The sequence below is a fragment of the Phascolarctos cinereus genome, unplaced genomic scaffold, assembly GCF_003287225.1.
Source record: "Phascolarctos cinereus isolate Bilbo 61053 unplaced genomic scaffold, phaCin_HiC Scaffold_4;HRSCAF=312, whole genome shotgun sequence".
In the NCBI taxonomy this organism is placed as follows: domain Eukaryota; kingdom Metazoa; phylum Chordata; class Mammalia; order Diprotodontia; family Phascolarctidae; genus Phascolarctos; species Phascolarctos cinereus.
Genome location: NW_027555847.1, coordinates 128,905,241 through 129,049,419, shown reverse-complemented (window position 1 = coordinate 129,049,419; position 144,179 = coordinate 128,905,241). Strand labels below are relative to the sequence as shown.

At 38.0% G+C, this 144,179-nt stretch overlaps 3 protein-coding genes across 6 annotated transcripts in view; 1 reads left to right on the top strand and 2 right to left on the bottom strand.

Annotated features, from left to right (window-relative positions):
• The window catches only part of HAGH (hydroxyacylglutathione hydrolase), a 21,335-nt gene extending 3,512 nt beyond the window's left edge, over positions 1-17,823 (bottom strand). The window contains exons 1-8 of one of the 4 annotated variants that reach the window (XM_021006516.2): positions 17,745-17,823; positions 13,331-13,506; positions 12,790-12,854; positions 8,233-8,350; positions 7,175-7,283; positions 4,223-4,326; positions 3,476-3,577; positions 1,264-1,343 (exon numbers count right to left, since the gene is read on the bottom strand). In XM_021006516.2, the coding sequence (XP_020862175.2) occupies positions 1,264-1,343; positions 3,476-3,577; positions 4,223-4,326; positions 7,175-7,283; positions 8,233-8,350; positions 12,790-12,854; positions 13,331-13,435 (683 nt within the window). In that variant the 5' untranslated portion in view covers positions 13,436-13,506; positions 17,745-17,823. Of the gene's footprint in view, positions 1-1,263; positions 1,344-3,475; positions 3,578-4,222; positions 4,327-7,174; positions 7,284-8,232; positions 8,351-12,789; positions 12,855-13,330; positions 13,507-16,492; positions 16,647-17,287; positions 17,451-17,571; positions 17,699-17,744 lie in introns of those variants that run through there. The other 3 variants (XM_021006519.2, XM_021006518.2, XM_021006520.2) reach the window with 3 other exon arrangements.
• Positions 17,759-19,066, top strand: FAHD1 (fumarylacetoacetate hydrolase domain containing 1). The gene has a single exon (XM_021006521.2). The coding sequence runs from the start codon at positions 17,950-17,952 to the stop codon at positions 18,613-18,615; it is 666 nt and encodes a 221-aa protein (XP_020862180.1). The 5' UTR covers positions 17,759-17,949; the 3' UTR covers positions 18,616-19,066.
• A 9,209-nt stretch (positions 19,067-28,275) lies between these two features.
• MEIOB (meiosis specific with OB-fold) lies at positions 28,276-81,688 on the bottom strand. Its single transcript, XM_021006496.2, has 14 exons — positions 81,555-81,688; positions 77,029-77,105; positions 74,387-74,444; positions 72,476-72,607; positions 65,630-65,702; positions 60,082-60,277; positions 46,998-47,098; positions 45,305-45,357; positions 45,116-45,211; positions 38,232-38,333; positions 36,422-36,575; positions 34,828-35,017; positions 33,875-33,961; positions 28,276-30,878 (listed from the first exon to the last, which is right to left on the bottom strand). Exons 2-14 carry the CDS (start codon positions 77,095-77,097, stop codon positions 30,747-30,749), a joined length of 1,443 nt encoding a protein of 480 aa, XP_020862155.1. The 5' UTR covers positions 77,098-77,105; positions 81,555-81,688; the 3' UTR covers positions 28,276-30,746.
• Between the last annotated feature and the right edge of the window lie 62,491 nt (positions 81,689-144,179).

The following is a 144,179-nucleotide window of genomic DNA, read 5'->3' as shown; positions in this document are numbered from 1 at the left end:
CCACAAAGCAGCCAGAGACGCCACAGAGGAGGAGCAGGCTTGTGGAGGCTCTCTCCCCTTAAAGCGCTTTCTCTCCAACCAGGCTGACAAAGGAGGTACAGATGAAGAAAAACATTCCACTTGGAATTGCTGATATTCTTGAAGATGAAATCATGTTATTCAGTGGTCACTTTTGCTTTTCTTTATTGAGAAATAGAGGAAAGTGAGATGGATAAACAGGGCCAACTCAATTTTGGTCAGCCTAGTAACCTTGCCAATTCATATGTCAATGTTCCAAACACAAGTAAATGAAGACACTATTTCAACAGCATGTTTTTAGACTAAATATCAAACACCTGAAAGTTGATTTCTTTACTCTTCCATGATGGGGGTCTGAGGTTGAGAGTTTTTATCATCCATTTTCTTCCATAAGCAGTGTTACAAGAACCTAAAGTACAATACATTCCTGTCATCACCTTTCATTCCCAGAAGTTGCTCGAGGCCTCCATCCTACCTAGCAATTTTCTCAAGTGAGGGAGAAAGTGTGGGAAATGAGCCCAGGTCTGATCACTTCTCAAGCACGGTGTACTATTAAAGGCCTACTGGTGGGGGACCCAATTCCTAGGTGTTTGTGGCAGAAAGATGGGAAGCGTGTGTGTGTGTGTGTGTGTGTGTGTGTGTGTGTGTGTGTGCGCGCGTGCGCTCACGCACGCGTGCGTACCTGCACCCGCATATGGTGCATGCACACCTCAACCTTCTTAGGGAATTAAATATTCTGGGAGAGGCTACTACAAAATACAGAAGGGCTCTACAAATTCACAAAAGCACCAAGAAAAAAAATTTCTCCAACTTTAAGAAAAACTGCCAAAGCTTTTCTGGCTGCACAGATCTTGCTAGTTCTTTGTCATTGTATTGATAAGAGGTGGCCACATCACATCTTTCAGACAGAATCACTGAGATTTTACCTTTCTTTCCACACACATAAAAATGTTCCTCTGTTTTCAGGGATACTGCAGAAACTGTTCATTTTGGGAGTGAAAAGAGTAAACAAGAGAATATAGAATGGCCAGACTTCAGACCCAGATGAACCAAAACAGCTTTATGGAGCTATTCATATCCTGAGAGCTCCTCCTCTGAACTTCAGATGGCGTAAACAAATGAAACTTCCTTCTGGTTAGACTCCTTCAGTTCCTCTCTTTGAATCTTTTTTTTTTTTCAACTTTGAATTGACCTCATGATGTCTCCTTAAGAAACATACAGAAAAATACATGTATTCACACTTACCTCACTCTCATGAATGGGTTGTATGTAAACTCCTCAGCAATAGTAGATGGTACAGCTGGTTCTCCAATGCTACATTTTGTCTTCAAAAGAAATATATCACAATTCAAAAGAATTTTGTATTTCAGATATTTCAAAAGAAATATTTCACAACTGGTACAGTTTTTATTTTTTAATTTTTTTTAATTAAAAAAAAATTTTTTAATTTTTTAGGCAATTGGGGTTAAGTGACTTGCCCAGGATCACACAGGTAGTAAGTGTCAAGTGTTTGGTCTGAGTCTGGATTTGAACTCAGGTCCTCCTGACTTCAAGGCTGGTGCTCTATCCACTGAGCCACCTAGCTGCCCCTGGTACAGTTTTTAAAAGACTGAACTTAAAATCCTTTGTTGCTGAACTTAAATATAACTAGAGGAGGGCAATGGGTTTAGAAATACGCATTGCAAAAGTTTATGAAGGATTTCACAGAGTTAATTCAGAGAGAAATTCCCCCCTCTTTTACTAGGAGTTTCATTAAAAAAGGGATCCTGTATTCTTAAAGCTCCATTATAGGTACAGGAAAACAAGTACCACGTCTGGAATAAGAGGCTCTTAATCCCAAGGCCCGTATTCTGCCCCTTACGACCAGTGTGATACCAGACAAATCACTCCCTTCTCTACACTTCAGTTAGGACCCTCATCTATAAAATGAAGGGGTTTGAGTACATGACCTTTGTGGTCTCTTCCAGATCCAAGTGTAAGATCTTCTTGGTGCCCAGGCTCCCAGCTTTCTCCTTCCTCTTACTCCCCATCACTTTAATGCTAGCTATTACCTGGAGAGTATAATACTATCTGCTATAATGAAGAACTTTCTAAGAGCTCTTCAGCAATAGCACAAGCCACTGGGTGAGTTCCACATCCCTTCCGTGTGGAAGCCAAGATTGTATAACATTATCTAGTCTGCTTTATATCCGTCATGCTTTAAAATTCACAAAATGGATACCTGAAAACAGTCCCCTGCATCTGTAACTTGCCTATGGTAATTATGGATTTGAGATGAAATTCAACCCCACATCTCTTTGACATTAAGTCCAGCATTCTTTCCACTATCAGCTGCCCACATGAAGTGGGAGATTAGACGGGATGACCTCTGAGATCTACTCCAACCCTGCAATTCTATGCTTTAACCATTTCCCTCCATGGTGTATTTGACGCTTTTAGTGCTTGGGGAGGCCTCAGTTTATATCAGGGAATGCCTGAACAATCCGAGCAGACGGAATAGAAGATGGAGAAGGAAATGTCATTCTGAAATACTCAGAAGGTACAAGCTCACCTCCTCTATTTCCTACGAGGTCTTAGCTTCCCAATCCATCGCACCAATGGATCTGTCCCTGCCCTCACTCCCTGGTCACAATTCATTACTTGTCTACATATTTAACCATAAAGTAAGCAAAGAAAAGTGATCAAACTAAACAGATAATTTGGCTGATAGTTATTGTCAGAAGCCAGAAAGGGAATACAAATGAAAATGCATGGGTTTTTAGGACCATCTCTGGGCCAAATCTAAATAGAGAGAGTTTTAGAATGACTGAGAAGAACACAGACTTCTGCTGGGTCACAGTCTAAGTCATTTCCCCACAGATAACAATAACATTTACACAACTGGCAAGCATTCTAAGAAACCAGAAAGCTCTCATGGAACCTTTTTAACCCTGCAGGAAGGTCTCAATAACTGCATATTTCCATACTGTGGAGAGAATTCTTTTGGAGCTCTAGGGACTTCTTTAAACCACTTGCTTTTGGGGGAAGGTTTGCACAGAAGTCAAACTTTATGGGAACAATATTCCCTTGCCTCCACTCTCTGTGCTGTATCCTCCTATTAGAATGTAAGTTCCTCAAGAGTAAGGACTGTCTTCACTTTTGCACTTTTATCCCTAAGACCCAGCACAGTGTCTGGAACATTAACATATAAAATAATTAATATGACATTCCACAGGTACGTAATAAATGCTTGTTGTTTGACACAATCCCAGAGTGCAGATGACGGAGCTCTAGTTACTGCACACTACACACGCAAAATCCAGTATATTTGAAAGTGACAGGCCCAGTGGGAATACATATATGCCCTAGACCAGGGCCATTTCCCTATTCAAATTGTCCCCCTCATACAATAACTTAACAGGTTCAAGATGAGAGAACATTAAAGCTTCTATTCCTCTCCTAAACCCATCTCACTCACCTTAGCCCAAGCCAATTTTTCTTGAATAGCAACATTGTTTGGTTCAACATGACGTGCAAACTTGAGGTTATTGATGGTGTACTCATGACCACAGTATACTTTCTGGAGAAAGAACAAAGTATGCCATCTCTAAGAACAGTACTTGAAAAAAAGGATGAATTAATTTCTCTTTCCAGACTCTCCTAAATGAAAACATTCAAAGTTCTCCACTAGTTCACTCTTTCCCCTATGTAAAGTGATACCTGCCCAACTTTATCTCTAGGCCTTACAGGAATACAACAGTCCCCAGTTGGTAGGTTTATGTGTAATGGAAAATACTCCTCATGCCTTTGAGGGACCATACTGCTCACGATTTTAGTTTGGGAAAGACGAGAGATGAGTAAAAGCCTGTCAAGAAATGCTTACAGATGGTTAGGTGCCCTGCTGCCTCTCACTGGGATGGCCACATCTGGCGCATAACATACATATGCCTGGGAACAAAGTCGTTCCAGCAGAAAACAAAAAGAATAGGATAAAGAGGGAACAGCTAGAATCTAAAAGAAAAAAACCAAGGCAGAGTAATGAGGAAAGGAATGTGCTTCCGAGAATTTTCAAAGGGGTGATGCTATTCGTCCTTATTCTATGGGTTCCAGGCAAGGGTAACTAAGTTCTTTCCCACAGAGCCTACAGGCAACCATTCCAACTTGCTTTAAAATATCCTTGCCCTTTGCACAACTAACATACTTAGGAAAAGAAAGTATAACATACTGTTTCTGGGGGAAGACGGCCCAAAATTTCAAGCAGGGCTTTATACATTTCATCTGCTGTTCCTTCATAAAACTTCCCACAACCAGCTACAAATAAGGTATCACCTGGAAGAAGAAATCTTGTTCAGTGAGACCAAAGTAGAGCCTAAGACACATGAAAGACCCCTCAGCCAGGGCAGTACCTGGGATCCCATGGGCTATGGCATCATTTATCTTTATGGTTTATCTTCATGCTTTTTAAATCAAAGTTTTATTGATATTTTGGTTTTTATTCCGCAGCCGTTTCTGTATATGCTGCTGCCCACTCATCCACCCAGCAACACACACCCCTCCTCCCCCCCCACCACTTGGTAAGGCCTGTGATTTCATTAGCATAGGAAATTCCCAAATGAAGATCCTAGTTGGTACCTTCTCTGAAACTTCTGATCTCAAAGAGTTGCCTAGAACACTGAGATATGAAGTGACTTCCCAGGGTCATTTGCCTGTATGTATGTCCCACATATGGGACTTGAACCCAGGTTTTTCTAGCTCCAAGGCCAGCTCTCCCCTACTGTATAATGCTGCTTCTCACCCTTATAACAAAGAAAAACAGTTATGTAAAACTATGTGATGTAGTGGCAATTCCCCTGGGCCCTCACTTTTCCAAGGAAAGGAAGGAAGTTCATTTGCTCATCTCCTCTCAGGCCAGGCTTGGTCATTATAATTATACATTGCCTGTGATTAATTCAAAGTAAATATACGGTATAAAAACCAAAGCTGTCTGCCAACATGTGAAAACGACATGACTGGACTGCTCTTGACAGAGAATGTGATTTGAATTGTCTTTCTTGTAGTGGGCATAAGGACAGAATTTGGTCAGACCACACAAAATCTGCCAGTGTCTGCCTCAGAGGGCATGAATATACATGGTGGGTGGAATGGGTTAGGGATCAGTGACTAAGTGAAGCTTCTTATCTCCATGACACTAAACTCATGACCTTGGCTTTGTGAACACTTTCCTTTCACCTAACCAAGGAGATCAGGTCACAAGAGGCATGCAGGTCAGATGTCCAAATTTCAGCACAAGGTCCTGTCACATTCCATAAAGTCAGTATTTGGGGGTAGGTATGACTTTTTCATAGAAAGTCAGAGTCATTATTGAGATAACACCACAATTTCTCTTCCTGAAGGAGAAGTAGAAGTCACAAAGGCTTTAATGCCCATGGATCCTCCATGGCTACCATCTTGATTGGGAAGAACCACACTAATTGGGAAGCCAATACGATAATCAAAGAAGAGTTCCCAGAATTGACTCCTCCCACCACCATTGGATTCTACAGATCCATATGAAAAAGTCTTTGGCCAAAATTTCCTCCTGAGGGAGAAAAAGACAAAACTCAAGGCACTGGGGATAGTTTTAGAGGGTGTGTTTATGTTTCCTTGAGAGGGACTTTAGCACTTTTCTCTTCCTCTAAGTCTTCTTGTCTGATATAGCAGAAGATACAGATGAGTCCCCAGAAATAGCAAAAGAGTCATCAGGAAGGCAAAGCAGGGGAAGCCGAAGACCTCACAGAGATTCATGTTACTAATGATCCCCCACTGACAAGAACCCAGATTAGGCCTGGCTCTAGGACAGCCCTTGGTTTCACATGGCCACTACCTTTTCTTTTGGTTTGCTAAGCTCTAGAACTTAAAAAGAATAGACTCCTCAACATGGTTAGCAATGACACTTTTCAGGGTGGTCTCATGCGCCTACCATCTTCAGAAACCAAATTCATTCTGAACACATATTAGCTGTGTGACCCTAGGCAAGTCACTTCACCTCCATCCACCTCAGTTTCCTCAACTGTAAAATGGGGATAATAACAGCACCTCCCGTGTAGGGTTGTTGTGAGGATTAAATGAGATAATATTTGTAAAGTGCTTAGCCCAGTGCCTGGCACACAGTAGGTGCTATATAAATGCTTATTCCCTTCCCTTCCTGGCTGTATCACTCAGTAAAGAAAGCCCATCAAACCACAGAACTCACCTGCAGGGCTGTCTCTTAAACAGCCTAACGCCTGTCTTTTATGTTGTCTTATTAGTCTCTGATTATTATCCAAAACATCAAAACCAAATGAAACTCGACTTTTGTTCCACAGGAACATACCCACTAATCACATAAAAATGTTTCCTTTCCTTGGTCTTCTGACCCTAAGCAAAGTGTTAGCCGTTCTCTCCTGACACTTCTGCCATGTGGCTCCTACTGGCCCTGGGTGCTGGCCTGGCTATGTTCAGATGTTCTCTAATCTGAAAGACAATGTTCTATTGGAAAGTCCTGAATTTGGAGCTTAAGGTCTGGATGAGAATCCTGGATCTGCTTCCTACCTATGTGACCTTGTGCAAAAGACTTAAGCTCTATGGGCCCCGGCTTCTTCCTTGGCAGATTGAAAGGTTTGTGTCTTAGAGGTCTTTTCCAACTCTAGATCTTAGGATGCTTTTATGACCTCTCCTATTAGGGAAGAAAAATATATAGGCACGGTGGCAAAGAATATCCTGCTGTTCTCTAAGATGTGGCATGTTTCCTTTTTCCTGTTTTCCCCAGGGAAAGCTGCTAAACATTGGCAGAAGTAAAGAAGTTATAGAATTGCCTTTCCTAAAAATCTGGCATTTTCCTTTGCCCAGAGCTCCCACTGGTTTGCAGGGAATTGTCAGTTTTGTGAGGCTGACAGATTATGCATTTTGACTATAACGGGCATTACTTTCTAGCCTCATAGGACCATAAGTAGGAAAAACAGTCTGTTGTTTTCTTTTTTAATTTGCTTGTTTTGTTTTTGATAACTGACAAGAACCAACCTGGGCATCTCCTGAGTACCTAGAGGTCTTCAAATGTATGCATATGCCAATGAGGTACATGCCTAGGGGAGGGGCCAGCAACAGGCATGTGCCCACCCCACCCCCCCACACACACATACACACACACCATTGTACTTACCTGTGAAAACAGCAGGTGGCTCTGAACTATTGGGCTTACTCACAAAATAACAGATGTGTCCAGAAGTGTGACATGGTGTCGACAGACATTTGACAGAGAGAGATCCCACCTTGAACAAAGCAAACAAAAGTGGGCTCCCAAAATAAGTTCAAGAAACACACAAAGTATAAACCCTTACGTAAGGCTCTCTTGGTCTCCATGGAGCTTTGCTCAGATACTCTACCCCCCCCCCAACAAAGTGCTCGTATAGCCCACAAGAGGAAGAACAAATGTCCTTGGACAGGGGTTGTCAACCTTAAGTTGTTTATCTTACATGTTACCCAGACTCTTGTTTTTCAAGTAACCAAAGCAATTAGTCTTACACTTTGCTCCTATGACAGCAGGCCCTGTTCTGTAACACAGACAGCAGCCTGCTCGCAAACAAAGGTACCAGTTCTGTTCTTTTATTACTAACTCATGTCTAGGGTGAACCAGTCATCCCGCGATGATGGGCGTGATTATCCAGAGACGATAGGCTTGATCCCCACTCCCAGTTCCACAGCTTTTGAACTCTGGCCAACTTAAGTTTGAAACAAACCAAACGTAACCCAATTGATCTCAAACACCTCTGATCAAGAAAAAGAAAATTGCAGTCCCAGGGACAAGAATGAAAAGTTCAGTCACATATGGCCAGTTTTAGGCAGATGTGACTTAAAACAGCCCAGGTACAACTATTCCGGTTGTTGACCTATTCCAGGACAGAGAAGGCAGTTAATTCCAAAGTGCTTAGTTGCAAACTTCAGCATGGGAGCCCTCTAATAACCTGCCAAGAACACACAGCCATTTTGAACACACAAAAAGGCACTTTCCTGTCATGTGCTGGGCCTCTTCCTAGGGAACATTTATCTCGGTGGGACAAGTATGAGAGAAGCCAGTGGCTTGTTGTGCCAGGTCTGGCCTCTTTGGCATTTTACCTGGGCTGCTTCTGGTCAGTCAACGTTCCTCACACAGTCACTATACACTGACCTACACTCAAAGTAAAACCACACTTCAAACCCTTTCCATTTGTTTCTTTTTACCTGTATCATAGTAAGGTGTGACACTTTTTGGGTGAGGGCCCCAACTCGATCATCTCCCCCATAGACTTTTAACCCACCTTCCATCTTTACAAGCTTCTCATTGCCTCCGGCATGGTCCCTAGAAGGTAAAAAAAGGAGACCCATAGCAATCTGCTGCTTAAAAAGCGAATGCTACTTGCTTTTTAAATCTGATTTAAATCTTGTTTGCATTCAACCTAATGATCACTTTGTCTTAGAAAAAAGACTCAGTGAGTATGCATTCCAAATGCAGAAAGCAATGTTTCTTATCCATTTGTTCCTCAGCACAAATGGAAAGAATTCCCTTGGAACTACCAGCATCGACGTGATGCCCAACCTCTAGTATGGCCAGAAGCATGTCCCATAGCTTCAGGTATACCTTCTGAGCAGGCAAACAAAGTTGCTGAAAAATCTGTACAGTTCTCTAGTGCCTTTTAACAAAGGGTCACCAAAAGTTTTACATAGAGGGATTTAGTCTGGGCTCCATTTCAGAAAAGGAGAAAGAGTAGCAAAAAAGGTTTTAGGGACCTGCCTGGGGTTTGGTAATGAATGGGAAACAATATGGAATAGAAATAAGATGATGTGACTCTAAGCCCTGTGCCAGCCACTCCTGGGACACTGTCTGGTATGAGGATACCTAAAAAATGGGTCTTACTGATGAATTCTAAACTTTCAAAACATAGGGGAAACCTCCTCTTCTCCTGATCCTGGAAGTCTACACTTTAACTTCTTCCCATTAGCTCATTTGCAGGGATAAACCAGAATGCACCTTTCTTAAAAAAGAAAACAAAACAACCTTAAGAAAACTGTGTAGCACAGAGGCCTGGAGGTGACACTGCTCTTTCCCTATATTCAATTAGGGCACAGCCAGAAATCAAGAGACCTCACTGTGAAGTAGTTCAATGCAGTATATACTTGGGAAAGAAAAGCTCACTTCAGAGAAATGTGGCTAAGAATTACAACTAAGGGAAGATGTGGGAGGTCACAGTAATTACTTAAAATACAGATTTGATCTCGGCATATGTGACATACAAAAATAACTAGGTTCGTTTATCACTAAATTTGGAATTGGTCAGCCACTAACTAGAATCCAATTTTGTGAAAAGGATGCCAAGAACACCAAAAAGCACTCAAAGGTTAGAAAATAGGGCCTTTGAAGTGAGGGTAATTTAATATGGAATAGGGAAGACTAGAGAAAGGGATGATTATCTTCAAGAATATAAAGGACTACTACTAAAAGGAGCACAGTGACCTAAGGGGAACATCAGAAAAAAAGGATTTAAATCACAACAAGAAAGCCTTATATTTGACAGAAGGAAAATCTTTTTGACAGCGAAAGCTGTTGAACACTAGTACAAGTAAAGAAATGACACAACTGATTCCTTATGGGAGGTATCTATCTGCCCAGATCCCCACCCCCACCCCCGTGTTTCAGCTCCCTTTTATGGGTTACCTCCCCCCATTAGGCTGTAACCTCTCTGAAGGCAGGGGACTGCTGTTGTTGGTTTGTATGTGTATCTCCAACATTTAACACAGGAGCCGGCACACAGTGAGAGCTTAAGAAATACGTGTTCCATGGGGCAGCTAGGTGGCGCAGTGCATAGAGCACCAGCCCTGGAGTCAGGAGGACCCGAGTTCAAAGCTGGACTCAGACACATAATACTTAACTAGCTGTGTGACCCTGGGCAAGTCACTTAACCCCACTGCCTAACAAAAGCAAAAAAAAAAAACTTGTTCCCTGCCTCCTTGGCTTTCCTAAAAATCTTTATGAATATTTGTCTCAGGTATTCTAGAGGATAGAGCAGGAGACTGGCCTGGATGGTTTCAGGTTTATGGTTCAGGTACAGGTTTGTTTAAATCAATCATTATGCTTATCATTTTACAAATATTAGCCAATGCTTATCATATTCCCATGAAGTAGGGATTGAAGTTCTTACTTTAATGAAAAGAAAGAGGAGCCAAAAGAGTGAAGTTTCTGGTACAAGGACAACGGAGTCCAATCGAGGCCATGTTACAGCAGTATCATCTTGCAGTGACAAGGTTCAAGGACATTTTTTTAAAGGGACAAGAAGGTAGTTGTACTATGTCTCAATAACTGGAAAATAAAACCTACGTAGTTTGTTCCAAACTTGGAAATCTGCTAGCAAATCAAAGAAATACTCTGTTCTAACCAAAGAAATAAACCTTTTTTCTTAGTTTTAATTTTAAGCACTCCTAAAGTTTTTACAAGATTTAAGAAAAAGACCTTTGGCAGACAACTTCCACAAAACAAAAATTCAGTTATGTTTAGGTCTGTTCGTTTTTTGCTGATCAAAGGAAGGTCTCCAAACATTACTCAGTCATTTGACATCATTTTTTAAAAATGCTTTAAAAAGTTTTAACTAATTTCTTTATGGAATTTAAGGCAAAAATTCCATTATGTAAGCTAACGCTAATCTGAGAAAAGCCTATCAAAGATTGCCTCTACAGAAAAAGAAGGATCAGGTTAGAAAAGAAGCATTTTTTCCAGATCTGTTGTCTCACCTCAGGCCTGCTTTGTTGCTCAGCCTGTCCTTCCCCTCCCTCTGCATTACGCAATGATTCTCCTATACACCAGCAGAAACTTTCCAAGTTCATGTCAGCATGCTTCATGCTCGTCACCACACACTCAATTAATTATATAAGGAATCCAATTAAGCAAGACTAAAAAGCTGGGACATAGGGACTTTATGCAGGAGCGCTCCTTAGGGGACAGAGAACTGTACTGGCAGTCAATAGGTCTATGGTTGAAACTGAGTGTTATCAAATTCTTATGACTTTAGGCAAGTCATTTATTTACCTTTTCATATGTAAAGTAGAGATAGTACCAACTACTTCAGGGATGTATAATTTTCCCTCAGAGAGCTACTTTACAGTGCTTTTGCTTCCTCAGACTGCACACAGCTAGGCTGGATGTTCCATCAGCATCTTGAAATCACTATGTCCAAAACAGAACTCTTTATCTTTCCTCCTAAACTTATCCCTTCTCCAAATTTCCCTATTTCTGTTTAGGGTACCAGTCACCTTGGCTGGAAGATAGGCTCAAAACCTCCATCATCCCAGACCCTTCATAAGCAATCAATTGCTAAATCTTGTCAATTCTACCTCCACAACACCTCTTACATCTATTGCCTAGTTTTTACATGCGAAGCCACCACCTTATTCCAGATCTTAATTACCTTTCACCTGGACTATTGCAATAGCTTCCTAATCGGAATTCTAGCTCACAGTCTCTCATCACCCAAATCTATCCTCCACACATCTGCCAAGATAATCTTCTCAATGCAAAGATCTGACTATGGTACCATTTTGCTCAAAAATCTTCAGTGGTTTCCTAGTTCCTTTAGGATGAAATACAAACTCAGCTTGGCACTTAAGGACTTCCACAATTTTGCTCCAACAAGCTTTTCCAGAATTCTTTCCTATTCCTCTCCCTCACATACTCTGCTTTCCAGCCAAAGTGGAGGCAGTTCTGAACTTACCACCCTCCATCTCCCTTCTCCTGCCTTCATCCAGGCCTGCGGTGGACTCTGTTCTCACTTCTATTGCTTCGAACCCTTGGCTCATGTTAAGGCTGAGTTCAGAGGCTACATCCTCTCTGAAAGCTTTCCCAATTCCTCCTAGTTCTTAGTGCTCTCTCTCCCTCCCCCACATTACCTTGTATTTACTTATCTGTATAGATTTTTCTATATTTTCCCTTACTCAGCAGAATGTAGGCTCTTGGTACTATTTCCTATCACTCTATCTTGCACAAAGCATGTGCTTAATAAATGCTCGTTGAATTGGATTGAAAAATATATATTAGACTCTATTAAATTCTTGCTTTGATACCTGCCTCAGGACCCTTCGAAGAACTTGTGCTTTCCTAGTTAAATGTTCGTATCTTTTGATCTAGTGATTCGACTAGGCATATACCCCAAGGGTGTAACTGACAAAAAGAAAGCTCTCATGTGCACCAAAATATTTATAGCAGCACTATAGCAAAGAACTAGAAACATCATGGATGTTCATCAATTGGGGAACTGCTAAACAAATTGTGGCAAATGAATATAATAGAATATTACTGTTCTGTAAGAAATGATACATACAATGACTACAGAGAAGAAAAGAAATTATTAACAGAACCCAGAAAACACTATAACACAATAACTACAACAATGTAAATGAAGAGAACCACCACCATAAAATAATCGAAAATGAATGCTGCAAAATAACAGAGAACAAGCTTGGACCCAAAGAAGAGCTGTGAGAAGACAGTTTCCCACTCTCCTTTGCAGAGATGAAAGGTCCATAAGTGTGGACACTACAGATTCTGTCAGATTTTTTTTCAATATATTGATCCAATTTGCTGATATTTTCATCTCTTCCCTTCTTTTTCTTTTAAGAAAATGTCTTTGTTGTATGGGATAGCTCTCTAGGAAGGGGATGGGGGAAGGATACAGCGGGAAATTTAGGTGATGTAGAAACAAGGAATAGCAATAAAAATTTATTAAAAAAAAAAAAAGAAAAAAGCTTGCTTACCAATGGTGATGAGTAGTAAGAACGGTGGTCAGTTTCACTCCATTTTTTTTTACTGTTTCCATAACCTACAACCAAACAAATGGAAAAACAAAGAGATCACACCCCTAGTTACTCCCTACCTCTAGTACTACCAGCCTGGAGGTGGATGACACTCTAGACTTCATTGATTAAACAAGAAGAGGAAGTACAAAGCATCTTTCTCATCTTCTTCCTTGGTCCCTTACCCAGTTATGAAGTCTGACTTACTGATCTTTTTTCATAAAAGTTTTTAAGCCTTATGATGGTATCTAAGATTCATTCTCATTTATTTTAGTCATATGCACAAAAATTAATGGTTACCATGGTACTTTCATATCAACCACATGTGGGAATTGAATTTAGTGATGAGGGAATAACAAAGGGAGGTGCTATGACTAAACTCCGCACGTGCCTGGAGTTCCACACCCAGTGAGGTTATACAGTGAAGTTAAAAAAGCCCTAAAGCCAAAGCTATCTCTAGAAGAATTCCCGAGGAACTTCACACAAGGGTCAATCACATTACCTTCTGGGGTTGTACCGGATCCACAATAGCTGCTTCGTTGGTATCTTCATCAATGATCAGGTACATGTAGTTATCAGTTAGGGCTGGCAGTAACACGACCTTCATGGTGCTGTGTTGAATTATCTGATACTTTCTGTAGTCAGTGTGTTGATTAACAATTCCCAGAAAGGCTGAACCTTGCAGATGTAAATAATACAGATGCAGGTCAATGACTGAACTGAGTAGAAGATCAAAGACAAATCCTTCAGACCCCAGTAGTAAAGCCTCATAAATCTTGAAGAAGAATGTTGGGAAGATGCTCCCTTGGCCTGACACATTCAACTTCTAGCCATTTTTTTCTGAGGGTTTCTTTTCTAAAGAAGGGGAATCTTCACCTGACCTATATTTATTACCAAAATTATTGAAAATATGAAAAAAGAGCCATCTGAATGAGGATCAAATTAGATGAAAAACTGCCATTTAATGTCACTTACTGAGTATTAAAATGCACAAACAAACCCAGAGTTTAAAAGAAAAAAAAAACAACCAAATGTAGAGAACAAGTGAGACACAATTCAAAAAATGTTCACATGTGGTTACTGCTAAGTCAAGAGAAGAGCAGAGGCTCAAAACCCAGAAAATATCTCCCAAGTCCGTTTAAGCCATTTGTTTAATCTCTAGCACCACACCATCAAAGTAATTAGTAGTTTAGATAAGGAGAGAAGGAATCCTCTAAACTAAAATAAAGATTCTCAAAATTCTTCAGGGAGCAAGTATTTAAAAAATGTAAACTATGTCAAGGCCCACTGACGTGTGGTCAGTCCTGGGGTTGGCTGGCAGGGCAGGTGCCTCATGGGGGAACTCAGTTTGAAGCACTATGTAAAAATCAAGCACTTAAATGCTTCTTCATGCATGGCAGGAAAAGAAAAAATTGGAGCTTTAATAATTAAACAACACATACCAACTCTGATTCTCCTTTTTTCTTTGCCTCATACTTAGCAAAATACATATTTTAAAAATTCTGAACTCATGTTAAATAGTGCCCCACCTAAGCCTCAATATAAACCTTCATTATGCCCTGTTCAGTTTTCTAACTCTAAAGGCAGTGTGTTGACAAATACTGACATGACCAAGCTAGGCTGCCTGACTTAGCCCTGGCAAGCGCTTTACTCCCAGGGAAGGAAGGGACACAGTAAGCAAGATTAAATATGTGTTAACTAGGATTCCTTAGACTTACATCATCTTCCTTGAAAGCTCTACAGGTTCTCTTCTCCATTTAAACTTCATTTACTCACACTACACAAATAACTTGTTCCCCTTGACTTCTTCTTTCTCCCCCACTCCAAACCTTTGATCCCCAGTGAGTCAGTTTATAAATTTCACATTAGGACTAAGACTATGCCCTGAGGAAGGCAAGATTTTGGACAAGTGGATCAGAGATCTTTTCTATTTAACCTAAAAAACCTGCTTCATTTCTCTACAAAGAGAACCACTGCTCAGCACTGCTTGAGAAAGACCTCAGTCGGGCTGCTAGGTGGCACAGTGGATAAAGCACCGGCCCTGAAGTCAGGAGGACCTGAGTTCAAATCTGGCCTCAGACCAAACACTTGACACTCACTAGCTGTGTGACCTTGGGCAAGTCACTTAACCCCCATTGCCAAGCAAAAAAAAGAGAGAGAAAGACCATAGTCAGAGGATTTTAGGCCAACAAATATATGTAATAAGGTCCGGTCATATACACACTAAAGCCCTGACTTTGATGAGCATCCATGAGGAAGAATAGGAAGAAGTATAGTCTACAGGAAACTTTTGTAATGAGGGTGTTTTCCCCATTTCAGACCTTGGGCCCCACTTATCTAGGTGGAAAAATGTAAATATCTGGAGAATGAAGGCAATATCTGCTGCCTAGCTACTGTAGCCAAATATGAAAGTTGAGAGGCAGGCAGTGCTGGGAAATGTAACAATTGGCTCCACAACTAAAACTCTAGCCCTAGCCTTTCCCTCTAATTTCTTACAAAACATACAAAGAGAAAAGAACAATTTCAAAATTATTAGTAAGACAGACCAACACATCAATGGGGCTAGATTGTGACATAGCATGAATCTCTTGCACACGAAAAAATATAAAAATATGAAGTATTTATTGAGATTTATATATTGCAATCCACTGGGCAGAGAATCTAGGCATATAAATCATAAAAATGTAAATATTATAAAAGAGCCCAAAAGTTCTAACTACATACGTAGAACACCCACTGCCTTCTACATGTGTGGGACTAAAGACTTGAAGCTGGAAGGAAACCCAGAGGTGACTAAGTCTGACCCTTAATTTTAGAGATGAGAAACTGAAGCCCAAAGATATTAAGAGATTTGACCAGCTTCACTCCACCAGGAAATGTTTAAGGTAGGATTTGAAACCACAGTCTTCCTGATTCCAAGTCAGGGGCTTACTCTCTACATCACACAACCTCTCTAGTCAATTTAAAGAGATGAATATTATGCAGTGTCCCAAAAGTCTTAGTGCAGCTTTTAATATTACACATGTAATAGAGACCCTTACAGAAGTAGGAATAGGAAGAAAAAAATTAGTCTTCTAATCCATGCAGTTCTGGGTCACAAAGAAAAAACACCAGATAAGACCTCAGCTACTATACCAGTGCATATGAAAAGGAAGAATTCCTGAAATGGGCCTTGAAACACCAGAATACTTTTTAGCCTTTTGGTAATAAACATCTCCTTATCAAGTACAAGCCCTTCAAAACACCCCCACCTAGTTGACAAGCTACTGTCAGTCCTTTTTTTACCATGTATTCTGGACCTCAATGGACTCTCCTGTTGATAACCAATGATGAGGCAGATGTTGTTGATTAAAAAAAAAAGCATGACCTCAAGACATTTCTTTGTTTTTCCTACAGTCATCCATCTCTGTGTTTCACACCGTTTTATTAATTCCAAGATATTATCATACTCCTTCAAATAAGAGCTACTGTTGGTGTGATACTTAGAAAATCTTGTGTAAAAGCAGTGGCATCTGTCATTATTACTACCTTGCAGGGGAACCAAAGCCTTAAACATTACTTGTAGAAAAGACTACCTCATTTTTAAGCACTCCACTCTGAGTAGTTCGCAAGAACTCCAAACTGAAGCTAGATTCTCTGCACTTTGATACTACTACATTACCACCTGTGGTGTCAGGGAGCCTGCACAACTCTCCAGAACCGGGCCAATTAATCCTCCTTGGCTGGAAATGCTAGGGTGGCCTTTACAATGCCAGGGCTGGGCTTGGTCTGAGAGATCCAGGACCTTTGCTACCTACCACGGGACCAGAGCCCAGCCTCTTCCTCCCTCTCACCAGCACCTTATTTGGGGGGGAGTGAGCACTGGCTAGGCCACTCTATTCGTGCCCCTTGTCCCCTTTCCCCTCCCCCAGCGGCACTACTGAAAGGATCAGGAGATTACGTAACCGAATCCAAACTCGAGGCTAGGACCTTCTTCTTAGCCATCGACTCATAATGGGTCGATGGAGACATTTTATTTGAACCCCCTAGCTAGATAGCCGAGGACAACGGAGGAGGCCTGGCACTTTCGGGATGCCGATCGGGACTCCCCGGCCCGCCAGCCCGGGGAGCGAGCGCCTCACATTGGGCTTGCCAGCCTGGGTCGCGGTCCCTGGAATGGCTGGGCGGGCAGGCGAGCGCCCCTCCTCGCCGGGTCCCGGGCCGGGAGAACACAGGCGTGACAGCCACGGGGCCTCCCCCGGCGGGACCGGGGGCGTGCGCGGAAAGGGGCTGGGAGTGCGCTCCCTCCTGCAGGGGAGGAAGACAATCCCGGTCCCGCACGCACGTCCCACGGGTCAGCCGTTGCGGTACCGCGCGGAGCGCCGGCCGGCAGCACCTGTCAGGCAAGCCGGGGCCGACGGCTAGCCCCGCACGCTTTCCGCCTTCTCGTCTCTGGGCCGGGCTGTCTCCTTTCACCTACCCACAGAGCGCCTGGCCCAGGTGGCTCCCAGGACGGCGAAGCTCCGGCGGCCCAGGTGCCCAAAGGACCAGACCATGTTCCGGAGGGAAGAGCAGCGGGGCGCTCTGAAAGGCCGAGCCCTGACACCGCGTTCTCGTCATCGACGCGCCTCAGCCAATCCCCGCTGGCCTCCTCGCCACGCGCCCGCCGCTCCCTCCGCCCCGTCCCGCGGCCGCAGCCAATCAGGGCGCGGCTGCCCGGCTCCGGCCCCCAGCTCCCCCTCCGCTCGCCCCTCCCCCCAATACCGGCCGCCGAGAAGTGTCGTTGTAGTTGTGGGGTCGCCGGGGCACCCTGGGAAGCGGCGGCTGGGGGTACAAGGAGAAAGAGGCCTTTGTGGGGCCGCGTCCTCCACCCTCCGGAGTAGCACGGCCCTGCCAGGAAGGGCAGCGCCACTACGACCTTCCGGGACTGCGGTCACCTGGAGCAGGGTTCAGTGACTCCCAGCCCCCAGCCGAGTGGGGGAGGAGTCGAGAGCAATCTACGGTGTCTCCTTTCGATGATGGAAAGGCGAGTTCCGAGAAAGTTTGGCTCCGTTGGGTAGCCGTAGGCGTCAGGTGACTGCCCTTGGGCAGGGTCCACGTGATTCCATGACACTTGGGTAGGCTCGCTCCGGACATCTACACATGGCTGCAGCTCGTCAGTTACCCCGGTTTTGGGAATGGGGCAAAAATATCGTCTGCGTGGGAAGGAACTACGCGGATCACGTTAAGGAGATGAAGAGCGCCGTCCTGAGCGAGCCGGTGATCTTCCTGAAACCTTCCACTGCGTATGCCCCGGAGGGCACCCCGATCCTCATGCCCCCTTACAGCCGCAACCTGCACCATGAACTGGAGCTGGCGGTGGTGATGGGGAAGCAGACGTGCGCTGTGTCCGAGGCCGAGGCCATGGGCTTCGTAGCAGGCTATGCCTTGTGCCTGGACATGACCGCCAGGGATGTGCAGGACGAGTGCAAGAAGAAGGGGCTGCCCTGGACCCTGGCCAAGAGCTTCACTTCCTCTTGCCCAGTCAGCAAGTTCGTGCCCAAGGAGAAGATCCCGGACCCGCATAAGCTTAAACTCTGGCTCAAGGTCAACGGCCAGCTGAGACAGGAGGGCGAGACGTCTAACATGATCTTCTCCATCCCGTACATAATCAGCTATGTCTCCAAGATAATAACATTGGAAGAAGGGGACATTATTTTGACTGGGACTCCGAAAGGAGTTGGGCCTGTTCAAGAAAATGATGAGATACAGGCAGGAATAGATGGGATTATCACTATGAGCTTTAAGGTGGAAAAATCAAAGCATTGAGGTTATGGCAATTACTCTGGTTCCCAAGCTGGCAAATCCTGATGTCCTGATTCATTCACTCTTTAATGACAATGATTGGGTGAGGGATAGATAGGAGGAGACTGAAGAAATAAGAGTAAATAAGAGTTGTGGATATCTGTTAAGATCCAAACACTAATTGTTAACTGGAATCTGTGTTTTTTGTTTGTTTTTGCTAGGCAGTGGCAGTGACTTACCCTGGGTCACACAGCTCAGGTGTCTGAGGTCGGATTTGAACTCGGATCCTCCTGACTCCAGGGCCAGTGCTCCATCCACTGTGCCACCTAGCTGCCCCAGGAATCTGTGTTTTTCTTAAGCTAAGTTACTGTTTCTAGGAAGGCCTAAGATTTTTTTTTTCCTGTGTGGATCATTCTGGAATTTCTGCTGTACAAAGGCATTAAAATATAAAAGATTCTGAGAATCACCCATCAAATAGATCTCTGTGTGTGTGTGTGTGTTTTAAAAGTAGCCATTGATTGATGAAGATTTTTAGAATTGTGAAGGGATCTGAAGGATCATCCAGCCAACCATTCATATCTTACCTTCTTATTCTTAGCTTGACTTGATTTGTTGAAGTGCCTTTTGAAATCGGCATGTTTTTTGTGAGGACATGTTGAACACTGTTGTCATAAAAATGATTGTGTCCTGTCAGCCATCCATAACTTCCTTCTTGAAGTGACCTTGTGACCAACTGCACGAATTTGGGGTTGCAACAGAACTTTCATGAGTATCAGCTTTTTGGTATTGGCTTCCTTAGTACTATATTCTTAACTACTAACTTACATTGTGAGCCAGTTGTTATATCTGGCCTTTCCCAACAGCAAAAGAGAGGGTCTGGAGAGAAGCTGAAATACTTAGAAAAGCTACTTTGGTTGTTTCCTGTTCCATTCTCTGAATGTATGTGGGGAGATGGGTTTTAATTGGTAGTCCCTCATACTGAGTTTTCAAGCTTCCCTAGTTTGCATAGGGAAAAAAAATTTTTTTTTCAATGTGCTTAAGCAGTAAAAGCTGCTGTAAGATTACAAATCAAAAGGCATTTGTTGGCTGGATGAAGAAGACCTCATGAATCTGGTTTGTGAGTAGTTGCTAGTTAGAAATCTTTTAGCTTTACTGTGGTACTTATTAATACTTCTGAAATTGGAAATGATTTTGGAGAGAAGAGCCATAAATGAATGTTATATTAAAAGTATTTTATTTCAAATGCTTAACACTTTCTTGAGAAGAACCACATATTCACATCAATACACCCATCATACATTTTATGTGTTTAGAGATGCAGGTCAGATTTTTTCCCCCTCCCAATACATTTTTATTTATTTCATTAAATATTTATCAGTTACATGCAAAAAAATTTTTCACATTTTAAAAAAATTTTGAGTTCCAAATTTTCTCCCTCCCCCTTCCCCAGCCTGAGAAGGCAAGCAATTTGATATAGATCATACATGTGAAGTCATGCAAAACATTTCCATATTAGCCATGTTGCAAAAGAAAACACAGGCCACAACATACAAAAGACAAGAAAAATAAAGAAGGTAAAAAAAAGTATGCTTCAGTCTTCATTTAGACTCCATCAGTTCTTTCTCTGGAGGTGGAAAGCATTTTTCATCGTGAGTCCTTTGGAATTGTCTTAGATCATTATATTGCTAAGAATAGCTAAGTCATTCACAGTTGATCATCATACAATATTGCTGTTACTATGTACAATGTTCTCCAGGTTCTGCTGTCTTCACTTTGCATGAGTTTATATATGTGTACCCAGGTTTTTCAGAAATCATCCTGCTCATCATTTCTTATAGCAAAGTAGTAGTCCATCACAGTCATATACCACAACTTGATCAGCTATTCCCCAATTGATGGATATCTCTTCAATTTCCAATTCTTTGCCACAACAAAAAGAGGTGCTATAAATATTTTTGTTTATATAGGTGCTTTTCCTTTTTCTTTGATCTCTTAGTAGTCTTATTACTGGGTCAAAGGGTACTCACAGTTTTGTAGCCCTTTAGGCATAATTTCAAATTATTCTCCAGAATGCTTATATCAGTTCACAACTCCAACTACAATGCATTAGTGTCCCACTTTTTCTTCATCTCCTTCAACATTTGTCATTTTCCTTTTCTGTCATATTAGCCACTATGGTATTCTTGCTGCCTGGAATCCTAGCTCAATTTGTCCCCAGGCTGTGTTTTTATTTGAGGATTTGCTTGTAGATACTTTGAAGTAATTCTCTTCTTTTGGGTTTGTGTCTTGAGCATCCCTATAACCGTATTAAATTTTTATGATAGAATCCCTTTTTGTTTGTTGTTTGCTCATTATTTCAGCATACTTTTTGACTTCAGGCTTGACGTTAGACCAGGCTCTGCATTTCTAGAGGGAAGATCTGGGCTGCCCCTGCTGTTTCTTTTCTTGGGGTATTGAGTGTTATATTGTTCTAGGCTCTCAGAAACAGTTCATGCAGGGAATTTCCAAATTTTCAGTGCTTCCAAAGTAGTCTGACCATTATAAAGTCTGATCACTGCCCTTCTGGTTTGAGCTCAGCAATCTTCTGACCTGGGATGGGTCTGAGCAACAGTAGGCTGCTGCTGGACTCAGATACTATCAGCCTGCCCTGGCTATTTCTCTGCAGGCTTCAGAAACTGGAACTGAGTCCAACTCTGCTCCCAGGGTCCAGGCCACCTTTGCTGGTTGATTCTGGATTTGCTTGGTGCACAGGATAGGGCTGGTTTTTACCTTGGCAAAGTATAGATCCTGTCCTTATTCCTCCCTGGATCTGTGACTTAGTAATGAGCAGCAGAGCTGCCAGATGGCACCTGTTCCCACTCCTTGTAGGAGTTTGGAATGAGTTTGGGACCTCATCCTGCCCTGGTGCACAGCCTCTTCCAGTGCTGGAGTGTCCTGACTTTGGTGCTCCTGTCCACACCCTGTCCCCAACATCTGTAAACCCCTCTGCCTGTCACCTTATGCTGTGCTGGACTAGAAAAAATGATTTTTTTTCCCCTTGGATTTCCCCATCAGTATTTGATCATGGACCCTGTCCCACTACTGATTGTCATGGGAGCTCTGACCTGCTCCATTTCTGTCTTGACCTGGTTGCCTCTCTTTAGGCAACCTGGTAGCTTTTCTGCTCCTGGTGCTTTACTATGTTAGTGCCAGACTTAGTGCAGACACCAGATCAATTTAGTGTGCTGCATCTCAGCATTCTTGAGCTCAAACAATCCACCAACCTCAATCTCCCTAAAGTTGATATTCTTAAAAAGTCTTGCTGTGTAACTACACTACTCAAGGAGTTTCAATGCCTCTCTGTTGCCTCTAGAATAAAATGCAAACTACTTGACATTTATAACCTTTTACAATCTGGCTGCAGCCTACCTTTCTAGACTAATTTCATATTATTCCCTTTTCATGCATTCTGCATTGAGCAAAATTGACTTACTTGCTGTTCTCTGTAGACAACTTTGATTTTCTGTCTCATCCTTTTGTACAGGCTAGTTCTGTGTCTGGATTGTCATGCCTCTTCCTGCACAAAGCTTTTCCTGATCCTTTCTCCCAGATATAATGACCTTCCTTCATGCAAATTACTTTGCAAGAAATACAATATCCATTATGCATATGAAGTCATATAAAATATATTTCTGCATTAGAATAAATGCAAACTAAAAACTGTCACCTGAAAAAAAGTGTTCAAAATCATTGACTAGAGAAATGCAAAATATGAAGATGGCTTCCTTGAAATCAGCATGCTAGCTCTTTTTGTGGTGGCAAAGAATTAGAAACTGAGGGGATATCCATCAATTGGGGAATGACTGAACAAGTGGCATATGGTGGTAATGGAGTACTATTGTGCTACAAGAAATGATGAGCAGGATGATTTTAGAAAAACCTGGAAAGATTTAAACTAACTGATGCAAAGTGAAGTGAATAGAATGAGGAGAATATTGTACATAGTAACAGCAATATTGTATGATGGTCAACTGTGAATGACTTAGCTATTGTAAGACAATTCCAAAGGACCTATGATGAAAAATGTTATCCACCTCCAGAGAAAGAACTGTGACGGATTCTGAATGCAGATCAAAGCATATTATTTTTCACTTAATTTTTATCATGGGTTGGTTGGTTCGTTTTTGGTCTGTGTTTTCTTTCACAACATGACTAATACGGAAATATGTTTTGTGTGATTGCACATGTATAAGCCATGTCAAATTGCTTACTATGTCTGGGGAGGGGGAGGGAAGGAGAGAGGGAGAGAATTTGGAACTCAGAATTTTAAAAAATGAACATGAATATGTTTTTATATGTAATTGGGAAAAATTATATATGTGTTTGTGCATATATATGTATTTGTATATATGTATATGTGTGTATATATATGTATATATACATACATATATACACTCATATATATAAATCACCATGCTATGCAAAATTATGTAGTAAAAACCACAAGGCTTATGGGGAACATGAGGTTGGATCCTGAAAATTTCATTAAGGACACAAAACAAGATAGGAACCTAATGAAAATAGTAGCAAGGTTTTGTGTATGTTAATATTTAGGAAATTCATAAATACTATGGTGTTGGGCTGTTGTTCAGTATGTGTTTCTAGTTCCCACAGGGCCTAGGCTGGCAAAGTCCAATCAATCACTGCAGGCAAGAAGGTGGCTTCAGTAGACCACAACTTCAGGGTTGGGGGCTTATAAGCCATAGCAGAAGTGGAGGAGAGGGGCAGCTAGGGAGTGCAGTGGATAGAGCTCCGTCCTTAAGGTCAGGACGACCTGAATTCAAATCTGGCCTCAGACCAAACACTTGACGCTTACTAGCTGTGTGACCCTGGGCAAGTCACTTAAACCCAATTGCCTAAAAAAATAAAAATTAAAACGAACAAATCTGGCCTCAGACACTTGACACTTGTTAGCTGTGTGACCCTGGGGAGGAAAAAAAGAAGTGGAGGGGAAAGGATGAGCAGACCAGTGCTGCTCAGCCCAGAGCTCCTCCTGCCCCAGAAGATAAACAATAAATATAGACCTTTACCTTGAAAAAGACCTGAAGTGATTGCTTGCCTTACTGGGGAAGGGGGAGGGGAAGGAAGGATAGAGAAAAAAGTCTGGAACTCAAAATCTTGTAACAGTGAATGCTGAAAACTTTCTTTACATGTAATTGGAAAAAAAATAAAATACTATTTTAAAAACAAACAAACAAACAAAAAGGAAAAAGAAAAAGAGTTGAAGTTTGCTTGTGGAAAAGGGTACTAAAAAGGTTACAGCTTGTGAATTCTTACGAACACAGTTTTCTCTGTTTTTTCAATGTTTCTCAAGGGCAAAATCACAAATAAACAAATAAAATTCATGTTATGCTGAAACCATTCCCTAATATATCAATCATATTGGAAAAAATTCAAGTTGTCAAAATAAGGGTTATATATTTTTATTTCCTTATCTGTATATATTTTATTTTATCTATGCTCTTTGAGGGCAGAGATTGTTTCAGTCAGTTGGTAATCATTTATTTAACATCTACTACATGGCAGGTACTGTACTAAGCACTGGGGATACAAAGAAAGGCAAAAGACAGTTCCTTCTCTCAAGGAGCTCATTTCTGTCTGTTTGTTTTTACCCCCAGTTTCTTGTATCGTGCCTGGCATATAACAGGAGCTTAATAAATGTTTGTTGAATTGAAATTGAATATAATCTTGTGATATCACTATTGTGACTTTTCATAAGAATGCTTTCAGAGTATTAAAGGACTGAATTATGGACAAAATTCAATGACACTGTGGTAGGCACTGGAGGAAGTACATACAAAGTTTAAATAAGACTAGTTCTTGCCCTCAAGTAAATACTGTCAAGTAGAGGAAGAAGTCACAAACATAGATAACTTTGATACATAATATTATATGTGTGTCACAAAAGTGCAAAACAATGAGGTCCACAGATGAAGGTAATTTCCAATAGGGGTATCTAAGGACCCATAGTGAAAGAAATAGCATTTGAGTTAGGCTTTAAAGGATGGATAGGAAGTCTAACCCACAGGGAGGCAAAAGGACATTTCAGGTATAAGAAGCAGAACCAAAAGCATGGTCAGGGAAGTGCAGGATGAATTATATATAACATACATATTTATGTATTTTTTTCAGACATGACCATTGGTATGATTTGTCTTGTTTGACTATGCTTATTTGTTAGGAGGGAATGTTCTGTTCAGGATGAGGGTAAGGAATTTGGGGGAAGTGACAATGATGAAAAAATAGAAAATATCAATAAAACATTGGAAAATAAAAAAGTGTAGGACAACAAAAATATGGAGGGTAGGAATGAGGAAGAGACAAAGAAAAGTACACTTTGACCAAAGCGCAAAGTGTGGGGAGGGAAATAATATGAGATAAGACTGGAAAGGAAGACTGGCGACAGATTGTGGAAGACATGGAGGACCTTTGACTGACAGAAATCTGATCTTACATGATAAGTGTGAGGCACCTGTCACCCACTAAAGATTTTTGATCTGAGAAATAATAAGTATATGACTATATCTGCACATTAAAAAAAAAAAAGATCGTTCTAGTAGCAATACAAAGAATGGATTGAAGGAGAGTAAGAGTGGGGAGGAAAAGACCTGTTAAGAAGCAATTGTAATCACAGTCCAGGAAGATGGTAGTGAAGGCTTTGATACTACAGTTGTGGTAGAAAAGGGAGCAGATTCTAACACTGAAATGAACAAAATCAGGTAACTGATTTGCTATCAGAGAAAAGGGACTAGGAAGAAATAACCCAAAGGTTTTGAGACTGGGTGATTAAACTCCAGATTAAGTTTAGTAAGTAAACTGGATAAAGCCAAGATTAAAATGGAATATTTTAAGATATCATTTTCATCATTGTTAACCATTTCCAATGTTGTTAATCATTTATCAAGGCCAGATAAAAGTATATTAAAATATTTATTAAACTTAACATGGCTATAAGGCATCAAACTGGAATACTTAGTAAAACAATTTAAGGAAGACTATCTTACTAAATATTTGGGCAATGTAAAAGTACTACTAGAAGGTTAGGCAAAGTTCAAAAATTAACCTGTTTTATCTCAAGAAGTATAAAAAATAGTAGAACAATATATAATATGAGACTGGTACAGCAATATAGAAATTCTAGTAGAAATAAAGACAGGAAGAATGGTAGCCCCAAAGATGAGGGAAATTTATTTTTCTTTTAGAGAGTAAAAGATGAGGTTGATAGGAATAGTACTTTCAATTCTGGGAATAAATTTATATCTGAATTTTAGGTATCCATCCATTTGCAATCTTCAATTTATTAACAAAATAGCAGTATTGTAAAAGACAGCTACCATGTACCTGTAAATTCATTTTGAAATCATGTCTAGACTTTGCAACACTAATTCCTCTCAGTCCTATGGAGGAGTCATATGTCATAAGTTCACATAGAAAGATCCTTGTCCCTTTAGTGAAAGGGTTATAAAGTTTTCAGTCTTAAATGCAAATCCCTAGCATAGTGCAGAGGAAAGAGTGCTAGATGCATAGTAAGACAACCTGGCTTTGAATTCTGGATCTACCACTGGGAACCTGTTAAATTATGGCCATTCATAATGTAGCTTAAGGGCTCTCTGAATTCCTACATTTGGCAGAAAAAGCTTTTCCAAATGAGTGATTATGTGGGAACTCAATGTACAAACCAGGAAAAAGGCAAAGAAGGAAATCCACGTGTAAGATTTGTCCAAAAGAGGTTTATTCAAAGATATTCTGTACAGCCTCCTGAGGTTTGAGGTAGACTGGAGATAAGAATAAAATGCTACAGTCCTGCAAATCTGTGTCAAGATTGAGGTGATGCTATATAGCAGGTGCAAAAATGGAGTCTCAGCAGGTTTTTGTTTGTTTGTTTGTTTGTTTGTTTTTTCATTGAAAAAAGTTCCATCTCTGCCATATATTAGAGTTGCTTCATGGGTTCCAGGATAGTGAATGATGAGGAGGAGCAAGGTGCTATTTCTTTTTTTTTCTTTTTTTCTTTTTTTTTTTTTTTAGGCAATTGGGGTTAAGTGACTTGCCCAGGGTCACACAGCTAGTGTCAAGTGTTTGGTCTGAGGCCAATTTGAACTCAAGTCCTCCTGACTTCAGGGCCGGTGCTCTATCCACTGCGTCACCTAGCTGCCCCAGTAAGTTGCTATTTCTTACCTCTGCTTCTAGATCTATATTTTGGGATCTTTGATTGAAGTAATTGGTTGAAAGGGATGAGAATTTGAGATTAAAATGTTTCCTATTTATTCAAGTTTGGTTAATAATGGGGAATGTGAAGTCATTCTGCAACTGATAAATGATCAAAAGATATGAACAGTCAGTTTTCAGGTGAAAGCTGTCTATATCAGCTATCTATAACCATATGAAAAAATGCTTTAAATCACTATTGATTGGAGAAATTCAAATTAAAACATGAAGTACTACCTCACACCTATTAGGTGGCTAATAGGACAGAAAAGGAAAATGACAAATGTTGGAGGCGATGTGGAAAAATTAAGACATGAATGCATTGTTGGTGGAGTTGTGAACTGATTCAACTGTTCTATAGAGCAATTTGGAACTATAACCAAAAGGCTACAAAACATGCATACCTTTTGACCTAGCAATACCACTACTAGGTCTGTATCCCAAAAAAGATAAAAAAAAAAAAAGAAAAGAAAAGGACGTGTACGTACAAGAATATTTATAGAAGCTCTTTTCTTGTGGCAAAAAAATTGTAAATTGAGGGAATGCCCATCAATTGGGGAATGACTGAACAAGTTGTGGTATATGATTATGATGGAATACTATTGTGATATAAGAAATGATGAGCAGGATGCTCTCAGAAAAACCTGGAAAGACATATAAACTGATGCAAAGTGAAATGAATAGAACCATGGGAACATTGTAAACAGTAACAGCAATATTGTATGATGATCAACTGTGAATGACTTATCTATTCTCAGCAATACAATGATCCAAGACTGCTCTAGAGGACTTATGATGAAAAGTGCTATCCATCCCCAGAGAAAGAATTGATGGTATCTGAACACAGAGCTAAGCATACTTTTTTTTACTTTATTTTTCTTGAGGTTTACTTTTTTGTCTGTGTTTTCTTTTATAATATGACTAATATTGAAATATGTTTTGCATGACTACACATATATATCCTACCTATATCAAATTGCTTGCCATCTCAGTAAGGGGAATGGGGAGGGAGGAAGAGAGAGAATTTGGAACTCAAAATTTAAAAAATGAATGTTAAAAATTGTTTTTACATGTAATTGGGGAAAAACAAAATACTAAAAAAATATAATTTTAAAAAAACCAAGGGGGATGTGGAAGATTTTATCTAAAATGGAGAGGGAAGAATCCCATGGAGCATGAGTAAAGCTGAGCTCCCCTAGCCACTTCTGGCGATAGCACATAGCTCTGTGCTGAAGGATTTCTGCTTTGGAATGGCAAAGCCATCGTTTTATTAGTCCCTATTATATAGGATCTCAGCTGTTTGGGGGTTATTTGGGCCTAGGTGGGTCTTTCCAAGGAATTCTACTTCTTAAATTGCCTGTCTTGTTGTGTGATTAAGGAAGAAAAATGTGGTTCAGATTTGCTCCTACAATAAGACACACTCCTAGAGAGAGAAGTGAAGGTAGCTTTAATTAAGATTATAATATAGGTACAGAAAAGGTAGATTTACAGCAACATACCATTAGCTATATGACTATAGTCAGGCTAAGAATACAAAGAATAGCAATAATATAATAAAACATCACCAATTCAGGGAAGTACCAACATCTGAAGTCCAAGCTGGGAATTCCCTGGGTACAGCTTTCAGGGTCCCAATTGGGAAAGTCCCAGGCAGAGCATCCTCTCCATGGGTGAGAATCCAAAGATGGCTTTCCCAATTAGGATTTAAATAGGGCCTCTAACAAAGAAGGCCCCATGCCAGGAGGTGCCCATGATTCTAGTAGATGTTTTTACTTGGTCCAGGAACTGGCCAAGTTCCTGGAGCAAGCAAAACATATTAGAATGTTAATTAACCTGATATGTTCTGATGAACTGGCCAGGTTCCCAGAGCACATCTCCTGAGAACTGGCTAAATTCTCAGGTCAACATAGATAACCACACTCTGGCTTATAGCCTAATGTTTAGAGTCATACAGGGGACATGGAAGATCTTTCCTTATAAGATTTATCGATCACTTGTGTCAAAATAATGTCACTGGATTTCTCAAGTGAAGATCAAAGAAGGTACTTATGGCTTTTTCCCATATGGATAGGAATTATCAGATTCTATAGGGGAGGGAGAATAAATTTCTAATATCTATAATCTTTTAATTATTAATATGGCTATGTATAAATATAGGTGTACATAGGCATATTTTCTCACAATGATATTATAAATTCATTTATATTTGACAAAGTGAGAAAGGCTGAGATTTGCAGTTTCAAAATTCGAGAAGCAAACATATCCCTTTAAATACAGTAAGAAGGATTATAGAAACCACAAAGCATACACTATGAAATGAATTGCCACGGTCACAGTGTAAGGGGACCCACAATACCAGTGTAACCTTGGGTAAGTTAATCACTCCGGGCCTCAGTTTCCTCTTCTGTGAAATGAGGGGATTGGACTAGGTGACCTCTAAGGTCTTTCTAGCTCTAAATCTATGGTTTTATGCATTCCTAGGAACTAAGGTCACTCTAGCAAAAGGGAAGCAGTTCTTTAGTATATTGGTAGAATAGTCCATGTACTTCCATGAGGATGTAAGCTTATTTTAGCAACAATAATAATTCATACTTTATATAGAACTTTAAGATTTATAAAGCATTTCCTTATAACAACCCTTTGGGGTAGTCATTACAGGTATTACTATATTAATTTTAAAGCTGAATGAGCCGCCATTGTTTAGGAACTTGACTGTGGTCACACAAATAAGTAAATGGCCAAGTTAGAACTTGAATCCACATCTTTTGACTCCAAATCCAGAGTTCTCTCCATTGTGCCATACTGAAAAGACAATTTTCTAACATGTCTTATTATTACTTGAATTTGGATTGAATCATATATCACAAAATATGACATACTACAAAGATATGATAAAGCAGGTTTCATTGATAAATTGAGTACAAGTTCTATCTGCCAACACTAAGATTATAAAAGATTTTCACTTACTTTATACATTCAGTCTTGATGATGAAGTGATAACTTTTGAATTACTGGCCCCCAAATGTTGACATAATTCTTACACACTGTGGAACAATGTTCATTATAGTAGTTGATCTTCCCAATTTGAGTTCTGTACAGTAGAACACCAAGAGCTATGTGTTGCTGTTCATAACTGATCAACTTCTTTGGTGCAGGTATGAGAAAAACTGAGTTAAGAGAGACTCATAATTTAATATCCTTGGGAATTTCTAAAACCTTTAAAGTTCCTGGGACTACAGTACTACTCTAAACTAGTAAAACCTTTGAAGCCAATCTCCTCCCAGGTGACTCAAGACTCTTAAATGTAAATCTGCAAGTCATCAAGACTTTAGTAAAACGTGGATAATGCTGTTTTGCCATCATAGAAGGTAGACTTTCCCCCCAGGAAGGTACTGTCAAATCAGTTATACCATACTGTCCATGGACTACTTCAACTTTCACTCTGACACTGATGACAATTCTCTTTCCATGTCACAGATATTATTTTTCTACTTTAGAAAGCCACATTCATTCTGCAGTGAAATTAAGATTTTAAGCTATAAAGTTTTTCTTCTGGAAAGATAAAGTTGGGGGGAGGATATGGGAAGCACAAAGTGGCTAGGAAAAGGAACTCACACATTCTGGTAGGAAAGATCTATAAGGTTTATTAGTCTTGATGAACATGTTCCAATGCCCTTTGGAAGAAATATGGTACCTAAACCAGTAGACAGAATTTTAGAGAATGTGAGTTCAGTGGCCATTTCCCCACAACTCTCTGTCTAACCCTGCAAAGACTGAACTTAAATAAAGAGAAGAAGGAAACATTATAAGAATTTACCACAACAATAAGATACAATATTTGGACAAAGTAGAATTTAAATATTTTTCACTTTTAAAAAAAACATATTCCTTTTTCAAAGTAGTTGAAACTTCTAATGGCTTTTCAGATTTTCAAATTTGTTACTTTTTCCAGATAATATCCTACTGGCTTCAATAGGATCAGCAAGCTTACATGAAAGCACATGAGTTCTCAGTCCACCTCTTGCCTTGGGTGATAACACAAACTGTATGGGAGAAAAGAAAAAAAAAACTTTATTCCCTTGTATTTGAAGAACTGGATGGTAAATTTTGTAAGCATTAACATACATTTTCACCACAATACAAACATAGATCCAATAGACATCAGGATTCCATTATTAAATCTAAAACAACACAAATATACATAGCCACTGATAAAATAAATACCTATAATTATAATCAATTATTTTGTAGGCTTTTTTTTATTCTTTAGGCAATTGGGGTTAAGTGACTTGCCCAGGGTCACACAGCTAATGTCAAGTGTTTGGTCTGAGGCCAGATTTGAACTCAGGTCCTCCTGACTTCAGGGCCCATATTCTATCCATTGCGCTACCTAGCTGCCCCTATAATGAATGATTTTGACCCAGGAAAAGAGATGAGGAAATGTACCTCTCCCCTTAAATTGAAGATTTAGGGAACTTTATATGGAATGTTGTGTATATTGTCATTTGGAATTGATGTGAGGATTCTGTTAAATTATTTCTTTCCTTTCCTTACAAGAGTAATCTCACTGAGTGGTGGGTGGGGGTCAGGGTCAGGGTAAAGTGGAAAAGACTGGTATAAAAACAATAAAAATATGAATTAGATCAATACTTAGTTTCATACAGAAGATATACCTGTTACCAGCATGTGTTTTGAAATTATTTAAATTTACATCCCTTTCATTCATTCATTCATTTATTTATTTATTTTATTTACATCCCTTTTAAAGTACCTCAGAATGCAACAATTCAAATCAAGCACTGTGCTAGATTCTGGGCATACAAACACAAACTTAAAAATCGTCCTTTCCGAAAAAGAGTTTACATTCCAGTGGTGAGATACAACATTTACATAGAAAAGTAAATACAATGAACCTAGGTGGAAAAGACCTCTAAGAACTAGGGAGATCAGGAAAGCTTTACTGAAGGGTGTGGAGTCTGAGAAGAAACTTGGAGGAAGCTAAGGATTGCTAAGGAGGTGGAAGTGAGAAGGGACTGCCTTCCAGGTTTAGGAGACCTGCCCATGTGAGGACTCAGAGGTAAGATATAGAATGAAAAATGCAGGAAACAGTAAGTAGACCAGTTTGGTGAGAGAAGAGGAGTAATATGAAATAATTCTAGAAAGATAGACTGGAGCTGTGCTATGAAAGGCTTTAAATGCCAAGCTGAGGAGTTTGTACTTTGTCCTAGAGGCAATAGGAAGCTGTTGAAGCTTTTCAAGCAGGGAAGTGACGTGTTCAGACATGTGCTTTAGCAATATTATTTTGGCAGCTTTGTGGAGGATGGATTGTAAAGGAGAGAGAGATAAGAAGCAGGGAGACAAATTGGGAGACTATTGTGATGGTCCATTTAAGAGGTGATGAAGGCCTGAACTAGACTGCTGGTTACATGAGTAGAGAAGAGAGGATGAATGCAAAAGACACTGTAGAGAGAATTGATAAGACTTGGCTACTGATTGATATGGTAATGAGAAAAAGTGAAGAGCTGAAGATGACCCTAGAATTGTGAAACTGAGGATGGTGGTTCTCTCAACAGAAACTGGGAAATTTGGAGGAGGGGAAGGTTTAGGCAAGAAGATAATGTTACATTTTAAACATGTTGAGTCTGAGATATTTTTGAGATATCCAGGTAGAAATGTTAACTAGGCAGTTGATGATGTGGTATAGAAGCTCAAGAGAAAGATTAGTACACAAGCAAAGGTTGTTTAAGGGCAGGAAATACCCCAAAAAGGGCAACAGAAAAGTAGCTGGGAAAGATTGAAGGGGTGTGTGTGTGTGTGTGTGTGTGTGTGTGTGTGTGTGTGTGTGTGTGTGTGTGTGTGTGTGTGTGTGTGTGTGTATGAGAGAGAGACAGAGAGAGACAGAGAATATCTATCAAGGAGACAAGTTCCTACAGTCAGTCAATAAATATTTATTAAGCACCTACTATTTGCCAAGCTGAAAATACTCTATCCAAGATTGTTTTGGGGGGAGAGTGCTTTGGGAATTGTCTTACTTTTGAAATAGGGACTATTTAGTTGAATTCAATATTTATTAACCTCTATATGTAGAACTCTATTAGAAATACAAAACCAAAAATGAAACAATCCCTGTCTCAAGGAACTTACATAAGTATTCTTTTTTTAAAGTATATGATAGCAAGACAAAATGTACTGACTGTTGTTTTAACATGGGCTTAGCTTGCATTTATCAGTTCTTTCTCTATTTGTGTATGACACATATTTGAAACAGCATGGGTTTTCTCCTCTTCAATTTCTGGGATCTTTTGGGAATCAGACTACAAAAGAAAATGCAAGTCTGGGAATTCAATTGCCTAGTACTTTTAATGTAAAGGCAGCTGCTTAAGATCATTTAATGTCATGCTACTGTGGGACATTTAAAACAAAAGTGACCCTCTATACCTTATGGGAAACACACTATAAATATACTGGAGAAAGATGCGGTTTATAATGTGAACTTACTAGATGGTGACTTGGTTGGTTTGATATGGGACCCCTGGGATCAAGGGCAATATGAGATGACTAAGAGTTCATTAATAATACACCAATGACTCAAGGGAGGAGCTAGGACCTGGCAGTGTTCCCTAGGGTAGCTGGCTATGGTGTCTGATGATAAATTTCCTAAATGACAGCTAGTTGCTAAAAAAAATGTTTTTATAAGAGCTAGAGGTGAAGGATTTTAGCTTGGCTGATTCCAACATGTGTTTGTTAATTATACTAAGGGTTAAGATACTTGGGGAGATAGTTTTGTTATTGTTGTTCTTGTTGATCTATTTATTTTCTTTAGGTTAGTGGAAAATACTTATCCTTCCATTTGCGTTCCAGCACATGCATAGTTCTGTACACCTGGGTATCAGGCATTATTAAAATAATCAATTCCCTGATTTACTGTATCCACATATAACAATTACACAAAGTCGGTTCCTTCAAGAGGCATGCACTTGTGTCTTATTAGAACTTGTTTGGATTTATAACATAAAATATTGCCACAAAATTCACCAACTTTTAAATAAATTTTGCTTCTTTCCAAGAGAAATTGCCACTTTATTGTTGTTTTCTGTTCTTCTGTTAGCGCAAGAAATTCATGTACCTAATTAAAAAAAAGATCAAACATATAATAGAAACTATAACATAAGGATAATATAAAACTTAAGATTATTAACTGAAAAAGTAATTTTATTTGCACTGATCTTTGACCAGTTCTTCTGATAAGAGTGGTAAGTAAAGGGAGGTAAAGAAGGTAATGAACCTGAATAGGGAGTAACTCACTGGCAGCCAATCAGGGTGCTCAATATGGAAATGCTCCCCCTTAATAAGGAAGAAACAATATTTGAAACAAAAATGTGTTGAAAAATATCATGGGAAATTTTTACATTAAGAAACTAATACTCATGCCCAAGTGCACTAGTTAATTACACCCCAGTGTTTGCTAGTTATGTTATATAAGATTCCACATAGGAAACTCATAGTTATCTTTTTCTTTTTTTTTCTCTTTTCTTTTTTTTTTTTGGTGAGGCAATTGGGGCTAAGTGACTTGCCCAAGGTCACACAGCTAGCAAGTGTTATGTATCCACTGTACCAGCTAGCTGCCCCTGTAGTTATCTTTTTCAAGAAACTTAATATCAGTACTTCACACTACTTTGTGATTAGTGGAATTCAGCCATGCTCATCATTTACCTACTTTGAGAATTATGTTTAAGCATAATTTTCTTTGACCGAAGATCTCAGTCACTGTGTTCAATGTGATTCTAATATATGTCTGTTGTTGGCCCAGTGTGACTTTAAAAAGAGTTTGTTTAAAATAGGCCATCCTATGCATGAATGCATTTGTGTTATGTGTTAAAATAACCTGATTGATATCTTTAGCCATGTTGGAAGAACATAGAAAACAATTGTTCTTAAAATGAAGGACAATGGGCTACTGTGGGAATATTTATAAATTCTTTTTATATTTACCGTGAAGCCTAGAGTTTCCTCAGCAACAGTTCCTGTAAGGCTACAGGAATGAAGAGTGCCAGTGTGATCAGTGAGATCAATAAGCAAATCAAAGCTGAGAAATACAGATTTATGTCCTGAAGAATCTTTGTTGCAGAATGAAGATGTACAAGTGCTAGATGCTTCACTTACAAAATAACCACAGCCTGAACTGTAAGAGACAGAAAAATGGAAATAATGAAATATACATTACAATGCTGCAAACCCCTGATGATCAAAGCTGACTAGAATGTTTGATTGTTGACGATGTTTTTAACTTGCTCTGAATATTTTTCCAATATGGTCTTTTAGGGAAAAAAACACAGAGTAGAAGTGAGAGGAAGAGGAATAAAGAAAGAAAAGAGGAGGCCAAATAGAGATGGGATCTGCTATCTCTAGGTTTTAGGAGCCTACTAAACATTTATAAACTATAAAGTATCATATAAATTTGAGCTCCTCTTTATACTAACCAAGATATGGACAAATTCTTTCCTTCTACCACTCCAATTTAAGAGATGTTAAGGGAAGCTTTTTTAGACAAGCCAATCTATGGCTAGACTTTGGTAGAAAAAGGATAAGAAATCACTAATATAGGTTCTTTTGTATTTGTTTTCAGGAGAGACAGAGGAGCCCTAGGACCCCCTAGGAGCTAAGGAAGAGAGTCTAGAACAACTAAAGGTAATATCCCTTTCCATTAAGGCTTTTTTTTTCCTACTTGAGACCAAAAAGAAGTTTAAAGACAAATAAAAGCAACTTGAGTGAATTTTTCCATTCCTCATGTTCCCGCCCTTAAGTGGCACAGGCATGAGAGCAAAAGAAAAATTAATGGGAAGTAGTGGAAGAACTGTCCTCAGAAATCAGAAAGACCTGATCCCATCTCTGACACAAACTGGATGGATGACCATAGATAAGTCATTTTATCTCTCAATGGCCCACACAAATCTAACATTATAAGCTGCTGATTTGCATAGGTGAAGAGCATTTCGTTACCAGGAAATTTCCTTCCCCAGTGAAATCAGAGGTCCAGAATAAATCATAACCATAACCACAGGAAAGTGCTTTGTAAACTATAAATCATGATGCACATTAGCTATTATTATTATTACATTTCTATAGGATTTTACAATTTTTTAAGTGTTTCTGCATTCATAATTTCATTTGACTTTTACTATAATCCTGTGAGATAGAAGGGGCAGTTAATAACAAGATAAGATAATAACCCAAGAGAGATAAATGACTTGCCCAACATCATACCTTAAGTAGAAGAGGTGAGACTTTTCCCCCATGGACACTAAATACAGTGCCAGACTTGGAGTTAGGAAAGATTTGAGTTCAAATTTTGTTGCTGTCATTCCCTGTGTGACCTAACAAACGTAATCTAATCTCTCTGCCTTTCATCTTGTTGATTAATAGTTGGCATTCACAAGTGAAGGTTGTTTAAAGACAGGAAATACCCAAAAAAGGGCAGCAGGGAAAGAGCTAGAAAGATTGAAGATGTAGCATGTGCTTGTGTGTATGTGTGCATGAGAGTGAAAGAGGATATCTATCAAGGGGACAAAGTAACCTGTTTACTTACCATCTGTTTCGTGCTATTTTCACAGTTTCATTATCAATGTTCAGTGTGGAAATGTGGGCATAAAGGATGCCATAGAAGGGATAAGTTTTTCCCTCACTCTTCAAGGCTACTGCCTTTAATTGTTCTACTGTATACACATCAACTATTGCCTGTACTAAAAGTAAAAAGATATGTGTCACTTCATCATTTCTAATAACAAAATTAAAAATAAAATAAAATTTAACAAATGTAAAATGAAAGAGCAAGCTAATGTTAACATTTATTAATTGTATTGAAATTTATTATATTTTTAATTCAAATATTTCATTATATTTTTGCATGTGCCGCTCAATAAGAATGCAATAAGGTACTTTCACATGGATGTTAACTCTATCTTCTATTCAGAGTACTATTTTATAAATTACTGCTACCCTAAAACATTCACAATTTTGTTGTTACTTTCAGCATATGATATTTTTATGTATCACTTAACATAACTAGTATGCTAGTATGACAAATGATCATTTATTTAATGTATTTGAATATTGATTTGAGTGTGCAATCCTAAGACCAATTACATGATTGCTTTCAAACACACTGTAACATCACTTTAAAAAAATGTCTCTTAAAGTCCATTTTTTCCCACTTGTCTTCCTTTTTCTTGCTAAGAAGAAATTAGAAATGGTACTAGAGAGAAACAAAAGTTTTTATAAGAATAGATACTAATGCTATGAATCTAATTAGCTTGTCAACTGTGGGAATAAGTATTATTGAGGAAAGCTTGACAGAAGAACAGGAAATGGGATCTTGGATTTAGGAAAGAAAATTATAGGATAAGAAGTTAGAACAACAGGGATAGTGATAGACACAGGCAAGAACAGCCTGGTATGAAACAGTCATGTAATAGTATACATGAGAGATAGAACCAGACTGAAGCAGAAATTGACAAAGAAAGAGAAAAAGAGGAAAATTTAATGTGGAAAAATACATCAGTCAAGCTTTCTTTTTGTAACACTCTGGAATAATTTTGGTAGTGTAAAAAAGTGTTTCCATGCAATAAGACTTTGGGTTGGATGATTTTGGCTGCCCTTACAGAATCAAGGATAGAAACACAAGTCAACAGAGATTCCACCTCCCTTCCAAAGCATGTACTTGGGTCTCATGGAGAATTTTTGATGTAGCTACTGGACTATGTCAAAATGACCTGACATCTTTTAAGTTACTGTTTCACACTCAAATACAACTATGCTTACAACTATGCTATGCCAGTCATTCCTTGTGGATAATAAGATGGATGCTAAGTATTGATCACTTTGTAATTGTGAGGTCCAACAGCAAAAAGAGTTGGCATGGAACATGTTACAGCATACAAAGAAAAAGCAATAACAAAGTTTGTTTTTGGCATAGCTCAGGGTGACCATGTCTATATGATGAGCTATTAGTTTCATTTCTAGGTCAATTCAATTGTTGGCCTTCTGAGATGACAAGATGTGTCTATCATTCAGTGTTCACTGTAATGATGAGACTTTTGATCTATTAAATTTGTTAGGAAGTTTCATTTGAAAGCAAAGTGAAATGTGTCTTTATTCTGTTACCCCAGTCAACTTCACATAAATGAGAGATAAGACTAAATAGAGTACTTGTTACATTACAGATAATAACAAATAGAAGACTCTAGCAATATCACCTCATTTAGGGAAGATAATACAATTATAAAATATAAATATGATTTCCTTTGCTGTAATTAAAGTCCCATTATGTCAAACCAAACTTCAAAGACTAAGATTTTGGCCTGTCAAAAAATGCAAGGAACATTTAAAGAATCACTTACAATTTATGGATTCTTTTAATTGAGCCTCAATTTCATCATCTAGAGCTGTGGCTTCTGCATTTTCTCTTGCAAAGTTTGATAGGATATTAGCTTCTGGTGTGTCTTAACAAAGAAAAATAACATAAATAAATGTTGTCCACTAAATAGAAATAATAGCTAGTATCTATATAGCACTTTAAGGCTGCAAATCACTTTACAAATATGATCTCATCTTATTCTCACAACAACCCTAGGCAGTAGGTACCATTATTATCCTTACTTTATAGATGAGGAAACTAAGGCAGATAGAGATTAAGTGATTTGCCCAGAGTCACACAGCTAGGAAGTGTCTGAAGTTGAATTTGAACTCAGAATTTTTTAACTCCACGTCTGGCAATCTACTCACTGTACCACCTAGCTGCCTAGACTTTTTGCTTCTTGGATCATTCTGTATAGTAAAAACAAGAAGACCTACAAAAACATAAGCCAAATTAACAAGAGTCAACTAGAAAACTTGTTTAGGATATCTAGAACTTTACCTTGCCCATATAGTTTTCCTCTAATCCAAAATATTATATAGTTAGCTAACTGCAGAAATTAGAATGAGGAAAAATGCTCAAGAGCTCCTAAAATGTTTACTCAGAAAAGAAAGCAATGATAAACTTTTAGAAATTGTAGCTAGAAAAATTTGATTATGAAATTAAATTTGTAGGATATATTTTAAATTCTTAATAAAAATTATCACTTGTTTTCTATACAGGCACTTGTTATTTATAAGAAAATCAAATTCTGAGATAACTACATTATAAAAGGTTACTAATATCGAATGGTCTTTCACAAAACATAATTATTTATATTACAACTAGGTTTTATTTGAAATAAACATTATTCAATATAGAAAGAAAAATTACTATGACAGGATTTTCACAAACCAATCAACAACCAGGTGCGGTGGCTAACACCTGTAACGCCTGCTGCTGAGGAGGCTGAACTATTGGATCTCAGGAGGTTCGAGCTACAGTGTGCTAAGATGATCTGGTTACCATGCTAAGTTTGGCATCAATATGGGGAACCTTGGGAGGGAAGACTAGGATGACGAAGGAGGGGCAAACTGGCTCAGAAATGGGATGGGTCAAAGCTCCCTAGCACATCAGTAGTGAGATCCTGGCTGTGAATGGCTGTTAACAGTTTCCTGACTGGGCAGGATAGGTAGACCTACTCTCAAAATAAACGAAATAAAATTAATGAATAATCATTTATTAAGGGCTTACTATATGCCAGGGACTATTTTAAGTTCTGGGGATAGAAAGACAAAAGCTAAATAGTTCACTAACTTCAGAAGGTTACAGTCTAATGGGTGGGGTGGGGTTCGAAGAGACAACGTGCATACAGACAAATACATACAGAATATATTCAAAATGAATACAAGGTAGTGTCAGAAAGGAAACTGGCGGGGAGGGGAGGGGGTAGTGGGGGAGGACTAGAAAAGGCTTCAGGAAGAATGTGACACTTGAGCTGAATCTTTAAGGAAACCAGGTGAGAAGGGGATTCATTCTAGGCATGGAGAGCCTCTAGCGAAAAGGCATGGAGATGGGATCGTTATGTGGGCAGAACAGCAAGTAGGACAATATGGCTGAATTGCAGAGTTTGAGAAAGGGAGTAAAGTGGAAGAAGAATGTAAAGGTAGGAAGAGAACAAGGTATCAAAAACATTAAATGTCAAACAGAGGAATTTATACTTGATCCTAGAGGCAAGAGGGAACCACTGGAGTTTGTTGAGTAGGGGATGACATGATCAGACCTGTGCCTTGGGGAAAAGATAATGAGGTCTATTTTGGTTGTGGAATTTGAGATGTCTATGGGACATCCAGTTTGACATGTCCAGTATGCTGTGGGTGATGTGGAATTGGCACTCAGAACAGAAACTAGGACTAGATACATAGATCTAATTGATAGTTGAACCCCACAGAGAGACAGAGAGACAGAGAGAGAGAGTAGAGAAAGAAGAGAAAAGTCAGGACAGACCCTAGGTTACATCTACAATTAGTAGACGTGTGGCATAGATTAGCAAAATCAGCAAAGGATTCTGAGGAGCATTAATCAGACAGGGAGAACCAGGAGAGAGAAATATCCTGAAAACCCAAATATAAGAGGTGAGTGAGTGGCCAGGAGGAGTAGGTGGTTAACAATGTCAAATTTAGCAGAGAGGTCATTCTCAGTAGTAATCATGGACTATACTTTTTTCATAATTATACTTTATTTAACATTCATTTAAAAAAATTTTGAGTTCCAAATTCTCTCTCCCGCCAGGCCCTGCACCACACAATGAGAAGGAAAGTGATATTATATCAATTATACATGTGAAGTCATGTAAAACATATTCCCATGTTAGCCATGTTGAAAAAAAAAAGGCAAGAAAAATAAAGTAAGTAAAAAAAGTATGCTTCAATCTACACTGAGTTCATCAGTTCTCTCTCTGGATGTTGATAGCATTTTTCATTGTAAGTCCTTTTGGAATTGTCTTGGATCATTGCACTGACTAGAGTAGCTAATGGACTACACATTTAAAAATTTTATTTCTGTATAAGCATTTGTCGCTGCCTCTCCCACTTCCCTTGACCCCCTACCCCATTGAGCAACAAAAAAAGAAAACCCTCATATTCAGCAAAATAAAATCCCATTCTGGCTATATCCAAAAATGTATGTCCCATTATATATTCTTAGTCCATCACCTCTCTGGCAGGAGATGGGTAACATGTTTCATCTTCAGTCCTTTGGAATCATGGGTTTATCTTTGCATTGATCCAGAGTTCTAAAATCTTTCAAAGTTGTTTTTCTTTATAATGTCATTGTATAATTTTTTTTCTCCTAGTTCTTCTAGGAACTCTAAATCACACTCTAAATCAGTTCATAGAGGTCTTTCCAGTTTCCTTTGAAACTGTCTATTTTGTCATTTCTTATGGCACAATGACATTCCATTACATTGATATGCCACAGTTTGTTTAGCCATTTCCTAATATATAGGTATTCCTATTTCAAGTTTTTAGCTACTATGAAGATAGCTGCTATAAATATTTTGTCTATACGTGGGTCCTTTTCCTCTTTCTTTTATCTTGTTAGGGTATAGGCCTAGAATTGTTATTGCTGGGTCAAAAGGTTACACGTTTACTTATTAAAATGATTGTATTGGTTTGAATGTAAGCCATACTTTCCATGCAAAATCAGGCTTGTATAAAACCTCAGTCTGACCTATAATTAAAGTTATTTTTTAATATGTAACTATACAAATATATTTTCCTTTCAAAGAGATTCTTTAGGGATAAAACATATATTTGAGGGTAGTGTGCATTTAGAGACTGGCATAGTAGCCATTTTTAATAATAAATTTTAATTATTCTCTTTTGTTTTCACATCATTTATATTTCCCAATGTATTTCTTTCCCATCTTCCTCCCAAGGAGCAATCCCTTATAACAAAGAATAAAAAGAAAAAACCCTCAGAAATTACCAAAAGGAAATAGGCTACTTCAACATGATTTTGTACCATGTCAGACCACAAAAGGTCAAGGAATTTATATCTAAGAGAATAGTCGGACATGAAAGTATGGCAAATTTGACAGCTTTTAATATTTTTAGTAAAAAGTAATACTAAAATAATAGACTATAGCTTTGAAAGTTTTTACTAAAGGGAAATGCAAGTATAGTGTAAGTGACATAGACCCCCCCCTCTTTGGCTCAAGACTGGCTTGCTTACCCCACCTTCCCACAGAAATAAAATTCTGTTTTCCTCCAATCAACTCACAGAGCATCTATAGGGCTTTCAATTAGGTGGTGCAGAAGATAAGGGAGCTAGACCTGGAGTCAAGATGACTTTAGTTCAGATCCTATCTCAGAAATTTACTAGTAAGGTGACCCTAGACAAGATAGTTAACCTCAGTCTGCTTAAGTTTCCCCTGCTATAAAAGGAGATAATCTACCTCCGAGGGTTGTTGGAGACAAAACAAGATAAAAATTTGTAAAGCACTTTGGCTTTGTCTCAAGACAATGACAATGACAATGTCCCAAGGTCTAAACTAGCTTAAAGAACAGCAAGCTCAGTCAGCTCTTTAGATAGCCTGAAGATTGTTTCCTACAATTTGCTTCCAGTAGTTACCCAGCCTTCCTTCAAACTTACCAGATTTCAATCAACTCTCCCAGGCTCATTTAGTCTGAAGCACTTGTTCTTATCATCTTAATCTCCCCTGTTCTGCACCTTTGAAGCCACTGGGGCCAGTCTCCACTATCACTTTTTCTTTCCTGGTAGCTGGAATGTCTTCTCATCCTTCTGATCTCTGGCTTCTCGGTTTTTCATCTCCTGTCACTTACATTTTCTAATCTAATGCTCAAATCAGGGCCTTTTAGTGCATTAGTGATACATCTCTAACTGGGATTGAAATTTATCCTAAATCCATGTTTAATCAGGTTTAACACCAGATAGCATATACAGGCATTGGGTGGTTCAAAACTCATTTGCATAAGGCTCTCCTCTTACTTAGTGCCCTTGGTCTGCCTTTATGAGGGCTGAAACTGGTGAGAGGAAAGAGAAAAGATCCTGTTCTGGCTTCTAGCCTCAAGAGAGAAGACATGCTGTTCCATACTCTTTTTAGTCCTTAAAGGAAAGAAAGACCCTAGAAAGACACCAAAACATAGAGGAGCCAGCACTTCCACGATATTCCTATTTCCAGCTACAGGAAAGACTTTAGGGAATTTGCCTTTGAGTGAGATCTGAGACTCTTGGTTGAGCTAAGTTATGTTATTCACTCTGTGTGTATGGTTTGGCATATATTCTCCAATATGTGCTTTCTCTGATTTAGTTTGCTACTGATTTGGATAAATGGGTTTATTTACTATCTACTACATGTGTTCATTGTGGAACTGGTATTTCGTGAGAAAGGAGTCAAGCCTTTGGATATAAAACTAGAGGTACCTCTTCTCTTAAGGAAGAGTGATCACAACTTGATAGAGCACAACTTGAATCTAAAAATTATTTCTCCTAGGCTCACAATACTTAAGAGAACAGATAGATAAAATTATAGCCTGGTACTCCCTTTCTCTGAGGAGAGCAGAGTGACCAGTTTCTGGCTCCAACCTCCTACTTCCCCTCCTGGCAGGAATCAAAGTCTCCCTTGGAGAAGGGTTGGGGGAGGAGACTGTAGAGATATATATTCTTCCTTCCCTAGGAGCCACATTTAGACATATCCCTGCAGACACAAATAACTCACATGGGCAAAACAGAACACACCTACACACTCTCTGCATGTAATATTCTCATAGTCCCCCAAAAGTTTTATGATTTATAGTTTCTCAGCTCTATCCTACAAAACTCTGAAAAGAGTCATAAAAATATCTATGAAAACATAAATGAACTGATGGACAACAATGCATTGCAGCCATCCCTCCATCTTCAGTCAGTGCTTAAGCTTTTACACAACTTTTAAACAGGTCCTCCTCTCAGCATATTTATCTGAGGGGCAATCTTCTCTCAAGTCCTCAGAACTGTCTCAAGTTGTCTTTTTTACATATATGTCCTTTATCTGCCTCTTTCAACAATTAAATGGCCATTTATGAAAGGAGCAGTCTCTTGCACGAAGTAGCTAGGTGACACAATGGATAAGAGCACTGGGCTTGGAATCTGAGACTGTTCTTCCTGAGTTCAAATCCGACCTCAGACACTTCTCAGCTGTGTGACTCTGAGCAAGTCATGTACCTCTGGCTGCCCCAGTTCCTCATCTGTAAAGTGAACAGGAGAAGGAAATTTGGCAAATCACTCCTGTATCTGTGCCAGGATAACTCCAAATGGGGTCATGAGAATTGGACATGGTTGAAATGATTCAACAACACTCTTGCATAAAATTAGACTAATAATGTTAAACCACACTAATTTCTACTATTTGGAAGAAAAGGCCAATCTTAATGCTACATTCACTTTAAAGCAAAGGAATTGAGTTAATTTAAAATCAAATGGTATCAAACTCTTCCAGCCAGCAAAACTTTAAAGTGTTGCTAGAACTAAATTAAAGTGTAATTGGGAAATATTTAACAAAATACAACATAGATAAGGTAATTCATGGTTTTCTAAGCCAATATGCAGCCCACAAGGATAATTTCTATTTCACTTTGACACCATTCGTTTAAATAATTTAATTTAGAGTTTTAAAATAATTCAGATTGGCCTTCTCTCTCAAATAGTTTTATATGTTCATTTAAATGGATCCCAATGATCCTTTACCATTGACAAATAGCTAAGATTAATGTGGTTTAGTTTATCTAGTTTTCCCTTTAGTAAATGTGTGTGTGTGTGTGTGTGTGTGTGTGTGTGTGTGTGTGTGTGTGTGTGTGTGTATGTATTTACTTTTCCCCAGTAGCTCCTTGAGAGCCGGGATTGGTTTTGTTTGTCTTTTTATCCCTGCGCTTAGCACAGTGCCTAGGACATAGTAGGTCCTTAAGAAATGCTTGTGGACTGATTAATTTAAAACATTCTAGTGTTGTTGTTTTCAGTTATTTCATTTGTGTCCAACTCTTCATGACCCCATATGGGGATTTTCTTGGCCAAGGTACTGGAGTGGTTTGCCATTTCCTTCTTCAGCTTACTTTATAGATGAGGAACTGAGAGAAACAGGAATAAGTGACTTGCCCAGGGTCATACAGCTAGTAAGTGTCTGAAGCCAGATTTGAACTCAGGAAGATGAATTTTCCTGACTTCAGGCCTGGCATTCTATCCACTGTACCACCTAGCTGCCCCTAGTATTCTAGTATTAGACCTTATGGAAATGTTAAATTGACCACACTCACTTCAAATTCAAACTTCATTTATATCACTAGACTCTACAATAAGTGAATTTCAGAAAGGCATTTTGTAGATTTTTACCTGGATTAGCTGTGATAATGGTTTTCGAGATGACAGTTGCAGTCATACAGCTTCGAAATTTATCAAAATTTATTCTTATATCTGCAGCAAATATTACTGTGGGGGGAAAAGCCTATTATTTTAGTATTTGTCTTATACTTATGGGTCAGAACAACAAGGAAATATTGAGTACAGCTATGAGTATGATACCTGTTTCTCGTGGTATCCAACTCTGTGCAAGTAGAATAGATTCATTATCCCAGCTAAATAAAAGGAAATTAGTAAAAGGATGAATATACTAGTAAAAACTAATAAAGGAATACTGTTTGCAGTTTTAGAGGAGGTCAAGTGTACTGAACTGCTCATATTATTACATTGTCTTTGTATAACTGTTGCAAGCTAATAGTTTTGCTGATACTAATATTGGCAGAATTATTCCTTACATTAACATTTTGTTGTTGTTGTTGTTGTTATTCGGTCATTTTAGTCATATCTGACTCTTCATGACCCCTTTTGGGGTTTTTTTTGGTAAAGATACTGGCGTGATTTGTCATTTCCTTCTCCAGCTCACTTTACAGATGAGGAAACTGAGGCAAATAAGGTTAAGTCATTAGCCTAGGGTCACCCAGCTAGCAAGTGTTTGAGGCCAGATTTGAACTTAGGTCCTCTTGACTCTAGGGCTGGCACCCTATTTACTACACCACATTAATATTTAGTGTAGACTGTACTGAAGCTAAAAAAAATCCCTACACCCCCAAAGAACATGCATAAAGGAAATAGCTCCACATTATATTGATTCCCATTCCAATTGACTTTTTGTAGTAAACTACATTCTCACCTTCCTTCCCGTGGAAGCTACTGATGTTCAGGTTATATCTAACCTAGTATTTTATAATTTTCTCCTGTTTTACGGGTAATTCATGCATCTATTTCATAGAATATTTAATTCATAAATCAGACATGTATTTTTTATTCTAAAACTACATGTTTTCTCTTGGCATTTTGTTTTAATTAATTACCACTCTTCTCTCTGCCTTGTCATTACCTGAAAATTAATGATGTGCAATTATTAACTCTTTCAGGCCATTTAGACCCAATTGGCACTGTGGATTAAATGGTACCATAGAGCCTGGTAAGAGTTAAGGTACCTCCTTTCTATATATCATTGATTAGAGTCTACTCACGACTTTTTTCTTCAGAATCTATTAGCTCTAAATATTACTTAATCCATCTTTGGAATCAAATTTCTGACAGGTTACATTTGGTATCATCTTTACATGATTTTAGCATAACTTACTACCAGAGAATGACAGGTTCTAGTGAAAATTGGATACACTAACTATTAAAACACTTCACTAAATACAATTTGTTATAAATTATAAATATATATATATAAATATAAATGATTGTCTGTTTAAAACTATATCCAAAGAGTTTATTATTTTGTTGTGTTTCAGTAGGAAGAATGTTAGATTTAGAGGCAGAGAGTCTGGGTTCAAATTCTGGCTTTGTTACTTCCTACTTGTGTGGTCTTTGACCTCTTTGGGCTTCAGTTGCCTCATGTATAAAATGAGGAGTTTGGACTAAATGACCTCTAAGATTCCTTCTAACTCTTGACTCTATAACCTCTCAGTATAAGTCTTACAGAATAGATTCTAAGAATAGTGTTATAGTACATATCCAGAGTAATAGTAAATATATGAGCATGTGAATGCCTTCAAGTTTTAAGGCATTATTTCACTTCCCTATTTTAAAAAAAAGAAAATTTTTTATGAAAGGAAACCTTTTTCTCTTGATGAGTTTAAGTAGTTCTTAGTAATGTAAAGCATTAAAATAACTAAATAGATCTCATTCTTTTATTTTATGCTTTCATTCATGGTTCAAAATAGGAAAGGTATTTTACCATAGCATTGCAAAAGAAGACTCTGTTTCATCATATAGCTTTACTTCACATCTCTGACCCTTTCTTCTGTCTGAGGTTGTAAAGTATTTCGGTTCTCCAATCTTAACAAAATAAAAAAAACCAAACCATTACATTTCATCCACAATCACAGTAGATACTTACATACTTGTTGATTAACTAAAATATAAAAGGGTTACCCATTAAAGTACCAAAGTGGAAACATTAAAACTAATAAATAGTAATTTGCAATGATAAGCTTTTGATTAAAAATAGCTGGCATGACAAAATATTTAAAATAATTTATTTATGCTTTACAAAGTACTTGCACAGATATTATCTTATTTGAGTCTCACAAGCCTGTGATGTAAGCAGGCATTATTGTTTTCATTATGTGATGAAGAAATGAAGGGTCAGAGAGGCTGACTTGCCTAGGGACTCAAAGACAGGTCTTCCAATTCCAAGTTCAGTGCTCTTTCTACTATATTACCTGCAAGGTTCTGTTTTGGGCCTCTTTAATTCTTTCTCTTTTCTATCCCTTAGTGATTGCATCTATTTCTTTGCCTTCATTCATCGCCTCTATGTAGATGACTCCCAAATCTATATGGGTAGCTCCAACCTCTCCCCAGAGCCCTTGATTCACATCAGCTTATTGCTAGACATCTCTAACTGGATGGCTTGCTGACATCTCCAACTCAATATGTCTATAACTGAACTCATCATCTATTAAAATTTACCCTTGTTTCCATTTTGTACATACATACGTCTCTAGAAGGATGTGCATGCATTGAGAGGCTAGCATCAGAGACAGATGCTAAAACAGTGACAAAGCCAGATGAAGTGAAGGATACCTACATACTACTGCATCATTCAGTCCCTTAGGATAATTTCAGTGAGAGTAGGAGGCAAGGGAAACAAAGCCTGAAAGAGGCCTATACATCAGTGAGTAAGAGCAGAAAGAAACATAGCAAGGAAATATATGTCAGAAAGAAATGTGGCTTAGGGCTTCACCATGGATACAAATCCACAGACTTTCTCCTTGCTGCTGTTAGATAGAATAGTAGGGAACCAAACGCATCAAGGAACAACCTGAACCTATCTCTTCACAGGTATTGTGGATCAAATGGACTGTGTAGGTCCAAGACAGATGGTAGACACAACAGTGGGTAAGGATGCTTGATGCCCTTTGAAAAAGGGAGGAGAATTTTCCTGACAGAAAATTGTAGGAGCCCATTCTTCACTTTTTATCCTATTAAATCAACTCAAACACTTTGGTGTGAAAAGTCAGCTATTTGTACTGAGTCAATCTGGGTGACTCCATTTTAAAACCTTGTTTATAATGGCAGGGGGCATGCTCACTAATGCCATCTCCCATGATACTAATGAGGGAGGAGCTGAGGTTGCCCTAATCCATCTTATAATTACATAAACCAATCAATACTTTTACCTTTATATGGAAGTTGCTTACTGCTGTCTAATAAAAAGCAGTGCATAGCTTGAATCAAGGCCCGCCCACCCAATGCTTGCTGCCTTGGCCTGCTAAATAAAGTCCTTTAAACTTTACCTGAGTTTGCCTTACTAATCAGGGTGAGACCTAAACCAGGATTTCTTTTAACATTGGTCTCAGGTCTCCTTTATACTTTTAAAAATAATTGAAGACCCAAAAGAGCTTTTATTTACATAGGTTATATCTGTTGATATTTACCATAACAGAAATTTAAATGACTTAGTGTGAAAATATTTTTGACCTTGCAGACCCCCTGAAAGGATCCCCAGGAAAACCTGGACCATACTTTATGAATTCTTGGGTTAAATAAAAGCTTTAATAGAGTTGATGTCTTATTATCTTGAATTCTTGCAGTAGAACTCAAGGCCCCTTTTGGGAGAGAAAAATAAGTCATGTACGAATGTTCCCAGGTTTTACTGGGGTGTGAGTATGAGTCATAGAGATTTGGTAGAATACACTTAGCCAGAGAGAGTTTGTGGGAAACATGAGCCGGGAGACTGGTACAAGATGACAGAGTAAGATGCAGCATAAAGCCCAACTCTCTTCCACAACTGCTCCAACCAGGATCAAGCAAAAAACACCAGACCACGTGGTAATTAAGAAAATCAAAAAGAAATCACAGTGGATTGTTTTTGCAGCCCAGGTCAGCACAAGGAAATAGTCAAACGCCTGTAGGTACTAGGGAGTGGTTCAAACCAGAAAGGTCCATACAGACCTTCTAGAACGTAGGTGGAGGCAAGGTACTGCAGCAGGGAGTATGGAAAAGGGGTAAGCCGGAAGCTTTGTTATTCTGACCTAGGAGTAAGGTCACAGATTTAGTATGGATGGAGACTGGGTCCTGTTGCTATATACCAAGCCAGGGAGCAGGCACAGGGAAGATTCTTCAGCTGTGTTGCTCTGAGCCTGTAGCTGGTTTTCAAGCCTTTCAGCATAGATCAGGGATGAGGCCTGCAATCAACAGCTGTGTACCTGGGCAGGAAGTGCAATGCAAGAGTAAGTCTGCAACTTTGTCTCTCTGACCCCAGAGCAGGGTCAAGGAAGAAGAGAGGCTAGGCCTGCAGCTGTGTAGGGGCAAGAAGCATGAATCAGGGGTGAATCTGCAGTTCTGTTATTCTGAATGTGAAGAGCTTTTTAGTTAACTGATAGAGGCTGCAGACAGCTCTAGCAGCTGTCTACTAGAGCTCCAATAAAGGGCAAACCTACAGTGGTACTGCCAGATCCAAACCTGGACTAGAAGCCTGCAAAGATTAGATTAGAAGGACAGTTATTAGACCATAACCAAGATCATATTGCTTAGGGCATGCCAAAAGTTTGCAACTCCCTAGCTTGAGTCAACCCTAAGATCCTTGAAGAATACAGCATTTAATATTCAAAGAAAGTAGCATTACAACCCCCAGATAATACAGATCAGGACCAGATAAGGCCTAAGCATTCCCTGTAGAAGTGCAAGTAGCCCAGTTCAAACACAAAGCATCAATTCACGGAGTAAAGCTAAAAGAACATGTAAACAGAAAGATAACAATGATAAAGAATCAGGAATACCCAAGACACAAATCCAGAAGAAGAAAATAACTCCACAATATCAGCAAGCAAACCCTCAAACAAAAACACAGCTTGGTCAAAAGGTCAATTAGAATTCCTAGAAGAGATGAAGGAAATGTTTTTTAAATGACATGAAGAATGAATGAGAGCAAAAATAAAAAATAATGAATAAGAGCTCTAGAGGAAAAGATTTGAAGGAGAATAAATAACTCAGTACAAGAAGTAGAAAATTGTACCCAAGTAATATGCTCTCTGAAAGTTAGAATAGATAAAACAAAAGAAAATGACCTCACCAGACAATAAATATTAGGACAAAATCAAAAGACTGGGGGAAAAGATAAGAAAATTTAAGGCATTTTGTATAAAAAACAACTGACCTGGAAAATAGGTCAAGAGTAAAATACATGAAAGGTAAAAAAGGTAAAAAACCTGAAAGTTATTATCAAAAAAAAACCCAAAAAACAAAAGCTTGGATACCACATTTCAAGAAATCATAAGTAAAAACTGCTCAGACCTGTTAGAATTAGAGGGCAAAGTGAAAAATAGAAAGAGTCCAACAGTCACCCCCTAAACAAAATTCCAAAATGAAAACTCCCAGGGATGTCATAGCCAAAATCCAGAATGACTAGGTAAAATAAAAAATACTGCAATATGCAGAAAAAGGAGAGTTCAAGTTCTGCGGATTCACAGTTAGTATAACAAGATTTGGAAACTACAACTATCAATATAGAAGAGGAGAGCTTGTAATACAATACGCCAAAAGGCAAAATATATAGTCTCACAATGAAAAATAAATCACTCAACAAAACTGAATATCTTTAAGGGAAAAATTATATTTTTAATGAAATAAAAAACTTCCAAGTATTTCTGGTGAAAACAACAGAGCTGAAGAGAATCTTCAAAATATAAACACAAGAGTCAAGAGACATAAAAAGATAAACGTTTGAGCAATCGGAAGAGACTAAACAAGGATAATAATAATAACGGTTAACATTTATAGAGTGCTTTCTATGTGCCAGGCACTGTGCTAAGTGCTTTACAATTATTAGCTCATTTGATCCTCACAACAATCCTAAGAGAATCCTAGGTGCTATTATTACTCCCACTTTACAGATAAGGAAGCAAAAAATACTTGATTTTTAAAAGAGATAACTAGGAAAACTACATTATCCTTAAAGGCATTATGGACAATGAGTACCAAATGGCATAGCAAAAATCTAAATGCTTACAGGAAAAATTAAATTAATTACAAGGAAAAATAGATTGTAAAACTATAGTAGCTGGGGATACAATACACCTTCAAGCTTAGACATGTTTAACCAAAAAAAAAAAAAGGAAGAAGTAAAGGACCCAAATAGGGCTTTAGAAAATGAGATATAGATTTTTGGCAATTACTGAGTGGGAAAAGAAAGGAGTGTACATATTTATCTGCATGGCATGACAGTTTTACAAAAATTAATTGAAACAATAACTTTAGCAAAGTTACAAGATGTAAAATAAATCCAGATAAACCATCATCATTTTTTTATATTACCAACCAAATCCAACAGGAAGATATAAATTCCATTCAAAATATCTACAGAATATATAAAATGTCTGGTATTCTATCTAGCAAGCTACACACAGGAACTATACAAATACTACTGCAAAATACTCTTTATGGAAATAAAGACAGAGCTACATATTTAGAGAAATACAAAAAACCTCAAGGAAAGTCTTGGGACCCCGTACAAATTGCTTATGGACAGGCCAAGCTAATATAATGAAAATGTCATACTGCATCTGGACATTAACTCAGTGGAATCAGTTCTATATAGGAAATGAAGTCAGTTAAGCCTTCTTCCTCTCTCTTCCCCACCAGAGGCTAAAGCGATACAGGGGCGATGCAGCCCCAAGATGTTTAGGGAAAATGTTTATACAAGGTTCTTGCCGTACCTCTGAAGTAAATATCCCCTTATAAAGACAATTGATATTAAGTAGTTAAATGGAACTGAGGAGCTAGTCACTGGCCCCTAACAAAACCATAACCACATGGTTTTTAACATTACCAAAAACCACAGTCATCAGGGTCTCAAGGTGATGGTAGTAGAGAAGAGAAACACCTCCAACAGCTCACATTTACCCCCCTAAAGCCCTGAGAAAAGATGCAACTCACCTAATTTTAAAGGAGGGACAGAGGGACATACTACATAGATATAAAAAAATCACATTATAAATAAATTAGAAGAGCAAAGAAGAAAATACCTATGAGAACTATGAATGGGGGAAATTTCATTGAAAAAAAGGGATAGAGAGGATCACAGAAGGGAAAAAAAGATAATCTTGACTATATAAATTAAAAAGTTTTTGCACAAACAAAAACGATGCAGTTAAAATCATTACATTGAAACAATGCAGGGAAATCATTAACTGGGGGGAAAACCTTTGAAGCAAGTTTATCTGATGAAGGTCTCATATCTGAGATAGAAAAGAAACTGATTTAAATTTACAAGAATAAGAGACATTTCCAATAGATAAATGGTCAAATGTTATGAACAGGCAGTTTTCAAAAGAAGAAATCTAAGGTATCAACAACCAAATAAAATGTTCCAAATTATTAATCATTAGAAAAATGCTAATCAAAGCAACTCTAAGGTTGCTAACCCATCTGATTGTCAAAGATGACAAAATATGATGATGATAAATGTTGAAGAAGTCATGGGAAAACAGGCATATTCATGCACTGTTGGTGGAGCTATGAATTGATCCAGTTAAATGATATAGTTTCCATTCTGGAAAACAATTTGGAATTATGCCTCTAAAATCACTAAAATGTGGATACCCTTTGACTCAGTGATACTATTACTAGGCTTGTGCTCTAAAGATATCAAAGAGGCAGCTAGGTGGTATGGTGGATAGAGCACTGGCCCTGAAGTCAGGAGGACCTGAGTTCAAATCTGGCCTCAGACCAAACACTTGACACTTACTAGCTGTGTGACCCTTGGCAAGTCACTTAACCCCAACTGCCTAAACAAAAAAAAAAGTGCTTAAAGATATCAAAGAAAGAGGAAAAGGACATACACATACAAAACTATGTTTGAAGTGGCAGAGAACTGGAAATTAAGGAAGTGCCCATTAATTGGAAAATAGTTGAACATGTTATATGACTTTAATGGAATGCTATTGAGCTAAAAGAAATGATGAAAGGGACAGTTTCAGAGATACTTGTAGGAATTGAAGCAAAGAGAAATAAGCATAACCAGGACAATAATTCGTGCAATAACAACATTGTAAAGACAAACAACTTGGAAAAATTAAGAAAATCTGATCAGTTAACTGACTGACCACAATTGCAGAAGATTGATGATAGAGCATGATGGACTTGACATGCAGACTAATACATGTTTTTGGATATGGCTAATGTGGGAACTTGTTTTTGCTTGACTATACATATTTATTACAAGGGTTTTGTTTTTCTCTTTTCAGTCTGGGAGGTTGGTGGAGTAGGAGGGAAAAGAAAGCTTAAGATAGGGTTTCTTCCCACCCATCTACTCCCCTCTCCCCCCAAAAAGAAAGAGAATAGAAGAAACATCAGAAAGAATCATTGACAAGTAGGGTAGCATTGAAAATTCCATATTGAATTTATTATATATTTTTTAAGTCAAACAAGATCTACATAATAGAGATTTGCAGTTTTGTGTATAATGATCTTCTCCTGTTCTACAATGCTTATGGAAAAAGTAATTTTATTTATTTCTATTAAGGTCAAAATAAAGAGAAAAAAAAGAATCATGAGTCAGATATTGACAATCCTAGAGTTCACTTCAGTGGAAGCATGAACCAGAGAAATTGTGAGAGACCCTACTGTATGTAATGTGTGCCCAAGCATGTGCAGTTCAAACTGGCTTATTAGAATTAATTGTTAAATTTTCAGTATGAACATCTATACCTAGAAATTGGCAAATGCTATGGGTCAGGCCTTGAGTTATTGCTTTGCTGATCTAAACTTAAGAAAGTGATGGAGAAAATGTTGAAAATGCAGATTAAACTTAAAAGTGTGTCCTATGTACATTTTTTGAAAGCCAGTTGTTAAACATTTACCAGCACACCCCTGCTTACTCTCTTAGCTCTTTGAATTGTTTACCTGGGAAATGGAGTGATGACTGAGAGAGATATTGGTAGAAAATATTCCTGACATATATGAGGAAAGTAACTACCTCTCCCCTCTTAACCAGGGTCCCAGCGAATTCCTGATTGTTAAGAGAAAAAGTCCAACAGTAGGAGAAAAGGATATCCTGTGGCATCCTGGTCCAGCTTCCTTTCTTCTACCTTAGATTTGGACTTTTGTGCTGTCATGTGAGTGATGGGTGTAAGGGCCAGTGACCAAGACCACCTGAAAAGGTGAAGAAACTACAACTAATATTTTACCCTGAAGATACAGTATCTAAAGATGGATACCAGGAGCCAGAAGCAATGAATAACCTGATTGCTGAGACCACCAGCTATTGCAGATCCTATTGTGCTGGTGCACCAAAGAAGGAGTCTGATTTCCTTCACAGTATTCCCTGCTTTCCCTTGTTTCTTCTATTCCATGGTCCAAAAATGAGGCACAGACATCCTCTTTCTTAATTCATTTTACATTAGTGTATGATCAAGAGTCCCCTCAGATGTACTTGCATATCTGGGAGGGTAACCATTTGGAAGATGGCTAGATGCAGATGTTTCCATAGGAGCACTTGATTGAGTTCCTTTCCACCCCATTCTATACACAATAAACTACAAGATCACAACTTTTAAGGATCTGAGTCCTGTGAATGTGAGTAACTAACTACAACCAAAGAGAAAGAGCCCAGATGAGGTAGGGAGTACATGAACTACTTATTGCCCATGGATTTAGTAGTTTAATATTTTGAACAAGGTTCCGTTATATCCCCCAGATTTATTTCAGACTTGGTCAAGCAGGAATTTTTCCAAATGGCTCAGAGTCACAACCAAAACTTGGGCTTGTGATGGCGGTTAGGAGTAGCATTTGAAGGTTGACTGCCATCTGGTGGCCAGTAGGATAACTTTTTAGGGAAACTCCCTTTCATGAACCAGAGGGAAACTGAGGATGCCACTGTACTGGTGGTGGACTAGAACACTATCTAGTGGACAACAACGGTATTGCACAGTCTTAAGGCATCATTTCAGGGGACCCAAGAACTTCTGGTGAATTAAGGCCAAACGTGTCACAAGTGTTTTACCACAAAACTGTACCCAGCTCCTCATATCAAGGGGGAATGCACTGACACCAGGTAAGAAAAGATGAAAATGTCTCCAGAGTTGTGTGGTTGATCGTTGCATTGGTAAAGTTCTCAAGTCTTTCATAGTTGAGATTTTTTTTCCCCCTACTCAACTGTTTCCCATCTAATTATAGCTGCACTGATTTTGTGTGTACAAAAGCTTTTCAACTTTATGTACTCAAAATTTAACATGTTAGTTTCAAAGTTGTATTGCTTGTTTGTCCCCTGTTCTCTTCTGTGCTTTTTAAAAAAATGCTACAATTATTATTTTTTTGGCACCACTATCACTAGTACCCCTTTTCCTCACAAATCCCTCTCCACCAAATTAAAAACAAGTATTCCTTGTAACAAATAAGTATAGTCCAGGAAAACAAATATGTACATTGGCTATGTTTGAAAATGTAGATCTCAGTCTGCCCCATGAGAACTCCATCTCTCCATTAGATAGTAGTAGTAAGCTTTGAAACTCACATGTTGAATTTACTATATTATTTTTTAAAATAGTTGTACATAATAGAGATTCACAGTTTCATGTACATTCCTCTTCGTTTTGTGTATCTGGAAATACTCATGTTTGTTTATGATTGTCAAATTCAGAATTACAAAAAAATTAAAATTTTAAATAAAAAAGCACGATTGTATAAGTATAGGATTTTATACTTAGCCCTATTAACTTTTACCTTATTAAAAATGAACAAATTAGAAGAACTGGAGAGGAGATACCTTTCACAGTTATGGGTAGAGTAACAGTTTTTGTTCAGATAAGTCCAAGCATTAGAAGATCATAACAGAAGATAAAATGGACAATTGTGAGTACGTATAATCAAAAAGATTTGGTATAAGCAAAATCAAAGCAGTTAAAATTAGAAGGGAAAGCTAACTAAGAAAAATCTTTGTAGCAAACTTCACTGACAAAGGTCTGATATACAAGATATAAAAGAAATTGGTGCAAATATATAATGAGAATAAAAGCCACTTCCCAATAGGCAAGTGGTCAAAAGATATGAATAAGCAGTCCTCGAAAGAAGAAATACAAACTATCAACAGCCATATGAAAAGATGCTCCAAATCACTCATAAGAGAAGTACAAATTAAAACAACTCTGAAGTTCTACCTCACACTAGCAAATTGGCAAAGTTGGAAAAAGAAGGGAAATGGCAATTGTTGGAGGAGAGGTAGGAAAACTGTCACTGTAGTTATGAATTGGTCCAATCGTTCTGGAAAACGAATTTGGAACTATACCCCCAAGTCATTAAACTGTGTAAATCCTTTGATCCAGTTATACCATTTGTTGCTGGGTTGTTTCTGTCATGTGTGACTCTTCATGACCCCATTTGGGGTTTTATTGGCAGAGACACTGGAGTGGTTTGCCATTTTCTTCTCCAGCTCACTTTACAGATAAGGAACTGAAGCAAACAGGGTAAGTGATTTGTTCAGAGTCACACAGCTGATAAGTGTCTGAGGCTGGATTTGAACTTATGAAGATGAATCTTTCTGATTTCAAGCCCAGTGCTCTTATCCACTGCACCATCTAGCTGCCAGAGCCGCCAGTGATACCTCTACTAGGCTTATATCCCCAAAAGATCTTTTAGTATTTTATTTTTCCTCAGTTACATGTAAAAACAATTTTAACATTCGTTTTTAAAACATTGAATCTCAAAGAGATCAAAGAAGGGGAGTGCCCATCAATGAAAGAATGGTTGAACAAATTATGATATAGCAATGAAATAAAATATTATTGCCCATAAGAAACGACAAAAGAGACAGATTCAGAGAAGACAGAAGACTTCTCTATAAACTAGTGAATTGAGGAAACAGTCTGCATGATTTCATTTTAAAGAAAATCAACTGTGAAAGACAAAAACTTTGATCAATGCAATGACCAACCACAGCTCCAAAAGACCAATGATAAATCATGCTTTCGAGGTGATGGATTAGGGGTACAGAATTAAACATACATATTCAAGAATGACCAGTATGTGGATTTGCTTTGCTTGACTATATATTTGTTATAAGAAAAGGCTTTTTTGTGCATGGGTGGAAAAGTTATGGAGAAGAGATGTAGAGTTAGTGATAGTGATATCAGAAAAAAAAAAGAAAAAAAACCCAATCATTTAAAAATACACAGAACAGAGAATAAAATTTAGAGGGAGACACTGACAAGCATGACTGGGGACCACCATGTTGAATTTGTTACTTTTTTAAAAGTCAAGATGTATATGGTGAAAAATTATAGTGTTGTTTGTGATGTTCTTTTTCTGTTCTTAGTATTTAGAGATGCTCATGCTTACTAATATTTATCAAATTAATAATAATTAAAAATAATATTTTTTAAAGAAAATCAGGGTGACAGCTAAACTTCTTGAGTCCTGTTGTATCTCCTTCACTTTCTGCTTTCATTCAGATATAACTAACATTGGCTCAGCAATAATACTCACTAGTTCTTTCATTACTTTGAATTATAGTTTATCCAGGACTGCTGATTTTGAACTCACTGAGCTTAAAGTAAATGAGGCAGATTATTGTAATAGCCTCCAAATGGTATCTCAGCATGATATCTCTCCACTTTACAATCAGTCCTCTACCCAGTTGCCAAATGGATTAGCATAGCCCAGATCTTATCACCTCTCTTATCAAGAAGCTTTAATGGCTCTCCCTTGCTTTTAGGAAAAACACAAATTCTTCTCTTTAGTAGTTAAATCCCTTTAGTATCTGGCCCGAGCCTAATTTTCCAAGATGATTCTATGTTGTTCTCCCTTACATGCTTTACACTCCAATCAGTCTACTTGCTGTTCCTTATACATGACATTCCATCCTCCTGCCTCCATGCCTTTCCACAGTCCTAGAAGATTGCTCACCTTTCTCTTGGAACTGCTAGCTCCCTTTAAGGATCAGTTCAAGTGCCAACTTCTTTAAAAGGCCTTTCCTGATTCTCACAATTGTTAACATTCCTTCAACCCCCATCTGAATCATTGTATATTTATTTTGTACATGTCCTGTATATGCTTATTTAAGGAAATGTTTATATCCTTAGGTAAAATGTAAGCTCCTTGGGTACAGAGACTCACATTTTTACATTCATATCTCCAGCACCTAGCACAATACCTGGAGCATTGTAAGGTGCTTAATGAATGCTTTTTGATTGATTAACAGGTGGCAGCTAGGTACTATCTTATTATCTTCTCATTTGTTTCGAGTTTCAACTCCCTGCTAATCATTTTTGATCACTTTATCCAAGTTCAAAGATCATTATTAGAAAAGAAAACAGAAGCAAAATAAGCTGAACAGTTTTTCCTTCCACTGTCATCTGTTTACCATACCAAGGAATAGTCTGCTTTCTTTCTTGATCCTCCTCTTGTGACAACGTAGCTTAAAAAGAAATCCCTTTTTGTTCTATTTTTCTTGCTAGTCTCAGCTCATTCTAAGATTTACAGCTTTTGACACTATTCTGCCACTCATCTGTATTCTTCCTTTATTACTTGCCCTTTCTTATATCTACAAATGTCTTAAGTTGGTCAGTGTGTTCCCTGTGCATCCAAAGCAGTCTCTTAAAAGGAACCTTTTTTAAATTACTCATTGGAATTATTTATTTTTATTGTTTCCTGCCCATCAAACCATAAAGACTTTAAAAGGTGTGATTTTGTAGCAGACTAACCATAATATAATAAACTGCTTAATTTGTTTGTTGATTTCTACTGCTTCTAGCATATAAGCAATTACAACTTTATGTAGAGCAACTGACAGCAGAAACTACTATATAATTGTTAGATTGTCATTTTCAGCAAGAACAAAATATCTATGTTCAACAGGTAGAGTAAAGTTTCTATGAATACAAGTCACTAGGTAAAGCTTCCTAGATTTGGAGTCATTCAGTGAATTGTGAAAAAGCACTGGTCTAGAAAACAGGAGACTTGGGATCTAGTACTGCCTCTGCTACTTATTAGCAATGTGACTTTGGGCAACTCTTAATATCTCTGAGCCTCAATTTCCTTATCTGTAAGAAAGAGATGATGAGAATTACTTTATACTTAAAAATCATCATTAAGTTGTTCTCACTCTTGTTCCTTTAATTCTTTTTCATGGGCTTTGTTTTGAAATTTTTCCATTTTTGTGGCTTTCTCTAAATATAGTTTAAAATTTCTTCATGACCTTAAGTTGTGGTTATCAGAACTCAATACAACAATTTTTAGCAAAAGGCTGACTAATTCTGATACACTGTAGGAGAGGATCACATCTGGAAGATCATGGATTTCTATAATGTTTCAACACTTTAAAATAAAGTGTTGGCCAAAGTAAAATAACACTGAATTGTTAGCCCACTGCAAGCCAATAAGAAGTGTTATTACCACTCTATCATGTATCTCAGAGCAGCTCTGGAAATAAATATGTCATGGTGTGTAACCAATTTCCTTTGTTTATAAGCTTATACTTCTTTAAAGGACAAATCTGTTATTTAAGCGCCAAGTGACTATTTTGGATACATGTTCAAATGAAACCTATAAAAACCTCATATATATAAGCACATAACGATTATATATATTACTACACTACACTTGGCATTCATGTGTAATTTATTTTGCTATTTATTTACACATAAAAATAAAAATTTTTTCCATAAGTGGAAATTTTTACCCTTTATCTAAATTGATTCAAGTGACTACTGATGAAAGTCTAAAATAAGGCTGAGAACAGACAGAATTGCCATATATTAGAAAAAACAAATTGAGTCATTGAGATTCCAGATTAGACTTTACCTGCTATGGTTTTTTGAACTTACCGATCTTACGATTGCAAGCACATTAATAATTCTTCCATCGAGGGTCTGACCATTTGCAATAATATCACCTAGTGAATAGTAATCCTGAGAATCTTTTATAGGTAAATGCAACAAGGAAAGTAACTTAATGTCCACTTGATAGCTGGAGCAAACTCTGACTGCAGAATGATTCTCACTGAGCAACAGTTTATAGGAACTAGATTGCAAAAATACACAAACACACACACACACACATCAAATGAGTTATTAGCAAGTAATTTTGCATAGAAAGATTTTGAAGTTAGTTTAACATTTAATAATTTAGTTAATTTTTGGGCATTTAAATTTATGGCATGTTAATAAATACTTGACTTTAAAAAAAAAATTGGAAACACCGAACAATAGTGCTATTTAATTTTTGGCTAAACATTGAAACATAAAATATTCATTGAGTGTATACTATCTGCCCAGATCAGTGCTAGGCATTATCAGGAATCTTTTTTTTTAAAAAAAAGTAATACACCAAGACAATATCGAAAGACACATGATGGAAAATGCTATGCGCATCCAGAGAAAGAACTGATGGAGTCTAAATGAAGATTAAAGCATACTATTTTCACTTCTTTTTTCTTTTCCCTTTTGTTCCGTTTCTTCTTTTACAACATGACTAATGTGGAAATATGTTTTACATGATTGCACATGTATAACCTATATCAGATTGCTTGCTGTTTTGGAAAGGGAGGAGGGGAAGGAGGGACAGAGAAGAGTTTGAAACTCAAAATATTTCAAAAAATGAATGTTGAAAATTGTATTACATGTAATTAGAAAAAATAAAATACTATTAAATTTTTTTGTTTTTTAGGCAATTGGGGTTAAGTGACTTGCCCAGAGTCACACAGCTGGTGTCAAACATTTGGTCTGAGGCCACATTTGAACTCAGATCCTCCTGACTTCAGGGCTGGTGTTCTATCCACTGTACCACCCAGCTGCCCCTACGATTAAATTTTTTAAAAATAAAAAGTATAATACAAAAGTTAAGAAGTTTATTTATGGAGATATACGAGCAAAAAGTTAAAAAATGACACATGACAGTATGTCACAAGGCAGCATATAATTAAACGTCAAATGAATAGTACAGAAAATAAATGATATAGGAATTTAGAGGAGGGGGAGATCCCTATGGCTCCTTAATGAAGGAAGTAGAAATTGAATTTTACCTTGAAGGTAGACAGATAAAATGGAGGTTAAGGAATTCCATCTAGGGGAAATGATGTGAGAAAAGATGCAAGGGGAATATGTTAGGTATTTGCAGTTCAATAATCCTTTAGGCTAGAATGCTGGAGACAAAGTTGAAAAGAAAGGTTGGAAGGAAGATTGTTAAAGCCTGTGAATCCTAGGTCCTCTTGACACAAAAAGGTTTTTGCACATTAATCAGTCAATTAATCAAAGAATGTTAGAGCTAAAAAAGGACTTTAGAAATAACCCTAGTCTATCACCTTGCTGAAAGTTGATGAAAGTTCTGAAACAAACAAGTGATGAAAACAATGTTTCAGGAGGATTAGTATGGCACAAGGTTTGAAGGATGGAGTGCAGTGGGGAGAAACTGGGACTGAGGAGGCCAGCTTAGAGACAGTTGCAGTGTTAGGTGTCCCATGATAAAGATCAGTAGGTGAATATATTTTTTAAAATTTAATTTAATTTTTTTAATGAACAAAAATCTATCTCATCCCCCTCCTACTCATCTCCAGTGAAAAAAGAAAGAAAAACACAACCTTTGTAATAAAGGTGTATAGTTAAGTACAACAAATTCTCACATTGGCCACATCCAAAAGATATATGCCTCAATCTGCATTGTTGGTATGCTTTTAAAGAAACTGTTGTATATTATTACTCATAGGCTATGCCTACACAACAACAACACAAAAAAATTTAAAATGAAAACTTAGTTAACCAATCTGTTTTGCTTAACCAATGTAAAAATAATTGGTTTGAATGATTTTTTCAATGAATTGAGTTATTAGCTGAACTGACCAATGAATTAGATCATAATGGAGAAACTTGGTTTGTTCTTATCATGTAATTAAAATTTTTTAAACATATTCATCATTTCAGGATTCAAAAAATTCCTACTGAAAATATAAGCTATACATTATAACTAAGAAGCAGCATGGTTCATTGACAGAGTATGGATAAGAGTCAAATTTGGATCCTAGGCCCATCCCTGCTGCTAATTAGTAACATAACTTTACAAATCCCTGTGCCATAGTTTCCTTATCAGTCTAATGAAGATAATACCACTTGTCCTATCTTCTTAGGGGGCTGCTGTAAGGATAAAAATGAGGTGATAAATGTGATAGTGGTTTTAAAACCTAAACTATATTTTGTAGACTATTGACTATTTGAGAGTTGGGGGGGTTTTTTGTTTGCTTTTAGATTTGAAGTCATTTAGATTGATCTCATTTTATGGATAAATAAAATCAGGCCTGGAGATGTTAAGTGATTTATCTAAAGTCACACAACAAGATTTTTATCTACTATTTAGAAGCTGTGGTCTTTTATTACGCTAACATTTTTAATTCTTGCTCTAAAAGTTCAGCACTGTCTCTGCCCATACCTAGTTTCATGTTCTCCAAGGGTTTTCATGAACCTACTTCTTATTCTTCCTGGTCCAATTATTATTATTTCATATTCTCTCACTTGATGTGTCTACAAGTTTGTTCTTTGTTCAGTTGTTTCAGTCATGTCTGACTTCTTGCAACCCCATACTGTGGTTTTCTTGGCAAACATACTGGAGTGGTTTGCCATTTCCTTTTCCAGCTCATTTTACAAATGAGAAAACTGAGACAAACAGGATTAAGTGACTTGCCCAGGGTCACACAACTAGTAAGGCCAGATTTGAACTCATGAAGATGAGTTTTCCTGATTTCAAGCCCCGTGCTCTATTCACTGAACCAACTAGCTGCCAACGTTGCCATTTTATTAAGTTGGTCATCTCAGATTAGGTTATCTGAGCCTTAGTAGTCCATACTGATCTCTCTTTATTTTAATCATGGGCAAATCATCATAAAATCAGATTTAGAACTGGAAGGGCTTAAAAAGTCCAGCTCTTTTATTTTATTAATGAGGAAACTGAGGACCAAAAAGTAAAATTACCTGCTCAAGGTTATACAGATTTGCTTCTTCCATTTCTTGGGTGCTGTATTTGTACTTTTTGAATCTTTATCTTTATTTTTCTTCCTGTGAAACTGAGTATCTCCTGTTGCTTTTTATCAAGGTGCAGTTTACATGGACATAAAAAATATATAATGCACTGGCCCACATAAACACAGGTATAAGCAAAACAGATTAAATGTTATGCATGTCATTCATCCTCCATATCTTTGCCTGCAAAACTCTCCTCGTTTTCATCTATTGAACATCTCCTACTCATCCTTTAAAACACAATCCAAGTGTCACCTTCTCCAAGAAGCCTTCCCTAGCAAGACAGGACCATAGGAATTAGAACTGAAAGAGACCTTAAAAATAATCTAGTACAATGTCCTTAATTTACATATGAAGAAACTGGGACCCAGAGAGAGAGGTTAAGTGACCTTGAATTTACCAGTTATACAGGTAATAAATAGAAGAGCCAGAACTCAAATTCATATCCTTTGACTTCAGAGCCCGTGCTCTTTCCACTATACTATTCTGCCACCCACCAATACCTCTTGCTGATTGCAACATTCTTCCAGTCAGTCAATCTTTAGTAATCATCTATTGTGGGTCAGGCACTGTACTAAGTGCTGGAAATACAAAGAAAGGCAAAAGATAACGCCTGTCCTCCAGGAGCTCACAGGCTATTGGGGAAGACAACATGCAGACAACTATGTATAAAAAAAGCCAAATATAGGATACATAAGAAATAAACAGAGGGAAGGTACTAGACTTAGGAATTAGGAAAGGCTTCCAGTAGAAAGTGGGATCTTAGTTGGGACTTGAAGGAAGCCCAGAAAGCTACGAGGTAGAGATGAGGAGGGAGAACATTCCAGGGATGGGAGACAGCCAGGGAAAATTCCAAAAGATAGGAGACAGAATGTCTTCTTTGAAGAGCAACGAGGAGGAAGTGTCACTGGATTTCAGAGTACCTGGGTTGATGTAGGTAAAGACTAGAAAGGTGAGAGGGATGGGAGGGGCAATAGGTTATGAAAAGATTTGAATGCCAAACAGCATCTTATATTTGATACTGGAGATGATAAAGAGCACTGGAATTTATTAGTAAGGGGAAAGGGTGTGTGTGACATGTGCTTTAGGAGGATACTTTGACAATTCAGACCTTTTGGACCTCATGCTTTTGTTAACTATCTAAGATACTGGTCCTGTAATATTGTGCAATATAGTTACCTGTGTTGTTGTTATTGTTTAGTTGTGTCAGACTGTTTGTGACCCCATTTGGGGTTTTTTTGGCAAAGATATTAGAATGGTTTGCCATTTCCTTCTCCAGCTCATATTACAGATGAGAAAACTGAGGCAAACAGGGTTAAGTGATTTGACCAGGGTCACACAGCTAGTAAGTGTCTGAGGCCAGATCTGAACTCACAAAGATGTCTTGCTGATTCTAGGTACACACTGTACCTCCTAGCTGCCCCTAGTTACCTATAGTGGTATCTTATTCTATACTGTACTATAATAAGTTCCCTAAAGGCAAAAACCATATCATAACTAAACTTTGTCCCTCCCTACCCCCTATCTTAGTGCCTGGCAAAGTGCTCTGCACACAATAGGTGCTTAAAAAATGTGTATTTGATTTTGAGTTGATAATATAAAGGCAATATTTATAAAGGGAAATAATGAATAAAGGTAAATATTTGAGATTGTAAAACAGGACATTTAGTATCTATCCTTTTTGAGGTCTAAATAATTTAAAGACAAAATGTTTCAATACTACCATCCTAACTAAAGCGCAATGGTTGGCAGCATTAATGGGATCCATGTGCCAGCCCTTGCAATTGGATTATTGCAACCTACTACTCTTGAAACAATATTGTTCCCTTCTTTCTTCAAAATCCTTCCTTAAGGGGCAGCTAGATGGTGCAGTGGATAGAGCTCTGGCCTTGGGAGTCAGAAGTTACCTGAGTTCAAATCTGGCTTCAGACACTTAACACTTACTAGCTGTGTGTCCCTGGGCAAGTTACTTAAACCCTGATTGCCTCACAAAAAAAAAGAAAAAGAAAAAAAATCCTTCCTTAATATTAACTTCTCAAAAAAAGATAAAGGAGAACTGAACTTCACAAGAAAGCTTTGAGGAGAAGAATTTTTAAGACTTATTTTTCCTGCATATTACTGTCATTACCAAAATATGAAAAGCTAAGAATCAGAATAATCTCTCTGAGGATAAATGCTACATTTTATCTTCATAATGCAATACCAATCATTGCATACTTGAAAACAATAAGAAGTTATATGTTGTAGGATTAATCTTATAGTTTTCAAAATGAAGTATGCCACTTTATGGCAGTTTAATTTGATACTTAGACAATATTAGTCACACTAATTGTACCAAAAAGGTTGTAGTTCTTTGTCATGAATTTACCTTGGAGTTGTAGGATTGAATTTTTCTTCTTTTTCTATTTCCTTTGTCTGCACTAATGGATTGTCAATTATCACTAAAACAGAGAGAAAATATGATATAATTTCAAAATGATAATAATCCTAACAAAGTAAAAGTCAGAAACAATAAGAAGTGGTTTATAATGATAAAGAATGGATACCTATAGCATAACGAGTTTGAAACACTATTTTCCCCAAATTGCACAAACATGTACCTTTATACTTAAAATTATTGTAATTAAGTACATCATGAGGATTGTTGTTTTTTTACACAATTGTTTTACATTATTATGCAGTCAAAATTTATAGCACAGATATAATCTTATAGCAAATATCATTAAAAAGTTTGGGGGTCTTTATGATAATAACAAAACTAATACTCTGAGAGGCAGTGTACTATAGTGAATGAAGGGCTGGCCTTGGAGTCAGGAAGACTTGGGTTCAAGCCCTGACCTCTGATACATATTAGTTGTATAACCAGGGGCCAGTCACAACTTCTCGGTGCCTTAGACAGCTGATGACCTGCATTGGCAGAAGGAGTTTGCACAGGAGTTTCCCATACTCATTAAATCACAGATAAAGAAGAGGACCAACAAAAAAAAAGTACTTTATATGTTCATAGTGCTTTACTATTTAGGAGTAGTTACACATATATTAACTTATCTGATCATTATAACAACTTTGTGAGGGAAAACCTATGTTCTGGTTCTAGCCGTCAACTAGTTACTTAATATTCAACTTCAGTTTCCCCATCAATAAAGTAGAGGTAACACCTGCACTATCTAGCTCATGGGGCTGTTGTAAAGATTAAATAATACAACATGTAAAGGACTTCATAAACCATAAGATACTATCATTGTTATTGTTGGCAGGGTAGAAATTACTATTCTTATTTCACAGATCAGGACACTGAGGCTAACAAAAATTAAAGCCACATGATTGGAAGTGGAACTGGAAATGGGACTATGTTAAAATTATTTCAAACCTTCTGAAGATAACATAATGGATTACAACTGCTATGTTGTCTTGTCACTGTCAGAGACAGAGCATAAACTGTTGGGATCAATGATTTCACCCATGTAGCATTTTTTTATGTTCACACCCAAAGTGAGGACCAACAGAAATATTACTTCAAGAATTGAACATTAAATCCCCTACAACAATCCTGTATGACTTTAAATACTTTCTTTGGTTCTTATTCAATTAACAGTCATCCATAACAACTATATTTTCTTTATAGTATAACTAAGGAGAGAATCAGGAAAGCTGAACTGAGCCTAAACTGAGTTCTATATTCAACAAACATTCATGCAACAAGAATTTATTAAATACTTATTACATGTGGGAAATTGTGCTAAGTGCTAGATGAAGTACAAAATTTAGATAAGACACAGTACCTGTGTTCATGTAGTTTACTGACTAGAAGAGAAAATAGCCCTCTAAGAACACAAAGATAGTATCCAAGAGTAGCAATAATGGTCTTGAGCAGTTATCTCCCTTGAGTTCCTCATTTAATCATTAAGAGGCACACAGTGCCTTCTAGGCCCATGGGGCTACCTGGTACTCTTGATAATGCAGCTCCGTTGATCTTGCCCTAGTTATTTAGGGTCAAATTACATGGGGTTCCAGTAGGACCCATTTAAGGTTGGGCTAGAGTAGAGATGGGCTTCTGTCTGGAACTAGTCAGTTTTGCCATTTGGTTTTCACTTTAGTTAGTAGACTGGAGGAAATAGACTTATGTCCCTTTGGACAAAATCATTTAACCTCATCTATTAAATGAAGAAGTTGTACTAAATCCATGAGCCTATGGGCACTAGGGTCAAGACTACTTAAATTAGTCACAACCCAATAACCATCATTAAGGCATGGCCTTGGGCAAAAAATAGAACAGCAAGAAATAGTAAGAACAATTCTGGAGTGGTTAGGTGGTACAGTAGATAGAGTGCTAGACTTAAGAGTCAGGAAAACCTTCCTCAGATGCTTCTTATCTATGTGACCAAAGCAAATCATTTAAACTCTGGACCTACATCAATAAAATAAAGAGATTGGACTTGACCTCTAAAGTTACTTCTAGCTCTAAATCTATGATCTTATGCTTTTCTTTGGAACCAAGAGCTCCCAGGTAACAGATGTATGTACATACTTCTACTGGATTTTTGAGAGCCAAGAGAAGGCAGTAACCTAATGGAGGAGAAGGAGCTTGGTGACTACTCCTCCTTCCAAAAGAGGGAGTGGCTAAGGATAATCCAAAGCTTTCCTTCTGTATTATCCCACCAAACTCTGCCTTTTCCCAAAGTGCTACAAAATTACCTCTCATTCCTTCAATTTCTTTCCTCTTCTCCACAAGAAAACTACCATTCTTGTAAATTTACCCCATTTCCCACTCCTTATTTTTGTGTATTATTAGTATGTATATATATATATATATATATATTTGTTATTGTTGTTCAGTTGTTTTGGTCATGTCTGACTCTTTGTGACCTCATTTGGGGTTTTCTTGGCAAAGACAGTGGAGTGCTTTGCCATTTCCTTCTCCAGCTCATTTTTTTCCCAGTTCATTTTACAGATAAGGAAACTGAGTCAAACAGGGTTAAGTGACTTGCCCAGGGTCACACAGCTAGTAAGTGTCTGAGGCCAGATTTGAACTCAGGAAGATGAGTCTTGCTGACTCTAGACCCAGCACTCTATCCACTCTACCACTTAGCTGCCCCCTTTTAGCTTTTATAAAGGGATATTAACTGAGAAGTTATAGGAAGAACAAAAGTAACAAAGGTTTTCCCCAGCCCCTGGGAGTATACTCTAACCACCTTTACAGATGGGGAAACTGAGGCAGACAGCAGTGAAGTGACTTGCCCAGAGTCACACAGGTAGTCAGTGTCTGAGTCCAGATTTGAACTCAGGTCTTCCTGATTCCATGCCTGGCACTCTATCCACTGCACCACCTAACTGCCCATACATATATATACATATACGTATACTTACATATATATTTATTAATTTGAGCTTTAGTGGTAAGTGGTTATTTAATAGATTATTGTGAGGGATAGTGATAGGACTAGGGATGAAACATTAAAGAAGTGACAAGAGAGAAAGGATGCCTTTATCCTTGTAACCCATGTTAAACTTGATTCTCTAACAGTTAAGAATAAGGCAGAGCTTTCCTGATATTCTCCAGTTACTTTCCAACATAAAGTATTTGATGTCTGATGAGGGCTACATCCAAAGACTTTCTCACATTCATTACATTTATAGTGTCTTGTCTCTATAAGAATTCATCTATGATTACTAAAGGATGAGCTCTGGTTGAATGCTTTCCCACATTCATTGTATCATGGGTTTTTTCTCCAGTACGAATTTGTAGATATTCAATAAAATACACATTCCTTCTGGAGATTCTTCCACATTCAATATGTATATAGGGTTCATAGTTTAAAATTTCTGCTGGTAAGTAATGAACTATCACAGGAAACTCTCCCAGATTCATCACACTCATAGTTTCTCTCCAGTATGGATCTTGTGATGCGTAGTAAGGGAAGAATTGGTGTTGAACATTTTTTGCTTGTTTGTTTATTTTATATTCACTACATTTACAGAGTTTCCCTGCAGTATGAATTATCTGATGCTGGGAATAGAGTCCATCTTGTCTGAAAACTTTCCCACATTCATTATATTTATGAGGTTTCTCCTCAGGATGAATTCTTTGATGTTGCACAAGGGATTAGCTAATTATTAAAAGTTTTCCTACATTTATTACATTTATGTGGCTTCTCTATAGTATGAATTCTTTGATGCTGTTAAGTTGCGCCCCTCCTGAAAGCCTTCTCATATTCATCGCACTCATAAGGATTCTCTCCTATATGAATTCTTTAATGAAGAGTGAGAAGTGTGTTGTCATTGAAGGTTTTCCAATATTCACTTCATGTATAGAGGTTTTTCTCCAACGTGTCTCTGATAATGAATGAAATCTGAATGGTAACTAAACTTTTCAGATTCATTGTACTTAAAGGATTTCCCTGAGATTTTATTATGCTTAATTATATCTAAATATTATGTGACACTTTTCAAGTATATCACAATTATGCAGACAATTTCTTCTACGAACTCTATTTTGTGTACATAAGGAATTCTTCTGGACTAAAGTTTGTTATAAATATTAAGTACACGACCTTTCTTTTTATTAGGAGGTGTTTTTTGTTTGTTTTTAGCAATTTTTATTTGCCTAAAATATCTCTCCTGGTTGCCTTGCTGTGTTTTTGACCTGATATTATATTCCTAGGTTTCTCTCAATTTGGAGTCCTGGGGCCAAAATCAAATAAATCTTCCTAGGAATGATTTCTCCATAGAAATGCTCAACTGTGGAGCTGAAACCTTGGTTTCAGGTACAATTTTCCAATCTGAACTTGTGCTTCCTGGGGCTTCTCTTTCTTGGATCCATTGGCATTTCCTCTATCTCTAGATGGGGATCTTATCCCAGAGTTAAAATTGAAATGTAACCTTTATCCCAAAGCCCATTGGTATGGAACTCTCCTTATTGACGGAGATGAATACTCTGCTGGTGCTAGGGTGAGAGGCTGGGTAGAGTTGGTGATAAACAAGACAGTTCAGCCTTCACCAGTACCCCTTGGTACTCTCTGAAGGTCAGGACTTTTTAAAACTCTTCAAACTTCAGGACTCTTCAGTTGCTCCAGGCTCTTCTGGCTTCCAGCTTTGAGAAAGAAGATGGAAGTGGCTAACCCTACTTCAGGCTGCTGAAGGAAAAAGACGTACGAGGAGCTAGAATTCTCCATCGTGTCCCTATGCAACTTGCTGCTCTAGAGACTTTGGGGAATTTCCCTTTGAGAGAGATCAAGGGCAATCTCTAATGGTTGAGCTGACTTATCTTGCTCCCAATGGGAGTACTCTTTCATTCTATATTTTCTGGTATATATTCTCCCATGTGTATCTTCTCTGATTTCTGTTTTACTAAGATTTGGATGAATAGATTTCTTTGCTATTTGCTACGTGTCTAAATTGTAGAACTGGTATTTAGTGGAAAATGGGTCAAACCTTGCATATAGAGTTTGGGGGTCTCCCTTCCTCCAATAACAATAATGTCAAAGTGATCAGAAGTTAGATGAAATTCGATCATACACCCTAGATGAACAATATTTCAGGGAGCAGACAGATATAATTTTAGCCTCTCTCCCACCCCTACTCTCTCCTGAGGAGAGCAGAGCATTCTTTGGCCTCAACCTCCTGCTTCCCCTCCTGGCAGAGATGAATTTCTCCTTTGGAGAAGAGTGGGGGGAGAAGAGGTTAGAAATATCTGTACTGTCTCCCTTCCAAACACACAACGACAAGCCCTTACCACAAGTGGCTCTCACTACACATGTGGGACTCACTCTTGTTACCTGTATATTCACTAGGGGGCCAGTTCCAGCCGTTTTCAGGCTCAGGCTACAGTTCCAGCAAGGAATCCTGGACATGATTTCTCTAGATCAGATGAATGATAAGTGCAAAGAACCAGGGAAAAAAATAGCTATTTCCCAATGGCACCTGAGGGGCTAAAAGCATTCACATCCTTAACGCCACACACTACACCGCCACAGCTGGAGATACCAAACTACAATTCCCAGAATCCTGCAGGCTGTTTTCCATTTCCAGGAGGATCTAAGAATTCTAGTTTTCCCTAAGTTCTGTTTCCTAGCCTTTCAAATTTCCTTTCTGTTATGGTCTAGAGATTGGTGGTTGTTTTCCTACAGCTCTACTTTACATTTCCCTAGCTCTACCTTAAAAAACATCCTAATCTGCCAATCCATCCAGAAAACTTGTATTCCATTGGCCCAAAGCAAATCACGTCACAAAGGAAGATAAATGTTAAAAGCTTTCTTGCCATGTGTAAAGCTATTTAAGAGGGGGTAGTTGTGGCTGGAGGGGGAAGCCTTCGTGACTATCCATAGTATTCTTTTTTGAGCAAAAAAAAAAAAAGAAAGAAAGAAAGAAAGAAAAAGACTTCTTGTATTCCAGCATGAGTTCGTTAGCATTGAAGAATCAACATGGCCATGATAGAGGTTTCAATAAACATGATACTTAAATGCGAAATGCACCAAAAAAAAAAGTGATACTATAATTAATTATTTTGATAGCAAACCTGACGCCACATAAGGTTCAGTGAAAAAGATTAGGGCAGGGCTAAGGAAGGAATAGTTGAGAAGGGAAGAATTGTGTGGAAGTGGGGTTAGAATTGTTCTGCATGTCCAGAGAGGGCAATACCAATGGATGGAAACTACAAGGAGGCAGATTTTGCCTCAATATAGGGGAAAACTTCCTCATAATAATAATAGATAACATTTATGTAGTGCTCGTCTTATCTCATTTTATCCTTGAAACAATGGAGAGGTAGGTATTATTATTCCCATTTTGCAGAGGAGGAAACTGAGGTTGAGAAGTTTGTTTTTTTTTTTAAATTTAGAGTCACTTTAAAGTACAATGGTCTATCTTTTAGAGTTCGTGAACTTCCTGTCCTGGAAGTTGTTTACCCAGAGGCAAATGACCACCTGCCAGGCAGTTGGGGATGTGGTAGAGCAGGTAAGGGTCAAACTTGGATAATTTCTGAAATCCTTTACAACTCTAAGGTCCTATGATAAGGACACCCTAATTCTCAGTTTACATGTTTTAGGTTAATTATTTGACTTATACTCCCTTGATATGTAATAAACCTGGATCATTTGTTTCCAATCAAACTAGTTCAATTTATGTCTTTAGAAGAAAAGCTGGTTTACTTAAACCACAAATATTAATGTCATGGGAAAGAATTATAATAGCAATAGATGAAAAATAAATAACTTACCACACTCACCAACTCTAAAGCTTTTGGAAAGTGATTTAATATAATCTTCCTTTCCCCAGGATGTTACATTTATAAAATAAGTTGGTGAATCTCGAATGGTGAAGTTGAAAGTGTATCTTTCAGACCCTATATCTAAAGGAAAAGAAGATAGGGCTTTTAGTTTTCAAATGTAAAAGCTTGGTTTCATTAATTCTTATTATTATGTGAATTAATTCAGACACCAAGCACAGAGTACCCAATTAATGTATACCAATTACAAATTCCTTATACTCTGATGGATTTCATTTTGTGTGAGTTCCCTCCACTGGTGCAGATCCCAATCTATACATAAGTTCTCATCCTGTGAAATTATATGTTGCAATTTATTGACTTGTAAAGCAAAGTCGAGCCAACTCTGAATTCGTGGCAAACATCCCTCTCTTCCCCCTTTTCCTCAATTTTCTGTCCATTAGGTTGGGGGGTGGGTGGTTGTCTTTTTTTTTTTTAACTTGAATGATTCAGAGAGCTACTTCAATTTTCTCTTTCACTTTGTGTAGTCATAATTCTAAAGTATTGAATTAGAACAAAAGGTTTGTGCTTCTGAATGATAGCCTGATGAATACCACAAGGGGTCAGTAAATATTTTAATGACTTCTGGTTCCTGTAGTAGTAGGAGTGCCTTGAAGCACTTAGGAATCAGTCTGGGTTCCTTATGCTGTTCTAACAATTCTTTTGTCTTTATCCTTATTAGTGAAATTTGGGAGTCTGATTTACAACACAAAGAATGCACATTTTTGACTGTAGATGTATTAGTGTTGTTTTTTTAAAAAAATTCTTCATTACAGATCTTTTAAAATGAATGGGAGAAAAAAACTGAAAATCAAAATTAAGGTGTTCATTAATACTAGCATAGATTATATAAATTAGATTAATACAATTCAGTTACCCAAATGATTAAAATAAAAGTGGAGCCTTTTCTGCCAAAATTCTTTGTGAATTTAACAGTCTTTAGCTCTACTTATTCCTTCCTACACTGCAGAATTTAAATAAAAATTGTAGAAAAAGCTGAAATTTACACTTAAAAATTTGCATTTTGTACATGCCATTTTTTCTGTTATCCATAAAAATTTGACAATACATTTATTTAAAAGTCCAATTCCAGTTAAAGAATGTCTATATGAAAGCAAGACATTAATTTAGTTTAGGCAGAATGATGAAAAAAGTCAAAACAAAGCATAATATAAAACAAAACATTGTTTTTAGTGGAATTTGGAGGTCTGATTTAGTATGCAAAAACAAAACAAATGACTATCTGACAACTCCATTTAAAGTAGTTATTTGAAATCATATGGACATAGATAGAATGTACATCACTAAGAGAGAATATGGTATAGATCACTAAGGTTGCAAGGTACATAAGAAAATAGACTGAAGTACTTGAAATTTGTATAATATATTTAGAAGTTATTACGTATTCATGCATATCCTGAGAATAACTATTAAAGTTAAAAATAATAATTAGGAGATACAGGTTATGGTAGAAATAGTTAAAAGGGGGAAAATGTAGTCAAATGAATTTTTTCCTTACCCCACCCTAAATAATAATTTTCCTCCTTTTTTTACTTAATTAAGGAGTTCATTGATTGAATTGACCAAGTCAGCTAGTTGTTTTGGTATTATATTATAGACATAGCTTGAATAATTATTCTCCAGAAACATCAAATAATTTTTATCATCAAATAACATTTCTTGAGTATTTTCACACATATGACTCTTAATTAGGCACTTTATCAAACAAAGAAACATGGTTCTTGCCCTTTAGGAGTTTAAAATGCATGACAAATTCAATCATTTAAATATGCTTGGCTGTAATCATACAAACTTAAGTTACAGCTTATGAAAAATAAAGTAAAGAGTTAAATATAACTCAACTTTTTCTGTCTGGAAAGCCTTTGACATCTGTTTTCCCAATAACCATACCGATTATACTCTGAAAAACAAAAAGGTTATAGAACCAATATTAAACACAGATGTACATGGTAAATTTGATTTCATGGACTTGTTATATTTTACTGGTTATAACAAACATATTTTTGACCAGTAATCATTTAAAAGCATTTATTCTAGGGTGGCATGTAAATGAACAATATAAACATTAAACAGCACAAGGACTAATACAAAGTAGTTGGATAGCTAACTGCCTTACAAATATATTATAGCACTAACCATGTTTCTACTTTATTTTTAATCACTAGGTGGAGCACAGTAACTGTTCTATGCTTTAGATACTTAACTGAATTCATTCAAAGCACATGTATAATGCAATTTAATTTCCTAAGGCCTTCAAAGCTTTCTTTTATATGGGATTTTTTTTTTGACAATTCACATAAAATTGCTTCATTCCTTAATCCAAACGTGCTGGACAGTAACATAAATTAGATTGTAACAAAACCTATATATTGCAGCTGATAAATCAAAGTTATAAGCTCTAGTTCTTAAAATCTAGGTAGGTCATTAAATATCTTCTTTAAAACTTTATTGTTTACTTTAGTGTCTACCAAAAAGAATAAAAAATTAAAACACTTTTAAAAAGCCAAGATTACTAGCTTTTTCTTACAAAGGATAAACCCGTGCTTATATTAATAGTTCTAGCAGCTGTTGTTCATGTGGCAATAATTTGTTGCACTCAAACTTTAAAGAATTCCACATCCTAACCGAACTGCTGGCTACCCCTTTGCATTTATGACAAATGTTATACTATTTCTTTAACTCTATATGAATGCAGGGAACCCCTCTGAACTTTACTGGGGAAACTCAACTTGCTGAAATACTGGAAAAAAATCTGACTTCTGAATCAGGAGATTAGGAATCAATTTATATCCTCAAGATTAAACTTTGAAATGCAAACAATGGAAGTTTTTTATAGGCACCCCTTCCAGTAAGAAAACTTGACAACCAAAGTTAGAACACAGGCAAATAGAAGTGTATGTGTCTTTATTTGTTTTATAAAGAGATTCTTCATTTTACAAATGTATTCATTCCAAATTTTTAGTTAGCTTCCTTTGTACATTTAAGATTTTTCAATTTACACACACACACACACACACACACACACACACATTTAATTGCCATACACCATTTCAGAAAACCATGAATCCATCTAATTCATCTATTGGTGTGTATGTGTGAGTGTGTGTGTTTGTGTGTGTGTATAAACACATGTACATGTCAGCACAAGTTCTAAATTAAATACATCTCAAGAATCTGGGAGGAGGATAAAAAATTAACACTAATACAAATCAAAATTAAATCAATGAGATTAGCTATGTGAAGAAAGTGACTCCAAGAAATTATTGTAAATATGTTACTGAAAAGACTATGGGAATTTCCAAGTCCTAGCAAGTTACTAGGATGCCTCTTTAATCTCATAAAGTAGATGAAATTGTATTTAATGGAAGAAAAGTTGTGATTTAATTAATTGTAAAATATTTGAGTTAATGTCATCACAACAGAAGGGTAGAGATTTGCATGGAGTCTAGAAAAAAAAAAAGAACCAAAGGGCTAGATTTCTATATTTCTTGAGCACTGTCCAGGAGAGAAGGTGATCTGATGGTAATGACCACTACTAACAATTATCTAGACAAAAATATCCCTAGAGTAGAGAAAGGTAATTCATCAGGCTTGACAGAAATATCATTTAAGAATAACTGCCTTTGCTCTAATTCTATTGTCACCAATTAGCCTTCAGATCTATAACTTTAGTCTCCTGAGTGGATCTACCCACTAGAAGGCAATGCCCTGTGCAAATGACCAGTACCAGTAATCCTGCCTGATATATCATCCATTATAAATTAATAAACTGGCATTCTGGTTTATAAATCCTTCTCTAGTGAGTTTAGTCAGCATGAATTGATTTCTCAGAGCTTTGTCACCACTGGGTGAACTAATAAAATCAAGATTCAGACCTTGCAAAGCTAAGGACCAGACCCTGGAATCACAATGTAGACATGCTGTGAGCTCAGCCTAACAAGCTAGACAGCTTTCTTCTCTCACCCCCTTCTTTCTCTTCTACCATTTATATCCTCAGTGCAAATTGAGAATTCCTGTAGTGTGAAATTAATTTATGTTTCAATCCAACAATTCAATTCAACATGCTTCTGGTGACAGAATACTTGAGATTTTTCCTTAAATCCATCATAATAACATAATCTAAGCCTATAATTGCAGTCACCTGGAGAATATACTGTACAAAAAACCTTGTGGCTTCATAATGCTGAGTTTGACTAAATCTCAATTCAGCATTCAAGTAATACGATATGAAGAAGTTTCTAATAATTTCAGATAATGAATTACCAGTCATATTGGTCACATTGCCTCCCCTGTAGACAACAGAAGCATTAGTTTTCATTTTCCTAAAATATATACAAAGAAACAGGGGTACTTTTATATCCAACAATTATACTAATGCAATGGGTATCTATATACATGTCAATTACATAATTTTGAAGTAACATAATTTCATCATATAAAACTTCATTAGCAAACAACAAAAGGAGTATGTCAATGAAACTTACAGGATGAGCCAGATTTGGACGCAGATCTGGAAGTGCAACAAAGTTCTGTGCTGAAAAGGAGTTCGCCATTCTTTTATCTATAATTTTAGAAAGCATCATTTGGATATGTAAATTATATAACCTAAATACATCAAGAAAATATATGTTTAAAAAGTATTTTCTTTAGGAAAATTCTTTAATATTAATAATGTTATTTATATTATTAATTATGTAACCCATTCTCTGGAAAATGTTCATTCAACCACAAATATAATCAAGAAGAAAACAATGAAGAGATGCCTTTGTATTTTTATATAGCATAATTACATACTAAAATTGATCTCTTACTATCCAAAAACAATAATTTAGCAATTTGGGAGTATCATGAAAATTTAGTTTCAGATAAGGGACAATTCAGTGGGCCATTTGTTAAGAAAAAATGTTTCATGAAACTTAAAGCAATATAAAGATATTATAATTTAAATAATATAAAATCTTTTTAAAAAATACAACAAAACCACATTTATAGGACCTTCATTCTTTGCATTCAGTGACACCAAAGGCCAAATTATACCCTGGATATACATAGAGATGGATAGTACACTAATATGTGGACATTTAAAAAGAATTTATATATCTAGATTGTAAGCTCCATTAAAATAATAATTATGTCTTATCCATCTTTGTATCATCCATATGGTACCTTGCAATACTACGTATTCAATATATATTTTGTGAGAAGAATAAAATAAAGGGTGCTTTTGGTTACCCTTTATACTCATTATATTTTATACACTCATTTTACTGTGGTTCAACTGTAGTGAAAATATTAGCTTTACCAAACTAACATGTGTGGTTACTTTTTCACTTTCTAAACCACAGATTTTTCAGGGAGGACCATTTATTTATTGTCAAGTCTATATGAATAAGCCCTCTGAGAACATTATCATTGTAGGCTTCTTTACCAGAGAATTCCCTATGGCATGAGTACCATTTAAATGGTGTCACAGTCTTCAGCATAGGCTTTTTGATGCTAGAGAAAAATGACTAGGTAGTAAGTATTTCTAAGTTTCTTGCCCTGTGTGAAATCTTTCTGGGAGGAAGGTCAGATTGGTCTGATAATGACTGCATTGTCCATTTTCACTCTGAAATCCCTAGCACCTTCCAAACCTATCATTTTATAAGGTCATAGAACTGAAAGTAGATTTGTGAATCTGTTGCTGGATTTTCTGGAGTGGAAACATTAGATGCATATTCTATATTCATTTTTTAAAAAAATCTGCCACTGACCTTCTGGGGCTTAGTAGCTTACCTTTTTGGGGGGGAGGCAGGGGGAAAGGAGGCAGTTGGGGTTAAGTGACTTGCCTAAGGTCAGTAGCTAGTAAGCTTCAAGTGTCTAAAGCTGGATTTGAACTCAGGTCCTCCTGACTTCAAGGCTGGAGCTCTAAACACTGCACCACCTAGCTGCCTCATTAATTCACTTTCTTGAAGGTGGGGGTTAGAACTCACAAAGTCCCTTCCAGGTTTATGATTTTATGATTTAGTGAACCTAAAACATATACTTATATGTTCAAGTGTATAATATGATAGCCACAAAAAATACATAATGGTTTGTAACTTGTAGACATTCTAGAAATAGAGAAAAAGGTTAATCAAAGAATACTGACTCAGTTCTATGCTATAGTGTAATAACTATGAAATATTTGAAATGTTTTTAAAGTAAATTTTATTTACAATTTGAGATTAACATAAGATTGATGGCATCAACTACTTAACTAAATAATATTTAAGCAGACAACTAATTTCACTTTTGTGTTTTTATTATTTGAACAATTTGCATCTCCTGTCTCTTAGTATGGATGGTTCCCAAAGAACTCAACGGACATACTAGTTAGTCTTTTCCCCTTCATTTTTCAATGAAGCACCAGGCCAAAATCCTGTGGAGGACCTCCCTTTCGCAGGATTCTCCATAACTGAAGGAAAGCAGTATGATAGAGAAGAAAGGAGTGTTGAGTTTGAAGCCAGAGGCCCTTAGTACAAATCCCAGCTCTGTCACTTAGTTTGTAAAGCAATCAGAAATTTCTAAGATTCATGTTCAAATATGTCTTTGTAAAATTTACCTTTGGTGCTTTTCTCATAAAATCACAGCATCTTAGAATTGGAAAGAACCTCGGAGACTATTTGGTCCAACCGGTAACTGAACAAGAATTCCCTCTACAACAACCAATAACTGGTCATCTAGCTTTTGTTTAAATTGGGGGGGAGACCACTACCTCTTGAAATTGCCCCTACTACTTTTGGATAGCTCTGCTTGCTTTTTTTTTCTTAATTAATTTATTTTTAGTTTTCAACATTCATTTCCATAAGATTTTGAGTTTTAAATTTTCTTCCCTTCCCTCTCCTCCCCATTCTACAAGATGACATGTAATCTGATATATGCTCTACTTATACATTCATATTAAGCATATTTTCACATTAGTCATGATGTAAAAAAGAATTAGAACTAATGGGAGAAACCAAAAGAAAGAAGAAACAAAACAAAACAACAAAAGAAAAGGAGAGCAAGTAGTATGCTTCCATCTGCATTCAGATTCAATAGTTCTTTCTCTGGATATGGATATAATTTTCCATTGTGAGTCTTTCGGAGTTGTCTTAGATCCTTGCATTACTGGGAAGAGCTAAGTTGGATAGCTCTAATAGTTAGGATGTTTTTCCTGATTGCAATTCTAAATTTGCCTCTTTGCACCTCCCACCCATTACTTCTGGTTCTGCCTTCTGGGGCAAGCAGAAAAAGTGTAATCCCTCTTCTACAAAATAGCCCTTTAAAAACTTGAAGACAGCTATCATTTTCCCCAAATAGTTTCTTCTCCAGGATAAACATCCTGACTTCTTTCAGCCAATCATCTTTTTACATGAGAGGCACTTCACCATGCTGGCTTCCTTTCTCTGGATCAGAGGTTCTTAGCCGTTTGTGTCAAACATCTGGTGAAGTCTAAGAATATCTTAGAATGTTTTTGAAAGCATAAAATAAAATACACGAGATTACAAAGGAAGCCAATTATATTGACAATTATCAAAATACCCCTTTTCAAGAAAAGTTTATCATCCCTAGGTTAAGAACCTTTTTTCTAGTTGTCCTTCAGTTTATCAACATACTTTCTAAAATGTGACTCCCACAACTAATTACTCCAGATTTGGTTTCATCAGGGTAGAGTACTATCACCTCCCTAGTCTTGGACATCTTTTAAAATGCAGCCTAAAATCATATTAGCTTTTTTTTTTTAAGCTGCCATACCACACTACTGACTCATATTGAATTTACAATCCATGAAAAAACCCAACAAAAACCCTAGATTTTTTTCAGAGGAACTGTAATCTAGTCATAGCTTCCCTATCTTGTAGTTGTAAAGTTGAATTTTGTAAGATGTAAGATTTATGCTTATTCTATTAAGTTTCATCTTTTTAGGAAGTAGTGTGTGACAATGGAAAGATTACCTGTTCTGGAGTAAAAAGCCCTGAGCCCAAACCTCATCCCAGAGTCTTACAAAGAAAACTAATCATATTAAAAAAAAATATTGCTATTAAAGATCAAGGATCTCCTGAAATCTGGACCCCAAGAGAGAATGGAAGAATCTAGGGATCATAAATCAAAATGAGGAAACTCAGCCAGAAAGTTTAAATGATTTGACTAAAGCCACACAGCTAACCCTAATTATTTGAACCCAGGTCCTCTTACTCCCAGACCTGTATGCTTCTCACTACAGCATGTTAGTCAACAGGGACCAGACTAGTAGTCCTCCTTTATTAGGACCCCTCCTCACCAGCAGTCTTATTCACAGCTTGGGGAAGGGTAAAGGTAGGGGACACTTAGGCCTGTAGTCTCAAACTTCTTGGAGACTTCCTCTATCTTGTCATTTAACTGAGAAAGGGCCTGAGACCCCGAGTGAGGAGTGGCCTCTGAGCCCACACTGGCTATTAGTTGCTGGAGAGGATTTCTAACCCAGGTCCCCAGACTCGGAAACCCCTGCTCTCTCCGCACCACGAGGCCCCAGAACTCTGCTACCCCTCCCCCACCCCTTCCTGCACGTGCCTCCTTTTCTTCTCTTTAAACTCAGAGTGCTGCAGTCAGTGTATTGCGTTCAATACTGAGGGTCAGGGACCAAATCTTATTTATCTTTGTCCCTCACGGAGGAGCTAAGAGCTAGCACAGCTCACTGCACGCAGTAGGCATTTAACAAATGAATGGGTGAACAGAATCCCATAGCTTCCTATAAAATTTCCAGGGTCCATGGGCTGGCCCTGGGGTCATATTTACTGATAAACTTAAATGAATAGAGTCCTGCTCTTAAACACCCCATCGTGTTATCGTCTGTCAGTAGAGACACTGAGGGCAAAGACGAGGCTACCCGCCCAAGGCCTGCTCCTCTCCCCCTTGTGACTGAAAAAGGCCTTCTCTAAGGAGGGCGGGCGGCTCTGAGCTGAGAACCCCGCCCTCGCTCGTACCCTCCCCTGTAACTTCGCCTCCTTCGAAGTAAGGTCGCACCCACCCCTGCCAGTTTCGGCCTCCAGCTCCGGGCCGGGCAGATGGGGCAGGGGGTGCTAGTGTGGAGAAACGCCAGCGGCGAAGGCAGCAGTAGCAGCAACCTCTTCCCGCCTTCTCCGAGGCTCGCGACCAGCATACGCCCCGCGTACCACTTCCCGCGTCCTGAGCCTCGCGAGACTTTGAGCCCTCTTCCTCCCCCACCCCCCACGACCCGCGCGCCTGTGCGCATGTATGTTGGCGCTTTGCGCGCCTCGCTACGGGCCTCGGTTGAGGTCCCTGAGTGGTCTGCGACCCGCTAAGTGGGAACCTGTCTTAGTCACCTCATTTCTCTTCTCCAGTTTTTTGGGAAGTTGGGCTGGGTAGCACTGAAGCTTTAGCATTTATTTCTGTGAGGAGGAAGCCCCAAGGAATCAGGGCAGATGGGGGGCGGGAGGGAGGAGAGAGTCATGACCAAAGGTCTCCACCCTCTGCCCCGATTCACCTCAGGGGAATTAAACCTCAGCGTAGCCCAGGGGAGGCTTCCCCCCCCCCATGCACCTCAAGGGAATCAGAGGCAGCAAAAGGGGAGAGGAGGGAATGGGAATGCCAGCTCACCTAATTCCTGACTGCGGTGACAGACCTTGAACAGCAACTTGAAAGCATGTGAAAAGATTTTAGATTGAATTCTTGAGTTAGTCAACATTTTCAAGTGGAAGCTACTTTTTTAACAAATAAAAAGGGAAGAAACAGAATAAACGAACGTAGAAGGGCAGTAGTACACTCAGTGGCTGCAGGGGCAATTAGGCCCGGGAAGTATGTCAGTGTTGTACCACAAAGGATTTTCTACTAGGCATTGGGCTTGAATAAATCGTTATCTTCAAGATTCATAAGACCTTTTGTATTGAATAGAGGGTTGGATTTGAAATCAGGAAGAGCAGAGTTCAAAGGTTGTCTCAGACACAAGCTGGGTGACCCTCACTCAACCTTGGTTTTCTCATGGAGAGAAATAGGATTATAATAAAGCCGACCTCATAGGGTTGTTGGGGAGATCAAATGAGATAACATGTAAAGTGCTTTTGCAAACCTTAAAGTGCTATATAAATACTAGCTATTTCATTTAATCAACAGAAACATTGGTGAATTCTCTATTATAAAGTCTTTGGTATTCACTGCTATTAAGAGAGGGTCTCTGTTCTATGGTGCTCTCAAATGCAGAAGTTGGTTGTGATCATTTAGGTCACTCCCCTTCTAGCTATATGTAAATTAGGTATTTATAGTGGAAGTAAATTCAAGATATTTAACTACTGTGTGCTTCAGTAGGGGCTTCTTTTAGCTTGTTTTTCAATTCAATTGATCAATAAGCATTTATCGATGTGCTATGACTATCTTTTAGGTCCTGGAGATACTACCAAAACAACTCCAAAACAGTTCTTGCTATCAAAGAGTTTACCTTCTATCAACCAGAAATTTTCTGTGCATATTTTAATGTATTTAATATCTGACTTTAAATCATGTAAAATTGAAAAAAAATTGCCATTCAATGCCTTTAATGATACCATTTGACAATATTTTAGCTATATTATATTTACTATGTTAAAATATATTTTAATACTATATTAATAATCAGAGGGCAGAGAACTTATATTCTTTAATGAGTCAGATCTACTACATTTGTCGCTAACTGAATACATGAGGGCCACCTAGGTGGCACAGTGGATAGTGTGCCAGGCTTGAATTCAAATATTCCTCAGATAGTAGCTGTGCGACCTTGGGCAAGTCACTTAACCCTGTTTGCCTCAGTTCCTCATCTGTAAAATGAGCTAGAGAAGGAAATGACAAACCGCTACACTATCTTTGCCAATAAAACTCCAAAAGATGTCATAAAGAGTTGGGCACAGCTGAAACTGAATACATATGAAACTAGTGTAGAGTTATTGACAATACCTTTAAAAAATCAGCCCTGATATTGTAAAACCAGACTTTGAAACAGTATTGCAAAAGATTTGCCAGAGACAAGTTTTGTCTAATAATATTACCAGGATATAGGCTTTAAAACAGCAGTTTTAAATTTTGTACAATGGGATAAATTGTTTATTGTTAAAAATGGCACTTTTGAGGGATTAAATTTTTTCTCTTAATTTATATTTAAATTCATGGGAAGCATATTTTAAGAAGGAATAACAGTTAAATATTTATTTCATTATTTTTCATATTCATTGCAATAAATTAATTTTTGCTGAAAACTACTTCTGAAATTAAACAGGCATAATCAGTCTTACCAGCTCACAACAGGCTTTTTACAAAAATCATTATGCTTCAATGCACATTGTTTGATTCCTTAGAATAGCTTAAAAGAGTAAAATTGTTTTATTATAATAATGAATTAGGACCCCTTGATGTGTAAAGAACTCATTTCTTTTTTTTTTTGTAACAATACTATGAAATTGTTTTTGTTCTGAACAGTAGAATTGACTTGTCAATATAGTTTGCTTGTACATGAACAGAAATAAGGAGGAGAAATATCTAGCTCTTTCGACTTGATAAAGAAGTTAAGGGTGACTGAACAAAGGTCAGGGCTGAAATAGCTTCCATGTATGGCTAAAGAAATGGTTATCAGGCTCTATCTGTCACTTCTTTGAAACATGCCAGCTGCCAAATAATCAACACAAGAGCATGTGCATATCCAACCATAAAGGCAATATGGAAAAATCTATGGAAATACACTGTGCATGTACTGGTAATAATGGATATATATAAAACTTGAGGCAATTATTTATAATGAATTATGACAACCTTTTCCATGTTAAAAATTATAATTATAAACATCTTTTTTTCTAAAAGTTAATTCTACAGTTATATCTGTTCCTCTCTGGATCTCAAATGTCAAGATATTTTAGATTCATTCCTACTGTATAACTTCAGTTCCCCACAATATAAGTGTATTAAATATTATATCATTTGATAAAAACGATAAAAATTCAACTGGGTTGTAGCTAATGTTTATGCAAAAGTTCCTATTAAGAAAAAACAATGTAACTGAAGTGTAAGTGGTAGTAACTTCCTGAGTGGAGTGTGAGGACCCAAGTTGGGAAGCTGAAACATCTATGTGTGGAGGGAATATTCAAGGGAATAAGGTGAAACAATTTAGGAAAAAGAAACAGCTGTAAAGAAAAAAGAGGCTACTTTAGAGGAAGTGAGTTCAGAAAATAGGAGAAAGTTTAGCACAGAAGAATATAAATGGCTTAAAACATAACTAGGAAAGGCTGAAAACAGGAACAGCTTTAAGTGCCAACCAGGAGCATGTGTACTCTGAAAACGGAGTTTTTGGGACAAAATCTAGGGAAACTGAAGCGTCAGAGTTTGGGTAACTAAAAGGAAAACATGTTCAACATAGAGCAGTGGGCTGGTTCTGCCACCTAGACAGTGAAGGCTTTGCTTCCTTAGTAACCAAGGAAACAGGGGAAAATAATTAGCATTAGACTGGGAATAGAAGTGTGACCTAGGGGCAGCTAAGTGGAACAGATGGATAGAACTCTGGGCCTGGCTTCAGGAAGATCTGAGTTCAAATCAAATTAGACAATAGCTGTGTGACTTTGGGCAAGTCACTTAACCTTTATTTGCCTTAGTTTTGTCCATTGTAAATTGGGCATCTACCTCCTAGGGTTGCTATGAGGATCAAATGAGGTAATATTTGTAAAATGCTTACCACAGTACCTAACACATAGTAAGTGCTTGATAAATGCTTGTTTCCTTTCTTCCTAGATAGTGAAGACAACAGCAGCTTTTTGTGTGTTAACCTGTGACAAGCTAAAGTGTATAAGGAGACCATACTTGAAATTTCTTACTTGTGTGCAGTTGTATTGAAATAAAGTAATTTTTATGTTAAAGATATCTGACTGTACACATACTAAAAAAGATACTGTGGGGGAGTGGTACTTTAGAAGTAAGAGGAAAAGTTATGAACCCAAGGGTATAGTGTTTGGAGGGACCTTTTCTTTTTATTTTCTTGAATGGTAGCAGTAAAACTGGGCAGGAAGAGCCATCGTTTAGGAACTGTCCTGGATAGAATTAATCATAACTTCTGTTAAAGATGTAGTGGGTATCCTCTGGATGCCCTCATTTCCCTCTCCCATTTGGAGAAATCAATATTGTCACCATTGGTTAGACTAATTCATAGCTTCACCAAAAACATATTAGTGTACTTGTCTTTCTACAATCCTTCCAACATTGACTGTTCCCATTTTTTGTCTGCCAATTTGTAGGGTGTGTAGTAAAACCTCAGAGTTGTTTTAATTTATCTTACTATTAGCAATTTGGAGCATATTTTCAAATATATCTCTATTGGCTTATCTCTTTGTTAACTCTCAAAGTATTCAAAGGTAATCTGACAGGCATATGCTGAACCATACTTGGAAATCACCAAAAAGTGAAAAATTCTCTCCTTGACTCTGATTTCTTGAACCCGTAAATTCATAAGACCAGAAACCCACTGTTAATGAAGATGGAATTCATTATCAATATCAAATAGCATAGAAAAAATGTAAATAGACATTTAAAAAATGCATAGCCAGGCTATCAGCCCTGTACTAATCACTCTCTCCTCCTTTTTCTATCTTGACCTTTTGGTGAACCAGTTCAGCTCTACATTGTTCTCTTCTTTTGACTCTCTTTCCTTATTATCATATCACCTCTTAAGCCCTGGTGAGCCTTAGCCTTGAATAACTCCCAACATCCTTTGCCTTTGCTCCTACACACAAGCTGCTGAATGAAGGTGGAGAAAATCATGCAACTGTTCTGACTGGGTCCACTATGAATTTATGTTACATAACCACAACTGAGTCCTCATTGCTAACTAGGAACTCCTACACCTTCCTTATCAACTCACTCTTCCACTCACCATAGCAGCTCTTCCACACCTTTTCATCCGTCAAACTTCCTATGGCTCCTCTTCCCCCACCCTCTCAATTGAGAAACTTGCCTCATATTTTACTGAAAAAAATTGAGGACATTCATTGAGAACTCCCTCTTCTCCCCTTTTCCTCATCTTATATCACTCAGATGCCTTCTGTCACTATTGCCTCCTTCACTCTAGTCTCATAGGATAACCCTAACTCCTTGCCAAGGTAAACCCATCTACCTGCACATTCTATCCTATCTCCTTCAGCAGATTATCCCTTCTATCATCTCCACTTTATCGCTTATCTTCAATCTTTCTGTATACTGGCCCCTTCCCTACTGCTTACAAACATTCTCATGTTTTCCCCAACCTCAAAAAACCCTCCCTTGATCCTTCCATTTCTGCTAACTTTCAGCCTGTATTTCTTTTGCCATTTGTGATTGAGCTGTTTTCTACAATAGGTACTTCCACTTCCTTTTCTCTCATTCTTAATTCTCTATAGTCTGGTTTCTGAGCTCATTATTCAACTGAAACTGCTTTTCTCCAGAGTTACCAATTATCTCTCCATTGCCAAATCCAATGGCCTATTCTCAGTCCTCATCTTTATTGACCTTTCTAGAGTCTTTGACACTGTTGATCACCCTCTTCTTAGTACTCTTTTCTCTCTAGTTTTTTGAATCACCACTCTCTCCTGGTTCTCCTACCAGACTGCTCCATCTCAGTCTTCTTTGCTGGATCTCCATCCAGAACATCCACTAACCATGGATATCACACAGAGCTCTATCCTGGGCCCTATTCTTTTCTCCCTCTATACTGCTTCCTTTGGTGATCAAGGCCACTCCCGTGGATTTAATTATCATCCATATGCTAATGATTCTCAGATCTACTCATACAGCTCTAACTGATCTCATCTCTTAACTTCCAGACTTGTATCTCCAGCTGCCTTTCAGACATCTCAAATCGGATGTTCAGCAAATACTTTAAAATCAATGTATCCAAAATGGAACTCATTATTTTTCCTCTTAAACTTTCCCCATTTCTAAAATACCCTATCACTGTCAAAAGCACCACTACCCTCTCAGTAACCTAGGCTTGCAACCTAGGTGTCATCCTCGACTCCTCACTCTCTGTCATTCCCTCTCGCCCCATATCCAGTCTGTTGTCAAAGCCTGTTGATTTGCAGCATCCATCAAATACACCTCCCTCTCTCCTCTGATACTGTTACCTCTTGGTGAAGGCCCTCACCACCCCACTCCTGGACTGTAGCAATAGCCTGCTGGTTAGCTGGCCTGCCACAAGTCTCCCACCTCTTCAATCCATCATCTATTCAGCTAGCAAAGTGATTTTTCTAAAGCATAGGCTCCTGACCCTGTCATACACATACACTATCCTCCCACCTTCCCTTCGCCTCAATAAACTCTTTTCTTGTTCAGTCATTCAGTCTTGTTCAACTTTTTAGGACACCATGGACCATAGCAAGCCAGGCCCTTCTGTACTCCAGGTCCTGGAATGCTATGGTTCATGAGGTCACAAAGAGTCATGGTTCCCTATTACCTCCAGGATCAAATGCAAAATCCTCTGGTGTTCAAGGCCCTTCCTTCATAATCCTCCCCACCCCCCACTTCACCTTTTCAACTTATACCCCACCTTCACCTCCACTCCGCATACTATTATAGATCCGGTGACTCTGGCTTCCTTGTTGTTCTTTGAACAAGGCATTCCATCTCTTGGCTCTGTATGTTTTCTCTGACTGTCTCTCATGCCTGGAATGCTCTCTCTCATCTCATCTCCTGGCTTCCCTGGCTTCCTTCAATTCCAAGCTAAAATCCCACCTTTTACAGAAAGCCTTTTTTTGACTCCTTTAATTCTAGTGTCTTCCCTCTGTTGATTATTTCCTATTTATCCTATATAAAGCTTATTTGTATATATTTATTTGCATATTGTCTCTCCCATTAAATGGTGTGCTCCTTTTTTTTTTCTATTTTTTTCCTTGGCTGGGCAATGGGATTAAGTGACTTGCCCAGCGTCACACAGCTAGTAAATGTCAAATGTCTGAAGCTGGATTTGAACTCGGGTCCGCCTGACTCCAGGGCCAGTGCTTTATCCGCTGCGCCACCTAGCTGCCCCTGGTGTGCTCCTTGAAGGCAAAGACTGGCTTTTGCCTAGTGCTTAGCATAGTGCCTATAATAGAGTAGGTATTTAATAAATGCTAATTTAGGGGCAGCTCGGTAGTGTACTGGATAGAGCACTGGTCCTAGAGCCAGGAGGGCCTGAGTTCAAATCTGATCTTAGACATGTTTTAGCTGTGTGACCCTGGGCCAGTCACTTAACCCCAATTGCCTCAAAAACAAAAAATTACTGACTGGCTAACTACCTATTATTTCATAATTATTTAACAAAAGGAAAACACAAATCTGTACGAAGAAACAAACTTTTTCCTGAAATGGCAATTAAGTAGAAATTTATCTTATGCCTCTTTGCAAAACAGATAAGTCACATCCTTTACCTATTTTCAACTATACAAAGGATTTTTACAAATGATGGCATTCAAATGGACAAGTTGTATGACAAACCTTTATAAAAGCAAAGATATCAGTGTGTCTTTGGATTATAATTGAAGCTACTATCCTCTCTGTTTTTCATGTTCTTCATCTCATGTGAGAAAATTCATTGTTCTTGAACACTGAACTGTGTCTGCCATGCTAAGTAAAGATTCTGATTTTGTCAAAACTGTGAATCATGTTTGCAACTTGTAATCATTTACTAATTTGCATCTGGAACATCAAGCTCTGCTTATGCAACTATCTTTTCACTTCTCAAATCCAGGTGCTAAGCCACATCAAAAGAGCAGAATGGAAAGTCAATGAACTTTAAAACACTTTTATTATAAACTTAATAACCATCAATAAAGACAAAACCAAATAAACATATAAAACAAGGAGCAAAATTTTATATAAAACTTTTGGTATTTAACAGGGTAGAACCAAACAAATTAACAGAAAAGAAACAAGAAATGTGTGTTACCTGTATCTAGCTCAAGCTAGCCTGGGATTCTGCTACCTTTGACTTTGGTTCTTGTTTGTTTTTTTAAATTTTTTTAGTTGTTAATGTGTATACATTTCTGGTTCTTCTGATTTCACTTTCCATTACTTAATATAGTTTTAAGCATATTTATTTGTGTAACTGGGGAGCACAGAATATGCTCAGAGCTTCCCTGCCTGCATACATTTGGTCATGTCTTTTTAGCTTAGCACTTGGGCGCTTTGGGGATGATGAGGCTTCTAAGCTGCTTTTGGTTGGCTTTATATGATGCAGAGCTGAAGGACCTAAGTGCTTAGGAGATGACAAAACAATCCCCTTATTGGTCCTTAAGCAAGAAGAGCCAATTACTAAGTAGGCAATGAGGGGATTGTCTTGGCTTGGATGTTTCTTTGCAGAAGCCATAAATATTCTGTCTTCTCACTGTTCCTCCAGTGTGCTTCTCTCTCTCTCTCTCTCTCTCTCTCTCTCTCTCTCTCTCTCTCTCTCTCTCTCTCTCTCTCTCTCTCTCTCTCTTTCTCCTTTGTGAGATGTTTCCTCTTCTTCCTTTCTTCCTCTCCTCCCACCTTTGGAAGGGTTATACACTTTATCAATAAAAATTCACATTTATATAGTGTTTTGAGGTTTGCAAAGCCCTTTCCTCACAACGACCCTGTAAAGTAGGTAGTGCAAATTTTATTATTCCTGTTTTATAGTTGAGTAAATGAAGGCTCTGAGAAGTCGTGATTTGCCCATGATCACAAAGCTAGAAGGTAAGTATCTGAGGTGGGATTTGGACTCGGGTCTCCAGATTTGAAGTCTAGAGATCTACCACTCAAGTTTTATTGACTGGGGCTTTATATGTTATTCGTTTCCTCTGTCTTATATTAATAACTATATAGGCTTCTTTAATTTGGACTTTCCTTTTTTCAAAGATGAGAGCCTCACTTTGGGATTATTTTATTCAGAGCTCCTTTTCCTTATCTGTTCCCTCTTCCTTTTTTTCTCCCTTTGTTTTTCTAAAACATTCTTCTGAAAAGTTTGTGGTTTAGCTAATACAGTACTCAGAAGGGTCTCACATAGCTAGTAATTGGTTTATCTTGATCAGAGAAGTGTGAATTGTTTTAAGCACTTGTATTTTTTGGCTGAGAGGCTTGGCTGTTAGACTTCCTTGAAATGAATGCCTTTTTCTGCAGACTTTTCAGACTTCTTTTCAACTGTGTATCTCTGGCCTTGAAACAGTATGCTGACTTTTGCTGGCTAGATAATTCTGGATTCATGACCTACGCTTCTTACTTTTGTATATGTTATATTCCAAATTGTCTGATCATCCTTTGTCTTTCTTGGGGACCATCTAATGTGACCCTGATTAATTTCCTTGGCAAGAGATTTCTATTTCTTGGCATCTTAAAATATATTTTCTTTATATTATAGTTGTAATTTCATTATAATGTGTCTAGAAATTTTGAATCTGGTATACCTTCTATTTCATAGGATTATAAGTTAGATCTGGAAGTAATCGTAGAGGCCATCTAGTCCAATCCCCTAACCTTATAGATGAGGAAACTAGAGTCCAAAGAGGTGAAATGATTTGTCCAAGGCTGCACAGAGTAAGTGGAAGAGCTGATATTCAAACTCTGGTCCTTTAACTTCAAATCCAGTGTACTTACCTGTCCTCTAACTTCAAATCCAGCATACTTATCTGTATATCATGCTGCATCCCTCTATAGCTATTGTTTTTCCTAATTTGGGGAAGCTTTCTCTAATGGTTTCCTGGGATATCATGTTTAGATGCTTCTATTTTTCAATTTTCTGGGTATCAGCAATTCTGATGGTTTTGAATTGTGATCTTCCAGGATCATTTGATTCTAAATGTTTTCCAATTCCTTGGACAATTCGGTGATTTTCTGTGATTATTTCCTCCAGTTAAATCTGCAGTGGCTGTAATTCCATATTCTATTGTATGAAGTCTATTGTTAATTGAGTCTATTGTTTTCTATTATCATAACTACATTGGTCATTTTCTTCATTATTTCTTTCTGATCTTTTAAAAGTATCTTTTCATTCTAGTTTGAATTTATCCCACTTCTCACTTTCTTCAGTCCTCTTTTTTGTTTTGTTTTGTAATTTTTCTTACTAGTGCTAATTTTTGTTTAATTGCTTTGAGTATATTATTTCTCCATTTGATGAGATGTCTTCTTTTTTCATCTCTGTAGTTTCTGGTACTTTAGTGATTCACTTGCCCCGTGGCATTTTATTTTATTTTATTTTATTTATTTTACTCATATTCTTTGTTGGTTGATATAACTTTCTTATATGTTTTTCTAGCTGTTTTTCTTCTCTTTAATGTTTCTCTTTGTTGGTTTTTTAGAGGGTAAGGAACCTCACTCTCTTCCTCCATCTCATTTTACCATATTGACTAGAAAAGCAAGGACAGTAAACTTTTAAATGTTTACATTTATAAATAAGATTTTAGTATGTCATCAATCCAGAAACCATTTGTGAAGTAAAGAGAAGGTTTCGTGTGTTATTATTATTATGTATCAATATGCATACTGTGGGCAGCCACTAAACAGATGTGTACTCTTTCCATTATACTTGAAACTTAAGAATTATTCAATGTAAAAAAAAACCAAACAAAAACCAACAACTGGAAATACACCAACTCAGTGACCAGATATAAGACAATAATAGTTCTGAAGCAAGTTTGACTAAATCAGGAAAGCTTGGGAAAAGTGGATCATGAGGAGAAATTTGTAGTCCAATTCTTCAGTCCTAGCTTGTTAAATTTGGATTCTGGGGTAACTGAGGACAGGACATCCTGAGTGCCCCAGTTCTTATTGCTGAGATGAGGAGAGGAAGAGGACAAGTCGTTGATAAGGAGTATCAAGTCTTGGTGCTGACAGTACTTCTCAGCATGGTCTGTTGTCATAAACATAGCTCAGTGATATGCCAAATGATGTACCTGTATCTCTACTGAAACACTGTCTTGACATTTTCTTCTGGGCAAAATGTCTCTACCACTCAGCCAGATCTACTCTGCTTACTACAAACCTATAGTGGTGACTTCTGCCCTTTAGCAAAGATGACCAGTTCTTACTGGTGCTACTTTGAGGATTATGGAGTTGGGCCCCAAGACTATAAAAAAGACTTCTAAGAGTTCTGTGAGGGTAAGCAATTCTTGTCCTTGTAGTACCTTCAGGGAGTGGTAGAGCTTGTAGAGATATGGCTATACTGTCTAGAGGAGGTCTTCTTCACTAGAAATGAAGTTCTTATCAGAATGGCAGTCCAGCATATACTGACTCTCAATATCCTCAAGGCTGAGGACTTGGGAACTAATATCTGTAGGGCCAAGTGAGGTTCTTCTCCTGTTCTGATATACTTTAAGTTTGTAAAATAGATCCTTTACTTTCCATTATCATTCTACCTGGGAAGCTAGAGAAGCCTACAGACTACATCAGTGTTAATCAAGTTGCAGCTGTGTGCCCCAGGTATGTCATTTAACTTCTCTCAACTTCACTTCTCTCATCTGTAAAATGAGGAAGTTGGATTAACTGGCCTCTAAAATCCCTTCTAGTTCTAAATCTATGATTCTATCATTCTAAGTTGTTTTTTTTTTTTAATAACTGGAGGTTGACCTCAACATCCTTCATACAACAGGTGGTCTCTGGGGACCTTCTACCATAAGGTGGCCTTTGGATTTCTCTAAAGTTAGACTCATCATTAGCTATCAAGGAATATAGTGCCTTCTTCCAATTCTATTTGTATGGTCCATGTGCTTACAGTGCTGATCTTGTATGGCAAACTGTTGCCTTTGCTGAGTCTTATTTGTGATGATACTTTACACTTACGTAGAATGGCTTTCACTCTCTTGAAATAAGTAGTAAGAATTTTTTTTCCTAATTCTTTTACTATTAGGCTTAAGGACATCCACACCAGTAGGATTCTCTTAATTTTTAGTTAGTTCCACAAAGCCTTCCTTTTTAGCAGGAGGAGTTGCCATTGCTCTGAGTACTATTGATTCCTACCTCCAACAGATTAACCCTGTGTGTCCTCTGAAACCTTCAGTTTTTCCTCACTTTAATACCCATCTTCCTTTACCTATTTTGAAGGTTCTTTGAAGGAAAAAAGTTATATTCATCATTCTGGGTAGACATTTTCCTCATGGAGGTGATTTGAAGTTTGACCTTCTCTTGTCCTGGGTGAACCTTGCACCTTTTAGAGTCCCAGGCTCTGTGGATGCCAGGTCCTTGTTTTGCTCTGTGGATGAATCCCCACTCTCTGTCTCTGTGAAATGAGGTGCCATCTTGAAGCCTCATTGCTGATGGTCATGATTCTCTTTGGCCAGCTGTTGGCTGCAGGTAGATCACGTGGAAGCACTCTTTGTTGACCCACTTTCTAGCCTACAGATAGAGGCCCAGCTTTGCTTTCTTGTAGGTTTCTTTTGTTCTTTGTTGTGTACTTTTATTTTATTTTTCCCCTCCCCCCAAAAGCTACAATTAAGCATGGAGATATAGATAGACAGATATAGATATAAGTATATGTACTTGTGTATATGTATGTATGTATGTATATGTGCATGTGTAATACATATACATAGATATCTATAAATACATACATATACAGTCATACACATATATGTAAGACCATACTATGTTTATTTCTACTTGTCATCTGTTTCTCTGAAGATGGATAGCATGTTCTTTCATTAAGTCCAACTCTTCCATGTTTTTCTAAATCAACCAGTTTATTGTTTCCTACACCACAGCAATATTCCAACCCAATCCCATTCTATCTGAGAGATTGTCTATGAAAGTTTTTTCCCCCAATTTTCTGCATTCCTTCTATTCTTGGCTGTATAGGTTTTATTTATACAAGAAAATTTTAGGGAGCAGCTAGGTGGCGCAGTGGATAGAGCACTGGCCTGGGATTCAGGAGGACCTGAGGACCTGAGTTCAAATCCAGACTCAGACACATAACACTTACTAGCTGTGTGACCTTGGGCAAGTCACTTGACCCCATTGCCTAGCAAAAACAAACAAAAAAACCCAACAACAACAAAAGAAAATTTTAATTTAAAATATTCAAAATTATTCATTTTACACTTCAACAGTGCTGTCACCTTATAATATGGTTTAAGGTCTGATACTACTATATCTGCTTCCTTTACATCTTTCCCCGCCCTGGTTTCTTCAAAGTTCCTGACCTTTTGTTCTTCTAAATGAACATTGTTATTATTTTTTCTAACTCAGTAATTTGAGATGGCATTACATAAATAGATTAGTTAGGTAAAAGTGTACTTTTTAATGTTGGCTCTAAATTATTTAGATCTAGCTCTATTTGTATAAAATATATTGTGTTTATATTCATATAGTTACTATGTCTGTTTTGGCAGGTATATTCTCAGGTACTTTATACTGTCTAGTTACTTTAAATGGTCTAAAACAATACTGAATAACGTGGCTGACACATAGTATAGTTTCCCTGTTTTTCTCTTTTGGTTAAATCTATTTTAGCTTAAACTTTGTCTGAAATCATGATTACTACCCCTGCTTTTTTTTTTTAAAAAAAGTATAATAAATTCTACTCCTCACTTTTATTTTATGTTTGTGTGTATCTCTCATTTTTATAGCATTTCCTGGAAGCGATATATTGTTGAATTCAAATTTTTAATCTGGTATCAGTTTCCATTTCATGGGTAAATTCATCCCATTCACATTCTAAGCTATAAATACTTGTATATTTTCCTCCTTTCTATTTTTCCTCACTATCTTTTTCATCCTATTCTTGTCTCTTCTCCCTCCTCTGCTTTACTTCTACTCATTATCTTGCCCTTTGATTGCTTAACCTACCCATCCCTCCAAGAATCCCTCCTTTATCCTCTTCCCCCACCATATCCCCTTGCCTTCTTGTTTCTTCCTGAATATAGAAGACTTTTATACCCTTCTAGATATATAAATTGTTCCCCTCTTTAACCCATTCCTGATGAGAGTAAGGTTTCAGTACTACCTGTCCCCCCCACTAGTTTCTTCTGTATCAGTTTTTCCTTTTTGCCTCATTTGTATGAGATAATTGCTTCTTCTTATCTCTCCCTAGTTTTATTTTTTTAAAGAATCACCCCATCATACTCAGCTCAGCCCAAGCCTTTCTTTCAAGCCACCCAAATAAAATGACAGTCATGATAGAACTGATAATATTTTCATATATAAGAAGTAAACAATTTGACCTTATTGAGTCCCTTACAATTGGCCCTTAATTCAGAATTATACTCAACTTTTCTGAGTAAGTTATCTTTGTTCATCACCCCAGTTCTTTTGCTTTACCAAATATAGTATTCATAGACCTATGGTACTCCAATGTAACAGCTGCTAGGTCTTGTGCAATCCTTACTGTAGCTCCACAATATTTAAATTTTTTTTTGTTGCTTCCAATATTTTCTCTTTAACCTGGGAGCTTTGAAACTTGGCTATAATATTCCTCTAAGTTTTTCTCCTAGGATCTCTTTCAGGTAGTAATTAGTGAATTGTTTTATATTTCTGCTTTGCCTTCTTGTTCTAGAACTTCAAGGAAATTTTCCTTAATAATTTCTTGTAATATTGTATCTAGATTCTTTTTTTAGTCATAATTTTCAGGCAGTCCAACTATTCTTATATATATTGTTTCTCCTCCATCTGTTCTTCAGATCAGTTGTTTTTCTGAAGAGATGTTTCATATTCTCTATTTTTTCATTCCTTTGATTTTGTTTTATTAATTCTTTGTGTCTTAGAACATCCTTAGCTTCCCTTTGCCCAATTCTAGTTTTCAAGGAATTATTTTCTTCTTAAGTTTTTGGTTCTCTATTTCAAGTTGGTTGATTTTCTTGATTTTCTTGGATTACTCTTATTTTTTTCCTAATTTTTCCTTAATATCTCTTATTTGAATTTGAAGTGCTTTTTAAGTTCTAAGAAATCTTTGTGCTTGGGATCATTTGATATTTCTCATTGAAAAAGGAGTGGATTTTTTAGCTCTATTATCTTCTCCTGAATATGAACCCAGATCTTCTCTATCTCCATAGTAGCTATCTATGATTAGTTTCTCCTTTGCTTGCTCATTTTTATTTTTTGTTTTATTTTATTTTTTGCAGCTATTAGTGTGATCAAGTTCTAGTCGCAAGGTATGGAGAGTAATGCCCCAAGCCTCAAGTCCTTCTTACTATTATTATTATTAGTATTATTATTTTTGGCTAGGCAATGGGGTTTAAGTGACTTCCCAAGGTCACCTAGCTAGTAAGTATTATGTGTCTGAGGCCAGCTTCTTAGTATTATTTTCTGAGGTCTGTGAGTGGGGCTCAACCTTGGGCTCTCCTCTCCATGGCTAGAGCCCCTGGTCATGCTGTCCTACATTTGCAGGACAAGATCCCAAGATCTTTCTCCCTGTGATCCCTCTGGTGGCTGCAAACTACAGCTGTCCTCACTTCCTTGGAACTGAAACCAAGGACCCTGTTCTCCTGCAAGTGCCCATAGCCAGCAGGGTCCCTCCCTGCTACTGCACTCACTAGGTATGTGCTAGCTCCTTCTCCTGCAGCCACAGCCTGGGACACGTCTGATCAGCACAGCTGTGCTTGGTGTCCCTCAACAGTGGAAGGTCCTTCAGTCTTCCCCTCAGTTGTCAGACCCAACAGTATCTGGGAGATGAAAGTTTCTAAGGCTGAGGCTGCCTCCCTACCCTAGCTGCTCCCAAGGCTTCTTGTTTGTTGATTCCACAGAGTGGTCCTGGAGGTGTTTGTACTTCACTCAGCTGAACCTCTGTCCCTGGAGGTCAGGTCTTTCTTGGAGTCTTCTTACGGTGCCTTAGAACAACTGCTTTACCCTGGCTTTTGTTTATTTCTACTGCTCTACATTCCCTCTGAGGCAAAGTTCTATCTTTTTCTGTGGAGGAAATTTGGAGAGCCAATAGTTTTCTGACCTACTCCACCGTCTTCCCAGAATCCTCCCAAGAAATGAAAATTAAAACAACTCTGGGGTACCATGTCACACTCATCAGATTGCCTACATGACAGAAAAGGTAAATGACAAATTCTGGAGGGGATGTGGAAAAATGGGTACACTAATGCACTGTTAGTAGAGTTGTGAACTGGTCCAACTATTCTAGAGAACAATTTGGATGGTGCCCAAAGGACTATAAAACTTGCATGCTCATTAACTCAGCAATACTGCTACTAGGTCTGTACCCCAAAGAGGTCAAAGAAAAAGAACCCACATGTACAAAAATATTTACAGCAGCTCTTGTTGTAGTGGCAAAAAATTAGAAATTGAGGGCATGCCCATCAGTCAGAGAATGGTTGAACAAGTTGCGGTATATGATTGTGATGTTGTGCTATAAGAAATGGTGAGGTGGATAGTTTCAGAGAAACATGAGAAAACCTATATGAACTGATATAAAGTGAAGTAAGCAGAACCAGAACATTGTACACAGTAACAGAAATATTATAAAATAATCAGCTGTGAAGGACTTAGCTACTCTGATTAATATAATAATCCATGACAGTTCCAAAGCACTCATGATAAAAAATGCTATTCATCTCCAGATAGAGAACTGATGAATGACGAGTCTAATTTTTTTCATTTTCTTTAATTCTCTCTCTCTCTCTCACTCTCTCTCTCATAGCTAATATGGAAATAAGTTTTGTATTGGAGAGGGGAGAGATGGAGGGAGAGAGAGAATTTGGAACTAAAAATAAATATTTTTAAAAATAATTTTTAAAATGAGGGACAAAAAGTAAACTAAATTTGTTTTTCTGTAACTTTCACACATTGCTCCTGCTTCTGCCCTCTGGGTCCAAAGAAAACAGATTCCATCCCTTCATATGACTGCTTTTCAAATCCTTAAAGATTGCTAGCATTTCCCTTTTAAGTCTTCTCTTCTCCAGGCTAATATATTCAGTTTCTTTAAACAATCGTTATTTGAAATGGACTCAAGGCCTTTCACCAGTGGTGTCAAACTCAAATAAAAAAAGAGTCACTTAACCATACATAAGGATCCCTGTGGGTCACATATTGACTTTGTAAACCACATATTCACATTACCTCTATTCTATTTATTTTGTTAAATATTTTCCAATTATAGTTTAATCTGATTCCTGCAATAAAGCCAACACAATGTGTTTGACACCTCTGCCCTTCATTATCCTAGTGAGGTTCTTTGGACACTCTCCAGCTTATCAATGTCCTTTTAAAACTGGGGCTCTCAGAACTGAACACAATACTCCAAACGAGGTCTGACAATGGCAGAGTACAGTGGGACTAATCACTTCCCTGTTCCTGGAAGTTATACCTCTTTTGCAACCCAAGATCATATTAGCTTTTTTAGTTGCCATATTACATTGCTGACTCATAGTGAGCTTGCAGTCTGCTAAAATCTTCAGATTCTTCAGACCAACTACTGTCTATCCATGCCTTCCCAATTTTATACTTTTTCATTTCATTTTATTTTTATTCTGTACTTAATAATGCCAAATAAATGAACCTTTTAATATATAGCATGCAACAGAAGGAGAGGATTGTATATGAAACTGTGAATCTCTATTATGTAGAGCTTGCTTTTCTTTTGAAGTACGTAATAAATTCACTATGTAGCTTTCAAAGCTGTCTTTCTTATCTTTTATTCCTTCTGGCCTTCGGTTCTCTTCTAATATTGGAAGGAGAGAAATCCTGTCCCTAGCTGTGTCTCTCCTATCTGGCCACTCTATTGGAAATTTAAAAACACAAACTTTGTAACAAATATGACCTGTTGAACAAAGCAAATTCCAACATTGACCATGCCAAAAATATATATCTAATTCAGCATATTGAGTCTACCACCTCTCTGTCAGAAGGTACATAGCATGCATCATCATGACTACTCTGGAATCATGTCATTGCACTGATCTAGGTTCTTATGTTTTTCAAAGTGGTTTCCTTTTATAGTATTGTTATTGTATAAATCCTTTTCCTAGTTCTGCTCATTTCACTCTGAAGTTTATACAAATCTATCTAGGTGTCTCTAAAACTGTCTTTATCATTTCTTATAGTGCAGTAATATTCAATTACATTCATAGTCTGTACCATAATTTATCCAGCCATTCTCTAGTTGATGCCCACCTCACCCACAATCTTATACTTAGGAAGTTTATTTTTTGTACGCAAGTGAAGTACTTTCATTTTTTCCTATTAGATTTGGCCCCAAATTCTAATTTATCAAGATCCTTTTGGAGTCTCCCTCTGTCATCCTCAGGGTGTTTTCTGTTCCTCCTAGCTTTCTATCACATGCAAATTTGATGAGCTTACCTTCTATGCCTTTATTTAAGTCACTGACAAAAATGTTAAATAACACAGGGCAAAGCACACATCCCAGGGGTACTCTACTAGAGACATCCTGCCATGTTGACATTGAACCATTGACTCTTTGAGTCTGGCCATCCAACCAGTTCTGAATCCATCTCATTCTATTATTATCAAAAAGTAAAGTGACCAGAACCAGGAGAACATTGTACATAGTAACAGGAATATTGTATGATGATCAACTGTAAATAGGACTTAACCTACTCTCAGCAATACAATAATAGAAGGCAATTCTGAAGGACTCATGATGAAAAATGCTATCTACCTACAGAGAAAGAACTGATAGAGTTTGAATGCAGATCAAAGCATACTTTTCAAAACTTTCTTTATTTTTTTGTTTGTTGTTGGTTTTTGTTTTGTTTTCTTTTGGAATATATTTTCTTTCACAATATAACTAATATGGAAATATGTTTTGCATGACTGCACATGTATTATTCAGTCATTTCAGTCGTGTTTGACTCTTTATGACCCCATTCGGGGTTTTCTTGGGAAAGATGCTGGCATAGTTTGCCATTTCCTTTTCCAGCTCATTTTCATTCATTCATTTATTTATTTTGCTAGGCAATGGGGTTAAGTGACTTGCCCAGGGTCACACAGCTAGTAAGTGTCACATGTCTGAGGCCAGATTTGAACTCAAATACTCCTAACTCCAGGGCCAGTGATCTATCCATTGCACCACCTTGCTGCCCCTTCCAGCTCATTTTATGAATGAGGAAATAGAAAAAAAAAAGAGGGTTAAATGATTTGTCCAGGGTCACACTGTTAGTGTTTAAGGCCAGATTTGAACTTAGGAAGATGAGTCTTCCTGACTTCAGGCCCAATGCTCTATCTTCTGCACTACCTAGCTTCCCTTGTACTTAACCTATATCAAATTGCTTGCCTTCTCAATGAGTAGGGATGGGATGGAGGGGAAAAAATTTGGAACTCAAATTTTTTTAAAAGAATGCTTAAAATTTTAAATGTAATTGGAAAAAATATTTAAAATGAAAAAGGGGGGGCGGAGCCAAGATGGCAGTGTGAATGTGGTGACTTGCTTGAGCTTTCCTCCAAACCCCTCCAAATGCCCTTAAAAAATGGCTCTAAACAAATTCTAAAGCAGCAGAACCCACAAAAAGACAGAGTAAAACAAATTTCCAGCCCAATACAGCCTGGATGGTTGATCAGAAAGGAATATCGTGCCCGGCTGGTAGAGGAGCGCAGTTTGGTGTGGGCGTGCAGGCCACAGCGAACCTGGAGCAGGCCTCAGGGGACTGAATCACGGGCAGCTATGGCAGTTTCCAGACTCCTCAATCCACGAATGCTGAAGACAGCTTAGAAGGTCAGTGGGAAAAGTCTGTTTCTGCAGTGCTGAGAGAGGAGCTAGGTCAGAGCCAGCTCCACAGCGCAGAGTGCAGTGCCGGGGCGCCAGGGCAGTGGCTGTGTCCTGAGCTTCCAGCCCACAGACTGAGGGGGAATCAAGTGGCTGATCAGAGGGGGACTGCAGGATCTCTTTGCCGGTGCTGAGGCAGGAATCTCTTGCTTTGCCCTTGTTTGGATCTGGGTCACAGTTCTGGGTGGCGGTCCTGGGGTGAGGAGGAGTGCTGGCGTGGTGGAGCTTGTAGTGGCAGTGGAGAGAAAGCCCTTCTCACAGTTACAAAAGAGAAAAGACTGCTTGTGGCCAGTCACTCAAAGACCAGAGCACAGGCCAGGAAAAGAGTAAATACCTTGACCCTTATCATACCGCCTTAGAAGAACTGAAAATTTACAGGTCCCTAGAACTATCTCCAAAAACAGCTATACAAACCCCTGAAGCTTGGAACAGTACCTTCTCCACATTGGAAGCAGAGTTTTAGCTTAACAAAGAGTTTAAAACTCAAATAGTTGGCTGGGATCATGAGCAAACCTTGCAAAAAGAGTCAGACTGTATTATCTTACTTTGGTGACAAAGATCAAAACATACAACCAGAAGACAACAAAGTCAAAACTCCCACATCCAAAGCCTCCAAGAAAAATATGAATCCGTTCCAGGCCTTGGAAGAGCTCAAAAAGGATTTTGAGAAGCAAGTAAGAGAAGTAAAGGAAAAACTGGGAAGAGAAATGAAAGTGATGCAAGAAAATCATGAAAAACAAGTCATCAGCTTGCTAAAGGAGTCCCAAAAAAATACTGAAGAAAATAACACCTTAAAAAATAGCCTAACCCAAATGGCAAAAGAGGTCCAAAAAGCCAATGAGGAGAAGAATGTCCTAAAAAGCAAAATTGGCCAAATGGAAAAGGAAGTCCAAAAGCTTACTAAAGAAAATACTTCCTTAAAAATTAAAGAGCAATTGGAAGACAGTGACTTTATGAGAAATCACGACACAGTAGAACAAATCCAAAAGAATGAAAAATTAGAAAACAATGTGAAATATCTCATTGGAAAAACAACTGACCTGGAAAATAGATCCAGGAGAGAGAATTTAAAAATTATTGGACTATCTGAAAGCCATGATCAAAAAAAGAGCCTAGACATCATCTTTCAAGAAATTATCAAGGAAAACTGCCCTGATATTTTAGAACCAGAGGCAAAATAGAAATTGAAAGAATCCACCGATCTCCCCTGAAAGAGATCCCCAAAGGAAAACTCCTAGGAATATTGTAGCCAAATTCCAGAGTTCCCAGGTCAAGGAGAAAATATTACAAGCAGCCAGAAAGAAACAATTCAAGTATGGTGGAAACACAATCAGGATAACACAAGATTTAGCAGCTTCTACATTAAAGGACCGCAGGGCATGGAATATAATATTCTGGAGGGCAAAGGAGATAGGATTACAACCAAGAATCACCTACCCAGCAAAACTGAGTATAATCCTTCAGGGGAAAAAATGGTCATTCAGTGAAATAGAGGACTTTCAAGCATTCTTGATGAAAAGACCACAGCTGAATAGAAAATTTGACTTTCAAATACAGACTCAAGTGGAACATGAAGAGGTAAACAGGAAAGAGAAATCATAAGAGACTTATTAAGGCTGAACTGTTTACATTCCTGCATGAAAGATGATATTTATAACTCATGAGACCTTTGTCAGTATTAGGGTAGTGGAGGGAAAAATTATATGTATGTATGTATAGATAGATAGATAGATAGATAGATAGATAGATAGATAGATAGATAGAGGGCACAGTGTGAGTTGAAGATGAAGGGGTGATATCTGGAGAATAAAATTAAGGGGTGAGAGAGGATTATATTATTAGGAGAAGGAGAAAGGGAGAGGTAGAATGGGGTACATTATCTCACACAAAACAGATAAGGAAAGGCTCTTACAGTGGAGGGGAAATAGGGGAAGGTGAGAGGAAATGAGGGAATCTTATTCTCATAGGATTTGGCTTAAGAAGGGAATAACATACACACTCAATTGGGTATGGAAATCTGTCTTACCCTACAAGAAAACAGGGGAGGAAGAAGACAAGAGAGCAGGGGGATGATAGAGAGAAGGGCAGATTAGGAAAGGGGTAATCAGAAGGAAGTGCTTCTGAGGAGGGACAGGGTCAAAAGAAAGAATAGAATAAATGGGGGGGCAGGATAGGATTAAGGGAAATAGAGTTATTTTGTCACAACATGTCTACTATGGAAGTGTTTTGCATAACTGCACATGTATGGCCTGTATTGACTTGCTTGCCTTTTCAATGAGGGTGGGTGGAGTGGGAGGAAGGGAGAAAATTTGGAACCCAAAGTTTTAAAAACACATGTTTAAAAAAAAATGTTTCCACATGCAACTGGGAAATAAGAAATACGGGAAATGAGGTACAGAAATCTATCCTGCCCTGCAGGAAAATAGAAGGGGAAGGGGATAAGAGAAGGGGGGTAGAAATAGAAGGGAGTGCAGACTAGAGGAAGGGGTATTCAGAATGCATGCCATCTTGGGGTGGGGGAGGGGCAAGATGGGGTGAAAATTTGGAATTCAAAATCTTGTGGAAGAAAATGTTGAAAACTAAAAATAAATACATTTATATCAAAAATTTAAAAAATTAAAAATTAAAAATTAAAAAAATGAAAAAGAGATGCTATAAATATTTTTGTACATATAGGTCCTTTTCATTTTTCTCTGCTCTCTTTGGGATACAGACCTAGTATTGCTGGGTCAAAAGGTAGGCAAGGTTTTATAACCCTTTGGGCATAGTTCCAAATTATTCTCCAGAATAGTTGGACCAGTTCACCACTCCACTAACTGTTCATTAGTATACCTATTTTTCCCTCATCCCCTCCAGCATTTGTCATTTCTGCTAGGTTTAAGGTGGTACCACAGTCATTTTAATTTGCATTTCTCTAATCAATAGTGATTTAGAGCATTTTTCATATGACTATACATATCTTTGATTTTTTCATCTGAAAGTTCCCTGTTCATATCCTTTTGACCATTTATCAATTGGGGAATAATTAAGTTTTATAAATTTACCTTACTTCTGTATTTATTTGAGAAATGAAGCCATTATCAGAGAAACTTGCTATAAAATTTTTTTTATGTTACTTTATTGTCTATGGTACCTTTTAGCAAAATGTAGTTTACTTGGATAATTTCTTTTGATTTGGTCTGATTTTGCTTTTGTTTTATCTGAGATAATGATTGCTATCCCTGACTTTTTTTTTTTAACTTCAACTGAAGTATATTAGATTCTGCTGTAGCCATTTATTTTAACTCTGTGTATGTCTTTCTGTTTCAAGTGTGTAAAGCATATTGTTGGATTCTGGTTTCTAATCCATTCTGCTATCTTTCGTTTTATGGGTTAGCTCATCCCATTTTGCATTCACAATTATGGTTACTGTGTATTTCCTTCCATCCTATTTTCTTCAGTTTATCCTTCTCTCTCTCTTTCTATCCTGTCCCTCCTCAAAAATCTGTTTTGCTTTTGACCACTGCCTCCTTTAACCCACCTTCTTTTTTATCATTTCCCCCATTCCCATATCTCTTATCCCTTTCCATGTATACTTCCCACTTTGAACCAATTCTGTTAAGAGTGAGGTTCAAATATTGCCTGCTATCCTCTCCTCTCCTCTGCCATGTTCCCCTCCATTGTAAGAGAAAATTTGCCATTCTACCTCTCCCTTCCCCATTCTCTCAATGCATCCTTTTTTCTTGCCCCTTCGTTTTTTTTAGATCATCCCAACATAATTGACTCACACCTATAGCCTCTGTTTATGTAAACTTTTTTTAACTGCCCTAATAATGATGAAGCTTTTAGGCTTTACATGTAACATCTTCCCACATAGGAATGTAAACAGTTTAACTTTATTGAGACCCTTATGATTACTTTTTCTTGAATCTTGTGTTTGAATGTCAAATTTTCTATTTGCCTCTGGTCTTTTCATCAGGAATGCTTGAAAGTCCTCTATTTCATTAAATATCTATCTTTTTTCACTTGAAGGCTTATACTCAATTTTACTGGCTCCTTTGCCTTCTGGAATGTCATAGTCCAACCCCATCATTCCCTTAATGTGGAAGTTGCTGAATCTTGTGTGATCCTAACTGTGGCTCCACCATATTTGAATTGTTTCTTTCCAGCTGCTTCAAATATTTTCTTCTTGACCTGGGAGCCATGGAATTTGGCTATAATATTCTTAAGAGTTTTCGTTTTGGGATCTCTTTCAGGAGGTGATTGATGGATTCTTTCCATTTCTATTTTACTTTCTGGATCTAAGATTTCAGGGCAATTTTTCTTGATAATTTCCTAAAATATGATGTCTATGCTTTTTCTTTCATCATGGCCTTCAAGTAGTCCAATAGTTTTTAAATTATCTCTTCTCAATCTATTTTCCAGGTCAGTTGCCCCAATGAGATATTTCACATTTTCTTCTATCTTTTTCATTCTTTTTACTTTGTTTTATTGTTTCTTGATGTCTCATGGAATCATTAGCTTCCCTTTGCCTAATTCTAATTTTTAGGGAATCATTTTCCTCAGTGAGCTTTTTTCCATTTGGCCAATTCTGCTTTTTAAGTTCTTTTCTTCAGTGAATTTTTGCACCTCTTTTACCATTAGGCCAACTCTGTTTTTTAAGGTGTTATTTTCTTCAATATTTTTTGTGCCTCTTTTATCAAGGTGTTTATTCTCTTTTTATAATTTTCTTGCATTACTCTCATTTCTTTTCAGGCGATTGGGGTTAAGCAACTTGCCCAAGGATATACAGCTAATAAGTGTCTGAGGCCAGATTTAAACTCATGTCCTCCTGACTCCAAGGCTGGTTCTCTATCCACTGTACCACCTAGCTGCTCCTTCTCATTTCTTGTCCCAATTTTTTTCTCTAACATTCTTATCTCTTTCTTTAACTATTCTAAGAATTCTTTTTGGGCTTAGGTCCAATTAGCATCTCTCTTTGAGGCTTTTCTGCAGCTGTTTTCACATTGTTATCTTCTTTTGTGTTTATGTCTTAGTCTTTCCTGACATGTAGTAGCCTTTTATGGTCAAATTATTTATTTGTTGTTTGCTCATTTTTCCAATCCATTTTTTGATCTTGAATTTATGTTAAAGTTGGGCTCTGCTCACCAGAGGATGGGAAGGCACTGTCCAAAATTTTGAGCTTTTTTGTGTTGCTGTTTTCAGAGCTAGTTTTGGAGGACTGCAAGTTTTCCACGCTTCTAAGGTGGTGTGATTGTGAGAGAGGTGTGGTTATTGCTTTCCTGGACTGTACTGTGGTCTTTACCAAGGAAGGGTCCCTAGTCTCCTGCAGCTGCACACACTAGTGCTCCTCTTTGCCCTGGAATTGTGACCTAGAACTGCATATGGACAATAGAGTTGCCTATCAGCACCAGCCATACCCAGTATCAGCAAAGGGTCCCTTGTGATTTCTTTCTGACTAGTTGTCTAACTCCCTCACCATCTCTGGGCTGAAAGCTTCCATAACTGCTGCTGCTACTACAGCTGCAGCAGCTGTTACCACAGCCACATGTGCAGGATCTGGACAGATGTTGTACCCCTGTGTCATAGACTTCTCTTGCTGACCTCTTAAGTTTTCTTAGGCCAGAAAAATGCCTCATCTCAACCTTATGTTGGCTCTTTCACTTCAAAATTTAATTTGAGGTGTTATTTTCAAGTTTTTTGAGGGGAATGTTATGAGAGCTCAGCTGGGTGGCTGTCCCTCATCTACCATCTGTGACATTCTTTATCAAAAGCTTTGCTAAAATCTTAGTAAACTCTATTCACAGGATTTCTTTCAGCTACTCTTTTAGTAATCCTGTCCAAAAATATATATAAGGTTGGCCTGGCATGAACTGTGAAATCATGCTGGCTTTCTGTAATTCCCTCTTCCTTTTCTGTATATTCACCAATCATCACTTTAATGATCTCTTCTAGTGTTTTCCTAGAAGTCAAAGTCAAGCTTATAGGCCTATAGTTTAAAGACTATTCTCTTTCATTTGTTTTTTTGAAAATGGGGGTATTCACTATTCTCCAATCTTATGGTACATTTTCCATGATCTTTTAAGTATCATTAACAATGGCTCAGCAATCTCATATTCCAATTCTTTGAGGAACCAAGGATGTAGTTCATCTGAGACAAATGATTTGAATTTGCCAAGGACAACTAAGTGCTCTCTTACTCTCTTCTTATCTTGGGAATCAATTCCCTGTTAGTTATTTTTGTTCTGTCATTTCTGTTGTAAAAGTTATTCTCCTTTGGAGAGAAAAAAGAGTCAAAATAAGAATTAGGAAGGTCTGCTTTATTTCTTTTGTCATTTGAAATCATCCCATTTAACCCAAGCAAAGGTCCTATCTTCGATCTTCCTTTTTTCCCCGGTTTAGTCTAAAAATAACTTTTTGTTGTCTTTCAGTTACTTTACCAGCCTCATTCTGAACTTTTGCATACCTGACTGACGCTATTTTTATAGGACTGTGTCACCCTCACATTCATTTCTGGCTTTGTTTTTATCTTCTGCACATTTCTTTTAAAACCTAAGTTGTTTGATGAGTTCCTTGTGCATCCACATCTATCTCTTCAGATAAATCATATATTTTCTCTCCACTGGAATATTTTCCCTTTGTGTCTTCAGAATTTCATTCTTAAGCATCTCCCATCTCTGCAGGGCTAACTTCCTTTGACATATTTTACTCCATGAGTTCCTACCCACTTTTCCTTTCTAGTCTTTGAAATATGCTTGCCCAAAGTTTAGGGTGTATGTTGCACAATACTCAGATTTCTTCTCCTCTATCAAGCTCTAGGACAGGGTGGTCACTCCTTTCTCATTTCTCAAGTTCCCAGTATTTCTATTCCAACAAACAGGTCTACCTTGTTGGTGAGAATCAAATACAGAATAAAATTTCTTCCATTTGTTTTACCTTTTGACAGATAAAATTATTACTAGAAATTATCAGCTACTCAACTTTTGGTAGAGGGAGAGCTCCAGGAAATATCTGCACAATTCAAGTTCCCTATTACTACCTTTTCATGTCTGTGTGCCAGACACGGTCTATTTCCCAAAATCTTCTTTCAGCACAAGCAGTGTCGATGACAAAATCACTTGTTTCTCCCTCTTCTAACCTTCACCCAAAAACACTCTGTCATGCCTCCCTCTTCTAGTGCCTGGATTTTTTCACACAAGTATAACTTCTTAATATACTCTGCTTCCCCACACCCTTATATCTATCCCCATGTGGGGCTGGGCAATCACACCTGAGCAACATCAGCTCCTAGGTGCCCTGAGCAACACATGCAAGGTTTGCGAGGATTGGTATAAAAGCATCGTGCAAAGCCCTTTCCCAAAAGGGCTGTTTCCCAAGCACGCTCTTTCCAAAACCATATCCCCATGCTTTGTTCCTCAAACCTGTTTTTTGTTCCTTTTGCCACCTAATTGGTGGGCTCATTGCCAAACCCACAGATTCTCCTCAGTAACTGGAATTGCCATGCCTGATACCCAGGGCTCTCCTTAATGTGTGCTCATCATATGTCTAGCTGCCTCATCTGCTGCTGATGGGATGCTGAGGGTGACAGGAGTTGTATGATCTCCAAACCTGTGAATCTAATAAAGTTATTTCTTGCTCTTATCCCAAGCAGTATCTGTGTCAGTTTTTCTGTACCCTCTCCAGCTCTTTGCCACCTGTCAGTTTGTCTATCCAGAGCCATAGTTCAGTCAGGGGTTTCATTCCCTTAAGTATTAGTGATACTTATGCCCCCTTGAATTAAAATCTCAAGTTCCTCTTGTTTGCAACCTAAACTTTAGGCATTTGTATAGAGATACTGGAGGCCATGTGTTTTACTATTGGCTCCTTTCCTGGATTTCCAGTCAGGGAAAAGTACACAAGTAGCAAGAATGATAATGTCATTTATCCATTCACAAATCTTCAATGGCTTCCCTCTGCCTAGAGAATTAAGTGTCAACTCCCCAGTCTGGTGTACAAGACTTCTGTGATATAGTACTATCTTTTTTTCCCCCTTTTTTTTAAGGTAATTGGGGTTAAGTGTGACTTGCCCAGGGTCACACAGCTAGTAAGGGTCAAGTATTTGATCTGAGGCCAAATTTGAATTCAGGTCCTCCTGACTTCAGGCCCTGTGCTCTATCCAGTGTGCCACCTAGCTGTCCTGATATAGTACTATCTTAACATTACAATTTTATGTCTTACTACTCCCCCAAATCTTACTTAAGCTTCAGCTAAAATGTACTATTTATTATTCTCTGAAAAAGTTTAGAGCTCTTCTACCTCTACCCTTTTTCATTCTGTTCCTTCAACCTGGAATGTTCTCCTTGCTCAGTTTCACCTGCCAAAATCCTGTCTTTCAAGGTACCACTTCCTTTATAAAGCTTTCTCTGACCACCTAACTATAGATGTGATCGCTCCCTAACCTGATCCATCATCAAAATGTTATTCTTCTCTTTGGCAACTTATTACATTCTTCTTTGCATTATAGTTATTTGTGTACTTGTCTTCCCCCGCCTCCATTACAGCATAAGCTCTGGGCCTCAATATCCTCATCTGTAAAAGGAGAGAGGGATGAACTTGATCTTGAAAGTTTTTTTCAGCTCTATCATTTGATGTTTCTGATTCTATGAATGAAAATAACAAATATCTTGATATTTTGATGGCTCTATAATCTCATTGGCATGGGTACTCCCTCCAGTGGTGCAGATTACAACCTATTTGCCCTTTTCATTCTGTGTAACTCATCCACATCCTATACATCTTCCACAGGGTGTTCACCCAACATACTGTGAACCTTCTAGACCTCTTGACATCACATGGAAACCAGTGGAGCATATGGGATGTCTATTTATCCTTTGCTCTTCCCATATGATTGCCCTTGCTTTGCTAATGATCATACATATTTGATATCCTTTACACTTCTCTTAAATAGCTCTTCATTGTTACAGCCTTCTCATGTATACCATCCACCTCTCCATTTCCCTTTAAGAAACCTATAACTTTGAGAAAAACTGGAGTACATGTTTATTTAAATTTGCTCATTGTCTTTGGATTAAATCTCTGTTTTGTCACCTTTTTTCTAAAGAACTAAAGAAGGAAACAGAAAAAAAATAATAATCCAAAGGCAATGGACAAATTTAAATTTAAAATAGAATCACAATTTTTCTCAAAGTTCTGGTAAGAAACCATGATTTATACAATTTTGGACTTCCCAGCATAGGAAAATCCAAAACACAGCTGTACTGGGAACAGTTAGAAATTTCCATAGTTAAAAATGCCATCTTTAAAGCTCTAGTTTGGTGAGGAGGAAACACAAGGTATTCTTGAAACCAATTAGCTGTGTTTAAATGCAAGTTTATCAAGCATGAGTTCCTGTGAAAGAAATACAGCAACAAAAGGTTTCTTTGCTACAGAGAACTTCATTAATTGTTGCTACCACTAAATAAAGCGAGAGAAAAAATGACAGGCTAGAAATGATCAAGTTCTTATTCAGCTGTTTGAGTTAAAGTGCCAGCATAGGTTATGATGTTTTAAAAGGTCATAGAAATTTGTACAGCTGCTTTCATGTTTATGTTTAAATCAAGTGTTATGCTGACACATTTCAGACCTTTAAAAAAAGAAAACTAATGTCTGCAGCATGGTACTATACAGTTTTTTTTAAAAAATCTTAGTCTTTTTTTTTCCTGTGAGTTTTCACTGTCTGGATGTTCAGATCAACTTGGCCATACAGCAAAATTCCATAACTCTTTACATTCTGCAGTCCTCTCATGAAATAAATTTCCACCACATTTCATAACTGAATTATACCTTACAATTTTAGACATTATTTGTATTGATTTGAGGATAGGATTGGTGGGTTTCAGATGAGGCATCGGTAGAAAGCAGGTCATTCTCTCCATTTGTGTTACAGCTAAAAATAAATCAATAATATTCACTTCTATGTCATAAAAATTTTTCCTCTTGATCAGTAATTTTGTGACCCTAAGGTCATGGCTATTGAAAATTTTAGTGTGGCTTGACAAATTCTCTGTGTCAACTCCACATTACAGAATCTTTCATTTCTTCAATTAAACAACTGAAAATGGATACCACCTGTGCTCTCATATTTATTATGTCAATAAAGTCCATTATAATTATACTGTGCTGGTGACAAATGGCATGCCTGGGAACTGACAGAACGTTTTTTTAGGTCACCATTTTATACAATACAAATCACTAATCTAAGTCTGTTTCAAAAGCTTTGGGCTCCTGATTAATAGAAGGAGAGACTTAGCATGTGGCTATCATTTTCATTAGTATTTTGCTCCACTATCCAATTAGCAAAAAATATTTGTTGTTTTAAGACATTTTATTTACCTAAGTATGAAAAATGTGTAGAAAATTTGAAAACACATACTTTGGGCCATAATTATTAAGGAAAGGTATTAGAGGATTGTGATTCTATACAAACAAATAGTGATTGATGTTTGAAACAATTCTGTTATAGTGTAAGATGCTGTCTTCCATTTACTATGTTTTAGCACACATTTTAATTTGCCTTGTTTTTCCATCAAAAAAAGATAGTAATGTTAAAAAAAAGGAAGAAATAGACCCTTTTTACAATAGTCTAGTGAGCTTATCATCAATTACTTGACAAATTCTATATTAGATTATTAAAAGGACAATTTATTAATATTTAGAAAAGGAAGTGACAATCACTATGAGTCTGAATATGTTCATTAAGAACAAATTATGTCAGACTAACATCTTTTCTTTTTTTGACAGGGTTATTAGACTGATAGAGAAAATACTATAGACATTATTTACCTGGGTTTTACCAAGATATTTGAGCCTTTTACAATATCTTAGTAGAAAACTGGAGACCTACAGGTTAGATGCTTATACCATAACTGGGTATAGTATCATGGAACCATAGATTTAGACCTGGAAGGGAACATAGAAGTACGTAGTCCAATCCCATTATTTTACTTATAAAAAGTCTGAGATTCAGAAGGGTTAAGGGACTTCACTGTGGTCACACAGCTAGAATTGAAATTGGTTAAATGACCAGACCCAAAGAGTGGTGACTAATAAATCATTGTCAGCCTGAATGGAAGTTTCAACTGCAGTGCCGTAGCACTCTATCTAAAGATACCTTATTCTCTTCAACATTTTTTCTGAATGACTAGGATGAAGGCTTAGATGATATGAAGTTGGGAGGGGTAGCTAATATAATAGAACAGATAGCAAAATTTGGACCCCAAAACATTGGAAAGCAAAATCTGGTAAAATGAAGTATAGTAGGGATAAATGTAAAGTTTTTCACCCAGTTTCAAAAATTCAATTGCACAATCCAGAATTGGGAAGATATAGCTACAAAACAATTGATGTGAAAAGGGCCTTGGACTGTCAGTGGACTGCAAGATCTTTGTGAGTCCACAGTGTGCAGTGGTAACCAAAGAAGCCATTGTAGTCTTAGACCACATTAAGAGGAGTCTTGCATCTAGACTAAGGGGCTTGAGAATCCTGTTATCTTTTGCTTTGGTCAAGTCACATCTGGAATATCGTGTTTATTTTAGAGGTCATATTTTAGAAAAGACACTGATAAATTAGGATGATTCCAGATGTGGGTAGCGTTGATGGTTGGGGGACTGGTGACTATGCCATATGAAATATTAGTTGAAATAATGGAGGATAATAATAATAATAATAACAACAATAATAAATAACATTTATATAACACTGTGTGCTAGGCATTGTGCTAAGTGTTTTACAATTATCTCATTTGATCCTCAAAACAACCCTGGAAGGTAGGTGCTATTATTATCTTCATTTTACAGGTGAGGAAACTGAGGCAAACATAGGTTCAGTGACTTGCCCGAGGTCACAAAACTCATAAATAACTGAGGTCACATTTGACTCAGGCCTTCCTGACTCCAGCCCCAGTGCTCTATCTACTTCACCACCCAGCTGCCCTAGATGTTAGCTAGCCTAGAAAAGCAGAGACCTTGGGATAACGTGATTGCTATTTTCAAATTTCTAAAGGGCTACAAGGTTGGAAAAAGGGAGCATGCTTGTTTTGATTGAATTTATAGGGCAAAACTAGTACCAATGGTTAAAAATTATAGGAAGAGACAGATTTTGACTCAATACTTATTTCTGTACTTTGTTGGAGTTTATCAGTGTAGGTAATCTCTAACAATGAAGAACACGACCTATCTGCGCTTTCTCATCCTGTGAGACTCTTGTCCATCTCTTCCCATAAATTCAGCTAGGTGGTATGGTGGATAAAGTACTAACTTGTCAAGAAGACCTGAGTTTGAATTCTGCCTTAGAAACTTACTAGCTGCATGATCCTTGGCAAGTCATTTAAACTCTATCAGCCTCAGTTTTCTCATCTGTAAAATGGAGACAATAATAGCACCTACCTAATGGAGTTGTTAGAGGCAGATAGATGCCTCAATGGATAGAGTGCTAGGTCTAGAGTCAGGAAGACCTGAGTTCAAATCTGGCCTCAGAAACTTACTAGCTGTGTGACCTTGGACAAGTTACTTAACCTCTGTTTGCCTTAATCCACTGGAGGAGGAAATGGCAAACTGCTCCAGTATCTTTACCAAGAAGACCCAATGGATAGTATGGTCCATGGGGTCATGAAGAGTTGGACATGATTGAACAACAATAAAGTTGCTGTGAGGAGCAAATGATAAATCACATCGAAGAGCTTAAAACTGCATTAATACTTTGGGGACACTGTATAGGTAGAGTGATTCGCAAACCTTAAAGCTCTGTATAAACATTAGCTATTATTATTACTTCCATTATTATTATTATCTTCTACATAGAGTCTACCCAACAGGCTGAGGGCTTTCCTCTTGACCTCTTGATTTTACATCGTTATCAGTTGAGCCCACAGACTATCCACTGGCTTTTCCTTACTCTTGCTACGTGATCAACCCACATTCTTTTCCTGTCGTATTTCTTTTCAGTGATATCCCTTATGCCACTTGTCTTGTGCAACAATTCACTGGTAATGTGTTATAATTATATACTCATAATCACCATGTATCTCCTCCCCATTACTCTTTGGGAGACCCTCAATTTTAATTCTTTAGACGCTGTGCAATCCTAGGACTTGCAGCCATGTAGTATCACCAGAAGAATTCTGTTGTTAAAAACCTGGGCTTTTGTTTTGAGAAGTTTGGCATCACTAAAAGTACTACATAATTTCCAAAAGGCGATACAGCCTGCTATCTTTCTTCAATTCTGGTCCTAACTCATTGTCATCTATGGTATCTGTTGAAAATAAAGATGATGATGGACCAATTCTGTGGGTCGTCCATCCTATAAATAATGAAATGCTTACAGATTATAATCTGGACAATAGACATTCTTGTTTGCTTGGTTTTTCTTATGTGGATTGTTAGGCCAAACTCTTGAGTATGAATGGGTTACTACAAATAGCAACCTGTTTAACCCAAAATTAGGGAAAAAATTCCTAAAAATTAGAACTGGCTAGAAACAAAACGGTTTGTCTTATAACAGGAGTTCCTTGTTCCTGGAGAAGTTCACAATGGGGTTGAATGAACATTTGTGGAGAATGTAATAAGGAGGATTCACGCATGCTTCAGATAGGACTCCTGATGTCTCTTGCAACTCTAAGATTCTCTGATTCTGGGGCAGCTAGGTGGTGCCGTGGATAGAGCACTGGCCCTGGATTCAGGGTTCAAATCTGGCCTCAGACACATAACACTTACTAGTTGTGTGACCATGGGCAAATCACTTAACCCCATTGCCTAACCAAAAAAAAAAAAGATTATCTGATTCTATGCTAGGACTAAGTTGAAGGAATCAGAATTAAAAGACTAAGGTTACAATTACAGTTCCACCATTGACTAACCGTTAACATCATGAGCAAGCGTCACGGCACTAAATATTAACAAAGCACGATCTGCCTCAGGAGGTAATGAATTCCCTCTCACTAGAGTTTTTCAAACAAAGGCTGGGTGATCATTTGCCAGGTATATTGTAAAGAGAGTTCTTGTTCAAGCACAGGTTGGGATTAGACAACCTCTGAACTCCCTCATAAATCCAAGATTCTGTGAATGGGCTGCCTCAGTAGTTAGTGAATTCCCTATTACCAGAGGTCTTCAAACAGAGACCGGATGTCCATTTGTGGGAGATGTTGTAAAAGGGATTCATGCTCAAGTATGTTTTGGACTAGATGACTTCTGAGGTCCTTTCCAATCTTGAAATTCTATAATTTCTGTGATCAGGAAATCTCTTAAACAATCAGCGAAACACCACCAATGCGGCAGAATTCAGGCACTGCTTTCCCATGTGTCAGGATTGGTTGATGTGAGATGGCATTCAACCTTAGTCTCTACTTGATTGACACAGCATGCTGAATCTACAGAATAATTCAAATTCTGTGTATGCTTCCAGCACTCTGTCATCAGCACATCCTAGTTAATATATAGTATATGAAAGATGTGGAGGTAGAAAAATTTCCCAGATGAACAAAAATTTATGTTTGAATCCCAAGAGCCAAGTTCTTTTTCTGCAGCCTTACAGATTGTAGCATAAAACAAGTAACTAGTACTGGACCTATGATGTGAACTTATTTTAAATAGGGAATGACTCTGGCAAGGGCTATCAAACACTAACCTGATTAACCAGTCAGAGAGTAGATGAACATCTCAGAACATGCAAACTTGTATTGTATTCTCCAGGTTTCTGATCTCTTGATGGTGCCAGAAATTTTTGTCAGCTTGATAAAATTGATGTGGAATTTTGATGCTAGTCTTTGCATTTTTCCTGTATCCAGTGTGCTGCTGACTATGCTTCGTAGTGGCATAAAACTGAAATGTACGTAATTCCGAGAGTGCGAGATTTGTAATCTTGTGGCATCTACAGCTCAATAGGAGTCTTGCTATCATCTTACCTGCTACATTAAGTAACAAGATAACCTGAAAATTAACCAAGTAGCATGATTGCACATGTATAACCCATATAAAATTACTTACCATCTCAGGGAAGGAAAAGGGGAAGGAGGGAGAGATTTTGGAACTCAAAAAATTTTTAAAATAAATGTTAAAAATAGTTTTTACATATTATTGGGAAAAATAAAATACTATTCATAAAAAAGAAAATTAACCAAGTAGGATTTTCTCTGTGCAAACTAAGTGGGAAAGAAAATAATTAACATTTTGTAGTACTGGTAAAGGCATGGTTATTAGAATATTACTGTACCTAGTAACCCATGAAATTCTTTCCTCATCAAAAACTTAGAGCTCAGTTCATTGGGAGCACTCTGGATACAGAAATATATTTCTGACTTCAGAACAGAAATTAGAAGAAAGTAGATTAGCTTTACAACATTGGTGGTACCTATCTATAATATAAGGCGGGGGATATCTATATTAGTGTGGCTTGTATGGCTGGCAATATGAATACCTTGTTATAAAAACAAATTAGTGGCTTACAGGACTGGGAAATACTTGAGAAGAGAATTGATATAACTGAAATTCTGGGACAGTTGGTTTTCTTTTCCTTGTTAATTATAACCCTGTGGTGCTAGCAAAACTATAGTTAACATATTCTTGTGCTCTAGCCAAAATTGACAAAGAGGCCAGGGTTTTGTTGCTTTTTTTTTAATTTTGGCATAAAAAATCATGATTCTAGAAAGAAGGGACACTTTTTTCAATTGCAATTTGCTCTGCAAAAATACTCACGGTACTTTTTTTTTTTAACCAAACGCTCCATGGTGAGAAGTCATTAAGATAAAGAAAAAAGGTAAATATTTATATGTAATAAATTCCCAGATTTTCATGCCATCTCTTTTTTGTAAGTGTGCATGTAACGCTGGTAGCAGAAAATCTCTCCTAAAACAAGTATAATACATTGAGTATAATATTGGAGGCATCTCACAAAATCTTTTTGGCTTGGGTTTTGCCCTCCACCCAGGGAAACCCTAGGAACTTCAGAATTCTTAATTCAGGAAATATGGCTTGTTCTACTACCCACAAAAGGGCCCCAGTTCTCTTTCGTGAGCAAAGGAGTACCTTTTAAAAAAAATATTAAGCACAGACTTATTTTTAGAATTTAAACTAAACAAAAGAATCAAGATCAATTTTACTATTTAGGTCATCTTAAATGACCAGGCTGAATTTAAGACAAAAAAAATTAAAATTTAAAAACTTCACAAAAACCATAGGTCTTTTCCGCATTGATGTAATAACAATTATGCAATTGTCCATCAACAAAATTTGTTTTACTGAAAATATAATGAAATGCTTGCATGTATATATTAAAAAAACCTTTCCATTTCCTATCATTTCTTCCTCTACTCCAACTTACCCTCAAAAAAGAAAAATGCATATACATATACTATTTTCTATATGTGTGTATCATACATAAAATGAACCTGTGATCTCATATATTTGAATGTGCTCTCCTGTAATATAGATTTTAACCCATCCATTCTTGTCCATCTGAGCATGAAGGCATCTTAACTATAGCTTTGCTGTTACCACAGGCTTACAATCAATAAACATTTAGTCTAATAAGATATCAAATATGGAATATGCTTTCCCCAAAACAACAAAAATTAGATAAAAAGGACTCTTAACTGAGCCTGTAGATGGTTAAGAAATCTCTTTTCCCTTTCTCAATAGTTCAAGGACCCCACACAGTTGCTCCCGACTTAAGATGCTACCCTAAGGTGATGCACCACTGCCTCATCTTCCAATCAAGGGAAAAATTTGGTCCTTTTAGACAGTCAACCTCCACCCTCAACCCAGACCTGTATAGTCCATGTAACTAATGGTGCTAGCAAAAGGCAAGGTCTGAGGGGGATGCACTCCTCCATGTTGCAGCTTTGTGCTTCATTGCTCCTTGGGCCTTTCATGTGGTCCTCTGTCCCATGGTTACCAGAAGCCTCTCTCTGTCTCTCTGTCTCTCTCTCTCTCTGTCTCTCTCTCTCTCTCTCTCTCTCTCTCTCTCTCTCTCACTCTCTGTGTGTGTGTCTTTCCTCTCTCTCTTTTTTTCTCCCCTCTCCCTCCTCACATCACAGTACTTCTGCTATCCCTTTTCCCCCGTGTCTCAATAAAGTGGTGCATTTGTTTGAGTATTAGAAAGTCAGGGACAACGTGACTTTGGGTTACTTGACACATTTTTAGTTTTTCCAAGCAGCCCTCTGAGCCACTGAACACATTTCTTTTCACTTAGGACTCATAACTGATTGAGTACACAAAATCCCTGGAGGTCAACTCTGAAGACATGTTTTCCCTCTTACTCTTTAGGACAACCAGGTTATATAAGTTTTTTCTCTTCTTCAGCACCCAACAACTCCTTCAGCACTTCCCACTGAGTTTTTTCTTGAGGAGGCTAGGAAAAAAACAAACTCAACACTTTCCATTTCCTATCATTTCTCCCTCTACTCCATCTCCCCCTCAAAAAAAAAAAAAAGAAAAAGAAACTGAGACCCGACCATACACATTACCCTAAGACTTAAAGAAGTCTGGTGAAAGCATTAGAAATATCAGTGGGATAAGAAGCACAGATGGGGACTGCTAAGGGTAACCCTGCTACAACAGCAAAGACTTACAACCCCACCACACATGATCTAAATTTTCAGCCTAGAGCAGAAATAGGACAATAGGAAAAGCTTAGTGGACTGTCCATAATCTTTCTCTCACAAGGGGGGAAAACTTATAACAAATGCTCAGAACTGCCAGATTTCTGGCTCTGTGCTGAACATCTGCTAAAAGTTCCCACTTCTTGGCCCTTTTCTGGCTTTAATTGCCTGTTTGCACTCAGACCTAAATGTTAGGTGTAACTTGAAGCTTACTTCATTTCTTCCCACACCTTTAGGGCAACAAGTGATTGTTTAGTTAAAAGGCCAGTAAAACAAGGGAACTGTTGTAGGACTTATCTGTGACACTGCAGCTGGACTGGAATGTTTAATAACTTGGTAACCAAGACCATCAATTCTTAGCCTTTGTGTCCTTTCCTCTTCCTTCTCCTGTTTGGACTAACTAAAGTATCTGGTTTTTAAAAGCACTTAGAGCTATTTTCCTATTATTTCAACTTTCACAAAGAGTGGCTTTTGGATTTTCTAAACTCTAGAAATAGAATGAATGATTCTAAATCACAATGGCAGGCATGTTGATGAAAAATAATTGAAATACAGGGAACTGATCTAACATTAGTCTTTAAATACGCTTTTAATGGTGATTCTATTTCCAAACTATTGAAAATAGGAGAAAGTCTCACAACATGTTCTTGTAACTTATGTGTTATTATTAAAGCTAGTTTCCCACTTTAGAAATCTTAATGCAATAGGTATAATTTAAAGCTGGGAGAGATTTTAGAGATCATATAGTCTAGAGGCTTCTAACCTGATATATATGTTTGTAAAAGGGGATTTTAGAAATATTCAGTAAATAATTATATTATCCTATTGAAATATTACAAAAGCAGTAGTGTTAGTGACAAAAAAAGGTATGTACTGAGTACAATTTTCTTTATGAAAAATTAATTGACCTCCTTTTTTTTCCTTTAGAATTCCTCTAGAATTTATTTCCTTTTATATTAAATTGAGGATGCTTTACTGAAAACCAAGGGGTACAGGAACCAAAAAAGTTGGGAACCTTTGATTTAGTTCAACTTTCTCATTTTACAGATGAGAGGTAAAGCTAATTGTTTAAAGGTCACATAGCCAATAAATGATTTGAATCCTTGACTTCTAATTCCAAATCCAGTGCTCTTTCCAAGAATCACATTTTGACTCTTCCTTTTCTCTCACCTTTTTTATCCAGTTGGTTACACAGTCCTGTGGATTCTACTCCGCAATATCTCTCACATTCATTCCTTTGTTTAGATTTCCATTGCCACCACCCTAGTACAAGGTCTCCTTACCACTCACCTGAAATATTACAATAGCCTCCTAACAGGTCTCCTCAGGACTTCACTCTAATTCATGCTTTACACCACTGCCGAGTTTACTTTCCTCATGTATCGATCTAGTCTTGTCATTTCTTTGCTCAAAACCTCTCCATGGTTCCCTATTGTTTAGAGTAAAAAACTCTATGGCTCAACTATAATATTGCAGTAAGAACATACCCATCTGTGACCCATTGAATCCCTATTGGTGGAGCTCTTTTGGAGGTCACATTTGCTGTATTTGGCTCAGCTATTGTTTCAGAACTAGCCATTGATAACACTTTATGCTGCTGCTCTGGCACTAATGCCCTGTTCATAACCAATCTGACCTCCCGACACCCCAAGCACTACCATCACCTCCTCTACAGCTTGCTCTAATCATATTATGCTTAGCAATCTCCTCACCCCCCCTTCCCACCAAAACATTCCTGGAAGACCTTATGGCCTGTCTCCCTGAAGACAGACTCAGCACTCTCTCTGCCCCCAAAGGAGAGCCTAATTGCTGTCTTTCTCCCCAAGGCTCACTCAGTCTCAGTGGAGAGCCACTGCTTCCTGACAACTAATCTATTCACCCTCTCTTTTGCCTATCCAGAGCTGTAACTCAGCTTTCTCTTACCTCTAAGACTCTGCTTTTCTCTTCCCTTCTGAAAACCTTAATTATCAGCCACCCAGGAGCTTAGTCTCTGCAATCTCTCCCTCCCTAATAGGTCTCCTCCCTCTGCAAGCCTGGTTGCATTATTTAGAAAAACAAAAAACAGCTCAACTAGTGTGGCAGCTGCCCTTGAAAGTGTTCACCACTGCAGGCAAACACTAACGTCTCTTCACTTGGATTACAAGGATTTAAGCAGATTCTCAAAAGTTATTTTTAACAGAGTCAAAGTTAACAGAGCTTCTGAATACAAAATTATTTAAAGGATATAGTAGAAAGTGGATTTAATGTCTTTTTCCTGTATTAATTAATAAAAAGACTCTATTGATACCCCTGCCCTAAGCACTTGATGGTAGTTAATGGGCCTAATAGGTCTTTAGGAATCAATTCAAATTTTGCTGTTACATCTATAGTGAGTGGTTTCTGGTAGCATCTCATAATCACACAGTAATTTGTTAAAGATTAATACAATTTTCTTATGAGAGCTCATCTGGTTTTCATCTCTCCCATTAGCAACTTAGCCATAGATTTAATTTATAAGATTTTCCTGTCCCTTAACAAAAACTGTTGTGATCCTAAAATATATCACCAGTCTGCTAGGCAAAAATTTAACCTTTGAGTTTCTTTGGTCACCATGTGCTATAATGCTTGGTTGCAAATTACTAAAAACAAGGAAAACCTTACAATATGTTCATTTAACTCAATTATCGTTCCTACCAATTTTTGTCAGTGAGACCATCATTTCACCAAGTTCCCCAAGTGTGAAATCTTGGTATTATAGGATCGTACACTTTAAAGTTAGAGAAGATCATCTAATCCAACTCCCTTATTTTATATTTAACTTTTATGTTTAAATTTTACAGACAGGACAGATCTCATACTGCATCCTCTTATTGAATGGAATAATGCAATATTTATACACACTTCCATGTAGAATACTATATAAAGGGAAATGAACAGACCTGTAATTTAATGTAATTGGCCAGCTGAGGCATTAAAAATAGAAATTTTTGAAGGTATTCATTGTTCTTTGACCTCATTTGATACCTGTTCTTGTTGGGAGTCAGAAGTGTTGATTGAATAATAGTGGCATTTTAAAGAGCATTGATACAGGTGTTGATGCAATGAAACAGATGCTTGGTACTGGGAGATATTTAATCTAAATCACCTCACTATTGCTTCAGTAAGTAATTGTTAAACTTCACAAACTTTCTGGTTTAGAATTCTGATGGAATGCATGCAGCTCAGCTACAGGAATGCTAAAATGTTTATTTTTAAAACTCAAACTTATACTTGATAAAGAAAATAAAGTCTGGTTAATGACTCAGAGAACTTACAGAGTTGAATACCATTTCCTGTCCAGTAATGTACTTTCTAAAGTCTATATCATTCTAACATTGACCATGGAGGCACAGGTGAATGGTAAGGATTTAAAGGAAGCGCTTGGGAGAAAGGAGAGAGAATTATGTGATGAGCTGCTGAGTAGATGGATTTACTTGGTTCAAAATATGTATCATTATGATCACATTAAAGACAAACTTGGAAGATTATATTAGAGGCATCATTCATGTGTGACACATAGGATGCATAGCACCAAAAACCCAAGTATCACTTAAAAAAATAAAGTTATTTAGGGTCAAAAAATTTTCAGAAAATTTGTCATGCATATAACAAATTGTAGTTGTGATGAATCCAATCATAATTGAGCACAAGGAGAGAATTCAAATGAATGATCAGAGAAGTTGATAAGGAAGACAACTTAAAGGTAATTTCCTAAACTAAACTAAAGGTAATTTTCAAAGGAATGTATTATAAACAGATGACGAACCACACTTCCCTCCTCTTGGTAGAGACACGGGAGAAGGAGGGAGTGGAATGTTGCCAGATGGAGTCACTTGGTCAGTTTTGCTTGACTGTTTTGTTTTGTTACAAGGGAAGATTCATTGTGTGTGTATGAGAGGGTGGTACATGTCAGGAAATGTTGTGAGTGAAAAGCAAAAGGACTAAATAAAGCCTTTGAAAAAGAAAATAAATATGTAGCACTGGGATGAAGGCACCAGTTCAGAGTGGATCCCTGAAACAAGGCTGTCCCAAGTTCAAGGTACTCTCTATATCCTTATCCACAGCAAAAAAAAAAAAAGTTTATCAATGCGTGTATACTGATTAGTCAGCCAGAGGAGCAATTAGTTCAAAACAAAGGTATTTAATGAAATAAATAGGGATAGGGATTAGACTATGGTTTCATTGATATAAAGAACTCCCAGGTAAGAAAATTTCTATGGATATGAGTTGTCACCTTCTCTATTCCTGGGGGCACTGAAAAGTTAAATGACTTGTCCAGGGTCACACAGCCTAGATCACTCAGAAGCAGGACTTGAATCAAAGTCTTCCTGGCTTCAAAGTCATCTCTATCTACTACACCATGCTTCCTTTCAATAAAGTCAAATAATAAGAAAAGTTGCAATAAAAACATTTCTTTCAGAAATCTATGATGCACTTTCCTACAAATATGTACCCCCATCAACTCAAGCCTTGATTGACATCACCTCTCCCTTGATTGGAGAGTAAGAAGGTGGTCAGAAGGAAGGTCCCAGTGGCTTCCTTTATAGGGGGCAGAAGCTGGATTTTCATTCTGTATCTGTTGCCTTGCTTTGTTTCAATCCCATGGAACAAGATGCCCCCACTCTAGGTACTCCCTAATCTCCCTTGTCACTTTCCTGTCCGATTTTGTGTATTGTCTCTCTTGGACCCCCCCAATTAGATTGTAAGTTCCTTGAGGGCAGGGACTTTCTTTTTATTAATTGTATCCCCCAGGTGTAGCAAAATGCTTGGTACATACATAGCAAATGCTTAATAAATATTTATTGAATTGGATATTGGATTCTTCCAGCAAACTGCTAAGAGCTCTGGGGTTTGGGAGACTCCATGTTTCTCAATTCCCAGACTTTTTTTTTTTCTGTTCCATGAAAATGATGAAGGAGAGGGAGAGAAAGGCATTAAAACTAAATTAGGCTCGGGAAACAAGGTCATTATCTTCCCTCCCCTAGCCACAGTCTTGCTTTTATTATGTATATGCTCTAGCAAAGCCTTTTAAGTCTTTGCGTCCACCCTTACAAATGTATCAATGGATCTTAGAAAATAACGACCCTATGTTTTCAGCCATCCTAAGAAAAACACCCCTTTCTAGCCTGCCCACTTTCCTGAATCACATGACCCCTCTAATCCATCCAATACCATCAGATTAAATATTATTATGCATCTGGTCTGGTCACTGTTCTGATCAAAACTCTTCAGTAGCTTTCTAATGTTTATGAAGTAACCCGGCCCTCCACAACCTACTGCCACTCTATCCAGCCCTATCTCATACTTCTCACTTCTTTTTTTGTTTGTATGCTTTTGAGGCTTATTTTATGTACATGTATTTTTTTTAACATTCTTTTTTTTTTAGTTTTGAGTTCCAAATTCTATTCCTCTCTCCCTTCTCCCCTTCTTGAGACAGTAAGCAATCTGATATAGGTTATACATATGCAATCATGTAAAACATTTCCATATTAGTCATTTTGTGCAAGAATACTCGAACAAAAAAAAAAGAAAAGAAGAAAGTGTAAAATAGTATACTTTGGTCTGTATTGAGATGACATCAGTTCTTCTCTGAAAGCAGATAGCATTTTTCATCATAAGTCCTTTGGATCATTGTATTGCTAACAACAGCTAAGTCATTCACAGTTGTTCATCATACGATATTGCTTTTACTGTGTACAATGTTCTTCTGGTTCTGCTCACTGCATTCAGTATCAGTTCATGTAAGTATTTCCAGGTCTTTTTGAAGTCATCCTGCTTGTCATTTCTTATAGCATAGTAATATTTCATTATAATCATATACCACAATTTGCTCAGCCATTCCCCAGTTGATGGGCATCCCTGCAATTTCCAATTCTTAGCCACCACAAAAAGGGCTGCTATAAAATATTTTTGCACAAATAGGTTCCCCCCTCCCTTTTTTAAAAAAAATCTCTTTGGGATACAGACCTAGTAGTAATAATGACGGGTCAAAGGGTATCCGCAGTTTGATAGCCCTTTGAGCATACCCCTCACTTCTATGAACTCTGTTCTCTAGCCAGGCTGATTACTTATTATTTTCCATACATACTCCAGTCTTTGCTCATATTTTTCTTTGTGCTTAGAATGCTCTTTTCCTCCCCCACCTAACTTTTAAAGTAGAACATAAATGACATAGTCAGCCTTTCCCACCTTGGACATCACATATGTTTATACCTCTCTAGTGCAGGTGTCATGTCTAATTTTATATTATAATTATTTGTGTGTGTTTTTATCTCCCACGGAGGAAGGAACCTGTCTTATCTAAACTTTGCAACTTCTACAATCCCTAGCAGTAGTACATAGTAGGCACCTGATAAATGTTCAATTGAACCGTATTGAAATTCAGGGGTCCCCAAACCCCAACTGGACTTTTAGGTTTGTGTGGGCTGTCCAGCCAGAGAAGAGGGAATGTGAGTGAGCAGGCTCCACGAAACACTTGCACTACCACCCTAAACCTTACTAGGAATTGGCCTGAAGCTACAATTCAGATGTTCTGAAGTTAGAATGTCTCAAGATGTTGCTAATGTAAGCAACTTTCCTAGCCTTCATCAAATGCTGTTCTGCTTGGATGTGAGTTTGAATGAGGCTGAAATAGCTAACAGAGGTTCTATAGAACTCCGTACGCTGGGTATCATAGTATGTCTTCTTAGTTAGCTTGACAGCTCCAAGCCCTTTGGAAACTCTGTTATTATTTCCGGGATTGCCTTTTTTTTTTTTTTTTTTTGGCTAGGCAATAGGGTTAAGTGACTTGCCCAGGGTCACACAGCTAGTAAGTGTCATGTGTCTGATGCCGGATTTGAACTCCGGTCCTCCTGAATCCCGGGTTGGTGCTCTATCCACCACACCATCTACCTGCTCCTAGGGATTGCCTTTTTTGGCTGCCTTTCTCCAACCCTTCCTCTCCATCCTCTCCCTAATTCGCTCTGTGCTTTCCAGTCTCTGTACCTGGGCTCAGAACTATCAGCTATGCCTGGCATGCCCTATTTACTCTTCTTTTGCCTGCTGAACTCCTACCTGGTTCTCTAAGTCTATCTTAAATGCCATCTCCTCCAGGAAGCCTCCCCTAACTCTTTCAGTTGATAACAGACCTCAGGCCTCACTGAACTTTTTGCCCCTTTTTAATGTGCTTAGCACGTACTATTTCTCACTATAGTTATCTGTGTACATATCACCTCCTACTAGACCGTAGGGTCAACAAAGACAGAGGCAGTGTCTTATAGACAGTGGTACTTCCCTTAATGGGTAGCATGGTGTTTCACATACAGTTGGGGCTTAATAAATGTTTGTTGAAGTGAAATGTCTGTTAGCCTAATGGGACCAGAAATATTTCTGCTCAAGATGAGTAGCTTTACCTCTTCCATTTTGCATACCTGTACAATTTCCTTTTATTTTTCTGAGAGATCAGGGCTATGCCACATTGTGTGAAGTCATCTTCATCAGGCATATCCTTCAAAACCATCTTTAGTCACTAGGTTTTATTTTGAGGTTTTATGTAACATTGGCCTGTTTTTTTCTAGCTGTATTCTCCTTCAGCAACTGACTTTGACACATCATTGCTGCCAAAAGAGAAACAAACAAACAAAAACCTCTGAATATACACTAAGACCCCAGAATTCTCTTTGTGTTAGCTGGTGACAGAATGGCACTCTGGACTATCACTACACCAGGACAGGACATCTGGGGGCATTTCCTCACTTGGGATCCCTAGTTCTAAGCGAAAGGCCCTCTTACCAGTTATGTACATTGCTTTATGACCCAGAAATACCTCTAGGACCTCATTAACACAGAATTCCTGAATGTAAACCTGATAGCAACTTTTCTTGTCAGAGATTGAATCACCCAATCAACAAGCATTTATTAAGTACCAGCTTTGTGATAAACACTGTCCTAGGCACTAGGGATACAAAGACAAACTAAAACACTGACTGCTGTTAAGGAGCTTACATTCAACTGGGAACAAGCAACATATACATGTGTAATATGAGACATGGCACTGACCCTTCTCTTCCTCTTCCCCCCAATTCCTTTTTCTTTGGGCTAGAATTAGTTCACTATCTGCACCTATTCCAATAGATCTGTCGTGAGTGAGATGTCTACTAATCCCAACTCTAGCCTTTGAGCCCCCACTAGTGTGCTGGTGTAAATCAGTTAAGGTGGCATCATTGACTTAATCATGAAATAGTCACCAAGCCACAAAGCAAAAGCAAGAATAAACATAAGTCAATCCATTAACTTGTATCACACTTTCCTACCAATCTATACAGTATCCATGGGGACAGTGGGCACAAACTTATGTAATCCTAGCAGGAGCACAAAAGTAGGGAAAACCATGTGCATGGGGAAACTCAAAACTCCGGACTGTGGGCCTTGGTGTTGTTGATATTTTGGTGAAGCAATCACGGTTAAGTGACTTGCCCAGGGTCACATAGCTAGTAAGTGTCATGTGTCTGAGGCCAGATTTGAACGCAGGTCCTCCAAGGCCAGAGTTCCATCCACTGCACCACCTAGCTGCCCCTTACTGTTGATCTTCTTAAGGAGCAGTCTCTACTGTGTATCACCTGCTGGTTGAAACCACTTCTCAGGGCATACTCTTGGGCCACTGAAGGAATGATCTCTTAATGAAAGCAGAGACCCTAAGCTATTCAAGTTTATTTCCTTGCCTGAGATCTGAGACAGTGGTAGCTTTTTCATCAAAATAGTTTTTCTAGCTATGGAATCTATTTTTACTTAGTTCTGTTCATTGGATTTTGAAAGGTTTTCCTCTACCAAGCTATAGGTGTCAGTAAAGAGCAAGGTAGACACTTTGGAGGGGTCTCCATCTTTCAAGCTCTGGATAGCAGTAAAGGGCAAAGCTGATTAACTTATCCTTTCGCTGGCTAGCTCTTCAAACATATAGTATTCTTTTTTCTAATCAACTCCGGATAATGCAGCTTTTTGCCAATCAGATCTGCTCTCAGCAGTACCTGTAAAGTAGTGGTGTCGAAATTAAATAGAAACAGATTGTGTATGCTACATATTGACCAAGAAAACCACAAATTGATGTTGTCTATGTCATATTGTATTTTTTTAACTTATTTTCTTAAATATTTCCAATTACATTTTAATCTGGTACAGGCTGCACTGGGGAGTTTTGCAGGCTGCTTTATGATTTACAGGCCTCCTTCAGTCAGCCAGTATAGACTGTGGTCATCTTGAATCGTTGTTCTCTTCTTGCTTCTCTGTTTTGCTTTGAGCCACTCTGCTTCTGTGACTCTCTTGTATTCATCATCATTATTATTATTGTTGCTTGGTGAGGCAATCAGGGTTAAGAGACTTGCCCAAGATCACACGGCTAGTAAGTATCAAGTGTCTGAGGCTGGATTTGAATTCAGATCCTCTTGACTCCAAAGCCAGAGCTTTATCCACTGTCTCTCTTGTATTTAGTTTCTGTGTCTCTTCTTCTGCTGCTTCTGGTTGCTGACCCCGCTCGCTGACTTTGGTCCCTGATAGGCTCCTGCTTTAAATCAGGACCTCCTGATGTGATGTGACTCTCTTCTACCTTAGGGTAAAAACCCCAAATCCACATTTCTGTCATATACATGAGAGATAATTATCCCCTAGTTGCCAAAAATTCTAGGTATCAGGGTTTCTCAGCTTTCACCATCAAAGTCTACATAATGGTTGTACGTAAATGTGCTGTTGGGAAACATGACACTTTGGCCGTCTTTGCCTTCAGTATATCTCTTCTCTGAGCTGACTGCTTTCCCTTAGATTCTCTCAAAATGGTCTGTGTTTCTGCGCACGTCATGAGAGATTGCTTTTCTCAGTGTTTTTCACACAAATACCTATTTTCCTACTCTTTTCAATAAATAAAAAATGTGCAAGTAAGAAAAGGGTATCCCTCATACATATATACATATATATCACTTATGCATATATAAATATATACAGAATAAATATAAAATAAACATAAAACATAAAATAGTTGGCAAACTCAAAGCTAAAGTTAAACTCTAGACATTTTAGCCCTATCTCAATTCATATAATGTGGAATGTGAGTTTTATTTACAGGATTATAGATTTATGTTGGCAGTTTCTGGAATGTATTAGGTTCTATTGCCTTCTTAAAATTAAATTATATTCTAATTACTTTTTCTTAGACACCCAAAGTCCTTCAGGCATGAATGTATTATAAGGCAGATATCTAAACATTATTGGCAATATCCTGTTGTACAAAGGGTACAATGCCAATGACTTTCTTAAGTTAAAAATAAACTTTCAAAATATTCCACCTTTAAACAACATAGAAATCACTATGCAGGATGCATACATTTCTAAAACGGATTCATTTTTTAAGAAATGCTTCTTCTGTTGTACCCTGAATGACGTTATGCCATAATATTCATGGATATCTCCAGACTGGTCTCAATAGCCACAGTGAGAAAAGTGGACTAATTATCTGACATACTCATAACTGACTATACTGGTTTCCAAGATGAAATTCCCCAGGGCCACATTCAGGTGTGTGAACCAAGAGAGTCTCTAGTGTATTTGCATAAAATGTATCTGTAATTCACACACTGCAATCTAGTCTCAGTTGGCAAGCTAACTTTTTTTTGGCTCTCAAAGATCTTGGTTTTTTTGGGGGGTGTTTTGGGAGGGGTAGTTTACCTTTAATTTCTCAACAGCTTTTGTTATGTAGCCTTCTAATACGAGAAGCATAAAGCAGAGATAGGAGAAGAAACACAGAGGGAAGAAGAGGCTGAGCAAAGGTCAATGATGAAGGCCAAAGGCCACGTTGGCATGTAGCACCAGACATCATCCCCACACCCTCTAAATACAAATAGGTGTTTATTTGTCTGTGAGGCTATGTACCAATTTCCCCTTTTCCAAAGTCACAAAGGAACAACAGTATATGACTATTGAGTGCCTGGCAGTGTAAGAGTTTATATAATCTGTCTCGAAGAAATTGTACAAATCTGCTGCAAGGCCACAGTTTGGAGTGTGCTCGTCTAGAAGAATAGTCCTGATTGTTCTGAAAGAATTTGTTTACTCTCCTTCAATTCAATCCAACAAACATTTATTGAATTATTTGGATGGCCTCCCTGGTCTGGACCAGAAATCAACAGATAATTAGATTACTCTTTGCTTGGATTTAACTGTAGTAAGTTTATGCTCTGACCCTTTCTCCCAGAGCCAAGCAGGCTACATCTGTCCCTCAAGGATCTAGGGTACCCTGAGGGATTGGAGTGTTTCTCACCAAAGGCCATGAATGAAGGAATTACCAACTTCCCCCAAGAGCGCAGTTAAAGGGAATGAGGCAAAGAGATTAGGCCAAGGCTGACTCAGCCTTTTTGAAGATGCTCTGAGATTTGGCTACACAGCCAATTAAAAAAGGTTCTTCCTGACCACATGATTAACAGACTCAAACCAGTTTTAGAACGTCTGTACATGCTCCAATCTCTTAAATGCAGTTCCATTGCACATCATTATGATTGTCCTAGGATCAGACTCCTCAGCCTCTCCACGTGTGGAATTTGCATCAGCCAAGCACACTGATGTTCTCTGGACATGCCCCAGCCCCTGAAAGAAATCCTGTTGAATCTTTCCAGAATTATCTTTCTTATTAGAGCTGTGTTCTGGTAGGGCTTAATTTCTGGAGAAAAACAAACATGAAACAATGAGACCCACTTCTATGTCTCCAGAGAGAAAGAAGGGGCTTTAATAAGCTTTAACATAGGCTTGTAGTTAAGTCTAGAGCTGGGGTGGGGAACCTGGGGCCTCGAAGCCTAATCTAGAGCTATTTATCCAGTGGTTCCCCTTTGTCCTCTTCCCTCTCCTCACCATTGTGTGGCCCACTCATTTATAGCAAACACTTGCTCAAAATGCAATGAAAATTAGCTTATCTTTATCTGGAGATAAACCCATTATAAAAGATGACAGCTAATAAACAAGATTTAAAGGTAGTGATGCCAGCTCACCAGGCAGCAATGAGTCAGGAAAGAGGAAGACGTATAGAAGGGGACAAATTAAAGCTGTTCAAATGTAGCAGCAAATTCTGCCCAGGGAGGTCATTCCTTAAATGGAGTGAGCCAGACCAGGCTCCAACTGCTAATGATTATATTTAGTTCGGGGTAGCTGTGCACTCTTCTTGTAATCCACTACTGGGCACTGGCCATGTCTGAGTCCAATGCTAGGCTCCAAAGTTCTTGGGGTTTCCCCAGTCCTAAGAGGAGTCTCCTTCCATGGTCCTTCATCTCCTTTTTCTAGCCGGGAAAGTTATACTTCCCATCCCTGCCACTTCCTCTCAGATCTTGATAGAGACAGTCCAGGACCCTGAACCCAAAAGCCTTGGAATAGTAGTGTGCTCCACCCCCACCCCAACCACTAGATCTGCTTCTAGCCCAGCCCCCACAGACGTCATGGGGAGAAATCATTGTGGAGAGGGGACCCACCTTCCTCATCATCCCCAGCCATACCTGATGATCAATTACAACAGTCAGATAGACACAAGAGTCAAGGGATGGACAGCAACCCCCAACCTTCTTCTATCCAGCCCTCACAGACATCATCTGAGGAAGCAACTCCTTTGGAGAAAGGGCTAGTCATCTGGATGAATTACCAACCAACCATCACATACAAGGCATGCAAGCCAGCCTAGCTGAGGCACCCTGAGGGAGAAAAAGGAGGCAGCATGTGCCAGGAGAGGCTAGCCAGACCACTACCTCTTTGGCCACCATGTTCCCTCAGACCCTGATGGAGTTACCCCAGGCCCTGAATCCAAGGGCCTTGGGAAAGCAATGTTTCCAGCCGTTAGCTATCGCCCTGGGAAGCAGTTCCTGCAGGGATGCAACTTGGCAACTGCTCCTTGCAGGCCTTATACCCACAGCTACTGAAGACCCAGAAAAGAAAGTTCTTGTCACTAAAATCCTTGGCACTGTCAAATAGTTTGACATTAGAAATGGATATTTTATTGTGGAAAATGACATTAAAGAAGAGGCATTAACATTTGTTTTGCTGCTACCCTAAAGACCATGGGACCTTTCCATCTGACTTGAAACTGAAATCTTCCATAAATATTATCTCCTCTATTAGAATGTGAGTTCCTTTTCTGTCTACTATAAGCACAATGCTTTGCATAAAGCAAGCATTTTATATTTCATTCCTTATTTCATCAACCCTCTTGCTGACATGAGGCTAGGAAAGCATCAGTATAGACTTATTTATTCTTCTGGACATCACTTCTTCAATGGAGCCCTGAGAAGAAAGTTTCGTCATCTTCATCTTTTTCATATATCCTCTCAACCACATGCCTATTATAGCTTAGAAACTTCAAGAGGTTAGGGAAGTTTTCCTAAAGTATACTTACTACTAGAAGAATGGGGTGAAGATGAAATGTACAGAAAAACCCTGAGATGCAAAATACCAGCAATCTTCAAAAGAATGAATGTATTTGACTATTGACAGTAGCAGAAAGGTGGAAGGAAAATGGATGCTCTTCTACCCAGACAGGCCTCATTCATGATCCAGCCACATGGCCTGCATCTTGTAGTCTAGATCTGATGATCTCATGATACTGTTTCTGGGTCCTACTTCTATGGCTGATGCAGTTTCTCTGGCTCTACCATGGTTCCTGCAGATCCTGTCTCTCTTCAAATTCTTGCGCTTCCCTTCTCCAAAATCCCTTAAGATGAGTGGGCCTATCTTGTCAGTTATACTCCATCAGTGACAAGGTCAGGGAAACTCCTCAGAGGTTAGAGGAGGGGTATGCTGGGATGATTTCTATCTAATCAGTGGCCATTCACCTACAGTGTCTTGATCTTCTTGGCCATGCTAACATTGTAATACATATAACTTCAGATGGTGAAACATTCCTTCCATTTCTTAGCTGAGAGGTGGTGGAGTTTAGTTGTGAAACGTGGCATATATTTTCAGACATGGTCAATGTGTTGATTTGTTTTACTGGATAACACTTATTACATCAGTCAGTCAATAAACATTTGTTAAGTGGCTACTGTGTGCCAGTTACTATGTTAAATGGTGGAAATACAATGAAAGGTGAAAGACAGTCCCTGCTTTCAAAGACCAGATAGTCTAACAGGAGATACAACATGCAAACAAGTAATAGACAAATAAGCAATGGGCAGCATAAATCGGAAGTAGTCTCAGATAAAAGTACTAGAATTAAAGGGGGTCAGGAAAGACTTCCTGTAGAAGGTGGAATTTTAACTGGAACTTGAAGGAAACCAGGAGACAGAGATGAGGAGGGAGGACATTCCAGACATGGGGGACAGCTAATAAAAATGTCTAGAGGTGGAGAGATGGAGTGTTTTGTTAAAGGTACGGCAAGGAGGCCAATGTCACTGGCCTTGTAGTGTCACTGGAATTGAAGAATAAAGGGGTGGGGGGAGTGTAAGATTTAGGAAGACTGGAAAGCTGGGTGGGGACCAGCTTATGAAGGGTTTGAATGCCAAAGAGACTATTACCCTTGATCCTGAAGGTGATAAGAAGCCACTGGGTTTATTGGATAGAGAGAGAGGGGTGGCATGGTCATAACTGCAGTTCAGGAAATTAGTGGAGGATGCACTGGAGTGGGGAGAGACTCATGGCAGGGAGACCAGCCAATAGGCTATTGCTGCAGTCCAGGCGTGAGGTGTTGAGGACCTGTGCCAGGATAGTGACAGTATCATAAAAGAAAAGGGGGAGCATGGGAGATATATTACCAAGGTTAAATTGACAGGCCTTGGCAACAAATTGGAAATGGAGGGGTGAGAGAGTGTGAAGAGTTAAGGATGAAACTAGATTGCAAGCCTGGGTGATTGAGAGGACGTTGGTACCCACAACAGTAATAGGAAATTTTGGAAAAGGGAGGGTTTAGGGGGAAAAGAGAATTAGTTCAGTGTTTTATATGTTGAGTTTAAAATGTATGTGGGACATCTAGTTAGAAATGTCCAATAGGCAGTTAGAGATGTGATACTGGAAATCATCAGTGAGGTTAGGGCTGGATAAGTAGATTTGAGAATCACCAACTTAGAGAAGATAATTGAAACTATGGGAGCTGATAAGAACACCAGGTGAAATAGTACATTGGGAGAAGAAAAGAGACACCAGGACAGAGCTGTGTGGGACAACCATGGTCAGTGGGCATGACCTGGATGAAACTCCAGCAAAGGAGATTGAGGAAAACTGGTCAGATAGGTAGGAGGAGAAGCAAGGAAGAGCAGTGTAACAAAAACCAAGAGAAAAGAAGGTTTCAAGGAAAAGAGGGTGATCAACAGTGCTGAAGTCTACAGAGAGGTCAAAAAGAATGAGGATGGAGGGAAAAGCCATTAGTAACAGAAGGTTCCAACAGTGTAGAGGGAGTCTTTGTGAAGTCATAGTGATATTAAAATGAAAAGAAAAGCATATCAAAGAAATATTTCTTTCTTTTTTTTTAGGCAATTGAGGTTAAGTGACTTGCCCAGGGTCACACAGCTAGTAAGGGTCAAGTGTTTGGTCTGAGGCCGTATTTGAACTCAGGTCATCCTGACTTCAGGGCCGATGCTCTATCCTCTGCGCCACCTTGCTGCCCCAATAAAATATTTTAAAAGAATAAATGCATATAGTCCAAATTACCAAGATAAGGGTAGCATGTCTTGGAACACTTTAGATGAGGGGTGGGGAACCTGCATCTCCAAGGTCACATGTGACCGCCTAGGTCCTTGGGCCTGGCCTTTTGACTGAGTCTAAGTTTTACAGAACAAGTCCTTTTATTAAGGGGATTTGTTCTGAGTTTGGATTCAGTCAAAGGGTGGCCCTTGAGGACCTAGAGGGCCACATGTGGCCTTGAGACCACAGGTTCCCCACCCCTAGACTACACCATCTTTGAAAATCATTCAAATACTTGAGAGGGATCTTTGCTTTGCTGCTGTTATTTGAATATTGGGGGAGCTAGGTGGTGTAGTGAATAGTGTGCTGGGCCTGGGGTCAGGAAGACTCGACTTTGCGAGTTCAAATTTGGCCTCAGACACTTCCTGGCTGTGTGACCCTGGGCAAGTCACTTCACACTTTTGTCCTCAGTTTCCTCATCTGTAAAATGAGCTGGAGAAGGAATTGGCAATCCACTCCAGTATCTCTGCCAAGAAAACCCCAAATGGGGTCATGAAGAATTGGACATGACTGAAAAACAACTGAACAATACAACAATTATTTGAATACTAGGTCACTCTATCAGATTTTAAGACAATCTGAAAGGTTACCTTTCTCTTGAATGTAGAAATTCAGGCAAATTTATGGTGAAATTCAAATAATCTATTCTATGATTTCACACTTTTTCAAGGGAATAATAAATAGAAATGGGGGCATTTTTGGACTTTTGTTTCTAGCTGGTTCTCAAAACAGAAAAGCAACAAAGCCCTGTGAGCAGGTCTGCCCCTCTCACAGGGGGGTGAGCCAAACTGTCCTAAAGAAAGACCAAGTTTATTTCTTCTCTTTGGCACTTGACTGTGGGAAATAGTGTGATATCTGGGAGATGTCAGCAGGTTATTCCTGCCCTGCTCTTAGTTTGACCATTTCTGTTAAGTGCTGCTAGCTCTAAAATGCTTCTAGCTCTAAAATGCTTCATGATTGGAATTCAGTGCTCTCAAGTGAAACTTACTAAACCAAAAGGAATTTTTAAAACATAACTTTTAATTTATTTGACTTATTTTAATTTTAATTTTTTCTCCCTCCCACTTCCTCCCCAACCCCTACTGAAAAAGAAAAAGAAAACCCTTGTGACATATGCATCGTCAAGGAAAACAAATTCACCTATTGGCCATATCCAAAAGTGTTTGTCTTATTCCATGTTTTGAGTTTTTCAGGAGATGGGTAGCATGCTTCATACTCAGTGCTTTGCAATTATGGTTGCTCATTGCATTGATCAGTATTCTTAAATCCTTCAAAGTTGTTTGTCTTTACAATGTTGCTGTTTTTGTATAAATTGTTCTGGTTTTGCTTCTTTTCATCTGTAGCAGTTTGACAGGTCTTTCCAGGTCTCTGGGAAACTGTTCCTTTTGTTATTTATTATGGCACAATAGCATTATATTACATTCATATACCATAATTTGCTCAGTTATTCCCTACTTAATGGGTGTTCTTAACGTTCTTTGTCACTACAAAAAGAACAGTTACAAATACTTTTTTAGATATGGGTCTTTTCCCACTTTCTTTGATCTCTTTGGGGTCGAGTTGTAGTATCTCTGAATAAAAAATATGCAAGGTTTAGTGACTTTGGGGATATAGTTCCAAAATATTTTCCATAATGGTTGGACCAGTTCACCCCCATGTCAACATTGCACTGATATTCCTTTTTCTCCCCACAACTCCTCCCAGAATTGTCATGTTCTTTACCAATCCAGTGAGTATGAGATGGAACCTTAGAGTTGCTTTAATTTTCATTTATCTAATTATTTAGAGCATATTTTTCCCAGATGGTTATTGATTGCTCCAACACAAAAGGAATTCTAAGAGCATATTTCTTTAAGATACGTTAATGATAACAGGTTACAACCTGGGCTTTTCTAGTGTGTCTTATTTCTTAGGAAACGAACACCGGAGATCAATCTTACAGCTATTTGTGGAAATGAACAATTCTGAATGATAAATTATGAAACTGATTTTCAGTTTATACTGATTGGCTTGGTTCTTCTTTCCTTTTACATACATGCTCCTGTTAAAATTAATAGTGCTTAAATGTGTGTGGGGAGTAGTGAATTGGGCAGTATATCTTATTAATGAAAGTATGTTAGTGGTAATGGCCCTATAACCTGTACTTGGCCCAGTCAGGTCACTTGGATTAAGTATAGTGCTAATGAGGCAAAGCCTTGAATTCAATTCAGTTTCACAAAGAGAAAAATTCTATCTGATCTAGCTGCCACAGACTGCCACCCTGACCTTGATTATTCATTTATTCAACAAACATTTACTGAATAGTTACTTTTCTGTAAGACTCTCTGTTGATGTATTCATTCAAAGAGAAGTAAGCTTATGATCCTGGTCCTCATGAGAAAGGTAGAAACAAAGTGCAGGGTGCAAGGAGGGAAGTATCACTTCTAGCTGGGGACTGGGGGAGATCTTGGAAGACTTTTGAAGGACATGGTATTTGGGCTGGGTCTTGAAGAATGTGTAGGTTTTGATAGATAGAGATGAGGAAGTGCATTCATGACAGAGAAGAACAACATGTACCAAAATATTAAGGAGGGAAAAGTGGAATAGGATGGTGGGAAGATCCAGAGATGCCTCCCAGATTTCCAGTCCTGGTCCCTAGAAGGATTGTCACAGCAAAGCCAGGACAAGCCATTTGTGTGCCATAAGCAAGGTTTAAAATTGTGCATTTCGTGCGCCAAAAGCTCTGAATCTTTGCAACACATGACTTGACTTATCACAAAATAAATAACTATGTCATGAAGAATGGAATTTTTGGCACTGAAAATGTGCACATTTATGAAACGCAATATTAAAAAGTACTTCAGTACATATATATTGGACAGGCATTGCAAATGAATAATGAGCTGGACTCAGAATTGCCTAGGAAGGGGGGAATAAGCTGGATTATATTTGGTGAAATTGCATAGAAGCTTTCAATGATTCCAAATTTCTTTCAGCAACAAACACCAATATTAATAGCAATTTCTCCTAGTGATGCTATCTAGTAATTTCTAGACACAAATCAGAAAACACTATGATCTCAGAAGAATCATAATTGCAAGCGACTCAAAGAATAATGGAGTCACGGTATGTCTAAGTAGACTATGTATATACAGATACATATTTGTGTATGTAATACTTCTCTATACATATATTATGTATATATATATATATGTGTATATATATATACATATATATGTTTTGTTGATGCCTTTTTTATTCCATACTCTTTTTTTTGGTTTTTTTTAGGCAATTGGAGTTGAGACTTGCCCAGGGTCACACATCTAGTAAATGTCAAGTGTTTGGTCTGAGGCCACATTTGAACTCAGGTCCTCCTGACTTCAGAGCCAATGCTCTATCCACTGCACCACCTAGCTGCCCTTATTCCATACTCTTGCAGATATACCACTCCGTCTTGCACAGAATCTTCTCCCATAACAAAGAAAAACAGCTAAGTAATACTGACGCTATGATTATATCTAACAGTGTATGCAACATTCTGTATCCAGGATTCCCTGACTTTCTACCAAAATGAAAGAGGAATATTTAATTTTCTATTCTCCTGGACCAAGATTGATCACCATAACTAGTCAGACTTTGGCTTCCTTTTAATTTACATTATTTTATTCACTACATACAGATGTATTTCTTTTGCCACGTGTACAAAGGAACCTATTGCTGGAGGAGATATTTGAAAATGAAGAATATAAACACAACAGAGGCCCCGCTTTGAAGTAGAAGATGTGAAGGCCTTTGTTGCAATTCTGGAAACTTCCTCATAGGATAGAAAAAGGAGAAGCCTATTGGTGTTAGGGGAGCCAGAGTCTCCCAGCTTAGTCCCAGGCCAGGCTAAGAGCCTGATATATGGATCTTGGAAGAATTTCTAGGGGAAAAGGCTGAGCAGATATGGAGAATAACAAATTAAAGGAAATCATCTAGTTTGAGCAGGAAGTTTGTTTTGTGAAAATCATAATAATGAGACTGGGGCAAAGGCAAAATCCTTGCTACAGGAAGAGAAGGGCAAAATATAGCTTAGTTCCTGTTCTCCTTGCCAGGATTAGGTGACTTTCCCCAATGTTTAGGTGCTAAGACAGAGGACAGGAAATGGAAATGTCCTATACTCTTTTCCTGAAGTGAAGTACTTTCCTCACAACAATCCTTCTAGGTAGTGTAATCTGAGGCTCAAGTCTGGGTAGTTGCACACACAGTTGGTAGAGAGAATGATACTTAGTACTCCATGCCTGCATTAGGGGAGGAGTTGGGGAGAGCCAGGGAGAAAAGAAATTCTTCTTCTGGATCCTGGCTTCAACAGAGGGCATACTCAGTTCCAGGTTCTCTCCAGGGAAAGATCCCTGAAGGGAGAGAAAGACTGAGAAGAAGTTGGCATGTAGAGGCCCCAACACCTCAAGGATGTCTTTATTTCCAGCTTGTTGTACTTGGGGGAATTTCCTGTTGGCTGAGCTGAGATATCTCACTGCCTGGGGGAGGGCTCGTTCACTCTGTATATAACCTGTTGTATAACTTCTTCCTTTCTGTTTGCTATCAGCTTGGATAAATGAGTTTATTTGGTATTCACTGTTGTGATGGTCCTTGTTTAATTGGTATTTGGTGGGAAGAGAGTCAAGCCTTTGGATGTAGATTGGGGTACCTCTTCCCTAAGGGAAAATGACCGTAAAAATGGTGTGAACTCCAAAACTAATTTCTCTTAAACTAACAACACTGGGGGGAGGGAGGAGAGATAGATTTAATCCTAGTCTTATGTCCATTCTCTGAGGAGAGCAGAACCACAGCACTGTGATCCTAATCTGCTGCTCCCCTCTTGGTAGGAATCAATGTCTCCCTTAGAAAAGAGGTGGTGAAATTCCAGAAATATCTCTTCACATCGGCCACATTTAGACAGACCCACGTGGACATGCACATAACCTACATGGTCAGTGGTCTAGAGAGGGGAAGCTGGAATGCCTTATTCAAGGAACAGCAAGGTGGGCAGTCATTGGACCACAGAGTGTATGGAGGGTGGTAAGATGTAAGAAGACTGGAAACACAGAAAGGGATCAAGTTTTAGAGAGCTTTAAAAGCCAAACAGAGAATTTTATATTTGATCCCAGAGGCAATAGGGATCTAATGGAGTTTATTGAATAGGGGGATGATATGGTCAGACTTGTGTTTTAAGACGAACAATTTGACAATTGAATGGAGAACAGATGGGAGTAGGGAGAGACTTGAGGCAGAGAAACCAGCCAGAAGGTTATTGTAATAATCCAGGTGTGAGGTGGTGAGGGCCTACAGCAGGGTAGTGGCAATGTTACAGGGGAAAAGGGTGCATATGGGAGATGTACTACGAAGGTAGAATCAACAGGCCTTGGCAACAGATTGGATATACGGCGGTGAGAAAGAATGAGGAGTTGATGACACTCAGGTTTTCATCCTGGGTTACTAAGAGGATGGTGGTACCTTGACAGTAATAGGGAAGTTTGGAAAGGGATAGGTTTTGAGGGGAGAGATAATGAGTTCAGTTTTGGACATACTGTGTTTGAGATGTCTATCTGATTGGTGATGTCCAATAGGTAGCTGGGAAAGGAGACTAGAGATTGGGAGAGAGGTTAAGGATGGACAGGTAGATTTGAGAGTCATCTCCAGAGATTGAAACCACGGGAGCTGAGGAGATCACCAAGTGAAACAGTATTGAGAGAGAAGAGAAGAGAGCAAAGTACACCTAGACTATAATGGGTACTTTAGGTATCATTATCTCCATTTTACAGATGAGGAAATGGTAGCTTAGAGAAGAGAGTACCTTGCTCAAGGTCATACAGTAAGTGATAGAAGTTGGCTCTGAATCAGGTCTCTACTGATTCTAAAGCAGTACTCTTTCCACTACACCATACTTCCTGTAGCAACCGCTCCTCAGTAACTGAGGGTATCGTACCATGCTTTCCAGATGAATGACTATAAAGTTCAGGTGCTGCCATCTCCCCCCTCTTTTCAGCAACTCCTTTCCATCCTTGTACTATTTAATTTGCATTCTGTTCTCTTTTGCCCACCTCAATTTTGCCCTTCTGACCCTTTAAGTAAATGACTCCTCATTTCCTTTCCTTGATTAAAATCTAACATAAAAATATCAATTTATGTGGTGCTTTAAGGCTTTACAAAGCACTTTTCTCACAACAGCACTGCATAAATTGCTGTATAAATACTCAGTGGCATTAACAGTGACAATAACATGCTATTGTGTAATTATTTAGTGAACATAAAGTATACTGATGATTACTGTGCAGAACAATGGTAGCCAATTATTCATTATTTTATACTTGGAAGCTTTTAATACAGAGCACCCCATGGAGAGCTTTAAAAACCTGTCTTTAACTTGTATGTGTAGAAGGACAAGTCTTAAGGGAAAGCATTTCCTTTAGAAATCAAAACCTATCATCACCCCCTGCTCATTGGTTAAATGAAAGCAGTTCCATACATAGTCATAGGACCAGGACTAGGCCTGGGATTTATGAACTAGGAAAGATCTTGCCTGAACTCACGCTGTACTGGAGGTCTAGATTTGACTACTCCGGTGATATAGAAGCACAGACTCTCAGAGTTGGGAGGCACATCAGAGTTCCTTTAGCCTAATCCAAACCTGAATAAGAATACTCTCTACAAATACCTGAAAAGTGATTATTCCTGGTGATCTACAACCAGAAATGACTATGACATAAAAACAAAAGGTGTCAATAAAATCTTTAAAAATATATCTCTAAAGCTAAAAGCTAGCATCTGCAGTGGAAAAATACTATTAGCTTTTCCAACAAATACAAGAATAAAGCAAAGATGCTTTAGTTGTTGGTTTTAGTTCTGAAAAGGTTAGTGTTATGACAAGGGAAAGTTAATTAAAGGCATTAATATCAGCAAAGAAAATACAAAATTATCCCTAGTTGCATCATAGTTTACTTAGAAAACCCAAGAGAATTAGTGAAGAAACTAATCAAGATGATTAATAGCTTCAGCAAAGTAACAGGATACAAAATTAAATCCACAAAAATCATCAATGTTTCTATAGAAAAATAACACAAATCAGGGGGAAATGATAGTAAGAAAAATCCTATTTAAGATAATTTGTTTTACATACACCTAAAGTGCATAAAATGTTTGAGGACTAACCTTCCAAGACACTTAAGACATAAATACAATTAAAAAACACTCCTTACTTTATATCTTCAAGATAATCCTTTTCATTTATAAAGGAAGAAAAATAAAAAGAGTATTCACTGTTCATGGTTGGACCACATCAATGTAATTAAAAAATGATGACATTACCCTAAATTAATTGGAGATATAGTGCTATACTCTTCTATTTTTTTTTTAAAGGAATACTTCATCCTCCCTGATAACCTGAGAGTGAAGAGTCATTCTTTGAGCCTTTTAAACTTATCTTCTGGGAAGGAGACTGCATTTTGATGCAGGTAGATTTCAGGTTAGTAGTTCATGGTCTCTAAGATTCCATTGTGAGATGTACATTCACTTTCTAAAGTCATAGCCAGAATATTACACTTCATAATTTGGGTGATGGGTCTTTTAGAGGTAACTAAGTGGTGCAGTGGACAGAGTGCTAGGCCTGGAGTCAGGAAGACCTGAGTTCGTATTTGACTCCAGACATTTTTAGTAGCTGTGCGACCCTATGCAAGTCACTTAACTGCCTCAGTTTCTTCAAGTATAAAATGGGGATGATAATAGCACCTAGCTCACAGGGCTGTTGTGAGGACCAAATGAGATAATATTTGTAAAGTGATTAGCACAGGGCCTGGCACGTAGTAGACCCTTAATAAATGCTTCCCTCCTTCCTCCCTCCCTCCCTCCTTCCCTTCCTTCCTTCCTTGATAATAGTTACTAGTGTAAGGGAGAAGATTCTCCCTCCCCGATTTAATGAGATTATAGGTGCCTTAAGGGCAGCTCCCATGAAGATAGGCATGCATCCTAGTCCCTTGTTAAGAAAACATGTGGAACTCTTCCAATTGGTCCCCTATTGCTGCCTCTGCAATAACTAGAACTCTTGTGGAAGAAACTATATTTTCTCCAGGATCTATAAGAGTAAGCTGTTTGCTCCCCTCTCTCCACTTTGCTTTTCCCTTCCCATGATTGCTTTCTCTCCCTTGGATTTTTAGAACTAAGTGCAGCAAGGAGAAGGAAGGGGATCTCACTTTTCCTTGTCCCTTGCCCCTCAGGAACAGAAAATGGTGATTTGTAGGAGAAATATATGGCAAGCTGCCTGTGCTTACCCAGGTTTTATGAAAGGTAAGGTTATGGACCTTGAGTTCCTGTCTTCTGCCTTTCTGTTTCTTTTTCTGAGCACAGGTCATAAATTAGTGATCCTGAGAATGGTTATTTCCAACCTTGTAGTTTACTTTATAGATAGCCCCAAGCTCAAGAGAACTATCAAAAAATGGAAATTTCCTAAGTTCTAGAATTCCTGAGGGACTGAGAGTTCCTTAGTTCCTAAATTCCTAGTGTAGTGGGGGTTGTACTCCATGGAACATTCATGGGATGGGCCTGTACAGGGCTCATCCCTTGGGTATTTTATGGAGTTTCCCTGACTTCTTGGCAACACCATGAGAGTTTGCTACTCTGAGATAACTCAGCCCCTCATAGAAAAAGCCAGTGGCTCAACCTTCAAAAGGAAATGACCCTGCACTCTGTCTCTATCTGAATCAGGAATATTTGACCTTTCTCTCAAGAAGTAGGGAAAGAGGCTGGCACCCTTCCCCTTACCCCCCAGGAGAGTTCCTTTAAGCAAATTGCAGGTGAACTTGAGCTGAGTTTTTGGGCTGCCTCAGCTTGTTTTGTTTTCCTGGGTATAGGTGACTGAGTAGTAATCTTGAGATGGGCATTTCTATCACTGAACTACAACCTCTCAAGCTGAGGAGGTCCAGAGTTTCGGGTTCCTTTAGGTGGAGCTGACTCAGTGTTCAGAAGCTCCTCCAGTGCTTCTTAGGGAAGATGATTATCTCAATACCAGTTTGGTAACTTCAGGATACCAGTAGCTCAGTCCAAGAAAACATGGCGCATACAAGACAGTACAACAAACCCACTTTATTGAGGAGATATACTTACAATAAAAAAGGGCAGTCAGATAGGATATGGAAACAAGCCAGGTCTGCTGAGCCCCATGTGGAACTGTCAACAAACCAGTAAAGTCTCTAATATTTTTTGTATTCTTCTCTAGGTTGGGCAGGACCAGGCATTAGGGGAAGGGAGGTAGGAGTCTGAGCCTGGAAACTAGTTCTGATTCCTGCTAGCAGGAAGAAGAGAGAGGAAAACTCCTGGGCAATTGTTAGCTGATTGATATTCAACTTTTCCTCCAGCAGGGAAAGGGTTTTTGGTTATTACTGCCAAACTTACTGGGACAGGGTGACACAGGAAGTTAGAGCTTCCCTTGGCTTTCTTCGTTAGCATTGTGGGGAGGCAACCGACACCCCTACAATGACCACTGGCAAGAGGATGAACCCAACCCCTAGCCAGACTTGCCAGAAGATATGGTAGACCTGTAAGATATTTGTTGGATTGAAGGTGAAGAGATCTATTCAGCAACCTCACAAACTGCTTCATGTTCTGATATTTAAGTCTCTACCTCTTTGGAGAGTATAATAAGATCGGTGTTATGAGTGATGCTTGTTTTCAGTCTTTTGTCATTTGTGAGCTTCTGAATCTCTTAT

What these genes read in the sequence shown, in the direction of transcription:
- FAHD1 (XM_021006521.2), top strand. Translation starts at nt 17,950, where the DNA reads ATGGCTGCAGCTCGTCAGTTACCCCGGTTTTGGGAATGGGGCAAAAAT.
- MEIOB (XM_021006496.2), bottom strand. Translation starts at nt 77,097, where the DNA reads ATGGCGAACTCCTTTTCAGCACAGAACTTTGTTGCACTTCCAGATCTG. An exon ending in TTCAATCCTACAACTCCAAG is followed by an intron (nt 60,278 to 65,629) that starts GTAAATTCATGA and finishes TTTGCAATCTAG; the next exon opens with TTCCTATAAACTGTTGCTCA. An exon ending in TCTTCTTTTGCAATGCTATG is followed by an intron (nt 45,358 to 46,997) that starts GTAAAATACCTT and finishes CCTTTTATTTAG; the next exon opens with CTGGGATAATGAATCTATTC.